Source organism: Pavona decussata, unplaced genomic scaffold (genome assembly GCF_977016875.1).
Source record: "Pavona decussata unplaced genomic scaffold, jaPavDecu1.1 SCAFFOLD_127, whole genome shotgun sequence".
NCBI lineage: Eukaryota > Metazoa > Cnidaria > Anthozoa > Scleractinia > Agariciidae > Pavona > Pavona decussata.
Genome location: NW_028145541.1, coordinates 1,641,563 through 1,783,316, shown reverse-complemented (window position 1 = coordinate 1,783,316; position 141,754 = coordinate 1,641,563). Strand labels below are relative to the sequence as shown.

General features: G+C 38.6%; 8 protein-coding genes across 9 annotated transcripts in view; 6 read left to right on the top strand and 2 right to left on the bottom strand.

The window, feature by feature from the left end:
• The first annotated feature begins 15,921 nt into the window (after window positions 1–15,921).
• On the top strand, window positions 15,922–18,435 carry LOC146469153 (Y+L amino acid transporter 2-like). Its single transcript, XM_085123807.1, has 3 exons — window positions 15,922–16,472; window positions 17,756–17,881; window positions 18,343–18,435. The coding sequence occupies exons 1-3, from the start codon at window positions 15,956–15,958 to the stop codon at window positions 18,357–18,359; spliced, it is 660 nt and encodes a 219-aa protein (XP_084979933.1). The 5' UTR covers window positions 15,922–15,955; the 3' UTR covers window positions 18,360–18,435.
• A 3,035-nt stretch (window positions 18,436–21,470) lies between these two features.
• LOC146469152 (cilia- and flagella-associated protein 45-like) lies at window positions 21,471–29,050 on the top strand. The gene is made up of 12 exons (XM_085123802.1): window positions 21,471–21,562; window positions 22,139–22,205; window positions 22,960–23,121; window positions 24,120–24,206; window positions 24,549–24,812; window positions 25,193–25,300; window positions 26,109–26,192; window positions 26,678–26,791; window positions 27,238–27,317; window positions 27,467–27,580; window positions 28,307–28,483; window positions 28,626–29,050. The coding sequence occupies exons 1-12, from the start codon at window positions 21,486–21,488 to the stop codon at window positions 28,756–28,758; spliced, it is 1,467 nt and encodes a 488-aa protein (XP_084979928.1). The 5' UTR covers window positions 21,471–21,485; the 3' UTR covers window positions 28,759–29,050.
• A 462-nt stretch (window positions 29,051–29,512) lies between these two features.
• Window positions 29,513–30,991, bottom strand: LOC146469151 (uncharacterized). The gene is made up of 2 exons (XM_085123805.1): window positions 30,729–30,991; window positions 29,513–30,234 (listed from the first exon to the last, which is right to left on the bottom strand). Exons 1-2 carry the CDS (start codon window positions 30,963–30,965, stop codon window positions 29,587–29,589), a joined length of 885 nt encoding a protein of 294 aa, XP_084979931.1. The 5' UTR covers window positions 30,966–30,991; the 3' UTR covers window positions 29,513–29,586.
• Window positions 30,992–35,368: 4,377 nt separating this feature from the next.
• On the bottom strand, window positions 35,369–42,434 carry LOC146469150 (uncharacterized). Its single transcript, XM_085123798.1, has 3 exons — window positions 42,350–42,434; window positions 36,040–39,850; window positions 35,369–35,664 (listed from the first exon to the last, which is right to left on the bottom strand). The coding sequence occupies exons 1-2, from the start codon at window positions 42,369–42,371 to the stop codon at window positions 36,042–36,044; spliced, it is 3,831 nt and encodes a 1,276-aa protein (XP_084979924.1). The 5' UTR covers window positions 42,372–42,434; the 3' UTR covers window positions 35,369–35,664; window positions 36,040–36,041.
• An 8,936-nt stretch (window positions 42,435–51,370) lies between these two features.
• On the top strand, window positions 51,371–61,869 carry LOC146469149 (b(0,+)-type amino acid transporter 1-like). Its single transcript, XM_085123801.1, has 10 exons — window positions 51,371–51,929; window positions 53,674–53,799; window positions 54,392–54,491; window positions 54,873–54,917; window positions 55,904–56,027; window positions 57,738–57,841; window positions 58,420–58,516; window positions 58,958–59,113; window positions 60,397–60,574; window positions 61,015–61,869. Exons 1-10 carry the CDS (start codon window positions 51,413–51,415, stop codon window positions 61,089–61,091), a joined length of 1,524 nt encoding a protein of 507 aa, XP_084979927.1. The 5' UTR covers window positions 51,371–51,412; the 3' UTR covers window positions 61,092–61,869.
• Window positions 61,870–63,174: 1,305 nt separating this feature from the next.
• Window positions 63,175–101,336, top strand: LOC146469148 (uncharacterized). 2 transcript variants are annotated; one of them, XM_085123794.1, is made up of 47 exons: window positions 63,175–63,928; window positions 64,017–64,102; window positions 64,229–64,313; window positions 67,153–67,271; window positions 67,795–67,838; window positions 68,405–68,492; window positions 68,612–68,677; window positions 68,780–68,841; window positions 69,750–69,823; window positions 70,377–70,456; window positions 70,602–70,696; window positions 70,907–70,969; window positions 71,378–71,432; window positions 72,890–73,034; window positions 73,940–73,994; window positions 77,482–77,623; window positions 78,039–78,063; window positions 78,468–78,495; window positions 79,229–79,253; window positions 79,567–79,737; window positions 80,263–80,328; window positions 80,988–81,083; window positions 81,585–81,665; window positions 82,421–82,530; window positions 83,392–83,521; window positions 84,075–84,183; window positions 85,030–85,139; window positions 85,340–85,429; window positions 85,682–85,755; window positions 87,602–87,738; window positions 88,343–88,392; window positions 88,734–88,776; window positions 89,347–89,396; window positions 89,754–89,789; window positions 90,426–90,535; window positions 91,159–91,362; window positions 92,489–93,650; window positions 94,661–94,794; window positions 94,897–94,962; window positions 95,546–95,642; window positions 96,014–96,120; window positions 97,069–97,153; window positions 97,539–97,655; window positions 98,227–98,579; window positions 99,230–99,347; window positions 100,248–100,505; window positions 100,677–101,336. In XM_085123794.1, the coding sequence occupies exons 1-47, from the start codon at window positions 63,889–63,891 to the stop codon at window positions 100,767–100,769; spliced, it is 5,634 nt and encodes a 1,877-aa protein (XP_084979920.1). In that variant the 5' UTR covers window positions 63,175–63,888; the 3' UTR covers window positions 100,770–101,336. The 2 variants fall into 2 exon arrangements, with proteins under 2 accessions (XP_084979920.1, XP_084979921.1); XM_085123795.1 differs by having other exon boundaries at window positions 63,176–63,928; window positions 87,602–87,746; window positions 88,354–88,392.
• Window positions 101,337–103,426: 2,090 nt separating this feature from the next.
• LOC146469147 (vang-like protein 2-B) lies at window positions 103,427–105,801 on the top strand. The gene has a single exon (XM_085123869.1). The coding sequence runs from the start codon at window positions 103,621–103,623 to the stop codon at window positions 105,124–105,126; it is 1,506 nt and encodes a 501-aa protein (XP_084979995.1). The 5' UTR covers window positions 103,427–103,620; the 3' UTR covers window positions 105,127–105,801.
• A 15,981-nt stretch (window positions 105,802–121,782) lies between these two features.
• Window positions 121,783–141,754, top strand: part of LOC146469145 (uncharacterized) — a 37,125-nt gene continuing 17,153 nt past the window's right edge. The window contains exons 1-11 of the mRNA XM_085123792.1: window positions 121,783–121,959; window positions 122,173–123,115; window positions 128,431–128,537; window positions 129,017–129,110; window positions 129,979–130,085; window positions 130,326–130,419; window positions 131,744–131,847; window positions 132,936–133,021; window positions 134,453–134,535; window positions 136,150–136,215; window positions 140,605–140,719. Of these exons, the coding sequence (XP_084979918.1) occupies window positions 122,277–123,115; window positions 128,431–128,537; window positions 129,017–129,110; window positions 129,979–130,085; window positions 130,326–130,419; window positions 131,744–131,847; window positions 132,936–133,021; window positions 134,453–134,535; window positions 136,150–136,215; window positions 140,605–140,719 (1,695 nt within the window). The 5' untranslated portion in view covers window positions 121,783–121,959; window positions 122,173–122,276. The remainder of the gene's footprint in view (window positions 121,960–122,172; window positions 123,116–128,430; window positions 128,538–129,016; window positions 129,111–129,978; window positions 130,086–130,325; window positions 130,420–131,743; window positions 131,848–132,935; window positions 133,022–134,452; window positions 134,536–136,149; window positions 136,216–140,604; window positions 140,720–141,754) is intronic.

The following is a 141,754-nucleotide window of genomic DNA, read 5'->3' as shown; positions in this document are numbered from 1 at the left end:
AGGGAAATGAAAATAAAGCAAGAATCTAACTTGTTCCGCAGTTCAATACAAAGAGAGTAATTTGGAGTTCATGTGAGGAGTTCTTGGTTCATGGTAGGGAGCAGATCCACCAACTCAGGAGTCTCATTGTTCTTTTATACTGACCTCTTTCAATGTTTTTAACTCGTGAATGCGCGCATGCGCAATGAACGAGTTATAGCGATAGCTGACTCTCGACTTGGTCGGTCGATCAGTCGATCAGTCGATCAGTCGGTTTTGTCGTTAACTTTCGGGCGTGCGCAGTGAATGAGTTTTAAATTCAATTAGTGGAAAAAAACACGCGAACATTTGTTGTTCATGGCGCATCAGGAAATTCTTATTCAATATGTAGAGAATAATTTGACGATCATTTAGTGCAAGAATGGAGATTTTTCGTTCAATCTGAGCAAAGTTTCAAGTTTTTTCAGTTTTTCAGAAAGTCCGGGGTCGTAAACTCAATTAGTGAAAAAAAAAAAAACGTAAAAATTTGTTTCACGACGCGTCAGAATTCTCTCATTCATTCTGTAGAGAATAATTTGACAATCATTTTAGTGTAAGAATGGAGATTTTTCGTTGAATCTGAGCAAAGTTATAGGATTTTTTCGTTTTTTTCTACGAAGTGCGGTTTCTTTCAAGAATTAAAAATAATTTAATTTAGAAATAATTTAATTAAAAAATAATTTAATTTGTCAGTTTTCACGCGAAAGTGGAACGTGCCATGTCACGCATCATTGACGTCGTAAACAAAATTATGCAAATGAACACTTTAAGATCTTGTCAGCTTTCATAGAGGTTTCAAAGGGAAAAAATGTTTCATTTTCGAAATTTACAACTGGTAATTTATGGGAAAGCAAAAGGACGCGGTCGATAAATAATTCTTATTTAGCAAGAGCTTGTCATACTTCATTATTTTTACTTGACGATTGCGTGGACTGAACTCCAAAGGAAAAATTTCACGCATTTATGTCGGGCATGAAATGTAATGCGATACTTTGTTGAACATATTTCCCTTTGTGAGATCGGCTTGCCCTACAGTAATTTTGTAATTTTAATTCCCAAAAAAACTTCACTTGCCGGGCAAGTGATGGTCAGAATCCACTAGCCCGATCGCAAAATCCAGTAGCCCCGGACTATCGGGGACACGAATTTGCATGACGTAGCCGCACATGGCGTGCTTCTATGAACTTTGAAAAAAAAAAGAGACACGTGATTTTTTTTTTTAATCGGCGCATCAAAATAATCTTATTAAATCTGTAGAGAACAGTTTGACAATCATTTTTATAGTACAAGAATGGTTATTTTTCGTTACATAATCGGGCAAAGATATAATTTCTTTTAGCTTTCAAGGAAGTTTCCGTAGCCGTCTAAATTTCAATTACTATGTGTCATCTGCATTCACGAGTTGGCTCACAGGAGCCTTTGATTATTTGGCACATGTTTTGGTTGTCACGTATTAAACAGAATTAAGATACTTATTTAATGTAGCTTCATTTTGTTTCATGATTAAGGAAAATGAAATCAAAAAAGGACTATATTTTCCGTTCCAAATCTCGTGTGTGAAAAAGCAATTTTTTTTTACAGAAACAAAAGAGACTTTACGACAAACATTGCAGAATAACGCAATAACTTAACAGAAGATGTCAAATGGAAGAAAGATCCTCGCAGTTAGTACGCAACTTAAGCAGTTGCGAAAGGAAAGCCTAAATAAAATTCAGGCTTGAACGGGATTCATACCCATGACCTCTGCGCTGCCGGTGCAGTGCTCTACCAAATGGGAGCTGGTGATATTGTGAGTTCGTAATATACCAATGAAAGATGACTAAATGAATGTACATATATGAAACATATATTTTGAACTGCGGATGAAAGCAGTTGCGAAAAGAAAGCCTGAAAAAAATTCAGGCTTGAACGGGATTCGAACCCATGATCTCTGCGATGCCGGTGCAGTGCACGACCAACTGAGCTATCAAGCCAACTTGTAATTTTACTGAATTAACTGCTCCATTATCAAACAAATATTTCTTATTAAGTACTTATCAGCGGCCATCCCGGCGGGGAAGAAAAGAAGAAAGGGTAACCCAAGGACATACATGGGCATCTAACAGGATTTGCCCAGTTTGCTAGCCAACTCTTATCCCGGCAATGGGGGATTAAATCACTCATTGCAAAACCAAATTTTGTGTTGCCTGGCTAAACTGGTATTAACGGGTTTTCATAATTTTCTTGCATTATGACAAATTAAGGTTGGATTCAATGTATGAAGCACATTTAACAAATCTCCTTCTTTCACCTTTTCACGGTACACAATGGAATTACACTAGAAAGTAAACAGCGATACGATAAACTAAGTTTTTTGTAACTGGTTTGGATTAAGAGTATAGCAATTTACATTTCTTTTCTTCATATGTCCACTTCTTTTCTTTTCTTTCTTTTTTCCAATGTTTGTATGGCTCACTGACAAATTGTATATTGATTTCTGTAAACTGTAATTAATTCTTGTAAATTAGTCTTCTTATACCCGTCTAGATTAGCTCTAGCTATTTGCGGGGTAGTGTTGCTTTTGAATTTTATGTTAAACATTTTTTAATAAACTTGAAACTTGATTTGCTGTCAATGTCCTGCTAATTAATTAATTAATTAATTAATTAACTTTACTAACCTCGCTCTTTTGGCGTATTCATCTTTGTTGAAGGGAAGGGAATTCTTGGTTGGAAATTTCTTGCCTTAGTTAAAGAGTGAAAACGGGGACTTTCTCTGAAACCAAAACAGTTGAATAAAGTTTACGACATCATACTTTAACCGGAAAAATGTTCCGTTTAAAAGGGAAATTGTCCAAAAATATTTTCGTCAGAACTTAAACATAGTCCACACATTTTCCCTTTCGAACAGTTATACTTCTTGAAATCAACTAATACAAAATACAAAACTAGGAAAACTAGGTAGCAAACAGTAGTCCAATCAACTAAGCAAATTACTGAGTTTGCCGTAAAAACATATTAAAAAATGTCCTTCTAATTAAAATTGTTTAATTACAAGGATACCCATCGGTTCATACTATCTTTACAGAAGCCGTAAACTCCTCAGAATTTAGTTTTAAAGAAAATCTAAATCACTTTCTTTGGTAAAATGTCAGCTCAAAGTTTTTCGTTTCACTGAAAACCTAATTCTTTTTTTTTTTTTTCGTAAAGCCAGCAATGCAAAAGCTCGTAGATTCGGGACTAAATAAGATTCCGTCTCCTAAACTTTTTGCAACTTAAATTTCAGTTAAGGCAACCCCTAATTAGCTTATACCAATATATTAAAAAGGACAAAAAATGACCAGGTAACACAGGAAACAACATTTTAAGTAATTTGCTTAATAAATGTTCTCGCTGGGTGGCCCTGAAATTATATAGGCCATTCAGTAAACTGAGACTAACAAAATAAGGTTATATAGTTGTACCTACCTCGCACCGTTGGTCTTATTGTTGAAGGTAAAGAAGTAACTTGCTTCAAAAGTTTCTCGCCTTGAAAACTGAAAATCCAGGGCAGTTGAGCATTGTTTAAGACGTAATATGTAAAAATTATGACAACATGCAATACCATGATTTAAAACTTAAACAGTATAATATCCTCACTGCATACTCATTACCTCATCGCTTAAGGTTAAGTTATGGGAAGAGTTCGCGACTGTTGAGGCAATAGGCATGCGACGAGGATAAGACGTGGAATGCTGTCAACCGCCACCAGGGGAGGTGGGTGGGTCGCGAAATTCGGCCATCGTCCCGGAGTACGGTTAAAAAGACCACGTTTCAAGCGGGGTGGCGAAATATATACTCTAAGGCCGCAAAGCATCACCATCGCAGCAGGCATGCGCGGAAACGGGGGAATTCAAACACATTATGAAAAACTCTGCTATGAGCTGATTAATTATGCAGTGAGAATAGTTTAAAATATTTTATTGCATATAAGCACTACAAAATGCTAACTACAGTCATCAAAAAGTGGTGGATTGCAAATTTTTCGTTCAGGTTATAAGGCAATGGGATAGAATATTAACGTATACTGACAACTTTAAACTGCAGAAAACATACTCAGGAAGATTTGGATGACGTCATCCATCTTTTATTATTAATCACAACCAGTGATGGCAGATGTTATCCGGAACTTTCTTGGTGTGTTTCAGTTTCCAGTTGTCAGTTTACGTGCTATATCACGATATCCAAAATATCTTTAGAAGCTTAACAAGTTGAATGAGTCAGAAAGTTGTCATAAGTTTATTTCTTAGAATGATGGAGTTATTGCCCGTTCCTAAGTTCAATGGATTTGACTGGGGACGAGTTTTTAACTTTTCATTTAATCAAAAATTGAAGTCCATCACAGGAAAGATTATACTGATTAAAATTGGTCAGTTTGCCAAGTTTGTGATTCTGTCGCTAGATTGCAACCAAGTAGAAGGCTTTCAAAAACCGGAAAAATTACAGTCTTTGTATGGATTTGGCGGACTTTGTATGGAATTTGGGCGACACAGCCTAGTTACTACGCAATGAAACATAACTTAGCCTGGTAAACTTACTAAGGTGATCTTTCTGGCAATTTATATGCAGCAATTTGAACAATGTGTAAACTAGGGCCCAGTCCCTTTATGAACTTCGGAAAAGGCAATTAAAGAAAACAAACAAACCAAAACAATAGGAAACCAAAAAGTATACACACACTTGAAACGAAAAAAGACCACGAACGCAAAACAATATTGTATTTATAAATACATGTGTATGAACTGTATGAAGGCAAAAGTAAATTATACGAGGTTATAGTGAAGGCAACCCATGGTTCATTTCGGTGGAAATCTGTTCGAATACAAAATATAGACGGCAGACTGATCCTAACGGCCGAGGTGGCAAAAAAAACCCAAACAACACGGCTAGAAGAACTTGTATATTATTAATTATTCCATTATCTGTTCGTTTGTTTTGAAGAAAATCTGTTCAAAGTTTCGTAACACTGAAAAAATTATTTCCTTACGTTTTCGAAGGAGCAAGTTTGTCGTTTAAATTGCGAAAAAACGTAAGCTTGTATTTTGGTAAAAACCGCAACCACTGCTAGCAAATTTTTGCAACGATTACAGTGAAAATGTATATGAAAATATGTGAAACATATACAGGTTACCGTGAAACGCGCCTTAACGTAACCTGCGAAGAGCAGACGTATTTCCGGTCGTCGCTTCTCTCCCTCCGAAAATTTTTTTTTTTTTGTAAGTTAGCCCTAAAATACAAAACGACATGATTTCAATAAATCCTTTTTTTTTTCGTCACTTGCCTGTTGGACTTTACAAGGAGGCGTGACTGTTAATCAAATTTGCGTATCCTTAACTTGCAAAAAAAGTTTGTTGGGTGCATGGCCACGGTAAGGCGCGTCGCACTGTAAAATTTTCAGCTATTTAGTAAATAAACCCCTTCAGGCGGCTGGTATGTCGGCTGATAATGTCGGCGGCTAAGAGATTGTCCGAAAAATGACTATTTGGCCGAGAAGCGAAGCTTCGAGGGCAAATATGAAATTTTGAGGACAATCTTTCAGCCAAGGACATTATCAGCCGACATACCAGCAAGCCAGAAAGTGGTTTATTTATTTTATAACCCTCCCATTAATTTTTATATATCGCGAAAACCGCTCGTAAAGAAGCCAGTGCTGATCTGATGGCGGATGCACGCGATTGACGTAAACAAGTACATTTGATTGGTTTACAGGAACTTTATTTTCACTGTGAATGGACCAAAACTTGACAAACTGACTCAGTCTGCGTAGGACCAAATCTGAAAGTCTACTCGTAACTTTCTAGACCTTTAAAGACGTTGACAGCATGTTTTGTTGACGTTTTTGTACTTTCCGGAACGGCAATTGCGACCAGCTTTTTGCTGTAAACATGACTGGACGTCTACAAAAGGAGTTTGGTTTTCTTCCATGTAAAATGATAAAGATGAAAAGGTGAAACTCTTGAGCTGGCTTTCTTCCGCTGGCTTTGATTCTTTTCAATGGAAATAACAGAAGGGCAAATATCGACGCAGGCGGGGGTTATTGCGTGATAACCGTCCTGTGAATTTGCACCACGTGACGTAAAGTAGCCAATAAAATCGCGCAAATATTAATGGGTGGGTTATATAAAAACTAGTATCCGAACAGACAATCTGTGTCAGCTTACACAAACATGTGTTTAAAAGGGCACAAATATAACATCTGTCAAAAGCGGCTGAAATAATTGCAACACCATAGTGCATGGAACAAACAAAAAATGGAAGAGTGCATGCGCAAGGAAAAAAACAACCCTAGTTAGACGCTTTCTAAAACGACCACTGAATCAGTCATTTACATGTCTTCATCTGTAAAATTGTTCAATGTGACAACTGAGACTGGTTCGGTGAGAGTGCAAAGACTATTTTTAGGGGAAAAAAAAGAAAAAACAACTGCAAGAGCCGAGTTCATTTTCAAGCTTTTCCAAACTGTACTGGACGACCTGGCTGACTAAGAAACTAACAAGCTAAGGATACCCATCGGTTCATAATCTCAGTTCAGAAGGCTATAATCGCCTCAGAATTTAGTTTTAAAGAAAATCTAAAGTTTCTTTGGCAAAATGTCGGCTCAATGTTTTTCGTTTCACTGGAAAACTAATTCCTTTTGTTTTCGGATGGGAACGCCAAAAATGCGGAGTATGGTCAACTAGCATTTTCGTAAAGCCAGCAATGCAAAAGCTCGTAGATTCGGCACTAAATAAGATTCCGTTTCATAAAACTTTCTGCAACTTATATTTTAGCCTAAGCAAACCTGATTAGCTTTCAGTGTATTAAAAGAAGGACATAAAATGACCAGGGAACACAGGAGACAACATGTTATAAGTAATTTGCTTCATAAATGTTCTCGCTGGGTGTCTCTGAAATTATATAGGCTATTCATGATCAGTAAACTGAGACTACCAAAATAAGGTTATATAGTTGTACGTACCTCGCACCGTTGGTCTAATTAAATATTCACTGTTGTTGAAGGTAAAGAAGTGACTTGCTTCAAAGTTTCTCGCCTTGAAAACGGAAAATCCAGGACAGTTGTTCAGTATTTACGACATCACATATCACAACTAATTATAACAATAATACCGTCATTAATTAAAACGTAAAATTTAAAGCAAATGCCAACTGCAGTCATAAAAAATTGGAGTATTGCAAGTTACTCATCCAGGTAATAGTTAAGGTTATGTGATAGAATATTATCGTAAACTGACAATTGGAAACTGCTGAAAACATACTCAGGAAGATTTGGATGATATCTGCCATCTTTCGTTATTAAAGAGGAAGAAGTATCACGGTTTTTTTTTTTATATCTTTTGTTAGAAATGATGAAATAAGACCTTCAATCAGCTACCAAATAATTTTAGAATGACAAGGGGAAAGAAATCAACTCAATTCTTGAAAGGAACGACTCGTGATCTGTTCTAGCGCATTTTGGAAACGAAAATTTGAGAACTTGAAAAATGTTTCAATCCATACCGGCCTACTCTGTCTCTGCCCAGAGGCACTAATCGACAGTTTGTTTGCACTGGGGTGATAATTTATAACAAACTTGACAATTATTTCGTTGTTTCTGCTGACAGACAAACATTTTTGAGTTTTTGAAATGACAGCAAATTTGCGTGATACTTCCCCTTTAAATCACAACCAGTGATGGCGGATGTTATTCGGAACTTTCTGGGTGTGTTTCAGTTTCCAGTTGTCTATTTACGTGCTATATCACGATATCCAAAATATCTTTAGAAGCTTAAGAAGCTGAATGAGTCAGAAAGTTGTGATAAGTTTATTGCTTAGAATGATCGAGTAATTGCCCGTTCCGAAGTTCAAACGGAAACCGGGGACGAATTTTTAACTTTTCATTTAATCAGAAATTGAAGTCCATCACAAGTAAAGATCACATTTAAATCAGTTTACCAATTTTGTGATTCTGCCGGTAAATTGCTACCATGTAGAAGGCTTTCAAAATTCGAAAAAAAATTTAGAGACTTTGTATGGATTTGGGAGACGCCATCTGAGAATTAGAGACATTTAAATACAATTTAGGCGACCTTTGGCAGGTCTCAGCCTGGTTACTCTGCAATGAAAAAAATAACTTAACCTGGTAAACTTACTAAGGTGATTTTTCTTGGCAAAGGGGATCATTTTTTCATTATATGACGCAATTTAAATAATGTGTAAAACAAGGGCCCAGTCCCTTTATGAAGTGCGGAAAAGCTAGGCAATTAGAAAAACAAACAAACCAACAGGAAACCAAAAAGTATACACACACTTGAAACAAAAAAAGATCACAAACACACAAAAAAATATTGAATTTATAAATGCGTGTGTATGAAGGCAAAATTAAATGATACGAGGTTATAGTGAGGGCCACCCCATGGTTCATTTCGGTGGATATCTGTTTGAATGCAAAATATAGACGGCAGATTGATCCTAACGGCAGAGGTGGCAAAAAATAAACAACACGGCTAGAAGAACTGAAATACATTAATAATGTTCTTATAAATATTGATATGTCTGTTTGGTTTTTAGAAAATCTGCTCAAAGTTTCGTAACACTGGAAAACTATTTCTTTTCGTTTTCCTCTAAGAAAATAAGAGAAAAATTGCGTAAAATCATCAGCTAGGATTTTGGTAGTTACTGCAACAACTGCCAAGATTTTATGATCTTATTGAAATAGCGCTAGAAGGATTTCAATGTTGGCCTGAATAAGTTTCTGAATCACATTACGTAGTGTTTTCTTCTTTCCTCTTTTCTTGCTAAACAATATTAGCTAATGAGAAAACAAACAAACCAAAACAACAGGAAACGAAAAAGTATACGCACACTTGAAACAAAAAGAGACCACGAACGCAAAGCAATATTGTATTTATAAATACGTGTGTATTAAGGCAAAAGTAAATGATGCGAGGTTATAGTGAAGGCCACCCCATGGTTCATTTCGGTGGATATCTGTTCGAATGCAAAATATAGACGGCAGACTGATCCTAACGGCAAAGGTGGCAAAAAAAAAACAAACAACACGGCTAGAAGAACTTGTATATTATTAATTACACCATTATCTGTTCGTTTGGTCTGAAGGAAATCTGTTCAAAGTTTTGTAACACTGAAAAAATTATCTCCTTACGTTTACGAAGGAGCAAGTTTTTCGTTTAAATTGCGAAAAAACGTCAGCTTGTATTTTGGTAAAAACCGCAACCACTGCTAGCAAATTTTTGCAACGGTTACAGTGAAACGCGCCTTAACGTGGTCACCCAACAAACGTTTTTTTTTTTTTTTGCAAGCTAGCCACAAAATACAAAACGACATGTTTTCAATAATTCGTTGTTCGTCACTTGCCTGTTGGACTTTGCAAGGAGGCGTGACCGTTAACCAAATTTGCGCATCCTGATTGGCTAACTTGTAAAAAAAGGTTTGTTGGGTGGCCACGGCAAGGCGCGTCGCACTGTAAAATTTTCAGCTATAAACTAGTATCCGAACAGACAATCTGTGTCGGCTTACACAAACATGTATTTAAAAGGGCACAAATACAACATCTGCAATAAGCAGCTTAAATAATTGCAACATCATAGCACATGGCACAAACAAAAAATGGAAGAGTGCAAGGGAACAAACAACCCTTTGTTAGACGCTTTCTAAAACGACCACTGAATCAGTCATTTACATGACTTCATCTGTAAAATTGTTTATTGTGACAACTGAGACTAGTTCGGTGAGAGTGCAAAGAATATTATTAGGGAAAAAAAAAAGAAAAAACAACCGCGAGAGCCGAGTTCATTTTCAAGCGTTTCCAAACTGTACTGGACGACCCAAATCACGGCTGACTTAAAAACTAACAAGCTAAGGATACCCATCGGTTCATAATCTCAGTTCAGAAGGCCATAATCGCCTCAGAATTTAGTTTTAAAGAAAATCTAAAGCAGTTTCTTTGGCAAAATGTCAGCTCAATGTTTTTCGTTTCACTGGAAAACTAATTCCTTTTGTTTTCGGATGGGAACGCCAAAGATGCGGAGTATGGTCAACTAGCATTTTCGTAAAGCCAGCAATGCAAAAGCTCGTAGATTCGGCACTAAATAAGATTCCGTTTCATAAAACTTTCTGCAACTTATATTTTAGCTTAAGCAAACCTGATTAGCTTTCAGTGTATTAAAAGAAGGACATAAAATGACCAGGGAACACAGGAGACAACATTTCAAGTAATTTGCTTCATAAATGTTCTCGCTGGGTGTCTCTGAAATTATACAGGTTTTTCATGATCAGTAAACTGAGACTACCAAAATAAGGTTATATAGTTGTACGTACCTCGCACCGTTGGTCTAATTAAATATTCACTGTTGTTGAAGGTAAAGAAGTAACTTGCTTCAAAGTTTTTCGCCTTGAAAACTGAAAATGTTAACTATTTACAACGTCACATATCACAACTAATTATAACAATAATACCGTCATTAATTAAAACGTAAAATTTAAAACAAATACCAACTGCAGTAATCAAAAATTGGAGGAATCCATCTGCCATCTTTCGTTATTAACGGGGAAGAAGTATCATGGCTTTTTTATATCTTTTGTTAGAAATGATGAAATAGGACCATCAATCAGCTGCCAAATAATTTTAGAATGACGAGGGGAAAGAAATCAACTCAATTCTTGAAAGGAACGACTCGTGATCTGTTCTAGCGCATTTTGAAAACAAAAATGCGAGAACTTGAAAAATATTAGCCTAACATTTTTCAAGTTTCAATCCAGACTGGCCTACTCTGTCTCTGGCCAGAGGCACTAATCGACAGTTTTATTGCACTGGGGTGATAATTTATAACAAACTTGACAAATTATTGCGTTGTTTCTGCTGATAGACAAAAATTTTTGGGTTTTGAAATGACAGCAAATTTGCGTGATACTTCCCCTTTAAATCACAACCAGTGATGCGGATGTTATCCTGAACTTTCTGGGTGTGTTTCAGTTTCCAGTTGTCTATTTACGTGCTATATCACGATATCCAAAATATCTTTAGAAGCTTAACCAGTTGAATGAGTCAGAAAGTTGTCATAACTTTATTTCTTAGCATGATCGAGTTATTGCCCGTTCCGAAGTTCAAACGGAAACTGGGGACGAATTTTTAACTTTTCATTTGATCAGAAATTGAAGTCCATCACAAGCAAAGATCACATTACAGTAAGTCAGTTTACCAATTTTGTGATTATGCCGCTAAATTGCTACCATGTAGAAGGCTTTCAAAATTCGAAAAAAATTTAGAACCTTTGTATGGATTTGGGGGACGCCATCTGAGTATTAGAGGCATTTAAATACAATTTGGGCGACCTTTGACAGGTCTCAGCCTGGTTACTTCGCAATGAAACATAACTTAACCTGGTAAATTTACTAAGGTGATTTTTCTGGCAAAGGGGTTCAGTTTTTCATTATATGACGCAATCTGAAGAATGTGTAAAACAAGGACCCAGTCCCTTTATGAAGTTCGGAAAAGCTAGGTAATTAGAAAAACAAACAAACAAACAAACAAACCAACAGGAAACCAAAAAGTACACACACACTTAAAACAAAAAAATATCACGAACACACAAAAAAATATTGTATTTATAAATAAGTGTGTATGAAGGCAAAATTACATGATACGAGGTTATAGTGAAGGCAACCTCATGGTTCATTTCGGTGGATATCTGTTCGAATGCAAAATATAGACGGCAGACTGATCCTAACGGCAAAGGTGGCAAAAAAAAAACAAACAACACGGCTAGAAGAACTTGTATATTATTAATTACACCATTATCTGTTCGTTTGGTCTGAAGAAAATCTGCTCAAAGTTTCATAACCCTGAAAAATTATCTCCTTACGTTTTCGAAGGAGAGAGTTTGTCGTTTAAATTGCCCCAAAAAACGTCAGCTTGTATTTTAGTAAAAACCGCAACCACTGCTAGCAAATTTTTGCAACGGTTACAGTGAAACGCGCCTTAACGTGGCCACCCAACAATTTTTTTGTTTTTTTACAAGTTAGCCACAAAATACAAAACGACATGTTTTCAATAATTCGTTGTTCGTCACTTGCCTGTTGGACTTTGCAAGGAGGCGTGACCGTTAATCAAATTTGCGTATCCTGATTGGCTAACTTGTAAAAAAGGTTTGTTGGGTGGCCACGGCAAGGCGCGTCGCACTGTAAAATTTTCAGCTATAAACTAGTATCCGAACAGACAATCTGTGTCAGCTTACACAAACATGTATTTAAAAGGGCACAAATATAACATCTGCAATAAGCGGCTTAAATAATTGCAACATGATGCAAAGCACATTGAACAGACAAAAAAGGGAAGAGTGCAAGGGAAAAAGACACCCTTTGTTACACTTTTTCTAAAACGACCACTGAATCAGTCATTAACATGGCTTCATCTGTAAAATTCTTTATTGTGACAACTGAGACTAGTTCGGTGAGACTGTAAAGAATATTTTTAGGGAAAAAAAAAGAAAAAACAACCGCGAGAGCCGAGTTCATTTTCAAGCGTTTCCAAACTGTACTGGACGACCCAAATCACGGGTGACTTAAAAACTAACAAGCTAAGGATACCCATCGGTTCATAATCTCAGTTCAGAAGGACATAATCGCCTAAGAATTTAGTTTTAAATAAAATCTAAAGCAGTCTCTTTGGCACAATGTCAGCTCAATGTTTTTCGTTTCACTGGAAAACTAATTCCTTTTGTTTTCTGACGGTCAAAGACAAAAATACGGAATATGGTCAGTCAGCATTTTTGTAAAGCCGGCAATGCAAAAGCTCGTAGATTCGGCACTAAATAAGATTCCGTTTCATAAAACTTTCTGCAAATTATATTTTAGCTTAAGCAAACCTGATTAGCTTTCAGTGTATTAAAAGAAGGACATAAAATGACCAGGGAACACAGGAGACAACATTTTAAGTAATTTGCTTAATAAATGTTCTCCCTGGGTGGCTCTGAAATTATATAGGCCATTCAGTAAACTGAGACTAACAAAATAAGGTTATATAGTTGTACCTACCTCGCACTGTTGGTCTAATTAAATATTCACTGTTGTTGAAGGTGAAGAAGTGACTTGCTTCAAAGTTTCTCGCCTTGAAAACTGAAAATCCAGGACAGTTGTTCAGTATTCACAACGTCACATATCACAACTAATTATAACAATAATACCGTCATTAATTAAAACGTAAAATTTAAAACAAATGCCAACTGCAGTCATCAAAAATTGGAGGATTGCAAGTTACTCATCCAGGTAATAGTTAAGGTTATGTGATAGAATATGAACGTAAACTGAGAATTGGAAACATACTCAGGAAGATTTGGATGATATCTGCCATCTTTCGTTATTAAAGGGGAAGTATCATGTTTTTTTTTATATCTTTTGTTAGAAATGATGAAATAAGACCTTCAATCAGCTGCCAAATAATTTTAGAATGACGAGGGGAAAGAAATCAACTCATTTCTTGAAAGCAACGACTCGTGATCTGTTCTAGCGCATTTTGGAAACAAAAATGCGAGAACTTGAAAAATATTAGCCTAACATTTTTCAAGTTTTAATCCAGACTGGCCTACTCTGTCTCTGGCCAGAGGCACTAATCGACAGTTTTATTGCACTGGGGTGATAATTTAAAACAAACTTGACAAATTATTGCGTTGTTTCTGCTGATAGACAACAATTTTTGGGTTTTGAAATGACAGTAAACTTGCGTTATACTTCCCCTTTAAATCACAAGCAGTGATGGCGGATGTTATTCGGAACTTTCTGGGTGTGTTTCAGTTTCCAGTTGTCTATTTACGTGCTATATCACGATATCCAAAATATCTTTAGAAGCAAGTTGAATGAGGCAGAAAGTTGTCATAAGTTTATTTCTTAGAATGATCGAGTAATTGCCCGTTCCGAAGTTCAAACGGAAACTGGGGACGAATTTTTAACTTTTCATTTAATCAGAAATTGAAGTCCATCGCAAGTAAAGATCACATTTAAATCAGTTTACCAATTTTGTGATTGTGCCGCTAAATTGCTACCATGTAGAAGGCTTTCAAAATTCGAAAAAAATTTTTAGAGACTTTTGTGTGGATTTGAGGGACGCCATCTGAGAATTAGAGACATTTAAATTCAATTTAGGCGACCTTTGACAGGTCCCAGCCTGCTTACTTCGCAATGAAACATAACTTAACCTGGTAAACTTACTAAGGTGATTTTTCTGGCAAAGGGGTTCATTTTTTCATTATATGACGCAATTTAAATAATGTGTAAGACAAGGGACCAGTCCCTTTATGAAGTTCGGAAAAGCTAGGCAATTAGAAAAACAAACAAACCAACAGGAAACCAAAAAGTATACACACACTTGAAACAAAAAAAGATCACTAACACAAAGAAAATATTGTATTTATAAATACGTGTGTATGAAGGCAAAATTAAATGATACGAGCTTATAGTAAGGGCCATCCCATGGTTCATTTCGGTGGATATCTGTTCGAATGCAAAATATAGACGGCAGACTGATCCTAACGGCAAAGGTGGCAAAAATAAACAACACGGCTAGAAGAACTCAAATACATTAATAATGTTTTTATAAATATTGATATGTCTGTTTGGTTTTTAGAAAATCTGCTCAAAGTTTCGTAACACTGGAAAACTATTCCTTTTCGTTTTCCTTTGAGAAAATATGAGAAAAATTGCGTAAAATCATCAGCTAGGATTTTGGTAGTTATTGCAGCAACTGCCAAGATTTTATGATCTTATTGAAATAGCGCTGGAAGGGTTTCAATGTTGGCCTGAATAAGTTTCTGAATCACATTACGCAGTGTTTTCTTCTTTCCTCTTTTCTCGGTAAACAATATTAGCTAATGTTATTTTACTGTAAAGTAAGCAGCAGTCCTGTAAACTAAAACAAGCCACATTCAATGTCCTTCCAATGTAAAACTGTTAAATTATATCGGGAGGCGATTCAGTAGTCTAACAAAATAAGGTCTTATAGTTGTACTTACTTCGCTCTTTTGGCGTATTCACTGTTAGCTCCTATTGTTACAGATTTGGATGTGACTTGTTTTGAGGTTTCTTGCCTTAAAAACTGAAATTACAGGACTTGCTCTGTATTATGAAACAGTGAGCATTGTTTACCACGTCATATGTCACAAATAATTATAAAAATAATACCGCGATTAATCTTAAACTTTAAAATTATTTTATTACATATAAGTACTTCAAAATGGCAACTATAGTCATCGAAAAGTAGCGATTTACAAATTACTCATCCCGGTAATAAGGTTTTGTGATAGAGTATAAAAAGGAAACTGACAATTGGAAACTGCTGGAAACGTAGTCAGGAAGATTTGGATGACATCCGTCACCTTCCGTTATAACTACATCGCAAACAGTGATGGCGGATATCATCCGCAACTTAGGCAGCAAGCCCATCAACTAAAAAGCCACATTAAATGTCCTTTTAATGTAAAACTGTTAAATTATATCGGGAGGCCATTCAGTAGCTTAACAAAATAAGGTTTTATAGTTGTACTTACTTAGCTCTTTTAGCGTATTCACTGTTTAATAGTTCCTGTTGTTGCAGATTAGGACGTGACTTGTTTTGAGGTCAACGTATTTCATAAATACTCCATAGTATTTTTACAACACTTTTACTGTCAAATTTCTCGCTCGTTAGACTAATTTTTTATCGTCTTTAACAATAAAAGCAGCTGACGCCATCGACTTTATAATTGTATCGAACTTTACGCTATCTTAAAAAAAATGTTTTGTTTGTATACTTTCTTCCGTCACTTCCCTGGAGTGTTCGCGATGCACCTGATATTTGATCATCCCCAACCACCCCACCCCACCCCAGAACGTAATTGTTGCATAACGGCTTCAAATATATATGCGTGATTCTCATATGAATACAATAGAACATGGCGGGAATGTATTCACAGTCAACACAAGGCAATAGTGTCAATAGTCTCAGCTGTCTTGACCAAGATGGTGAGCCCCATAAAAAGAGGAATAGCAGACCCGTCTCCCTTAAACGTTCTGTCGGAGTTCCTGGAGCGGTCGCCCTCCTTGTCGGCACAATGATCGGCTCCGGAATCTTCGCGACTCCAAAGTGGGTTTTGCTGTACGTTGGGTCGATGGGAATGTCTCTGGTCATGTGGAGCTTGTGTGGATTGATCGCTTTATTTAGTGCTTTGAGCTACTGCGAGTTAGGGACACTGATTCCGAAATCAGGCGCCGAGTATCCGTACCTCATGGAGGCATACGGACCCCTGCCAGCTTTCCTCTACGTCTACGTCTTCGTGCTATTTGTGAAGCCCTCCGGAATAATGATTCTGCTTGTTTTTGGAGCCTATGTCATCGAACCTTTTTTCCCAGGTTGTGGGGGTCGTGAGGATCTTGTTCCACTGGTTAAAATTTTAGCAGCGGCTGCTTTAGGTGAGGTGAAAATTTTACTTTGTCTTTATTGACATGGCGGGGAACATGTTATTACATGCATGTATTTTATAAGTGGAGTCGTCACGCAACCACTTTGGTCACGCGTGTTTAAGGACGGTGCCTATATAACATGAAATTTTGGCGACACTTTTTAAATTTAGCGAATTTAGCGATTTTTAGATGCACCAAAATTAAGTGTCGCTTACTTTAAATCATCGCTAAGTTAAAGTGAGTACAATATGAAATTTCGCCATCTGGTCAGTTACACACACATAATGACATATGCTATTTGACGGTCGATTATGTCGTGTATCGGATGTCTCTTACACATTTCAGTCATTTCAGCTTCGCTAGTATTAAATTTTGCATTCCCGCGGCCGTGTGGACTCCACCGTTTCCACGTTTATAAAGAGCTGTGGTACTAAATGTAAAGCTCGACACAATTCACGAGGAAACTCACGCAGGCTGGGTTCTCGCTTTATATAACTTTCTGACCGGCGTTGAAGGAAGGGATTGGAGAAAGCAGGAGTCACGAAAATTAACAACAGCGCGCGGCAAACCACTACCACCTGTTGATCCATTTGAAGAAATCTGCCTGGCTTGATCGGTGTAGTTCGAATGTTAATGGTAAGGTACTCGTAAAACGAGCATTGAATTTGTGTGACAAGGGTCTGACAATGTACTGACCTTAAATATGAGTGAGGACAACATTAAGATTTGACATTTTAGTTGCAGTTTCGTTTGTTTCGTTCAAAATTAAGTTTCAGAACGTTGTATGATTTTGATTTAAATGCGTTTATGATTTTACCACATAAATTTTCCATTGTCGTCGTTAAAGTTTTGAATACCTTAATTCGCCAAAGTTTTAGTTCGCGAAATCGCAAAAATTAAGTGACTTATGTTCCAAAATTTATAAAAAATCGCTAAATCTAAGTGCCGCTAAATAAGGATCTTTCAAAATCGCTTTTTTAAAGTGTCGCCAAAATTTCATGTAACAAGGTAATACAGAATTATTTTGGCGCCCTTTTATCACTATGCGGTTAAGCAGATCTAGATTTTAGCAAGGGCTGTTGGAATCCAAAAAGAAAATTGGGGGTAACCACGCATTTTTCAGAGATAATTAAGCAATAATAATCCAAAAAACCGGCAAAATACAAAGCAATGTATGGCGTTTTTCTTCCTTAATTGAAGCTTTATTATCTCTGAAAAAGGCATGGTTACCCCCAATTTCAAGAAGGATGCAGATTCGAGTTAAACTTTATTTTTTTTTCTCCAATTCACAGGTATCATCACTTTCATAAACTGTGCCAGCGTAAAGTGGGCGACTCGAATGCAGATGGTGTTCACTGCCGCCAAAATGATCGCTATTATGATGCTGATAGTGACAGGCCTGGTACGCTTAGGACAAGGTAAAAGACATCGCTATTTCGCTGTTTGGCTGGGAGGGGGTCGCTAGTAGCCTCCGTTTTCTTCGGTTGAGGCAGCCAAGATTGCAAAATTCCAATTCGATCTACACGAAGATGACATTGCTCTGGAAGCACTTGCCCAAGTGGCAGGCGCCGATTGGGAGGGGAGGGGGTGGGGGGCATTCGCTAGCTTGGGACGCGAAGCGTGGAGCACGAAGATTCGCTGTAGGTCCATGTATGTACGATAACACGTTCTATTTTTTTTTCACTGGAAGTTTTCACTTGTCCCAGGTCAGTTGTGCGGATTGCATCGCATTTCCCGTCCCCACCCCTTTCTCGCCACTAAATTTTGTACGATTTTCTTTGAATTCTAAATTCCTCGCAAATAAAGTTATTGGGGTAAGCTAAGCAAGAATATGAAGTAATATCAAATGATCGTGTGAATATAACGGTTTGTATTACAGGGTACACTGCTTCTTAAGCAAATGGATTTGAGGGAACAAGTTGGAATATCGGAAAACTTGTCTTTGCGTTTTACAATGGATTATTTCCGTATGACGGCTGGTGAGTGACTAAGCAACTCCAAGACGGGGTTTTGAGAAAAGTGGTTTCAGCTACTTTTGCAAACGGATAGTCGTGTTATAAAACAGGTTTTGAACTGGTTATAGAACGTGTTTATAGAAAGGTTTTATTTTTTTAAGTTCATATCACTTGCATCACTTTTGTATTCGTGACTAGTGACGTTTTAAAAAGCAAAACAATATGGAAACGGTCGTGTGACGCAGAACGTTTGTTTCGTTGTAGATAAAAACCGGCGCAAATTCTCGAATTGGAAGCATAAACGACGCCTTAATATTGTACTCTCTGAATAGAATTCTCAAAAAAGCGCCGGTTATTAGCGTGGCTAAGACCATGTTACACTCTCAATCGTATCGTTTTCCTTTTCAGGAATCAGCTCAACTTTTTTACAGAAGAAATAAAGAATCCTAACAGGTAAGGAACACACACAGTGACAAATACCGCAGAGTTCCAGTCGTTAGTTTCTGGAAGTTTTTGGCAGTCTTTTGACCGTCCGTCGTTACTTTATTGCGTTCGACGTAGAAAGAACGATCTCCTAATACTGATTGGAGTCGAGATTATGTGGGACAATCAATCAACCAATGAATGGATCTTGGGACGCGTATCTGGCATCCCCCCGCAGATTTTGCAGGGGCGGATGACATCATCACCAACTTGGCAAAGGAAAGAGAGCCTGGGATCGAGATCATCGAACGCACTCCCTAATCTTTGATTATTCCTTGTCATAGCTTAAGTTGGTCACTGTTCTCACTGCTAAAAAAACTCACATAATCAGACGTGTGAAATTCCCTATCTATTTTAAACACTCTGTTAATAATTTCATTACCGGATGGCTCTCTAGAAATCCCGTTTGCCTATTTAAGTAAATTATTCTAGTTCTTTTTGCCTCTTTTGCCAAGTTACGCGCTCTGCCTCATCTGGTAGATTATTTTTACCGTCCCTCCTCCCCTTCGGCGACGTTTCGCTTTGCCTTCCTCACTGTCTTGCGACCTCCTGCCTAGGTTAAATTTCTTTGCTTCACATATCTTAATTCCGCTAAGGCAACGAGTGGTGTTTTGGCAGTGAGGATGGCTTACTATCAGATTACGATACAAACGTAAGTGATGTTAACTAGAGAGGAAACGCCCCACATCAATGTTGATTTTGGAGACGAGAGGGAAACTGTAGAACCCGGAGAGAAACAATCCACAGATGATGCTGAGTGCGAGTTCGAAGCTTAGAGAGACATAATCTTTGGCGGATAGGCGGTGAAGCTAGCCTGGAGAAAAGACGTTTAAGAGAATTACGTTTACGGCAAACGGCAAAAGGCAGAAATGGTCACGTGACCATGTTACCCTATATTTGCCGCTCGCTGTTTTCAGTTTCTCTGTAAAATTGAGTAGTTTTGAAGAAGGAGAAGATGATGATTATGATACTTTATTTGAATACATAGCAGCCTTGCGGCTGAATTGCATGAACGTCAAAAGCTAGAATTATTTTGCACTATTCTCATCTATGTATTCATTTTTTTCAAGCAAACATAAACGCGAATCTCACGTTTGCCGTTTGAGGTAAATGCGATTTTAAATCTCTCTGACTGTCAATCTCTCTACTGAACAGAGTGAGGCGACCACTCCGCTGACCAGTGCGCCATCCCTTCTCGATTTCTTTTCAACAAATTTCACAGCTTGTTTTATATTACGTTTGGGATTGTTACTAAAAAATGACCTTCCAACAGAATCGTATGATTTGATCTTAGAAACCTCCCTCTGACCATTTGGATTGGCCTTCCGCTGGTCAGATGTGCTATTTACTGGTGAATATTGGATATGTCACGGTTTTATCTGCACAAGAAAATTTGGTGACCGACGCTTGAAACCGCAGATTCGGAGTAAAAATTGGTGATTGGTTGTAGCAAATTGCACAAGGTTTCTGACTTACTAGAGCTTAGAAACGTAAGTAGTATCGGGTCAGTTTATTAAGGGCCCCAAAGAGAACTGAAATCAGTCTAAAAAGCATTATAAGTAAAATGTTATTTCCTGCAGTCCGTCACCATTTTATGCCTTTTAAAAGGTAATTATTTTTCTTGTGGCGCGATTCAACAGCTAACCAAATGATCTTAGGCTCTTGGAACGAGGATTCGAGGAAGATGACTTTTTTGCTGTTTTCTTGTTTCTTTTAGTTCAATAATTAATGGAGCAAATTGGCCAGCTCAGAGCTGGAGGAAAACATTTTTTTCTTTTCCCTTGCACTTTTGCTCGATTAATTTTCACGTTGTTTTTATTTCGCTCGTTTTACGATACTTTGATAAAATGGAAAGTCTATGAGCAGATTATATGATTATTCAAGGAAGAGTGTAAGTTCTCAGTAGCGTTACTAATCACTTTAAAAAATACCCTGCAAGCTGAGATTTCACTTAGCAAGAGAAAATATAGCCCTTGGTCGTTTCGTTTTTCTCCCCATATCAATGCCACCGCTGCAATTTTCTTTTACTCCAATAGAAAGAAAACAAAAACGGACGAAAGGAAACCTTTTTTTCGTAGAGTATTTAAAGGGAAAGTATTACGGGGATTTTGACCTGTTATCATCAAAATGGTTCGAAAACACCTTCTCTTAATTACAAAATAATTCTTGAACATCAAGAAAATGAAATCAACTGAATTCTTGAAAGGAGCAACTCATGATCTGCTTTAGTGCATTTTGGACGAAAACGCGTGAACTTGAAAACAGTTAGCCTAACTTTTATCAAGTTGCAGTCCATTCTAACCCAGTCCATCTGTGGCCAGAGACAGTCCTCAATAGTCTTAGTACATTGGAGTGACAATCTACAAGAAATCTGAGCAATAATGTTAGGTTTCTCTTGAATAAAATAAAAAACGTTTTAAAGTTTTTGATATGGCACCAAATTCCCGTGATACTTACCCTTTAAGCATTGAATGGCACCGCAAGCAAATTTCCTTGCGCATTTTACATCCGGCCAAATAACGTTTTAGCTAGTTGTTTTCCTTTTGCCAACAGACTCTTGCAAATCGCGTGGTTATACGGTGTAATGGCTTGGATCATTCCAATTCTCGTCGCTTGTTCCACGTTTGGGACTGCTGACAGCAATGCTTTCGCAGGAGGAAGGTAGGATACAATTGAAAAATTAGCAGGTGAAAATACTGAAACCTTCGACTTTTGACAGAAACAATACTAGATAGAACATGCATGATATCTCAAAGATGTATCTGTTTTTAACAACATGTCTGTGAAAGAAAATTGGCTTAGTTTGATTCTCCAATTGAATGACCGAGAACATTAACCATCCTGTACTATGTTGAATTTTAGTTTGATTTTTCGTTTCACACAAAAGTGTCTTAAAGCCGCCCCCGCATGTCCAGGCCATGCGGGCACCGCTGACCAGCACTTGCCTCGATATTTTTAACTTTGCCTAAATTACATTTAGCCACATTTAAAATTTTTATAGGTGTCTTACAGGTTTTATTGCATGCTACGTTACCAAGGCAACAGACAATCTGGTCAGCTCTGAACACAATATTTCCTCAGCTGTTCCAGGTTTTTAGCTCATGAAGACAGCTTTTTTGGTAGACTGTATGGATGCTTTCCTTTCAAAATTTGCTTAAAGGAGAGAAAGTCAGTAATACAAGTACCTTTTTGAGTTACTGTATTTATGATGGAAATAATCTGTTTAATTTTGTGTAGAGTCCCTAAAGAAGATCCTTCAGGGAGGAGTATTATTCTAGAGGTCGGAGAATTTCACCGAATAAAGGTGAGTTTTAGTAAGAGCATCTTTTTGGAAGCTTTTAGTGAGATTTGTGGAAGTGGGCCAGAGATCACAACTGTACAGTTTCCATATCAGACACCCCTAAATAAGTTTATAAAAAGACTCTCCAATAATTTCAGCAATGAAGGGAAAAGCAAAATTGGTTGGGTTAGGAAAAAGTTTGTCTTACTGTAATAAAAGAAGCTTTAAGTGGAACTGCCTTTAGTTCAAGTTATTGAGAGTTTGAGTTAACCATTTAAGTCCCAGTACTGATCAGCATATAATTTCTCTTTACAATATCACTCCTTGATTAAGCATTTAGGTCAATTGAGAACAAAGAAAATGATCACCAGAAATGAAATGTGTCGCTTTTTAATTGAATTCTTCCTACTAGTAAGATAAGAAGTAATTAATAGAAAATATTGACAACAGGGCTGTCATTAAGAGTCGGGGGCCGGGGATTTCCGCGGCTACTATGAGTGTGGTCCCCGGCTACTTTTATTGGAAAATAGAAGAAAAATAGAACTGAAAGAAATTCCTTGTAGTTTGATTCCCCTTCTACTTGTTGTATTTACCTGGCAACTTGAAATTTTAGTGACAACCCTGTGACAAGAATATGGATGTTGATATGGGAGCTGAAAGTGTTGATCCAAGTTTGAGCATGGTTTTAGATTATACCATAGCACATAATTTACATGAATCCTTTAATAAAACAAGTCATGTTAAAAATGGTTTTTTTTTTTATATATATAATTTTCAGTCAGCATCGCATGTCCCTACACAAGAGGAAAGAGAATTTGCCATGGAGGAGATTAAAAGGAGAAAAGAGTATGAGCAGAATGCTTCAGAAGAACGAAAGAACTTTATGCAGACTATGGAGCTAAAGAGGAAAGAGAATGCTCAGCCTTCTGATCTGGAGCAGGTAAACTATTTGGTGGCTGCAGGAAACATCCATACCCTGCCATGGGTGACGTTGATATTTTAACTGCGTTGCCTTTAGAAATTTAGAATTTAACTTATGCCCTCCAAATTCCATAATTTATCACCCCCCTCCCTACTTAAGAGTTTCTGTTTCCTCTCCTAATGTAAACCAACAACAATAGCCTGCGACCAAGCTCTCTATTAGGTCAGCCACGAGAGGGTTGGGGCATTCTCCTGCCCTAATCCTCTCGCAGCTGATCTTAAGAGAGCTTGCTCGCAGGCCACAACAACACCAACACTTTTGGAATTTCCCGGCCAGAACAACTATCCATAACTTCTATATAGGCACACTTTGCACAAATATTGCACAATAGGTCATTTCCGAGTTGCTTTGAACCCCATTACGAAAGCGAGGCTAAGTGCAGAGCTTTTCATGTGAAAATCGGTTTTGTTTGTAATATATAAATGAAAACTTATTTTCATGGTAAAAGTTTTGCACTAATAGCCTCACTAAAAGCAACTAAAAGATTGCCTATTTGCACAATTCTTCTATTGCCTTAGTGTGCATGTTCTTGGCTATGAACAGACCCTTTCATTTAAAACCATACCGTTTGGATACCTAATTTTCAATTTCTGCATAGGCTTGTCTCCACACTCTTCGGTTTTAAGCCATATATACTTTTGTTGATTTTCATTTGTATAATTATGTTATTGAAACTCTCTCCCCTAATAACTTTATTTTCATGGTAAAAGCTTTGCACTAATAGCCTCACTAAAAGCAACTAAAAAATTGCCTATTTCCACAATTCCACTATTGCCTTAATGTGCATGTTCTTGGCTATGAACAGACCCTTTCATTTAAAACCATATCACTTGGAAACTTAATTTTCAATTTCTGCATAAAGGCCTGTCTCCACACTCTTCAGTTTTAAGCCATACTTTTGTTGATTTTCATTTGTATAATTATGTTATTGAAACTCTTTCCTCTAATAACTTTAGGAACAACAGAAAAAGAGTGGTACATTGCTAGAGAAGGCACAAGAGCAGATGGAGGAACAAGAAGATGAAATCAAGAAGCTTAATGAGGTATCAAAATTTGTCTAATTACCTTTTTTTTTCTGCTGTTCTTTTGATTTTAATTTCAACTTCAGAAAAGCTGAAGAAACAAAATGATATGATCATAAACCACAGAAAATGACTTATCAATGGCTTTCATTTGAGAGTTGACATTTGAGGACTTTACTCTCTCCAGTCCCAGTGGGGCATAAAGCTGCCACAATGCTATGTAACTTACTGTAAAATTAATAACAAAACAAAAAAAGAACAGCTCAGTTACTACTGGACCAATTTGCCTCCAAAAAATAAAATTAAAAAATTAAAGACATCAGATACTGTATCTTAATCCATGACTGTTTTATTCCGTTCCAGCTCATACTGAATGCTAAATGTCATGCAATCCGCGATGCACAGCTTATTGAAAAGGTTGAGATCAAGAAAGAGCAGCTGGATGAAGAAAAACGCCTTGATGAGATGATGGAGGTAGAGAGATGCAAAGCCCTGAATGAGTATGAGGAGAGAGAAAAAGCGGCGCACTTTGAAAGACTTAAAGGGGCTCAGGTTCTGCAGCAGCAAATCACTGATAGAGTTCAACTGAGGCTGCTTGATGGCGAGAAAAAGGACCAAGAAACAAAGGTACTTTAAAATTCCTAAAGTAAGTGGTTATAGATTTTGAGTGGTTGTAACTTCTCTACCAAGCTCCAAGCTTATCTGAATGCTGTACAGGCAGGGGGGGGGGGGGGGGGGTGGGTAGTCATGATCAGAATACAGCAGAGAGGAGGGCAGGAGGGGGGGTGTCAGTTACATGGAAAAGCAAATCTCCAGATTTCTTAGGCACGGTCTAAACATCAAACTTTACTTGTTGTTGAGCCTAATGCAAATTAGGAAAAGCAAAAGTTTTTGCTGATGTACATTAGGTTCTGCACATGTAAAGTTTGACGTTTAAACTGGGGCGCCTTAATGCTACAGTTGAAAGGTAGAGTGGAAGGTGTTGACAGTATTTTGTTCCTTGTCAGGCAATGTTACAATATCTGGATAAATTGCAAAAAGAGGACATGGAGAACCTGATCAAGAAGCGTGAAGTTCAAAGAAACTTGATGATAGATGTAGCCAAAGCTAACGAGGTATTCTTTCATTCTATACCTGTTGATTATCAGTAGTGAGGTATGAAAGGTAGTTGAAGGGTGGGCTAATATACTAGATAATGCATTGGGTTGTGCAACATGCCAATTGGAGGGTTTTGTGGTAGAGACGCGTACTGTGCATGTACAGTGTATGTGACTTTTTTGTCTTAAAGGGGTACTGTCATGGCGATTTTGCTGTGTTTTGGTCACAACAGCTCAAATAATTGAGGAAGAACCTTTTTTCTAACATGAAATTGTTCTTAGAGCATTGGGGAGAAAATACTAAGGGATTCCTCTGAGAAAGAACAAACTATAATTAGTTTTTAGTGACTTCTCTACAGCTTGAAAAAAGGGCATTTTTTTCAAGTTGCAAATATCCATTTCCATCCTAGCCATCCGCAGCCAAAGATAATTAATACTATAGTGTCTGTGCACTGATGGGGTTATTGCTAACACAACTGGATAATTATTTTGACCATTGCACCAATGCAAATATGTTTTTTTAGCTATTCAAAATGAAACAAAAAAAATGTGACACTGCCCCTTTAAAATTGAAAATAAGAAATAAGACCTAAGGTTTGATAAGATTTTCGGGAAATGGACAAAAAAAACCCTTGAAATTTCGAAAATACTCAAGTTCCCCTAGAATGACCAAACAGATAAGAATATTTTTGCGCGGCCTGAAATGAACCTACAGAGCTTTAAAAGCAAGGCCACATAGCCTAAAGTTGTGTTTCAAAGGACCGGATCTAGAAAACTGTCGTTGGGTGCCCCTGACAATTTTATGTTATCTTGTTTACTCTTTAAGGAGATGCAAGTTCTGAAAGAACGCAAAAAAGAGCAGGAACAACTGGAAGACATCAAAGTCATGAATTATTTAAAGGAGAAAGCGGTATGTACTACATAATTGTGTAAAATTAACACTTTGCCATGAAGTTTCGAAAGTAACAACTCTCGCTGCTCTTTCTTTTAGCAGCCTGTTGTTAATCGTTACTTTCAGGCTACTTCAATCAGCCTGTTTCGACTTTTAGCAACTTATACCTGCTAACTCTCACACTTAAGGTGTGAGTCTTATGCCTGCAGGTTGAAAACTTCGATGTTACTCCAATTCATTCTTACAGGACCAATTTCTTACTTCAGGTTGAAAAATGTGAGCTATTACAGTCTTAACTGACATACTTTCCAAAAATATTTAAACTCAAACCAATGTGAGAAATGAAAAGTCCACGTAAAATCAGTCAATGACGATACTTTCCCCGAAATCTCTCATGATTTTGAAGGTCCGTATGGAGCATAATCATTTTCTTGAGAACTTCAGAATTGTTCTGAATGTCTTTGGAAATCTTTATTTATTGGTTTGTGTGTATTTTTGTGCAGCAAAGAGAGGAAGCCTATCAGCGAGAATTGGAAGCTGCTAGAATTGAGAAAGAAAAAGAAATTGCTCGTCTTCGTGCTCAGCAGGAGAGAGCTAAGGACAAGCAAGCGGAAAAGGTACGTTGGAATAATTTTTCCGGTTCAAGAAGGTTTTCTCAGCTCTAGTGCAAAATGTGAAAACTCGGCTCCTTATTGATTGCTTGTCTGATTGGCAATGAAAAAAGAAAGGTTGAAGATGTTCAGTATTGGTAAGGATTATACTTCCCCCTGCTCTTTCACCCTTACCAGCACTGACTTAACAAGAGCTTAATTTGAAAAACGCACCTTTATCTCAACTTTGACGCATTTTGAGGTTGTTTTTTTTTTCTGAAATGTATCGACGAGTGAGTTATGGTAAGAATCAGATGGAATTTGAGTGCGTTTTCAAAGTTCGAAAACGCGTTTCTGAATTGTGGAGGGTAACTCCTAACCAGAGGGAGTTTAAAGGAACGAGGGTTTCTGAAATCTTTCATAAAAGAGAAAAACCACATTGCAAATTGACGTTGAATTTCTTTTTTTTCTAGGATGCTCTTAGAGCCAAACGAAATCAAGAGGAGGCTGAACGAGAATGGAGGAGAAAAGAAAAAGAAGAAGCAGAGAAAAAGTACATAATTCGTTGTTTAAAAAACCCATCTGAAACAAACCAAGCCAAAGGAGAATTGCTTTTGACTTTCCGCGCTACTCACGGTATACTCAGAATAGTTATTTAACAATGTGTCCGGCTAACTTCAACACAAACTCCTACTTTTGCAGGAAAGCAACAGAGGAAATGCTACGTAGAGCTCGCGAGGACCAGGTCAAGAATAAAGAGCACTTTTTGGCTGTACAAGCTGGAAGAGACAGGGCGGAGTTCGAACGGGTTTTAAGGTGAGTTACATTAATTGTCCACGCCTCCTCTAACGTTAACTGGGGAAACTTTCCTGCGGAAACATGAAAAATGTTGCCTTGAAAATGTTTCTTCTTAACTTCGTACACAAGGAATGCTTTGAGCAATGATGTTTGGTCAAGAGTGTTTCATCCTCTGTGCAGACTCCTAATATTACACCCATGAAATCTCGGAGAAAAAGGCATGCGACATATATAACGAAACGAGGACAAATACAACTAGTGCCAAGCGTGGGAAAATGTGCAACCGGTGCCAAATGTAGGGTAACATGTAACCGGTGCAAACGGGGGAAAACATGCAACCGGTACCAAGCGCGGAAAAACAAGTAATCGGTGGGGAACCGGTGCTAAGCGCGACAAACAAACTACCAGTGCCGTGCGCGGGAAGACATTTGCCGAGGGCGGGAAAACATGGCACCTTTTCAAGGGAGAAAATGCAACCGGTGCAAAGCGCGGGAAATAAACAACCGGTGCCAAGCGCGGGAAAAATGCAGCCGGTGCCAAGGGCAGGAAAACATGCAACCAGTGCCAAGCGCGGGAAAATGTGCAACCGGTGTTAAGCGCGGGAAAACATACAACCGGTGCCAAAGGCAGGAAAACATGCAACCGGAGCCAAGCGCGGGAAAATGTACAACCTGTGTTACTTACGTTTGCTGTGTAATTGCAAAGAGAGAGGATGTTTTAAAAACTGGATGTTCATGTCTACAGGGCACAAGAAGAACAGACAATAAAAGACGAAGAAGGTGACAGAATCCAGAATATCCGGCGCCATCAGCACGCGGAAGAAGTCCGTCAACAGATACGAGAAAAGGAGAAAGATAAAGTCAAAGCTAGAAACGCTTTCTTTGAAGAAGGAATCAAGTTGGACCAGGAAGCCAAAGCTAGGTATGACAGTCTTATTTGTTTTGTTTGTTTGTTTAGAGGTGTTTTTTTTTAATTATGCTGGTAAGTTGAAAAGTAGAAAAGTCGAGACTACTTTTAACAAGCCATTCATTTTATTAATTTATTTATTTATTGTATTTTTCAGGCGACAGAAATTGGACGAAATCAAGAAGAGAAAACTCCAGGAATTAAGAGGGGCTGGTGTTCCCGACAAATACTGTAACGAGGTTGCGCGCAGAATCGAGGCTCCACCGCCTTCACTGTCCCGGATGTATTGATTCGCCATCTAATTCTTTTTTTCTCAAATTCGCGTTAGTCTTAAATATAATAAGAGTACTGAAGCATTCTGTCACTTCAACTTTGAATTAAGTAAAAGATGTCACTTTTACGTTTAGAAATTGCTTTGAGGGGGAGGACGGAATTTCAGCAAGTGACTGGGTTACTTGGTCGCATTTATCTTACACTGTAAATATTTTCATTTTTTTTTTAAAGACAAGGTGTATTCATACTACATGTACAAAGAGTATGCTATCGAAATAATTAAATAATGAGCGTGATAAAGAAAAAAAATGCCAACGTCTTGTTAAATTTTCTTTAAATGCGCGGAAAAGGCTGGAAAGGTATAACTAACTGTTAATTCTTTTATGCACGCAAAACAGCAGCTCATTAATCCTTAGCAGTATTCGGCAATGAGTCTTGTATAACAACATGCTAAGAGAAACCATTAAAGTAAACCGTAGGCAAACCACAACTGCAACTTATATCTGCAAGTTACTGATACAGCTAGCTGGCTTTTTTGCTTTAATGAAATGTCCCGAGCTATACAGAGCTTCCTTCCTAGTACACTTTTTTTGCAGTATATTTACAGCGTTAAAAGATTTTCTCTTTTGCTGGTGAAACGCTTGCTTCACTGTTGACTCCCCTCCTCCCCATCTTGAAAGAGAAAGCTGCAGATATGCGCATTTAGATTGTTGAGGGGGGGAGGGGGTAGGGTTGGGCTATAGTAAAAAAACTGACAGTCAGTTTCTTCTGTATGGCTGGAACTTTATTTCAAGAGCAAGTAAATGTAACAATCATTCCAGCGAATACACGTAGCCATAAATCAATCAGATCAGCGGTTTTACCATAACCGTCAGCATCCGGGACTCTCTTAGTGGGATGATCACAGTTCCCCCGCTCGGGTATTTCCGCTCGTATATAGGGAAGTTGGTGCGAGCGTGACAGCCACCATGTATAATTTTCTCTCCGGTGGCTTTGAATGTCGAGGGTAGAATGTTCTGGTGATGCAGGCGGGAGTCGATAGCCACGTACACTATCACGGGTACGTTCACAGCAAAGGTGATGGTTCTCTCGTTGTTCGGGCCGCGGAGATGCGTCAGTCCATAGTATTTCGGAGAGATATCAACCATTGTGTAACATGCCCGGTTGGTGCTGAATTTCTCCCCCTCTCGTACCATGCTTATCTCGCGCGGGGTGTGGCGGGGGAAAGTGACTTTGAGCTCAGCATAGGGGCGCACTTGATAGGCGTTACCACGGAGGAAGATGCCTGTCATTCGACGAGACTTAAAATTCACCGTCACCAAACCCGGACCGTAGACTTTCTTGCTCCTGTAGATTGGGAACTTGACCCTTTTATGGCACCCCCCTAACATCAAAACATCTCCGGTGTTTTCGTAGTCGTCTCCATGGATATATGAATAGCGCGAATCGATGGCGAGGTAAATTATAACCGGGACGCTGACCTTGAAGTGTACCTTAAATCACACAACAAACGAAACAATGATCAATCCAGTTATGATTCACTCCCCCGGGTGAAATACACAACAAACAGAATGTATACAGTACGAGAATGAGGTCAGTAATTACAACAGCCTGGGTAATCAAATTATTTTAAAGAATTGTTTCGAATGTTTTTACGCCGAAAAGGGAGTCAAAAACTTTCCGAGGGACTGACAAAATAACGAGAGAATTCATTTAGATCAGTTTCATACTACAGAGGTTAACGAACCCAGTTGCAATCTCCTCTGTACTTGAAGAAAATACTACGTTTGTCTTAAGCGTTTGTTCCGCAAAGTATAAGTTCCTCATGCTGTATTCACCGCAAGTACGAAAACATTTGACTCTTGGGTTTTTTGTAGGGATTTTTTGGACGTAGTATTTTGCCAGTTTAACGGTCCCTTCCTTTCCAGTCTACTATGTGAAGGGCTATCCTGTACAAGAAATCACTGCCCGAATAAAAAAAAGTTACCTTTCCTCTTTTATCGTTCAGTCCTCGAACATGGGTCAAGCCGTGATATAACGGTGAAACATCTTCCCACCGGTAACAAGCTCTGTTAGTGGCGTACTTCTCTCCATGTCGCATCATAGCAATCTCAAGCGATCCGTAGCCTGTCACGGATAGTTGAGCATGCCGCAGAGTTGCGCCAAAATTTGAATTGGCCGCAAAGAGAGCAAATACCACAAACAAACGCTTGAAATTCGACATTGTTACTAGAGACAACAAGGCAACAACTTTCGTATTCCTGAACGGAAGTTCAAGTTTCAAGGATCAGTTTATTTATGGCATCTAAAAAGAAAAAAAATGCTATCTGTGAACACGTTAGAAACACGAATTCCGATCGCAATGCATGATGGAAGTAGTTTTCTTAATGAGGAAGTTTAAGATTATTTGTTCAAGATCGTCGTAGAGTAAAGACCATCCTGCTCCGCGTTTATAGACTTCAGCCAAACCTGGGTAGTGTGTTTCTAACTTTTATTGGCCCAGTGGGTGAAGCCCCCGACTACATGTACCTAGCGAGTACTTTCATAACTTATAAGAGCCTGTTTCTATCAGAGTATCTAAACTACACGAAGGAAATGTTTAGCGTCCGCTCTGTTAACCACAACCTTCGGGGCAGCAACATTTTCGCCCTGCCTAAACCTAGGACCACAACCCATGGGTTGAACTCTTTAATTTTAGATATCTATCCGCAAAACTATGGAACTCTCTCCTACACAAAATATGAATTTGTCGGGAAATGGACCAATTTAAGGGGGATGTAAATTATAAATTATAACATGCTAATCCTTATCAATAAGACTATCAGATCTCAGTCTCGCATTCAAGTACACATTTTATTCATTTTCCTTTTTTTTTTTGGGTTTAGTTTTGTATATGTATTTGTTTTAATTCTGCTCGAAGACACTATCGGCTACTCTCAAATTCGAGTGAAAATAAAGTTTACGTATGTATCATGCAGTTTTGAATAATTATATTCACTGCGGCCTTTCAGCTCGGTCAATATTTACACTGAATATTTACTTCGCATTCGGTGAATAATTATTTAGTATAAGGTAGCTCTAACTTTCCATTCTATGGATAAACTCCTATAGGGCAACAAGTCAAATGAAAGCTACTGTTGAGAATGCTCAATCCTAATCTTTTTACTATTATCTACAAGTAGACATCATGATGTATGTTATATAATAATTAACATACCCAAACCATTTTTAAAATTGAGTAATAATATTGACGTTATAACTGCAGCTATATATTTTCGTCGCAGATCTGGAGACACACCCATTCTGCTTACAAAGAATGAGATCAAAGCAGTTAAGAAACTAGTCTTCGCTGTGGCGCAGGTTAAGGCCATATATACAACATACGTTTGCACGTATATAATAGAGACCTTTAGATTCTAGTACGAGTACGAGTACGACTACGAGTTTCTCCAATAAACAAAGAGTGCACGCGCGTGAACCAGTGTCATTTTGGCGGGAAAACGAGATAGCTGTCGTCATTTTACTACGAGTTTTTGTGAGAATCTCGTGGTGGCGAAAACGAGTCGTCGAAACGTAGGGGATCTCGTCTTTTTGGAAACACGAAAAGGCTTAACTATCATCATTCAAACCAACTGCGTCAAGTTCGTCGTTCGTAAAGAGTGAAATGAAACTTTCTGTGATATATCAGTTCTAAGTACTTCGCTAAAAACTCGAAGTCAAATCTCGTAGTCGTACTCGTACTCGTACTAGAATCTAAAGGTCTCTAATAAAGCTATTATTGCAACTCCTTGGTGCCGGGAGGGGGAGCTCTGGTACTACCTAAAATGGTCTATAGGGGGAGGCTCCGCCCGATAGAGGCACCTTTTTTTATATAAATAGCTACTTACAATACTAACAATACTTGCACTACTGACAATACTTACTACGCGCACAATACTAACAGTGCTTACAATGCTGACAATAAACAACACTTACAATACCTACATTACTTACAATACTGATTATATTCCTGATTCATTTATAATTACATTACAGTACAGTTGTAACACTATTACTGGCACATTACAGTTACAGCAATCACATCAAATAAATACAATACAGAACATTTATTAAGCGGAAAGTTTAATTAAATTATAGGAGAAAAATCACATGGCTTATGGAGGCATGGCTGAGAGTATCAATTTTAACTTCATCAGAGGCAAAGCACACGAGACAATTTGATACCTCCTGGCATGCATCACAGGAAGGAGGTTAGGAAAGTCAAAAAATTTTGTATATCAGGGTCATTTTCCTGCATTTTGTTAAGCCAAATAAAATATCTTGCGATTAAGAAAAAGAGGTGCACTTGTTTATTTCTGAAAGAATGAGGCTTTAAGCCCAATATTATGGCTTGAGTAAGGTTGATAGCCGCTAAATCTGGCATGCCTTTTTCAGTAATAAGCCATTGCTTGCAACAAGGCCAGAAGCAGGACGTCGCCTGGCAAAACCATAAAAGATGGGCTAGGCTTTCCACCTCAATATTGCAAAAGGTGCACATATTATCTTCTTTGAGGCACCTTTATGAGCTCGAGGTTAATAAAAGGGGAGGAATTTTACAAGCTAAAGTATAAAAAAGGGTATGGGACTGTTATTTAGGTATTTTAAAAAAGTGTCAAAATATCTAAAACAGAGTCACCAAGAAAAGATACAGTTTTTATACTGAACGTGTGTGAAGGGGGTAACATTTTGTACAGAAGGCACATGAAAGGATTGCCTTTTCTGTCAAAAGTGATATATCAGAGGGTAAGGGTTTTGGGTTCGGAGCGAAGCCTGCCCGAAAAAAAAATATTGAGTACCTCCCCCCCCCCCCTTCCCCCCCGGGCCTTGGCGCAACTTTAACACACAGACCCAGAAGGATCAGTGGTAATTAATGATCTACTACATTGTTCACAACACAATTCGCTTTGATACGGGGTGATTCGAACTAAACAAGAATTCCTGAATTCGATAGAGAATAATAAGACCCTAATGCATCAAATATATATTCAAAGTAAACTGACTCACAGACTCAAACCCGAGAGGCCAACCAAAAGAAGTATTTTCGTCGTTCACTTTACCCAAGCTACGGTTTTTTGCTTTGTCTTGAGTAAATTGTAATAGAAACACTCACGTATTTATTCAAAAAAGGGATGCGGCGGCGCTCTAACATGCGATAAGGCTCCATTTTCGTTTAGCCTGGTCATAGTTAATAAAAAGGTAATGGTTTTGAAGCCCGACAAACTTCTTTGTTATGTTTTTGTTCGCATTTTTGGCCTTGACCGTGCACAAACCACAATAGATTTTGAAATGTGTTGGAACAATTGACATTTAGAAATGTTCCTGTTAAGATATTCAACTATAGTGTGAACATTAAAACAAAGGATTGTGCACGGTCGCGGCCCTTTCAAAATAAATTACAGCACCATTGTTGTCATGCAAGGTTTCATAACCAGTCCCTCAATTAACTATGGCCAGGTAAACCTTTTTAATTGCTTTTTTTGGAAACGCGAAACGAAGAACTTCAATGCCCATTTGAACGAGCGAGAAATAAAAGGCACTGAGCGCTGTTGAAATTGGGCTGGATAGCAAGTTAGTGGCGCTCTTTCATTTATCTTAGAATGTTTGGAGTTTTTATTTCATTTTAGCTGAGCATGAACCATGTGAACCACGGGGATTTGAAGGCGTTGTTTAAGTGTCTTTGCTTCCGTGTGTGGTGCTTATTCAGGGAAGGTGGGGTGGGGGCACTTACTCGGCAGTGGAGCTTAAAAAAGAAGGAACAACTGCAAACATGAATGCATCATTTGAGACATTTAAGGACGGTGCCCACTAAATAAAGAAGTATTTTTGTTTGGTTAATGACAATGCGGGCAAAACAGATCTTAGCAGGGGCTATTCTTGGTTTTCACGTGACGTCACCAAATTCTAGAATTCAAAACTGGGAGGCCTACAAAAGTTTTTACCTTCATTCAAGGAAAGATTACCTAAAAATAAGTCTGTTCACAATTTCTTAGCTCGATGTCGTGTTTCCTTTTGAAAATACAACAGTTTCAATTTCCGAGTTTTCATCGTGCGTGACATTAGGAGGACGGCCGTGACAGAGCTTTTCCGTATCTTAAAAATGACTCTTCGGGTGATTTTCAGCATTCTAAACAATTTGAGTTTGAGGAGAAATATTAATCTAAACATTCGAAAATTCACAAGGGCAAACAAACCTTTTTTCTGGCAAAAGTGAACTCCAGATGTTTTTTCCTATTTCCGGCCGCCATGTTTGTGCCCCTCAGAGGGACACAAACATGGCGTCTCCATACTAAGCTCTGTAAATTTATGTAGAACATTTTGTCAAATAACTCGAGTATGGAATACCGCACAGACCTGACACTTGGACAGATGCCTTATTTATTTATCCTCTATACCATGTCAATTTCTTGACTTCATTCATGGAATGGTTTTTATTTTTTTTTTCAATGGCGTGACAGTGAAAACCGAGAATTGGAATTCAAAAAGAAAATTGGGAGTAACTACTCATTTTTTAGAGATAATTAAGCAACAATTATTTTCCCAAATTGAAGTTTTATTTTCTCTGAAAAATGCACGGTTACCACAAATTTTCTTTTTAGATACCAAGAGCATTTGCTAAGTCCTGCTTTCTCCACATAGTTTTAAACCGGGCAAAAATATCCCTGTATTAGTAGACACCACCCATAGGAAACCCGAGTAAGTCAAGATGCGCAGAACATATGCGCAGTAACAAAAGTAGGCACCATTTTTAAGCTTTTATCCTTTGACAATTTCAACCCACATAGTTTATTCAGTTCTTCGTTGGCTGAATCTCTGTCCCATTTTATCAGGTTTCTAGTTAGACGAAACTACCGAATTGCCTGCTCCTCCCGATCTTGGCAAGGCACCTGTTAAGAAGAAGAATGATTTCAGTCAAACCGCTCAATTATATACTTTTTAATTAACGTGAGCAATACGCGTACGGGTTATTAATTCAGCAGAAATAATGCATTCTTATACTACAGAAACGATTCCATCAATGTTCTCAGTGACACAAAACGAAAGGCAATTTCTCTTACTACTCGACCAACCTCTCTTTCCCCAGTAAAGTGTGGGATATAGTGAATGTTAACACACAGGAGAAAAAATAGGCTCCCTTCATACAGGAGAATTCGTTATCCATCACCCTGTTCATTTAAGAATAACAAGCCTCTTTAAATGCGTATTAGAGTTTCTCTAATTATTTTACGTCCTTTATATCAATTTAATTGATTTAAACTTACTTTTACTTTCCAAAATCAAATGTCACGTTGTCTCCAATCAGCACGAAAGGCGCCCACTGTCTTACTTCTGAAAAGCCGTTACCTCTCATCCACTTCATGGTCTGGTGAAGAGATTCACTGGCACTTTCACCACGAACAAGGTGCTCGTAGAAACGTCTCATGAACTCCTTTGTTGCCAGGTCCTCTAAGGCCCACAGAGCAGCCAATACAGAACGTGCACCGGAACCTAAGAAGGCTCGAGCGATTCCAATAACTCCCTCGCATCTAATCTGTCCACGTGCACTGTGACAGCAACTGAGGACTACCAGTTTGGCTCTCAGACGAACTTGTGAAATTTCAGCCATTGTTAATAGGTAGTGTTCTTCACTCGGAATCCCTTCAAAAGAGAGTGGAGCGGCAAGAGCGATTTCTCCTCTTTCGGCGTCACCATGAGCAGCGAAATGTATCAGACCTACTGAGCGTATTCGCTGAAGAACTGCCTTCTTAGTTGCGTGCTCTCCTAACAAAGGCTGAGCTTCCAGCAGTCGTGCAATCATCTCTGCTTCCTCTTTTGCGCCTGGCAATGGACATAATTTCTCACGACGTCCCTTGTGATACACCACACCAACCTTTGGCTCACCCACTATCAGTACATCGGTCTGACTGTGATAATCCTCTGGACTCTCCTGAATCAGCCTGAAAGTCGTCAAAGAAGGAACAATGCGGATCCTATAAGTCTCTGCTAAATACTTGTCATTTTCATCCTTAAACGCAGAAAATGGAACTTTGCACAGGACGCGATCAGGAACAATGATGATTTCGGGCTCTACAAGTAAGTCAGCAACAGGACCGATAATCATTTTGTAACACTGAGAGAGATTCGGTGGATCAATATACTGGTTTTCGTCTTCATCATCTTCTACAGGACGGAAAATGACGATTTCATCTCTCGAGAAAGACGCCTGTTTCAAGTAACCAGCGTTTGAAGGGAACAGTGATCGATCTTCGCAGTGCTCTCCAGTAAGCGGAAATGGAAATATCCTGAAGATTATGTCATCGAAAATTTTATCAACAGACCATCCTCCAATTTTGTTGACAAAATGGTCGCTGAAGTCCTTTAGACGAAAATCTATGGTTTTGTCTGGCTTAATAACCCAGAATAATAAGCGACGGTCGCGACAGGAAATGTATAAACAAGAACAGTTACTTTCTTTGGTCTCAGTCCTTTCAAAGTTAAACCACGACCGTGGATTCGCTGATGTTTCTTGCTCCACAGAGTACTGAGTTGTCATTAAGTCTGCCAGGGCTCTGGCCCGGCTGAGCTCTTCCGAACAAAGTGCTTCATGAAATTTCCCAGTATCCAAAAATAGGTCTGTGAGGAGTTTGTATGAAGAAACGCACCTGTCTATAAAAGAGATTTTATATTGGTCATTGTTTCTTAAATGCACTCGCATTTCCTCACACTTTTCAATGCTTGCAAGGAGACTCGAAACGGCTTCTTCTGTGTTTCCAGTCAACCCCAAAGTGTCCTTGGCAAGTGAAAGGAGGTTTTTACGCTGCAGTTCAAGGCATCCAATCTCGTTACTCAGTGCAAGTGCCTTCTCGTGCGCTTGTTTGGCCTTAAAATATTCATACGTGTGAAAGAGCAAATCTCCCAGGCTTCCGAGACATCCTGCTTCTCCTTCCTTGTCACCAATTTCTCTTTTCATCTGAAGTGCTTTCTGAAGATATTCTTCAGCCTTGACATATTCACTGAGAGATTCAAACTCAATTGCCAGGTTTATGTAACTTGTTGCTTCTCCATTCTTGTTACCAACTTCTCTTTGGATCTGAAGTGCTTTCTGAAGATATTCTTCAGCCTTGACATGTTCACTGAGAGATTTAAACACATCTGCCAGGTTTCCGTAACATGCTGCTTCTCCGTCCTTGTCACCAATTTCTCTTTTGATCTGAAGTGCTTTCTGAAGATATTCTTCAGCCTTGACATATTCACTGAGAGATTTAAACACACATCCCAGGCTTGTGTAACATGCTGCTTCTCCGTCCTTGTCACCAATTTCTCTTTTCATCTGAAGTGCTTTCTGAAGGTATTCTTCAGCCTTGACATATTCACTGAGAGAAAAAAACACATTTCCCAGGTTTACGTAACATGCTGCTTCTAAGTGTTTGTCACCAATTTCTCTGTTGATCTGAAGTGCTTTCTGAATATATTCTTCAGCCTTGACATATTCACTGAGAGATTTAAACACATTTCCCAGGTTTCCGTAACATGTTGCTTCTCCGTCCTTGTCACCAATTTCTCTGTTGATCTGAAGTGCTTTCTGAAGATATTCTTCAGCCTTGACATATTCACTGAGAGATGTAAACACACATCCCAGGCTTGTGTAACATGTTGCTTCTCCTTTCTTGTTACCAATTTCTCTTTGGATCTGAAGTGCTTTCTGAAGATATTCTTCAGCCTTGACATATTCACTGAGAGAGTTAAACACATCTGCCAGGTTTCCGTAACATGCTGCTTCTCCGTCCTTGTCACCAATTTCTCTTTTCATCTGAAGTGCTTTCTGAAGATATTCTTCAGCCTTGACATATTCACTGAGAGATTTAAACACAGATCCCAGGTTTGTGTAACATAAGGCTTCTCCGTCCTTGTCACCAATTTCTCTTTGGATCTGAAGTGCTTTCTGAAGATATTCTTCAGCCTTGACATATTCACTGAGAGATTTAAACACACATCCCAGGTTTGTGTAACATGCTGCTTCTCCGTCCTTGTCACCAATTTCTCTTTTCATCTGAAGTGCTTTCTGAAGATATTCTTCAGCCTTGACATATTCACTGAGAGAAAGAAACACATTTGCCAGGTTTACGTAACATGTTGCTTCTAAGTGTTTGTCACCAATTTCTTTGTTGATCTGAAGTGCTTTCTGAAGATATTCTTCAGCCTTGACATATTCACTGAGAGAAAGAAACACATTTCCCAGGTTTCCGTAACATGTTGCTTCTCCGTCCTTGTCACCAATTTCTCTTTTCATCTGAAGTGCTTTCTGAAGATATTCTTCAGCCTTGACATATTCACTGAGAGATGTAAACACACATCCCAGGCTTGTGTAACATGTTGCTTCTCCTTTCTTGTTACCAATTTCTCTTTGGATCTGAAGTGCTTTCTGAAGATATTCTTCAGCCTTGACATATTCACTGAGAGAAAGAAACACATATCCCAGGTTTACGTAACATGTTGCTTCTAAGTGTTTGTCACCAATTTCTCTGTTGATCTGAAGTGCTTTCTGAAGATATTCTTCAGCCTTGACATATTCACTGAGAGATTTAAACACACATCCCAGGTTTGTGTAACATGCTGCTTCTCCGTCCTTGTCACCAATTTCTCTTTTCATCTGAAGTGCTTTCTGAAGATATTCTTCAGCCTTGACATATTCACTGAGAGATGTAAACACACATCCCAGGTTTGTATAACATGCTGCTTCTCCGTGTTTGTCACCAATTTCTTTCTTGATGGTGAGTGCTTTCATGTAAAGACGTTTTGCTTTTTGATACTTACCTCGGTTTTGATATAAATTCCCCTGTTCAAATATTTGTGTTCCTTCTACGTATTTTGTGTGACTTACGCGGTACGTTCTGCCGTTTCCTATCGCACTTGTGTGGTCACTGATAGGAATGAAGCCGGACATCATTTGGATATTGTTGAGCAGAATCATGTTTTCCTTCGATAATTCGTTGGCTATTGGAATACGACCGGTTTTGCAAAGGAAATTGGCCACAAGTGTAGCAGTATGGAGAACTTGTCGAACTCTTTCAGTGCTTGCTATGTCTGATGTTTCTAGAAACCACAGAGAGAAAAAAAGTGAAACGACGTAGTGGTAGCCAGAAGCAAGAGTTACGTAGAAGTGTAATGCACTTATTACTGGAACTCTTTCAGTGCTTGCTATGTCTGATGTTTCTAGAAACCACAGAGAGAAAAAAAGTGAAACGACGTAGTGGTAGCCAGAAGCAAGAGTTACGTAGAAGTGTAATGCACTTATTACTGGCCATCCGGGGGGTGGGGGGGGGGAGAGGAAGGTGAATCTCGGAACCCGTTGGTATGTAAAGTGTTATGAACAAATCTCCCATACTCAAAGACGATATTTTCTAGCAGGAAGCTACCACCGCCCCTCCCCCTGTGGTACTTAGTATTATTTGATCAATCGTTGAATTAGCTTACTATAGTTTACTATAGTAGGTTAATTACAACAAATGGTAGATTAAATTGAAAAAAGGTCCTCGCAGTTAGTACGCAACTTAAGCAGTTGCGAAAAGAAAGCCTGAAAAAAATTCAGGCTCTAACGGGATTCCTTTCAAGCCTGAATTTTTTCAGGCTTTCTTTTCACAACTGCTTAAGTTGCGTACTAACTGCGAGGATCTTTTTTTCATTTAATCTTTCATCCGCAGTTCAAAATATATGTTTCATATATTCATATTGAAATGGTACATTACAAAGAAATCTCTTAGTTTTGAAAAACGTCAATTTGCTTATCTGTGTATCTTTCGTCTAAGGATGAGGAAAAAGAATATATTTAACTACTGTGCTGATTATTTATTACATTAAAAGGCAATTCCAAAATAACTTGGTTGTCATGGAGGGAAATGGAAATAAAGCAAGAATCTAACTTGTTCCGCAGTTCAATACAAAGAGAGTAATTTGGAGTTCATGTGAGGAGTTCTTGGTTATTGGTAGGGAGCAGATCCACCAACTCAGGAGTCTCATGGTTCTTTTATACTGACCTCTTTCAACGTTTTCATTTGGCACATGTTTTGGTTATCACGTATTAAACAGAATTAAGATACTTATTTAATGTAGCTTCATTTTGTTTCATGATTAAGGAAAATGCCATCAAAAAAGGACTATATTTTTCCGTTCCAAATCTCGTGTGTGAAAGATTGATTTAAGGTTACCCGGTACCTTCAGAGGTGTCTTCAGAGGTGTCTCGCGTCCAAGCGATGTAGCGCGTCCGCTTTAAACTGTAGATACTTGAACCCTTTTATCAAATTAAAGCTTATAGAGCTGGCTATCCAACTAAACCAAGAATTTTGAAATAAAATGAATTGCCGAATTTTTAGCGCTGTTTTCTCGAATAAATTTTTTTCACTTGGAGGAGCCACTTCAAAGAGCTAAAACTCAAAAGGAATTTGCTCGTTTGCCTTCAAATTTGGACAGTAGCTAGTTTAACATATAAACAACAAAAACGTGTCTGCGAATTTTTTCTTTCGAAATATTTTTTCTCCGAGAGCGATTTTTGTACGATTACTCCACTTTTTTTTTCATCCTATTTCGAAAATGCTCTATAACTTTTCACTGCGATTGAATATGGCAAAACGCAGACACGTTTTTTTAGCGCTTTGGGTCCGGAAACTGAGGAGCAAATTAAATTAGCAAAAAACAAAATTCACTTTGACTTGTAGCTTTAAAAAGGTGATTCGGACGCTCGCAATTAGAGGTCGTGAAAAATTCGACAATTTATTTTATTTCAAAATTCTTGGTATGGTTTTATAGTCAGCTCTATAAGCTTTAATTTGATATAGGGGTTTAGGTATCTACAGTTTAAACTGGACGCGCTACATCGCTTAAACGCGAGACACCTCTGAAGGTATCGGGTAATCTTAATCCCCCATTACTATAAAGAGTTGGCTAGCAAACTGGGCAAATCCTGTTAGATGTCATCCTCGGAGACCCAGGGGCAGTCAGTCGGGGGCGGTCTTGAAAACTTTCTTCGTGCTATTTTGCCTGCCCCCGACTGACTGCCCCTGGGTCTCCGAGGATGGTTAGATGCGTCCTTGGGTTACCCTTTCTCCTTTTCTTCCCCACCAGGATGGCCGCTGATAAGTACTTAATAAGAAATATTTGTTTGATAATGGAGGTCATGGGTTCGAATCCCGTTCAAGCCTGAATTTTTTTCAGGCTTTCCTTTCGCAACTGCTTAAGTTGCGTACTAACTGCGAGGATCTTTCTTCTATTCGATATCCTCTGTTAAGTTCCATTATTCTGTAATATTTGTCGTAAAGTCTCTTTTGTTTCTGTGATAAAAATTGCTTATTGCAAAACCAAATTTTGTGCTGCCTGACTAAACTCGTATTAACGGGTTTTCATAATTTTCTGCTAATATAACAAATTAAGGCTGGATTCAAAGTATGAAGCACATTTAACAAATCTCCTTCTTTTACTTTTTCACGGTAAACAATGAAATTACACTAGAAAGTAAACAGCGATACGATAAACTAAGTTTTTTGTGACTGATTTGCTGTCAATGTCCCGCTAAGTAATTAATTAATTAACTTTACTAACCTCGCTCTTTTGGCGTATTCATCTTTGTTGAAGGGAAGGGAGTTTCTTGGTTGGAAATTTCGTGCCTTAGTGAAAGAGTGAAAACGGGGACTTTCTCTGAAACCAAAACAGTTGAATATAGTTTACGACATCATACTTTAACCACAAAAATGTTCCGTTTAAAAGGGAAACTGTCCAAAAATATTTTCGTCAGAACTAAAACATAGTCCAAACATTTTCCCTTCCGAACAGTTATACTTCTTGAAATCACCTTTTCTCTGTAAACACTAATAGAAAACTAGGAAAACTAGGAAGCAAACAGTGGTCCAATCAACTAAGCAAATTACAGAGTTTGTCGTAAAAACATTTTAAAAAATTTCCTTCTAATTAAAATCGTTAAATTACAAGGATACCCATCGGTTCATACTATCTTTACAGAAGCCGTAAACTCCTCAGAATTTAGTTTTAAAGAAAATCTAAATCACTTTCTTTGGTAAATGTCAGCTCAAAGTTTTTCGTTTCACTGAAAACCTAATTCCTTTTGTTTTCGTAAAGCCAGCAGTGCAAAATTACTCCGTCCCCTAAACTTTTTGCAACTTAAATTTCAGTTAAGGCAAACCCTAATTAGCTTATACCAATATATTAAAAAGGGCACAAACCAGGGAACACAGGAGACAACATTTTAAGTGATTTGCTTAATAAATGTTCTCGCTGGGTGGCCCTGAAATTATATAGGCCATTCAGTAAACTCAGACTATCAAAATAAGGTTATATCAGTTGTACCTACCTCGCACTGTTGGTCTTATTGTTTATTTTATTGCATATAAGCACTACAAAATGCCAACTACAGTCATGAAAAAGTAGTGGATTGCAAATTTCTCGTTCAGGTTATAAGGCTAAGGGATAGAATATTAACGTAAAATGACAACTGGAAACTGCTGAAAACATACTCAGTAAGATTTGGATGACATCTGCCATCTGTCGTTATAAAATCACAACCAGTGATGGCGGATGTTATCCGGAACTTTCTGGGTGTGTTTCAGTTTCCAGTTGTCTATTTACGTGCTACATCACGATATCCAAAATATCTTTAGAAGCTTAACAAGTTGAATGAGTCAGAAAGTTGTCATAAGTTTATTTCTTAGAATGATCGAGTAATTGCCCGTTCCGAAGTTCAAATGGATTTAACTGGGGACGAGTTTTTAACTTTTCATTTAATCAGAAAATTGAAGTTCATCACAGGAAAGATTATACTGATTAAAATTAGTCAGTTTGCCAAGTTTGTGATTCTGTCGCTAGCTTGCAACCATGTAGAAGGCTTTCAAAAACCGGAAAAATTACAGCCTTTGTATGGATTTGGCGGACTTTGTATGGAATTTAGGCGACCTCTGACAGGTCACAGCCTTGTTACTACGCAAGGAAACATAACTTAGCCTGGTAAACTTGCTAAGGTGAACTTTCTGGCAATTAATATGCAGCAATTTGAACAATGTGTAAACTAGGGCCCAGTCCCTTTATGAACTTCGGAAAAGGCATTTAGAGAAAACAAAAAAACAAACCAAAACAACAGGAAACCAAAAAGTATACGCACACTTGAAACGAAAAAAGACCACGAACACGCAAAACAATATCGTATTTATAAATACGTGTGTATATACGAGGTTATAGTGAAGGCCACCCCATGGTTCATTTCAGTGGATATCTGTTCGAATGCAAAATATAGACGGCAGATAATCTCGTACCCAGATCTCCCACGGTCAGGCGGAGGGGAGATCTCACATTTCGACATTCCCGAACCAACTGAGATCAGGGTACGAGATTAGACGGCAGACTGATCCTAACGGCAGAGGTGGCAAAAAATAAACAACACGGCTAGAAGAACTTGTATATTATTAATTACACCATTATCTGTTCGTTTGGTCTGAAGAAAATCTGCTCAAAGTTTCGTAACACTGAAAAATTATCTCCTTACGTTTTCGAAGAAGCAAATTTGTCGTTTAAATTGCGAAAAAACGTCAGCTTGTATTTTGGTAAAAGCCGCAACCACTACTAGCAAATTTTTGCAACGGTTACAGTGAAACGCGCCTTAATTAATGTAGCCTGCGAACAGCAGACGTATTTCCGATCGTCGCTTCTCTCCCTCCGAAAATTTTTTTTTTTTTTTTTTGCAAGTTAGCCATAAAATACAAAACGACATGTTTTCAATAATTCGTTGTTTCGTCACTTGCCCGTTGGACTTTGCAAGGAGGCGTGACCGTTAATCAAATTTGCGTATCCTGATTGGCTAACTTGTAAAAAAAAGTTTGTTGGGTGGCCACGGCAAGGCGCGTCGCACTGTAAAATTTTCAGCTATAAACTAGTATCCGAACAGACAATCTGTGTCAGCTTACACAAACATGTATTTAAAAGGGCACAAATATAACATCTGCAATAAGCGGCTTAAATAATTGCAACATCATAGCGCATGGAACAAACAAAAAATGGAAAAGTGTAAAGGAAAAACAACCCTTTGTTAGACGATTTCTAAAACGACCACTGAATCAGTCATTTACATGGCTTCATCTGTAAAATTGTTCATTGTGACAACTAAGACTAGTTCGGTAAGAGTGCAAAAAAAAAAAGAAAAAACAACCGCGAGAGCCGAGTTCATTTTCAAGCTTTTCCAAACTGTACTGGACGACCCAAATCACGGCTGGCTAAGAAACTAACAAGCTAAGGATACCCATCGGTTCATAATCTCAGTTCAGAGAAGGCCGTAATCGCCTCAGAATTTAGTTTTCAAGAAAATCTAAAGCCGTTTCTTTGGCAAAATGTCAGCTCAATGTTTTTCGTTTCACTGGAAAACTAATTCCTTTTGTTTTCTGACGGTCAAAGACAAAAATACGGAATACGGTCAGCCAGCATTTTCGTAAAGCCAGCCGTAGATTCGGCACTAAATAAGATTCCGTTTCATAAAACTTTCTGCAACTTATATTTTAGCTTAAGCAAACCTGATTAGCTTTCAGTGTATTAAAAGAAGGACATAAAATGACCAGGGAACACAGGAGACAACATTTTAAGTAATTTGCTTAATAAATGCTCTAGCTGGGTGGCCCAGAAATTATATAGGTCATTCAGTGAACTCAGACTAACAAAATAAGGTAATATAGTTGTACCTACCTCGCACCGTTGGTCTAATTAAATATTCGCTGTTGTTGATGGTAAAGAAGTGACTTGCTTCAAAGTTTCTCGCCTTGAAAACTGAAAATCCAGGACAATTGTTCAGTATTTAGGACGTCACATATCACAACTAATAATAACAATAATACCGTCATTAATTAAAACTTAAAAGTTAAAACAAATGCCAACTGCAGTCATCAAAAAGTGGCGGATTGCCATCCAGGTAATTGTTAAGGTTATATGTGATAGAATGTTGACGTAAACTGACAATTAGAAACTGCTGAAAACATATTCAGGAAGATTTGGATGATATCTGCCATCTTTCATTATTAAAGGGAAGTATCATGGGTTTTTTATATCTTTTGTTAGAAATGATGAAATAAGACCTTCAATCAGCTGCCAAATAATTTTAGAATGACGAGAGGAAAGGAGTCAACTCAATTCTTGAAAGGAACGACTCGTGATCTGTTTTAGCGCACTTTGGAAACAAAAATGGGAGAACTTGAAAAATATTAGCCTGACACTTTTCAAGTTTCAATCCAGACTAGCCTACTCTGTCTCTGGCCAGAGGCACTGATTGACAGTTTTATTGCACTGGGGTGATAATTTATAACAAACTTGACAATTATTTCGTTGTTTCTGCTGACAGACGAACATTTTTGGGTTTTGAAATGACAGCTAATTTGCGTGATACTTCCCCTTTAAATCACAACCAGTGATGGCGGATGTTATCCGGAACTTTCTGGGTGTGTTTCAGTTTCCAGTTGTCTATTTACGTGCTATATCACGATATCCAAAATATCTTTAGAAGCTTAACAAGCTGAATGAGTCAGAAAGTTGTCATAAGTTTATTGCTTAGACTGATCGAGTAATTGCCCGTTCCGAAGTTCAAATGGATTTGACTGGGGACGAATTTTTAACTTTTCATTTAATCAGAAATTGAAGCCCATCACAAGCAAAGATCACATTACAATAAGTCAGTTTACCAATTTTGTGATTCTGCCGCTGGATTGCTACCATGTAAAGAGCTTTCAAAATTCGAAAAAAAATTTAGAGACTTTGTATGGATTTGCGAGACGCCATCTGAGAATTAGAGACATTTTAATACAATTTAGGCGACCTTTGACAGGTCTCAGCCTGGTTACTTCGCAATGAAACATAACTTAACTTGGTAAACTTACTAAGGTGATTTTTCTGGCAAAGGGGTTCATTTTTTCATTATATGACGCAATCTGAAGAATGTGTAAAACAAGGACCCAGTCTCTTTATGAAGTTTGGAAAAGCTAAGCAATTAGAAAAACAAACAAACCAACAGGAAACCAAAACTTATACACACAATTGAAACAAAAAAAGATCACGAACACACACAAAAAATATTGTATTTATAAATACGTGTGTATGAAGGCAAATTTAAATGATACAAGGTTATAGTGAAGGCCACCCCCTGGTTCATTTCGGTGGATATCTGTTCGAATGCAAAATATAGACGGCAGACTGATCCCAACGGCAGAGGTGGCAAAAAATAAACAACATGGCTAGAAGAACTTGTATATTATTAATTACACCATTATCTGTTCGTTTGGTCTGAAGAAAATCTGCTCAAAGCTTCGTAACACTGAAAAAATTATCTCCTTACCTTTTCGAAGGAGCAAGTTTGTCGTTTTAATAGCGAAAAAACGTCAGCTTGTATTTTGGTAAAAACTGCAACCACTGGTAGCAAATTTTTGCAACGGTTAAAGTGAAACGCGCCTTAACGTGGCCACCCAACAAACGTTTTTTTTTTTTTTTTTTTTTTTGTAATTTAGCCACAAAATACAAAACGACATGTTTTCAATAATTCGTTGTTCGTCACTTGCCTGTTGGATTTTGCAAGGAGGCGTGACTGTTAATCAAATTTGCGTATCCTGATTGGCTAACTTGTAAAAAACGTTTGTTGGGTGGCCACGGCAAGGCGCGTCGAACTGTAGAATTTTCAGCTACAAACTAGTATCCGAACAGACAATCTGTGTCAGCTTACACAAACATTTATTTAAAAGAGCACAAATACAACATCTGCAATAAGCGGTTTAAATAATTGCAACATCATAGCACATGGAACAAACAAGATTGCAAGGGAAAAAACAACCCTTTGTTAGACGCTTTCTAAAACGACCACTGAGTCAGTCATCTACGTGGCTTCATCTGTAAAATCGTTCATTGTGACAACTGAGACTAGTTCGGTGAGAGTGCAAAGAATATTATTAGGAAAAAAAAAGAAACAAACAAACAACCGCGAGAGCCGAGTTCATTTTCAAACTTTTCCAAACTGTACTGGACGACCCAAATCACGGCTGACTTAAAAACTAACAAGCTAAGGATACCCATCGGTTCATAATCTCAGTTCAGAAGGCCACAATCGCCAAGAATTTAGTTTTAAAGAAAATCTGAAGCCGTTTCTTTGGCAAAATGTCAGCTCAATGTTTTTCGTTTCACTGGAAAACTAATTCCTTTTTTTTCAGATGGGAACGCTAAAAATACGGAATATGGTCAGCTATCATTTACGTAAAGCCAGCAATGCTAAAGCTCGTAGATTCGGCACTAAATAAGATTCCGTTTCATAAAACTTTCTGCAACTTATATTTTAGCTTAAGCAAACCTGATTAGTTTTCAGTGTATTAAAAGAAGGACATAAAATGACCAGGTAACACAGGAGACAACATTTTAAGTAATTTGCTTAATAAATGCTCTAGCTGGGTGCCCCTGAAATTATATAGGCCATTCAGTAAACTCAGACTCACAAAATAAGGTTAAATAGTTGTACCTACCTCGCACGGTCGGTCTTATTAAATATTCACTGTTGTTGAAGGTAAAGAAGTAACTTGCTTCAAAGTTTCTCGCCTTGAAAACTGAAAATCCAGGACAGTTGTTCAGTATTTAGGACGTCACATATCACAGCTAATAATAACAATAATACCGTCATTAATTAAAACGTAAAATTTAACACAAATGCCAACTGTAGTCATCAAAAATTGGAGGATTGCAAATTACTCATCCAGGTAATAGTTAAGGTTATGTGCATGATAGAATATTAACGTAAACTGACAATCGGAGACATACTCAGCAAGATTTGGATGATATCTGCCATCTTTCGTTATTAAAGGGGAAGAAGTATCATGCTTTTTTTATATCTTTTGTTAGAAATGATGATAAAAGACCTTCAATCAGCTGACAAATAATTTTAGAATGACGAGGGGAAAGAAATCAACTCAATTCTTGAAAGGAAAGACTCGTCATCTGTTCTAGCGCATTTTGGAAACAAAAATGCGAGAACTTGAAAAATATTAGCCCAACTTTTCTCAAGCTTTAATCTAGACTGGCCTACTCTGTCTCTGGCCAGAGGCACTAATCGACAGTTTTATTGCACTGGGGATATAATTTATGAAATGACAGCAAATTTGCGTGACACTGCCTCTTTAAATCACAACCAGTGATGGTGGATGTTCTCCGGAACTTTCTGGGTGTGTTTCAGTTTCCAGTTGTCTATTTACGTGCTATATCACGATATCCAAAATATCTTTCGAAGCTTAACAAGCTGAATGAGTCAGAAAGTTGTCATAAGTTTATTGCTTAGAATGATCGAGTTATTGCCCGTTCCGAAGTTCAAACGGAAACTGGGACGAATTTTTAACCTTTCATTTAATCAGAAATTGAAGTCCATCACAAGCAAAGATCACATTACAATAAGTAATTTTACCAATTTAGTGATTCTACCGCTAAATTGCTACCATGTAGAAGGCTTTCAAAATTCGAAAAAACATGTTAGACACTTTGTATGGATTTAGGAGACGCCATCTGAGAATAGATACATTAAAATACAATTTAGGCGACCTTTGACAGGCCTCAGCCTGGTTACTTCGCAGTGAAACATAACTTAACCTGGTAAACTTACTAAGGTGATTTTCTGGCAAAGAGGATCATTTTTTCATTATATGACGCAATTTGAAGAATGTGTAAAACAAGGGCCCAGTCTCTTTATGAAGTTCTGAAAAGCTGGGCAATTGGAAAAACAAACAAACAAACCAACCAACAGGAAACCAAAAAGTATACACACACTTGAAACAAAAAAAAAAATCACAAACACACACACAAAATATTGTATTTATAAATACGTGTGTATGAAGGCAAAATTAAATGATACGAGGTTATAGTGAGGGCCACCCCATGGTTTATTTCGATGGATATCTGTTTGAATGCAAAATATAGACGGCAGACTGATCCCAACGGCAGAGGTGGTAAAAAATAAACAACACGGCTAGAAGAACTCAAATACATTAATAATGTTTTTATAAATATTGCTATCTGTCTGTTTGGTTTTTAGAAAATCTGCTCAAATTTTTGAAACACTGGAAAACTATTTCTTTTCGTTTTCCTCTGAGAAAATATGAGAAAAATTGTGTAAAGTCATCAGCTAGGATTTTTGGTAGTTACTGCAACAACTGGGAGGCAGCATGGTCGACTGGTTAGGGCGCCAGACTTGAAATCCGGTGGTTCCGGGTTCAAGCCCCGCTCTGACCACTAGCTGGAGATGTTTCTCGGTAGCCCAAAGTTCAACTCCTCGGACGCGCTTGTAAATAGCCAGCTGGTCTGCCTCCTGCCAGTTGGGATTTTTAACCCTGTTGTTTTCAATTTAAATTATTTCTTTGTGACGTTAATGCTCGGCCCCACTAGCACTTGTGCTATAAACACTGCCGAGGGTAAACAAAGGTTATTTATTTTTATTTTTATTATTATATTAATTCCAAGATTTTATGATCTTAGTGAAATAGCGCTGGAAGGGTTTCAATGTTGGCCTGAATAAGTTTCTGAATCACATTACGTAGTGTTTTCTTCTTTCCTCTTTTCTCGGTAAACAATATTAGCTAATGTTATTTTACTGTAAAGTAAGCAGCAGTCCTGTAAACTAAAACAAGCCACATTCAATGTCCTTCTAATGTAAAACTTTTAAATTATATCGGGAGGCCATTTAGTAGCTTAACAAAATAAGGTTTTATAGTTGTACTTACTTCGCTCTGTAGGGGTATTCACTGTTAACTCCTGTTGTTACAGATTAGGATGTGACTTGTTTTGAAATTTCTTGCCTTAAAAACTGAAAATCCAGGACTTGCTCTGTATTATGAAACAGCTGGGCGTTGTTTACCACGTCATATGCCACAAATAATTATAAAAAAATAGTACCGTGATTTCAAAATGGCAACTATAGTCATCGAAAAGTAGCGATTTGCAAATTACTCATCCCGGTAATAAGGTTTTGTGATAGAGTATAAAAAGTAAACAGACAACTGGAAACTGCTGGAAATGTAGTCAGGAAGATTTGGATGACATCTGCCATCTTCCGTCATGACTACATCGCAAACAGTTGTGGCAGATATCATCCGGAACTTTCGCTAGAAAGTAAGCAGCAAGCCCATAACCTAATAAGCCACATTAAATGTCCTTTGAATGTGAAACTGTTAAATTATACCGGAAGGCCATTCAGTAGCTTAACAAAACAAGGTTTTATAGTTGTACCGTACTTCGCTCTTTTGGCGTTTTCACTCACAGTTAGTTCCTGTTGTTGCAGATTAGGATGTGACTTGTTTTGAGGTCAATGTACTCCATAGTATTTTTACAACACTTTTACTGTCAAATTTCTCGCTCGTTGACTAATTTTTATCTTCTTTAATAATAAAAGCAGCTGACGCCATCGACTTTATAATTATATCAAACTTTACGCTATCTTAAAAAAAATTGTTTTGTTTGTATACTTCCTTCAGTCACTTCCCTGGAGTGTTCGCGATGCACCTGATATTTGATCATCACCACCCACCCCACCCCACCCCCAGAATGTAACTGTTGCATAACTGCTTCAAATAAATTTGCGTGATTCTCGTATGAATACAATAGAACATGGCGGGAATGTATTCACAGTCAACACAAGGCAATAGTGTCAATAGTCTCAGCTGTCTTGACCAAGATGGTGAGCCCCATAAAAAGAGGAATAGCAGACCCGTCTCCCTTAAACGTTCTGTCGGAGTTCCTGGAGCGGTCGCCCTCCTTGTCGGCACAATGATCGGCTCCGGAATCTTCGCGACTCCAAAGTGGGTTTTGCTGTACGTTGGGTCGGTGGGAATGTCTCTAGTCATGTGGAGCTTGTGTGGATTGATCGCTTTATTTAGTGCTTTGAGCTACTGCGAGTTAGGGACACTGATTCCGAAATCAGGCGCCGAGTATCCGTACCTCATGGAGGCATACGGACCCCTGCCAGCTTTCCTCTACGTCTACGTCTTCGTGCTATTTGTGAAGCCCTCCGGAATAATGATTCTGCTTGTTTTTGGAGCCTATGTCATTGAACCTTTTTTCCCAGGTTGTGGAGGTCGTGAGGATCTTGTTCCACTGGTTAAAATTTTAGCAGCGGCTGCTTTAGGTGAGATGAACATTTTACTTTGTCTTTATTGACATGGCTGGGAACATGTTATTACATGCATGTATTTTATAAGTGGTGTCGTCACGCAACCACTTTGGTCACGCGTGTTTAAGGACGGTGCCTACTACCTTAAATATTACATAAAATTTTGGCAACACTTTAATTCAGCGAATTTAGCGATTTTTATCGCTAAATTAAAATGCACCAAAATTAAGTGTCGCTTACTTTAAATCGTCGCTAAATTAAAATGAATTCCGCCATCTGGTCAGTTACACACGCATATGCTATTTGACGGTCGATTATGTCGTGTATCGGATGTCTCTTGCACATTTCAGTCATTTCAGCTTGAGAACTGAATTGAATTCTTCGCTAGTATTAAATTTTGCATTCCCGTGTGGACTCCACGGTTTCCACGTTTATAAAGAGCTGTGGGAGCCTATACTAAATGAAAAGCTCGATACAATTCTCGAGGAAATTCACGCAGGCTGGGTTCTCGCTTTATATGACTTTCTGACCGGCGTTGAAGGAAGGGATTGCAGTGGTTTTTGAGGGGGGTAATTTTTTTAAAAGAGCTCTTTTTTGGGGGGTAATTTTTTACCTTGTACGAAAAGTGAGGGGGGTAAAATTTTAAGACATACAAAAGGTACCAACTAAATGTATTTAGCAATTATTCTTCTCATCAATCGTAGAGTTGGTAAAATCGACTAGAAACTTCTCCATATCGCTACTATTCTTCAGAGCGACAGAGATCTTGCACGTAATAGGTTGAGTAATGACATAGACAGGCAAACCGTGTATTCCATCAAGCAGTTTATCACTGAAGGCTTGTTTATCTGGGCAAAGAAATTGACTAGGAGACGAATAGAGATGGTACGCTTCTTCAAAATCTGTATATGCACATCCATACATCAAATGCTCCTGTACTGCTCTCAAACCCCGAGCTGCTCTGACCTTCTGTGTACCTTCTTTTGACACCTGAAGAATAGACTCCAGCAATAACAAAACATCGTTATTATCAAGACATTGAAGAGATGATCTAAGGTACTTGAATTACCTTACTTACCTTAAGTAAGTACCATAAGTAAGTTCAATGTACTTAGAAGTTAATTAATTACCTTAATTACCTTACGCCTGATTGTTTCTCTTGCCAGTTCAGATTCAGAGAGCTAGTGTTTTCCTCATGTAACCAAGCGTTGTGCCCAGGAACTTCTCAACAATTCAACCACCAGGCCAACCATGGGGGGGGGGGGGGGTGGTTAAATGTTCAAACTGTCATTGCAGTGGGGGGTAAAACTTTTGTTTGAAAGATTTTTTTTTTTTTGGGGGGGGGGGGGAAATTTTCATACATTCGATTTTTTAGAAAACCACCCCCCCCCCCCAGGAAGTAATAAACGATCGGTCTCTAAGTGCCCCTAAATATGTAAGGATTTTTCAATTTTTCAATTTTTCGCCAAAATTTCATGTATTAAGGTAATACAGAAGTATTTTGGCGCCCTTTATCACTATGCGGTTAAGCAGATTTTAGCAAGGGCTGTTGGAATCCAAAAAGAAAATTGGGGGTAACCACGCATTTTATCAGAGATAATTAAGCAATAATAATCCAAAAAACCGGCAAAAGACAAAGCAATGTATCGCGTTTTTCTTCCATAATTGAAGCTTTGTTATCTCTGAAAAAGGCATGGTTACCCCCGATTTCAAGAGGGATGCAGATTCGAGTAAAACCTTTTTTTTCTCCAATTCACAGGTATCATCACTTTCATAAACTGTGCCAGCGTAAAGTGGGCGACTCGAATGCAGATCGTGTTCACTGCCGCCAAAATGATCGCTATTATGATGCTGATAGTGACAGGCCTGGTACGCTTAGGACAAGGTAAACTACATCGCTATTTCACCGTTTGGCTGGGAGGGGGTCGCTAGTAGCCTCCTTTTCTCCGGTTGAGGCAGCCAACATTGTAACATTGCAAAATCCCAATTCGATCTAGAGGAAGATGACATTGCACTAAAAGTACTTGCCCACGTGGCAGGCGCCTATTGGGAAGGGAGTGGGGGAGGGGGGAGGGGCATTCGCCAGCTTGGGACGCGAAGTGCGGAGCGCGAAGCGTGATGGGAAGAGAACTGAGGAGAAATTCACTGTAGGTCCATGTATGTATGATAACACGTTCTATATTTTTTGCACTGGAAGTTTTCACTTGTCCCAGTTCAGTTGTCCGGATTGCATCGCATTTCCCATCACCACCCCTTCCTAGGCTCGATTTCCAGCCGCTGTTCGGGAAATGGTGAGGAACAAAGACCGGACTCGAGAGAGCGGCGGAAATCGAGCCTACCCCTTCCTCGCCTCGATCTGAATTTTGCATGATTTTCTTTGACTTCTAAATTCCTCGAAAATGATGGCATTGGGGTAAGCTAAGCAAGAATATGAAGTAATATATAATGATCATGTGAATATAACTGTTTGTATTCAGGGTACACTTCTTCTTTAGCAAATGGATTTGAGGGAACAAGTTGGAATATCGGAAAACTTGCCTTTGCGTTTTACAATGGATTATTTCCGTATGATGGCTGGTGAGTAACTAAGCAACTCCAAGACGAGGTTTTGAGAAAAATGGTTTCAGCTTCTTTTGCAAACGGATAGTTGTGTTATAAAACAGATTTTGAACTGGTTATAGAACGTGTTTATAGAAAGGTTTTTTCTTAAGTTCATATCACTTGCATCACTTTCGTATTCGTGACTTTCGTTTTAAAAAGCAAAACAGTATGAAAACGGCCGTGTGACGCAGAACTTTTGTTTCGTTTTAGATAAAAACCGGCGCAAATTCTCGAATTGGAAGCATAAACGCCGCCTTAATATTGTACTCTCTGAACAGAATGCTAAAAAAAAAAGCGCCGGTTACTAGCGTGGCTAAGACCATGTTACACTCTCAATTGTATCGTTTTCCTTTACAGGAATCAGCTCAACTTTTTTACGGAAGAAATGAAGAACCCTAACAGGTAAGGCACACACAGTGACAAATACCGCAGAGTTTCAGTCGTTAGTTTCTGGAAGTTTTAGCAGTCTTTTGACCTTCGTTACTTTACTGCGTTCGACCATAGTTAATAAAAGGCGATGGTTATGAAGCTTGGCAAACTTCTTTGTTATATGTTTTTGTTAGCGTTTTTGGCCTTGACCGTGCACAAACTGCAATAGATTTTGAAATGTGCTGGAGCAGCTGACCAATAGAAACGTTCCTGTTAAGATATTCAACTGTGGTGTGAACATTGAAACAAAGGATTGTGCACGGTCGCGGCCCTTCCAACTTAAACTGCAGGACCATTGTTTTCATGGCACAGTTTCATAACCAGTTCCTCAATTAACTATGGTTCGACGTAGAAAGAACGTTCTCCTAATACTGATTGGAGTCGAGATTATATGGGACGGTCAACGAATGAATGGATCTGGCATCCCCCGCAGATTTTCCAGGGGCGGCTGACATCACCACCAACTTGGCAAAGGAAAGAGAGCCTGGGATCGAGATCATCGAACGCACCCCTAAACTTTGATTATACCTTGTCATAGCTTAAACGTGACCATGTTTACCCTATATTTGCCGCTCGCTGTTTTCAGTTTCTCTGTAAAATTGAGTAGTTTTGCATTAAGAAGAAGAAGAAGATGATGATGATTATGATACTTTATTTGAATACATCGCAGCCTTGCGGCTGAATTGCATAACATCAAAGGCTAGAATTATTTTGCACTATTCTCATCTACGTACTCATTTTTTTCAAGAAAACATAAACACGGATCGCACGTTTGCCGTTTGCCGTAAACGCGATTCTAAATCTCTCTACTAAATAGAGTGAGGCGACCACTCCTCTAACCACTGCATCATCCCTTCTCGATTTCTTTTCAACAAATTTCACAGCTCATGCCATGTGACGTTTGAGATTGTTTATACTAAAAAATGACCTTCTGACAGACTCCTATGATTTGATCTTAGAAACCTTCCTCTGACCATTTGGATTGGCCTTCCGCTGGTCACATTGTGCTATTTACTGGTGAATATTGGATATGTCACGGTTTTATCTGCACAGGAAATTTTGGTGACCGACGCTGTTGCTGTGGTGAGTAGCTGTATGCTTTTCACTCAATGAAACCGCAGATTCGGAGCAAAACTTGGTGAATGGTTGTAGCAAGTTTCTGAGTTACCAGAGCTTACAAAGTATCAGTTTTGAAGGTCAATTCGTCAAGGGCCCCCAAAGAGAAAATTAAAGCATTATAAGTAAAACGTTGTTTCCTGCAGTCCAACAACATTTCATGTCTTTAAAAAGTTAACATGTTTTTTAGCGCGATTCAACCGCTGACCAAAGATCGTAGGCTCTTGGAACGAGGATTTCAGGAAGATGACTTTTTTTGCCGTTTTCCTGTTTCTTTTATTAAATCAGTGGAGCAAATTGGTCAGCTCTGACAGAGCAGGGGGAAAAAAATCTTGTCTCCTTTCCTTTGCGGCTTGTGCTTGATTAATTTCCCCTCTGTTTTTATTTCGCTCGTTTTCAATCTCGTACCCAGAGTCTTCAGGCTTTTTGGTCAGCGACTAACCGCTGGCCAAAGAGCCCGAGGACTCTGGGTACGAGATTGGTTCGTTTTACGGTCCTGTGATAAAATAGAAAGTGTATGAGCAGATTATATAAGGAAACGAATAAGTTCCCTAGCGTTACTAATCACTTTAAAAAATACCCGGCTACAAGCTGAAATTTCACTAAGCATGAGAAAATCTTTCCCTTGGTCGTTTCGTTTTGCTTCTCATATCAGTCCTCCCGCTGCAATTTTCTTTTATCCCAATAGAAAGAAAACAAAAACGGACAAAAGGAAACCTTTTCTCGTAGAGTATTTAAAGGGGAAGTATCAGGGGGCTTTTGACCTGTTATCGTGAAAATGGTGCAACAACACCTTCACTTAATTACAAAATAGTTCTTGAACACCAAGAACATGAAATCAACCGAATTCTTGAAAGGAGCAACTCATGACCTGCTCTAGTGCATTTTGGAAATGAAAACGCGAGAACTTGAAAACAGTCAGCCTACCTCATTATAGGAATAACAATGCACGTTGACAACGCGAAGAAAATTTACGTTACATTAAATTTACGCGAATTTTTCAAAAGTTAGGTTTACATGCATTAAATTAACGCGAATTTTTCGATAAGCATCTTGCTTTATTTACTGCGATTTTCAAAATTCTGCAAACTCGCACTTTACATTTCTGAATGCCAAACTGCGTTTTGGCTTGACAAGTGCACGGATGTTTCTAAGTATTTTTTAAAGCCGAAAATTTGGTTTTGAAGCCAAACTAGACCCCATCAATTCAGAAGATAGTGACTCTGAAGAGCCAATAGAGGAGTTATGAACTAATAAGGTTTTGTAATGAAATAAAGGTGCTTTAAAATAACAATGTTGTAAAATAGCGTGCATTAAATTTACATCGACATTAATTAAGATACATTAAATTAACGCGAATTTTGTAAAATCGCGTTAATAAATTGCATTGTTAATTTTCCTATAATAAGGTAGCTTTTATCAAGTTGCAGTCCATTCAAACCCAGTCCATCTGTGGCTAGCGATAGTCTTGGTACACTGGATTGACAATCTAGAACAAATTTGAGCGATATTGTTAGGTTTCAATTGATAAAAAAACAAACGTTTTGGAGTTTTTGATATAACACCAAATTATCATGACACTTCGCCTTTAAGTATCGAACGGGACCGCATGGAAATTTCCTTCGCATTTTGCGTCCGGCCAAATAACTTTTTTTAGGTTTTTCCCTTTGCCAACAGACCCTTGCTAATCGGTTATACGGTGTAATGGCTTGGATCATTCCAATTCTCGTCGCTTGTTCCACGTTTGGTGCTGCTAACGGCAATGCTTTCGCAGGAGGAAGGTAGGATACGATTGAAAAATTAGCAGGTGAAAATACTGAAACCTTCGACTTTTGACAGAAAGAATACTGGATAGAACTGGTTTGCTCTTGTCTCGGTTTCCAGGAGTTCGTTTCTCATAATTCCAGAAGAGTCTTCGGTCACGAGAAGAAAGTTTTATATCCGTGTCAGTCTATCAATTGGTAGTCTTTTTTCCCTCAAAATAGGCCAACGTGATTTCCTTAATCTTAGAAATAAAGTTCTCATCGTTTTAGCTTCCAAAATTATTAAAGTATAAATTTGCTGTTGTGACCATTGTGCACGTAACTTAGTTTTGGGGGGCTTTAGTTGTTTTTGAACTCCAAATTGAGGATTGAAGTAACCCCAGTCCTAGTCTCGCATGTCTCAAATGGAATTATTCTTAATCATTTACGTGCTTACCTTAATTCCAATACTGAAGACTAAAGAACACCTTCGGCCTTGAGAGGTTTTTATAGAACCAAATAAAGTGAAAGTCTTCGTCAGGACCTTACTGTCAGCCTGGCTTGAAAAAGGTCATGATTTGTGGACCAAACTCCAGGACTTTCTTTCCTCCTTTCAGACTGGTGTTTGCTGCAGCACGGGAGGGACATCTGCCTAAGTTCCTCGCCATGATCCACACCAAAAGACGAACACCGCTCCCAGCATTGATATTCTCGGTGAGTTTCAGTTGTTAGGGTCATTTTCTCAATTATCAGGGTCAATTTCTTAGTTGTCAGGGTTATTTTCTCAATTGTAAGGGTCATTCCCTCAGTTGCCAGGGTCATATTTTTTCAGTTGCCAGGGCCATTTTCTCGTTGCCAGGGTCATTTTCTCAGTTATTAGGGTCATTTTTTCAGTTGTCAGGGTCATTTTCTCAGTTGCCAGGGTCATTTTCTCAGTTGTTAGGGTCATTTCCAGCCTGGCTGTTGATAGAAATACTTTCCGCCCCATGAAGGAGTAATCGCTATGGTGGGCTCCTGGTGGGGCGAGGCTACGCGTCCCGTTTTCCATTCCGGATGGGAATACACGGCATGAATTTTGGGGTTTTTTATGCTAAATTATTTATTGTTGTTGTTGTTGTTGTTGTGTCTCATGGTTTCTTTTTTCTTTGTAATCAGAGTATTATTTCATGGTTGATGTTAATTCCTGATGCCACGTCGTTTGAGTCTTTGCTGAATTACTTCAGTTTCTTTGGCTGGCTTTGTTACGGGATCACAATCTTTAGCGTCCTGTGGTTTAGATACAAAAGACCCAACGATAGGCGACCTTATAAGGTAAGCTTCTCTACCAAAATAAAACCCTGAGAGTTTCATAGCGGAGTTCAAACGCTAGAGTGAGTTGAGTCTGTGGCTCGGGGGTGGGGAAGGGTGGGGGGGGGGGGGAAGAAACTCATATGAAAGGGTCGGGGATGCTTGTCGGAAGTTTTGAATTAAACCCCTAAAGGAGGCCAGTCTGGGCATGGCCCAAACTTTTTTGACCCCCTGAAAGAGACCATTTTAAAACACAGACAAATAAAAATACAGTAACTTTTCGTGTGCGACCCTAAACGAGACCTTCAGGGCTAAATATAATGGCGTTTTACCCAGCACGCCCTAAGTGAGACCAAAATCCGAAATTTACACCCCTAAGCGAGACAACGAGCTTCTCCGCCCCTTTCACATGAGATTCCCCCACGGGGGGTCAGTGGATGATACCCACTTTCATCTATCATGTAAATACCCTGTTGATCAAGTTTATTTCATCTCGTTTTAATTTGTGTGGCAAATCATTATCAATCCTCACTGATGTTATTTGGGTTCATAGTTTAGTTTTGTACTTTTGCAATTGAAGGGCTCAGAATATAACCGACCCAAAGGACGTTTTAGATCGCTTTTTGTTGTTTGATCTCAGATTCACATTGGCTTTCGGTTTGGCGTGTGGTCTTGAATTCCTTCAGGAAACGTTGCTCCAATATTTTATCCGATGCTTGCGCTTCGTTTACAATAGTGACCTATGATTATGGACAATATTTCCGTTTTTATCATAAAACCGGAAGCACAAAGCAGCGGATAAAACATTTGAGCAAACGTTTCCTATAAGAATTCAGGGCCACATGAAAAACCGGCCGGTGAATCTGACCTAGAACAACTAATAGCAGCGAGCTGAAAATTCAAATGTACATAGGTCGGTTATGCACCGAACCCTTTAATTACTCTATGTATTTATGGTTATACAAATAAGCTACTTGTTGTTGTTGATTATTCAAATTCTGGAAAGCTATTGAGCAATATTTTTCCTGTGGCGTTCAATGTGTTTCATGTTACGCTGAGTATTCTAACCTTTCAGGCTATGAATGAAATTGCGTCTAATCCAATGAGAGAGGAGTACTAATACTCCCAGCAGCTTCATGCTCCATAAACCAACGTCAAACCCTGGCCTTGTAGATCCATGGGCTCCCTGTGGCTAGGACGCGCTCAGTTTTACTTCGTTTTAACCTTCTGTCGCGCTCGATACGACAGAAACTAGCGTGACCTTGTTTTCTTAGTATAATGTATATTTTTAAAATTTTCTTCTGTAGGTTTGGATAGGAATCCCTATCTTCATGGTGCTGGTATCAATTTTCTTGGTGATTGCACCGATCTATGAAGCACCTCTGCAGTCGTTTTTCTGTCTGCTTTTCATTTCAACCGGAATTCCTGTCTACTTGGTATTTGTACGATATAAGAAGGCTCCCGTAAAGTTTCTTCGCTTTGTAGGTAAGTAAATACTTGGTTAGCATGTGTAATTATTTTTTCAAACGTTAAAACACTTCTTTCAACGTTAGTATTGAAAATGATGTCACGTTTGCTGTGGTTTTTACTTTATTGTTCTCTATGGTTGGTTGACAAAACTAGCGCCACTTTCTCAACCAATGAAAATCAAAACCAAAACCAAAACCAATCGTGCCTTGCTCGCACGCGTTTTCCCGCGCTTGGCCCCGGTTAAATGCATTTGCTTCAAATTGTGATTGGTTCATTTCCGCTGTTTAGGTCTTTTGTGATTGGCCAATTTATGTTATGCTGCGTGCTCACTTTGAGTCCTAAGCAAACGCCACGGAAGATAAAACGACAGCTGAAACGATGGCTGCTGTTTCAACTAATACGTTACGCCGCTTGAATTTATATTAGTTCCATTATCATTTTGTTTTTCTTTTCAGATCTCTTGACTTTAAAGTTGCAAAAGATCTGCGATGTAGCATTTCCTGAGAGCGAAGAAGACATCATTTCATTTTAGCTAGGAGCAACGATCAACAGAGAATTATATGTAGCTGATACCAAGCGCTCTATGCATAACCTAAGGACGAAGAGGGCGGATGACTGATCTCAACTTTAAAGTTCTTTACTAGATTAAGCTATTGGTAAGATGTAAAGAGACTTCAAGACAGTCGTACCATGAAGAGAGCTGATCCGATGCAAATGATGCGACGATTTGGCGCTTAGAGTCGGTTTAAAGAGTTCTGAAGTAAACTATTGATTATTGCGAATAAAAGGTTTATATCCTCGCTTTGAACACTGTTCAAAATTAGCATGAATTTGCAAGAATGGTAGTCAAAAAGCGGGGAAAAAGAAAATTAAGAGGAGCTTTTAAAAAAAAAATGTTCTTCTGTCATAAGATAATAATAATATAACAAACGAGGCTTATATAGCGCTTATCACCAAATTTCTAAGCGCTTTACAATTTTTCTAAAAAGATAAGTTACAAAAAAATCATACCTTAATATTTACAATTCTGTCAAAATTCACAAAAAATCAATAAAAAGAAGCTTTAAATAAATAAGTCTTGAGGTTATGTTTGACGTCCTTTATAGTTAGTGAGGAAGTGATGCTCCTGGGCAGATATTTCCATAACGAGGGAGGGGCTATACTAAACGCTCTCAGTTTCCGTATGCTGTCGTATTTGATTTATATTTAGGTACTTTAGATACCTCCCCAAAATCAATGCTCCACCACTGCAAAGTGTATTCTTTATTGAATAGAAATCGAAAATTGGCTAGGGCGGAGAGAAAATATTTTTGCTGCGAATAGAAGTGTTTGTCCACTACAAAAATAGCTTTAAAATGTCAATGTTTTCATTTTTAACATTTTGACATTTTAATTTGCCGCTTTTGGTAGATTTTAACCAGCTTTTGAAAGGGTATCATACAGGGGTATCATTATCTTCGAAAATTTTATTAGACCCAAAACAGAGAAATTCGTTTGTATGACGCCAAAGCAGACTAGAGCTAAGGTGATTATCTTCGAGAAATATTTCTCGGACATGAAATGAAACTCGGCAATGAAGCGTGACTATTTAATTTAGTTCACAACAGTGAAACATTGATAAGTAAAATAACGACAATAAAAGACCTGCTAAACGAATCTGCTCGGAATTACAGATTGGCTTAGCAAGTTGTTTTCTAGAGAAAACAGAGAAAAGTACTGTATTTATGGAGTTTGCAATAGGTTTTTACCTTGATTTACCTGTTACGTGAGCTCCAATGTTAGATTGTGCGAACGCCTGGAACACGCTAAAAATATACCAACTGACCTCGCGTTGGTTCATCATCCTACCACTAGCTGCTACACCGTGCTGACGAGAGCCAACCAGCTCGAAACAGCTGTCCACGGTTCCACAGTTGCAGTTTGATTCTCGGTTTGGTCTCTATCATGTCGCTGTCGAGTTAAGTTTTGACGCGGTCAGATCAGCCTTGCAGTTATTTCAGTTGTCACTCAGTTACTTATGACAAAAGGCACCACTTTTTGAGGGGAGCCATCTGTCTCGCCTGCAAACAGCTCCCAAACGTCAAGTTTAGTTTTTTGTAAAGTTTAGAGCTAAAAACGAAGTTCTTCGCCCAGACGAGAAAACCCTTTCCACCCGACCTCCAGATCGCTTATGAGTGGTCCTTAAACCGCTCAGGGACCAATCAGAATGCTTCAATGCTCAATGGCCGAAAGAACAGCGGCGATCCTCACGAAATTGGCAAGTAGCCGCTTATCAATTTGAGGCCCACAGATAAAACATTGATTGTGGGTTGTTCAAATGCAGCATGGAAAAGGCACTAGCTTGTTGAAAACTGCTTGCATTTTCCCTGATTCCTGATTCAGTTCACCCTAGTTAAAAAAAACCCAATTGTAACAGGAACTGTTACAGATCTTTGTTTAAGAAACAATATAAATATTGTACAACTGTAAAGCCGTTGTTTACTTAGCCCCATAATGGAGTGTAAAACAATAAAAGTCACGCATCTGGATGGTACACTAGATCCGTTTGACATCATGAAGTTCAAATTGCGAAACTAAATGCAAGCTCAATTCTCCATTACGTCAACGGAAATAGAGCCCCTGGGTTTTCTAAATTCCGGGCTATACGAGGAGACTCGTATAGAAAGATTGTGTTTCAAGCCGTTCCAACGATTTAAGGAAAGGGTATTCGCCTATCGTTCACATATTTGGTTTCATGTATGTGAAAGCGGTGGAGCCTCCACTCCCCCCTGGACATTAAACATCCTTTTCTACCACTTTCTACCCATTTTCTAGTTGTATTGCGTCACTGTGTCGCGTCGGTCCAGTTGCACCCCGGGAGTTGCACGCGCAACTGAGGAAACATCGCATTACATTTGAAAGGGTTTTTTTTCGTAGGTGCCTGTCAATATAAAAGTTTCGAATATCAAAATACGACCTTCCATGACTTTTTCATTTATGCCAAATCAAGATGATTACAAGTTTATGTCAAAAGCTCTCAAAAGCCATCAAAAGCCTCTGTTTTTCCCAGGTCACGTCACTCCTTGTTGGTTTCGTTCATACACCAATCACAGAACAGTATTTCGGCACGCCTTTCCCGGGTCCCCTTAAACGAAAAAGTCGGCCATTTTGTAATGACATGGCAAACTTGTGGCCACTTTATAGAGGATGTTTAAGGATCTTTTCTGCTTATTTTACTAAATTTTAACCTTCAGAAACATTTATAACTGTTGAAGCATAGCCTTAGTGCTTTGTTAGGTGTCAAAATAGTCTTTACGCTTTGGTCAGTCGTTCGTTGTGTGAACAGAAAGATGCCTAGCAATCCTCGCAAAGTCCACGGGAGAAAAGAAGGTAAGCTGTAAAGTTATGTGCACGTCTTTTTTACGTGGCGAAGTCACTCATTCATTAATTTAGATGATTTCTGGCTATTTTAATGTAGGCATGTCTCGAAGCACAGCCAAAGTGAGCGACACAGACAGTGACGATAGCGATTTACCTTCGCTGATTCCTTGCACTGACGACGAGGTAAGATAACAGATTACACTGTCATTGAATTGATCCGTGTTTTTGTTAAATTTATTTTCTTTAAAATGAATTGCCCCATGAAGCCTTTTTTGTAAGTTTATAACGCGTTTTTTTATGAACCCGAAGGATTCTGACGAAGAAGAATATCGAAAAAAACCGGCTACTAAAGCGAAAGGGAAAGGAAAGAGCACGGCAAAGCCAAAGAACAACGGTTAGTAAATGCACATTGTTATATTTGTCCATGAACTAATGAACACGCGGTATTAGTAATAGATGTGTACAACTTGTTGTCTTGCGTATTTAGTGAATGTAGCAATGCCATTCAAATGCTGTTAATTTGCATTAATTTTCCGTTAATTGATAGAATTTATTGTTCAGCATAAATCATAGCTTAAACGTGGTCTTCTGTAAATTGGTTTCATAAACACCAGATAGCTTTGAGATAGTCATGAAATCTATACCTGATGCAGATAAGCTGATGGGATACTACTCAGAATTTTTGGTTGGGTGTGCCAACTGTTTCTGACCCTATTTACGCGGGATGCCCTGAGGGGGCATACCGTGTCTAAAAACGGGACGATTTCTTTTTCTTCGTCGTAGCTTCAAATCGGTACATTAATTTATTCATTAAACTCACCCCTCTCCTACTCGGGGTGTATTGTTCTGATTGTCTTCAACAGAAGCAGGCCAATCAAAATCCATTCTTGTCGCTTACATCGCGAGGGAGGGGACCCACTCACCCCTACCTGTGTGACGTCAACGCATCATTTGATCTATTTATTAAAAACGGATTAAATTTGGCGCCATATTGTTTATAACATGTTCTGGACTCAAGTTTGCCGTTTTCAAACGGAAATTTCACCATTTTGAAGCGGCAAATCGAAAGAATAACTTCTAAGAAGCACTCGACATTTAAAACGGTGGAAATTGGTGAGTTCATGGCGAAGGAATCGTGCTTTGTTTGACAGTCCTTGACCACGACGCGAGACTAAAAAGAGGTCATTGAGAAGCTTACGTTATCGTAATGGAATTCCACACATTTCCGGTGAAAGTCTGAGTCGCGTAACACAAGGAAAACAACGTAACGCGATCGTCGTGACTCAAACTATTCCATTAGCAAGGATAGTTTTATCAATTGGCGAAGCATACAGTTGGAAAAAATGAATCAGCCCCAGCATCACGCGTAATGCCAGTAAAGCAGGCATCTTGTTTAGACCAAAATATGTCATTTTCCAATACCCCTTTTCAGACCAAGGCTCTAAATTCCATACCCATTTTCAGACCTGGGGGCCGTTTCTTGAAAGACCCAGTAACTTATCGGGCCTGATAAGTGATTTTGGTGATAAATGTTTCTTAGCAGAGGTCCTTTTTTGTTAGCTTTGAATACTAAATTTTAAAATCTAGTAATTGTTTAAAAACATTGGCCAAGTACCATGTCTGTAATCACTGTAATAGGCGAAAAAACATTTAAAAATATACTTATCGGGCCCGATAAGTTACCGGGACTTTCGAGAAACGGGCCCCTGGTCTGTTAAATCATTGCCAGATTACAGAATTTAGACCAAAATGGCTGATATCAAAACCTATAGGCCTTATCATGGTTTTTGACGCCATTTTGAAGAGTTGGCAAACACGTCTTGAAATAATAGTGTTTGTATGGAAATCCGATGTCAAATAATTTTCATAAAACATCACTTCTGGAAAATTCATGAATTGGAAACTTTAGGCACTATGCAAAGGATTTTACTGAAAATAACTGAGGAATGTAGCTGTGCTAGAAAGCATCTAGTTGCGTTTTGACATTTCCACACATTTGGGTGTATAGCGAACCAGCCGTGAACTACTACTAAAATAGTTCGCAGGAAAAAAATGGGAAATGTATGGAAAGTTCAAAACACAACTGGATGCTTTCGAGCACAGCTACATCCCTCCAATTTTCTTTATTTAGTGCCAAAAGTTTTCAAATTATTCATGCATTTTTCAGAAGCGATGTTTTATGAAAATTATTTGACATTGGATTTCCATACAAACACTGTCATTGCAAGACGTGTTTGCCTACTCATCAAAATGGCGTCGAAAAGGCCTATTTTCAGACCAAAATGGCTCATAAACCATACCCTCTTGTGGCAGCACATACCTACTTTGGTTAAGTAAAGAAGTACCTCCCCCCCCCCCTCACTTCTGGTAGGTAGGCTTGTTTTGAAAGTGGATTGTGCACAGGGGGCTGTCACATCACATTATAAAAAAATACAAAACAAACCCTTGTTCTTTTGTTGTTCTTTATTCTTCATATCTTTTCTGGTAATGGTTGCCATTTTGAATAATTTACACATGGTCAATTAATTAACATGAGCTAATGGGACCACATTTCCTTAAGAAAACTGTTCAGAACTCTGGTACAGAGAGGAAGGATGAATCTAGACTGAGGGCATACGATAAATCGCAAAATGTTAAGCTTAACGTTTTTTGTGTTGAAGTAAAAAAAACAAGATATATTTTGGCATTGTTCTAAGATGCTGCATTTCAATTTGTGCCTGCCGCCATCAGGGGCTCAAGGAAGTGAGAATTGCAAGTGCTCGATTGACAGATTTCAGGCAGAAGTTGGTTTGTCATATAGTCTGATTGGTGCATTTGAAATCTGTAATTTGTTTTAAGCTCCAAGCTAGCTTTCAAGATGATCACTTTTCACTTCTTTCAAAATATTCAAACCATTCAATTTTACAAGGATGAAAAAATTATTATTTTAAATTTATTCCATGAGTGAGGAACAAAGAGCAATTTTGTTTTGTGTCATAAGATGAGTCAACTGTTGTTATAATTTCTGATGCTGAAATTTCATTCTCATCTTGACAAGGACCTAAATTTGAAGCAGTTAGGAAAATCTCATTTATATTTTGGTTTGGTCTGTCAGGTTTGACAATAAAAACCACTTGAAAAAGGAACAGGCAACACTAACATTCCATGAGTTTATTTCTGGAAGGATTTTAGCATTTGAGATTTGGCAAATTTATAAATAATATTTATTTCATGGTTTATTTGCCTAATTTCAGCTGAGTGTGCAGATATGTGGTATAAAATGAGCAAAGATGAGAAAGAAAAGCACATCCATGTGATGAAAGTTTATTTACTTTCACCTTTCCTGTTTGGCCAAGTGTATCAAGAGGACAAGGTATTAAATTATTGAAACTGCATCACAGTTAAAGCAAGGCTTTCTAAGCTCAGCAGGCAGCTTTAAACCTGATTTAGGAGACACCTCAAAGCCAACCATTATAATACGGGTTTTCTCGTTTTCTCCTCTCTCCTCTTAATGCCGTTTTTTGCAACTGTGCAAGCAAATCTTGCAGACCAACATTGAGAGACAGGGTGAAGAGATCTGTCTCAAGCAATACACGTTTTTTAATGTGTCCACCTCACTACATTGACCTTGGTTTTTTGTCCTAACCATTCACAAACATTCCTATGGGTCAATTTGGACAGTTGGACTTTTCTACTGGGACGTATTTGATTCTAGAGTTGTGTGCAGTTTTTTTTTTGCATGACACTATTAGTGCACACCATTGAAGACACACACAATAGTCATAAGGAATAAGAATTATTGCAGTATTGTATAAGGCTTATCTCGTAGGTTGCTTGGAAACTTATTATCTTATAATAATTATGAAACCTGCAATTTCATATTTTCTTATTTGCAGTGGATTAACTGGGCATATGAATGTGGATTGTTGCTGTCTAAGAGGTATGATGTGAAAATTTAAACCATCCCATACTATGTCCTCGTGCAGGGCTTTTAATAAGGTCCAGGCACTGGGCAATTGACCACCTGTGAACACAGCTTTTCCCAGCTGCTTTTAACGTCTCAACAGACGTTTTCAGTAAAAGACCATGTCCAAGTTTACTAACCTGTCCAGATGTACTGACCTCCTGCCCTCCTGTTCAAAATCTTAATGAAAACCTGGCTTGTGACAGCCTTCTTCTGTGCTAGCAATTCTATTAGTTATTAGTTCTATATTTATTAGCTCTGGTTAGCAGCAGAGCAGTCATCTCTTTGAATTCAAATTAGCCTCCCAACATGTGGTATCACTTAAATGCTGACAAGAATGGCCTCAGGCTTACAGTCCCACCAAACTATAGATGGGACTTTAGTTTTTATTTCAAGGAAATGTTAAAAGTAAGTGACCTCTAGTTACTACTTTTTTCGGCTTGGAATTTCCTGTATGGCAGTGATTTTTGCATCAACAGTAATGTAAATCCCTGGTTGTTTGTTCATTAGCAGATCAGTTATTCTGTGTTTTGTGCTTGCAGCTCATTTGAGATAAGAGCCCTTGAAGAAAAACATTTTGATGCAGTGGATTTAATTGAAACAGCATTTAATAAATTGGTAGATAATGCTGTGAGTAGAAATGTTTATTTTTGTACAAAATTAATTTTAATGATGTATAGCTAAAATGATATGATTCAGGTTCGTGTTCTTTTCCATTATTTTTCAATACATGCCTGTTTCTCTTGTAGCTCTGGAAGAATAAAGATGGTCTTGTAAAAACTCTAGACATCATTGGTAGTTCAGGATTAAGTATGGTGAGGATAATTCTTTGCGAGATTACTAGGAAAAATACCACTGCTGTGATGATTGCCACATAAAATGTAGTAACTAATTCCTTGAATTTTTTGTTTGACCAGTCCCAGCACCTTGATAAAGCTGTAACTTGTGCTGAAAGCTTCCTGGCCTTCACCAATTTAAGGTATGTGTTAAAGTCATCTACATGATTGTTGCCAACTGAGGAGAACATTAATTAACCCTTTAAACCCCTAACATCAAAGAACAAATTCTCCTATCTTGTCCCCATACGTTTCTTAAAAAATTACTAGGGAGACGTTATTAAAATATGAAGAAAATTCACCTTGGGTGATCATATCCTTAATTCTCATGACCTCAGGGGTTGAAGAAGCATTGATATTACAAGGAGAAATTTGATGCTGATCATTAAGGTCATTTATCAAAATTCAATGTCCTGAATTTTTCCGTGAAAGGCGGCAAATTCAAACTTTTGTGGAACTAATCTATTGAGAGTAGCTTCCCAGGGGCAGTTCTACTCTTCTTTTGAACTTTTGCTTGCCCCAATTTTGCCCATGAACTCTTCGTGTCATCCCAATAATAATAATAATAATAATAATAATAATAATGATAATAATAATAATAATAATAATAATAATAATAATAATAATAATAATAATAACAACTTTATTATTTACGTAGCGCAAAATACATGGATATATGATCTAATGCACTTTACATTACAATGCTTACAATACTGCAATGTTAAAGCTTTCTAAATAGTTAATAAATGGATACTAAATAATAAATGGTAACTAAATAGATAGGTACAATAGATAGGTAGGCACAGAATCACTTTACTTTTATTTACAATAAAGCTGTGCATCTAAAGTAAGATAGAAGAACTATCTGCCCTTGGCTTCCCAAGGATGGTTTCAAGTTGAAAGTTCAGTGTGCATCAAACAATGAACTTCAGGATGCAGAATTGTCATAGAGGGGGTCATATTTTCGTCTAGAATTCAAGTATTCATCTGTAGCTACATAGGTTTGTTTTATTAGTGATTCTTGATTTAATTTTATGAGTATCGTTTTTAGGGATAAAATTAAACTGAAGCCAGGAATAACCAAAAAACAAGGAGATGTGGCATTGCTTCTAGCACATAACCAAGGTACCAGCTATATACAGTACTCAGTCTGTACTTTGTACATTTTAAGGCCCCTTCAGTGTAGTTACATGTACATCAAACATGCTAATTTACAACCAGCATATCTAGGATATGGGTGCTTTCTGCACCTTTCAATAAACTTGATGCGATGGTTACATTTTAAGGTACCATTGAAATCTTTAGTAGGAGGTGTTCCAGAAAACAAAGACAATGTTACAACATTTCCCTGACAGTTTGTTCCCCTTCGTGTGGAACTCAAAGACGTCCTATTGTTATCTTTTAGCAAGTCCACATCAGCTCTATTACTGCCATTTTGCTGTTTCCTGCTCTCTTAAATAAAGTTACTTCAACAGGTTCAAAAGTTCAAACCCTTAGTTTATTTTTGTTGAAGTATCTGTCAGTTGTTGTTATTGTCATGTGTGAGGGCAGTGTAAGACAATCGTTAGATCGTACTAGAAATTACTTTTATCCACAAGTTTTTAATTTATTCTGTTTCTCTAATACCCAGGGGATCCACTTATGCCAGCATTGTTGACATATTTCCTTTAATTTGCAGTTTCTGATCATATCAAACAATTAGCTGGAGGAGTTGATCTGTTAGAACAGTTTAACAAGCGGTGTAGACAGGAGGAAGATGTGAGTATCAGAAGTAACAGAAGAGGTTACAAAATTTATCTGCTTGTTCACTTTCATGTGATGTGGAACTCAATGTTGGACTGCAGGAGAAAAAGAGCATGGAAACCTTGTTTTATTTTGTCCTTTTCCTCCTTTTGTTTTGCAGCAAACAGCTGATAAAAAGAAGGAGGGTAATGATGCTTTTTCAAAAGGGAAATACACAGCTGCCATTTCAGTTTATACCAGGGCATTGCACATGAGGTACGTGTTTTACAATAAAATAACAAAAATAAAATATAGTAAATAAATAAATAAATATCACTTTATTGGGGTGTTGTTCAACAGTTATGTCTCAACATTTTTGTTATAAGTCTTAACTTTTGTTCAACAAATGTTGAACTAACTATTGAAACCATGTAAACATAATGTCTCAGTTTTGCTCCATTAATTGGTGACCGCTTTTATTTGCAGCCCCTACAATCATGTACTTTATGGCAACAGAGCTCAGAGTTACTTAAAGACTAAGGATCTTTGGTTAGTACAATTTTGTTTGTTTTGTCCTTTTACAATGACCCACAGAGGGTGCAATGGACTGTGGCTGTGAGGGCCTTCTTTGCCAAGTGTTCACTTGGGAGGTTCTTGAACATGGAAAGCAACCACAAAGTGTTCAACAACCAATGGCCAAGTGAAGAATAAGGGTGTGATGGAAAATGGGCATAAGTGCCAATTTGACTTTTAGAATCCCAAGTTTCTCCAAATGCTCTACTTTGGCCTACAAACTTGTTATCACGTTCGAGCTACTGTGTAGCAAAGAAAGGAAGACACTTCAATCATCGCTTAGGGCTCGAATTCGCCCAACAAGCTTTTGATTTTAGCTTACTAACTGTTAAAAATACTACAGAGATACTTGTGCCAACACTAGACTCTTTGTTTTGATGATAGGTGTGCCCTTACTGATGGACGGAGAGCAGTGTTATTAAAAGAGGATTGGCACAAGGTATTGCATTGATATTTAACAATAATTCCACGAACGCACGTTGGATTTGAGATGATAGATAGCCAATGAGGCATGTAGTGCCGAGTTGCCTATAGTCATTTCATATCCAACAAGCGCAAGTGGAACAATCAAGAAATATTGCTAGTCCTTGCTGATTTCGCTTTTTAAGAACAACCAAGAAAAATTAATGGTCGCTATTTCTTGGGCATGGTATAATGGCTCATATACATGTACCACCATATGGCCGCTTAGCCAATCAAATCCCTGGAATTGCATCATACAATGATCCAGTTTTTAATATTAATATCCAACACGACAACATTGATGTTTCATTTTTTTTTTTTTTTTTTTTTTAAGCTGAGGCCAAAGGGGCCACCAAAACTTTAAAAGAGAATTGTGTAGTGTTTATCGTTTTTGTTTGCTACACGGTTGGGTGTAGTAAACTACACTCTGCTGGACTGAAATCCAGCTGAGAACTCTGCCTTTTCTCTCATGAGTATATTTTTTGTTTCACTTTCTAATTGTTATTAATAACACACTATTTAAGATCTACTTCACATGCATATTCTTAGTCTGATGATAGTATAGTTTATACCAAAACATAACTTGAGTTTGGTGCTGTGAATCATGGAAGTAGGAACACATTTATCTGAATTTGACATGTATCACATGGGAAATTAAACAAGGATATTTACTGGGAGTGGGGGACAGGTATCATTGACAAATTCTAGATTCCATTAATATTGGAGTATTCCTGAAGAAAGTTAGATACTCAAGAATTATTAGTTCTCCTCGATATCTTTCTATACTGCTCACCTGAGCATTCAGAACAAGAATTCATATATTTATCTCATGTTATGTTGAAGAACATTCTTGTTCCTATGAAGTGTAACTATTGCAATTTTAAATATTTTACTGTGTTTTGTACAGAATCAGTCGTTCTCTGTTTCTGTGTTTGATGATGATAATTCAGCTGATTAGAGTATCATTGCCTGGTACCTTACACGGTTTTAAGAAATTGCTGCCTGATTGACGCGTTGATTGTACAAATCGTGAACACTTACAATATGAATATTGATATTTGAAAAGTATGTTAAGTACCAGTAAACTCTGTATCGTTAGCCAATGGATTTGGTGCGCCTTTAATTTTCATAAGGTTACAACTTGTGATTGCATCTGATTGGTAAAATATTTACATTGTGTTTTCGAGGTGGCCAGTTTATATAAGCCCGAGGGTTTCTTAAGGTCTCCTCGCCATAATCTTTATCGCTACTTTTGTCTTGCATTTATTTGTTTTATGGGAAATAAATAAATAAATAAAATTTTCTTGGAACAAAAAAATGTCCCCAAAACAATTTTAGTGTTTTATATTTACCCTATTTGCACTTTCAGTTGGACTTGTTTTTGTCAAGAAAGTTAAAATAGATTTTTACGGTCTTTTTGTGGTTTAATTTCAGGCTCAGTACAGATACGCCCAAGCATTTTTTGAACTTGGACAAGTTATAAGAGCTAGGGAGACAAACAGGGCTGCAAGGAAGATTTGTTCAGAAAGGAAAGACTTGGAAACACAGTATGAAAGATTTCAGAAAGGCACTCATGCAAGTAAGAGCACTTGGTGTAGAGTAATGGAGTGTTTTTCAATTGAGGGATACATAATTTTTAGAATCAGAACATAATGCAAACATGCATGACTATCAATGTATGACTTGTGGTCTTACTTTAAGTAAAAATTGAACAGAAAATTTGGAGTTGAACGACTAAACATTTTTAAGGCATGTGGTTGTTAACAGGCTGTTATAAAAGACATTCTCACATCTCCTTTTTGTTGGCACTCGGTTTTCCTGTTAGATCATAACTTAGCAACGTGGGAGTACCAAAAATAGTATTTTGATGTCCATTTTTTCAAGTCCTGATTACAGGGAAGTGTGCATAACTAATTTTAAACATGGCATCCATGCTTTGTGAGTAAAAATAATGAGCCTACAACAGACTGCCAAGATCTCCCACAACATCAAGGTTCTTTCATGGGTATTCAGCCATAACCAGTGTGACTGTGACAGGTTTGCATGTTCACACGCAATAAACTGTTGGGAGATATTCTTGAATTCTAAGCTCAGAGAAGCATTGAATCAGCCATAACCAGTCTGACAATGACAGGTCTGCATGTTCACACACAATAAATTATTGGGAGACAGTCTTGAATTCTAAGCTCGGAGAAGCATTGAATCAAGTAAAAATGGTCAAACCTATGTGTCTTGTGCTAGAAGTGATTGTGTGTCAGTGCATACAATGAAATGCCAAACCCACCATACCAAAAAAGATGGTGACTGATACATTTACTCATAATTCTTAGCGCACATAAACCCTAAAACTGTGCATAAAAATTCACAAAAGAGTTCTTATTGGCTGTGTTAGGCTCACAAGGTATTGTGGTAAAATGTACAGCCGCAATCTTTTCTGTACAATGGATTGTCATTTTAACTTTTGTTGTTGTTCTTGTTGGTCAGCTAATAATGAGGTGAAAGGAAAAACAGCTGAAAATAAGAAGACTGCGAAGCAAAGGTGAGTCTTGGATACCAAACAGTTATTTTATTATTTGTCAGTTGTAAAGTGTATATGACAATTTTTTTCTTTGTTAGATCAAATCTTCATGTCAACAAGATGCCCCTCTAATGGCATTACACGGAATGCTTAATGTAGCCCCAATTATTCCCCATTGTATGTTTCGCAGATATTTAAAAATATCCTCCCTTGGCCATTGAAATAATTGTCTGAATGGTTTTATTCAGATATATTGCGTGATACTTATGGTTGTGTTACTAGGAATCATACCAGAAATAGCTATGCAATAACGTCATGACCCCGCTGAACTGGTCTGGCCTCCTCTAGCTCTAATCCTTCGCGTTGATCATTCCGATCTGTTTTTTAAAGCGGATTTTCTTTGCTGTGAACTCTCCCAATTTCCGCCGTTTCAACTGTCGAGTACTACCTAGAAGTTATTATTTCGATTTACTGCTTGAAAAAGGTTGGTTTTCTCTCTGAAAACGGCAGATCCGGAGTCTTAAATTCAGACATGTGGCCGCCATTGAACGAAAACAACTTTTCCAAATGATGATTTGCTTTGACGTCACACAAGTAGAGATGAGTGGGTCCCCTCCCTCGTGATATACGCGCAGATAATGGAGTTTGATTGGGCCGCTTTTGTTCAAGACAATCAAAACAATAGATCCCTTCTGGGAGAGGGAAGAATTTAATCTAGTTTTAATGAATAAATCAAATGATGATTTGACGTCACACAGAAGTGATGAGTGGGTCCCCTCTCTCGTGATATGTGCCTGAAAAATAGATTTTGATTGGGCCGCTTCTGTTGAAGACAATCAGAACAAAATATCCTTACTAGGGGAGGACAGAGTTTAATGCATAAATTAATGTGCACATTTGCGACACCGATGAAAAACAAGATGCCTGTTATACTGGCATTACGCGTGATGCTGGGGCTGATTCATTTATTCCAACTGTATGCTTCGCCGATTTATAAAACTATCCTTGCTAATGGAATAGTTTGAGTCACGACGATCACGTTACGTGCTTCCCTTGTGTTACGCAACTCAGACTATCAGCGGAAATTTGTCAAATTCCATTACGATAACGTAAGCTTCTCAATGACCTCTTCTCTGTCTGCAATCGTGGACTAAGATTGTCAAAGAAAGCACGATTCCTTCGCCAGGAACTCTCCAATTTCCACCGTTTTACGTGTCGGGTGCTTCTTAGAAGTTATTCTTTCGATTTACCGCTTCAAAATGGTGAAATTTCCCTTTGAAAACGGCACACTTGAGTCCACAACATGTTAACAATATCGCGCCACAAATTTAATCCGTTTTTGATAAATATATCAAATGATGCGTTGACGTCACACAGGTAGGGCTGAGTGGGTCCCCTCCCTCGCAATATAAGCGACAAGAATGGATTTTGATTGGCCTGCTTTTGTTGAAGACAATCAGAACAATACATCCCGAGTAGGAGAGGGGAGAGTTTAATGAATAAATTAATATACAGATTTGTGGCTACGAGGAAAAAGAAATCGTCCCGTTTTTAGACACGGTATGCCCCCTCAGGGCATCCCGCGTAAAAAGATACCCGACCGAAACCTAGACACGTCATGCCCTGCGGGCATTCCGTGTAATTAATCATTCTTTACTTACACATGGTTAAAAATTCATCAGGCCCCAGTTGTTCAAAGGCCGGATAACTTTATCCGCTGGACAAGGCACTGTTCAGGGTCTAAAATATACTTCACCTTAAACGTTGTCCAAGGTTTTCATACACTCCCAAACTTAAATGTGGTTAGAGTGTGCATGAAAGCTTGTACAAGAGGAAATACTGAAATCTTTGCACAGATTGAAACTGAAGGATAGTGACTTATCTACTGGATAAAGTTATCCGGCCTTTGAACAACTGGAGCCAGGTGGATACAAATAAACGTACTAGACAAACTATGTTGTCCAAAATTTTTCTCTATTAATTTTTCTTTCTTGGGTTTGAGGCATATAAAAACATGAATTTCACTTCTGGTTAGGATACAATACCACACAAGACAAGAGACTGGGGATAGTAGTGCTATGATGTCAGTTTCTCTACTCCTCAGTTGTTTTTCATGTTTGAAGGAAGGAAACTGTGTGGACAAAATGTATGATTAGGAATGTTCAATGCTCACAACAAAACAACTGGCCCCAGTTGTTCAAAGCCCGATTAAGTTAATCCTGTATTAATGTGAACTTTGATTCAAGTTTGATTACTAATCGGTAAAGATTCTTCCAAACGATTTTTGGCCCTCAGTGTTGACTTAGACTTTTCTTTACCTTTAGCTTGAAATTAGGATTTAACACTACTTTTAATTAAAGAGCAAGATGAAAACTTCGATTAACTTTTAATCATAGTTTAGCGTTAATCGGCTTTCCAACAACCCAGCCCTGAGGAATAGAGAATTCGTGAAAGTAGCCATCCCGTATTGACGTCACAGCTATACTATCCCCAGTCTCTCATCTTGCACGGTATCCTGTCCCACCAGAAGTGAAATTCCATGTTCTTATCCACCTCGAATTGCAGGGAAGAAAAATTGATAGGGAATTTTTTATTTTTTATTATTTTCATTCAAGAACAACATGATGACTTATCAAGCAAATAAAAAAATGCTGTTATATGCACTTTGATTAAATTGACACTGTTTGGAATGGTTGTGACTGTTTTTTACATAACAGATGTTTCGTGAGCGGTTTAGAGGGATTGCAAGGTTCTGCTCACCAGATAATAGAGTTGGTTTTTCTGCCGGAAATAACAGGAGGTTTTGTGTAAGCTAAGCCAGTGACTGAAGTTAAACATGAACAGCGGATTTGAGAATTGAAACAGAAACCATAAAAAAGGGCTTTCGTAAAAAAAAAAAAAAAAAAAAAAAAAAGAAAGCTTTGCCAAGTGGCAGTGGTATAACATGTGGCATTGCAATAGGCTTTTGTTCCATAATACACTCGATTGCAAAAACGTTGGCACCTAATTAAAAAGCATAAACTGTGAACGATGAGACCCAATGGCTTTATGGGTATAAGTGTACTAAATTTATTTGCATAATATTATATTCTCGTGCGACGGTTGACTGGACCAAAATCAGTTGCACGTGGTGAATGATGAAAACTGTTCAAGCTTTCCTTAAGTGTCCAAGTTGGCCAACAAGGGCCAATTTGAGTGATATCGCGATTTGCCTAAGTTCAAATCAGTCAATGAACTTAAGCAATATTTGGTAGAAAATCATTCAGAAGAATTGAGTCAGCACTGTATTCTCTCTTGCAAAGAATGAGAATGGTAAATTATTGATTATGGAAATGAGGTTATTGTTTAAACACTACCCACTAATCCGTTGGGTCCCATCGTTCACGGTTTATGCTTTTTAGGTGTCAACGTTTTTGCAATTGAGCGTATATAAATAAACTTTCCTTTGGAAGGTTGCTGGGCAAGGATTTTGTTGTCGTAACACTCTTCTTGTTTCTTGTTCAAACAGTAAAATGCCAGATGATCTCCCGGCCCTTGTGGATCCAAACTCAAGTGACACAAGTAGGAACTCTGATGATGATTATGGTCCACCAGATCTAGTTGACATGGAAGAAGAAGATAGTGCTGACTCGACACATGATGAGAGCGAGGTGAGAGCAGTGCAATCTTAATTGTGTTACATCATATTTCTTTCCTTAAGATGCAGTGACTGTTCCCTTTGAAACTATGACTCATCACACACTTGATGGATGCTAATTACTAATAATTTTTTGAGGGTTGGGGAAACAGATGGGGGAGGGGGAGAGATCGGGACTCAAATTGGGCTGGTCATTTTCCCTTCTTGGTGGGTGCTACCTCTGTGCACTTTTTCCATTTCAAAACATAATGATAAACATGTTGAGAAATGTTCCCAATTTCTTCCAATCCCTTGCGGTTCATGCTTGCTGTTGTCTTTCTCCAAGTTCCCCTCCCTCTCTCTCTTTTCCACACCCTGTCCCTACCCATGAGCTACTGGAATTTGACAGCTCTGCTTGTTTACTTAAACGTTTTGCTTAATTTTTACAGGATCTAAACTCTGACAGTTCTGATGGTGAGTGTTATTTAATATGTAGTTTTTGTAGTTAATGGAAGTTGCATCTACAGAAAAGGGGAACTTTTGATTGAAGTGATGTACTAAACTAGACAGTATGGTACAAGACAGTCACACTCCAGCCCAGCTCAGCACAGTTCACAACATCACGTCCAATAGTTATCATTACAAAATTTAACAACCAAATCAGCTACACTGTAAAACCCTATTTCCTAACAGGACATAACCTATATTGTTGCAATTTCAGTACTTTTCAATCTTGAAGCTTATAGTTTTGGAATACTCCCAAGTGTCATATGTCAACAAGGATCAACATTCTCGTTGATCCTCTTGTTGTAGCCGTACGCACCTGGTTCTTTCATTTTGTTTATCACAATAACAACTTTTCTTTCTTTCCTTTACAGGATACGAATCAGACGATTCATCTGCTCGGTTAGTTATTTTCTTTAAATGTCATTTGGTGATTAGTAAATGCAATTGACTTGTAATACAAGGTAACAGTTGACAAGTGTGTTAACTACGCTATGCAGGGCTGAAGCTAAGAAAAACCTCAGCAAGCTCATTAATAAACTCAGCTGGCTGTTTTGAACTGCTCACCTTTATAACTAGCCTCAAGTATTTGTGTTCTGTTAAAATTTTAGCCTGTGATAAGATCTTTTTTTAGATGGTAAAATTTGCTGGTAGCAGGCACCTTGCAACGTCCTTGACTACGACATCAAATTTTTTCACATTATTATTTTTATAATGGGCAAATTTCCGCACAAATAATCAGGCCCCAGTTGTTTAAAGGCTAGATAACTTTATCCTGCTGGATGAGGCACTATTCAGGGTCTAGAATATACTTCAAATTAAACGTTTCGTACACTCCCAAACTTAACTGTGGTTAGAGTGTGCATATTCGCTTGTACAAGAGGAAATACTGAAATCTTTGCACAGATTGAAACTGTCGGATAGTGACTTATCTACTGGATAAAGTTATGTGGCCTTTGAACAACTGGAGACCTGTTTCCTTTGCCCTAATTTTTCTTAATTTCAGATATATTCATGCCCTACCTAACCCAATAACTAAATCAAAAACCAACTTATTTTTAGCATTGTTTTTGTTTATTTTCCCAACTATGAAAAAACCGTAAGTTTGATTTTCGTTCTTATTTTTGCATTGTAGGAAGAAGGGCATTTCAGTATCAGTGGTAAGATAAGAAACCTTTAATTGTATATACGCATTCTCTTTGATCAGTCAACTATTTTTATGGCACTGTTTGTAAGAAGTATATTGGCAGTGACACCCAAAATCATTTTGGGCAGAAACTGTTATTCAGAATAAATCATTTTCATAGTTTCTCATCTGCTTCTGTGAAACTTCGACTGTTTCTTATGTTTCTTAGATTTCATTTATTATTGTATGTTCTTCACTTTCACCAGTGTTGTTTTTCCAGTCATTCATAGTTTTATTTTTTCCACAAAACTCTTCTATCATGTGACTTTGCTGAATTCTCTTGGCAGCCCAAGAAAAGAAGACCCAGCAATAAAGTAAGGCAAGCTCTTCGAGAAACAAAGCTGGATAAAGCTAAAGAGGAAGAAAAGGCAAAGCGGGAGGAGAAAGAGAAGAAAATGGCCGAGCTTGCAGCCAAGAAGGAAAACAAGAAAACAGAGAAAAGAAACAAAAAAACCAAGGTAAGATCCTTGTTGCTGCATACTAAGATTTTACCCGTTAGGCAAGGTTTAGTGTAGAGAATAGCAGTATAGTGCATGGCTAGTATATTACATCAACATCAATTGAAGGGCTGCCTGGAAAAAGCCCTAAGTGACTTCTGACAAATAGCTAGATTCTCCTTCCAAATTTCATTGTATTTGCTTGTGAAGCAAAAGGAGAATTTGACCTTACATCAAAAGTCACTTAGGGCCTTATTCCACGCACCCCTTCAACTGGTGGTTTTAAGCTGAGTAAAAATACAATTTTAGACAAAGTTAAATGTGAGTCAATGCAGCCAGTGGTCGACACATTTATGAGATATGACCGGTCCTGCAGGGCGGCTCTTGCCCTATTGCAGTCCTTAGTTGTGTTTGCTTTGCATTTCACATTTCTTTCGACCTGATCTTTGCGGGTCTTTTTATCTTTGCTTTTAGCAAGTCATTTCAGATTGTCGCCGTTTTGAAAACAATCTTAAATTTTGTTATGTTGGTTAAATCTCTCCACAGGCTACACAATTGGATCAGAATGGCAATTCTCAGAGAAAAAAAGAATTCTCTGCCTATCTTAAACAAGTGAGTGAGCCAAAGATGTAATAATCACACTAATGAACAGAGAGAACCTGTGAATCTCGAGTCCACTTAAACTTTAAATGTGTGTGTGCACAATGCAGCACGATATAACATTAAGCAATCTGGTAGTTTGAAGATGTCTTAACTATTAATTATTTCTTATAGTGAAATATTAGTATTGCTATAGTCTCGTAATTAGATGTAGCTCATGCAGTGGTGGTTATTATTTCTGCAAAGACCAAAAATGTTCCTTGTAAATTCTTTACTGTAGTAATTAGATCTGAGAGTTTTGTTATTCTATAAAATAGTTGTGTGTGAGCATATGCATGTGGAACATGCATGAACACTATAAATGAGTGCAAGCAAGTGGCCCACAGTCAGATTTTTTTTTAAACTTTGGTGAGTGTTGCAATGTTTGGTTAATGGTTCTTTTTTCCTGCTAAACCCATTTACTACATCAGAGAATTTCACCTTGAATTTTTCTTCACCAGTTGGTGTTCATTTTTGTCAAGCTGATTTAACCTTTTTTTTGCCTGTAGCCATGTTATTTGCATAAAGCAGCTGAAAGATTGTTAACAGTAGCTTTCCTAGCTTTTCTGGCATGAAGGCAGTAATTTATAACAACCTGTGAGTTTAAGTTCACTTTTTCCTTTTAATCACAGGGTAGCAAAGCAATTCTAGAGAAAAAGTGTATGTTGGCTGTTCGTAACTATGGAGAGGCCATGACTATATTAGAACAACATGACTTCCAGTATCAGGTAACTATACAGCTTTTTTTAGGCCATTTAACACAGTGCTACAAGTGCAAGTTTTCTGAAAGTTGCTAAAAGATAACTGTTAATAATAGAAAGATTGCCAGGGATGTGCACTCCTGAGTGAACCACTTAGATACCAGAACACTCTTGGCAAGCAAGATTATATTAATAATTGTTATTTAACAAATCGACGGCAGCTTTCTATGGTCTATACTCTTATAGACCATAAAATGATGTCAAAAAATGTGCAAAACTCAAGGGGAACCACCAGCCGCAGGCGAGTGGTTTCACTGCCAAGTTTTGGACATTTTATGGCGCGCGCCACATCTGACGTCATTTTTATTGTCTGTACTCTTATAGACAATAGCTACGAGCCAATCAGCGCATGGGAATATGGACAGCTATTGTAAAATTTACTTTGTTGAATCTGTGACATATGTCCTGCAGACTGCTAGAATCAGCAGTGTCTTTTGCTGACATTGAGCGTTTGCTTGTTCCAAACAGGTGTTTGATTTGAAGGAGATAGATTTTGTTATTTTATTGTATGGCTTTGGTGCTGCTTATTTGGAGCTGGGTAGTCATGAGGTGAGGACTATGCCATTTTTAGAGTATTAAGGCTTTCCTGGCTTTGAAGTAGTTCTGTTACATAATTATGCTAATCTTGTTTCAGGATTTAGAAGCCCGGAGGGGGGGGGGGGGGGTACTCCCTTATATGGGCTATATAGGTATGTGCGGTGCCAAAGGGTATGGTTTTTCAGTCGCTTTGGTCATAAATAGGGTATCGATTTTAGTCATTTTGGTAATAAATAGGGTATAAATAGTCTTAATAAGTTTTTTTTGTTGTTTTTGTTTTTGTTTTGTTTTGTTTTGTTTTGTTTTTTTAAGAAGCTACTTATTCATCATGATGTTTACGGCAACTGTGTATGTGCCGCAACGGCTTGTCATGCGCTTTGGTCATGACTACAGGGGTTTTTGAACTGAAATTGACCAGACACTATCAGCTCATAAATAGGGTATCAAATTTTTGGTCTGGTCATAAATAGGGTAGGGAAAATCGCAGATTTTGGTCATAAATAGGGTAAGGGTTTTGGGAAGCGGGCCGCACACCCCTATCCATTTTTTGGGGGAGTACCCCCCCCCCCCCGGGGTTTAGAAGCCATGAAACACATGAGGGAAATGGAGTTAGCCTTAGTGCACTGTAATAAGATTGATTCCTGTACTGCTATCAATCAATTTCCTAGCATCACATAGACACAAACCACCCATTAGTGCAATAATTTGATCAACCGAAGCAGCAGCAAGCAGTGGTAACTGTAACAATCTTTGTTTCTTATTTCCAGGAACTTCGAGAGGCCAAGAAACAGTTTGAGATAATTCTAGTAAAGCATAACAACGTTGTCTTCCCTTTAGCATACCTGGGAACAGGAAGAGTGTTTTATAAACAGAACAGGTATTTTAACACTTTCTCCTGTCTTGAACTTAGATACTTTTTTAACTTAGATATTCTTTTATCCTCCCCATGTTAGTTTTAGTTGTTGTTTTCATTTTTTTATGATTATTATATGGGGAGGGGGGGGGGGTGGGGGTACACTGGATTGTTATGCCCTAAAGTTGTTAATTACTTTGTTATCTTCTATTTAAGTGATCAATGTTGTGATCAGGAAAAGGTCCTGTGTATATGGGTGGGTGGAGGGGAGGGGGGAAGGCAGTTTGGGCAGGGTGCTTGTGAGGAAGGTAAGGTACAAAGACATGGTAAAAAGACAGTGATGGAGGTAATCATGGCCATATTCAAACACCCATGACCAGAACCAACAGTGATAACATCAGTGGAATACTTACCTTAGCTATTCTTACCAAGAGTTGGCTGGGAGAAGCAGGCATAAAGATCCTGAGATCATTAACAGCAGGATTGTAAAGCAAAGATCAGCAAGCTTAGCCAACAAAGTTGTGCAGTAACACACCTTTTAAACATGTAAATAGTTGCTTAGGAGAATGGTTGATCAAGATATAATCCTTTACTTGGGGGGGGGAAAGTCATTTTTTCATCTTGTTTATTGAATGGTTGGCAAACACACAACGTGACTTCTCCCAGGACCTACGTCTCTGCAATAAACATATTGCAAAACAAATCCAACTGTCATGCCCCCAAGTTCCCATCTTGTAATGAGTCCCTGCAACTTGCAGTCTTGTGTAAACGACACAGAGGACTTGTCCCATGAAACTGCTACCATTTTGTGCATCAGCTTTAAAGCAAATCTCACCAGTAATTTATTGTTGTTCTTGTTACCTGGTACTGTGTGTTGTATTTCAGGTTCACAGAAGCATTAGAACTTTTAGAACAGGGACTTGCATTAGTCAACAAACTGGGTGAAGATCTTGCTTCATACAGATGGCCTGGTTCCCAGGTTATTATTGATGAGACAAAACCTGGAAAGTTACTGGTAAGACTAATTTTTTTTTTTTCAACCCTATTAAGCAGGGTTTTTTGTGGTTATGGTCAAGTGTAGGTCCCTTGACAATTAGCTGGTGAATATTGTCAGTCATGGCTGTTAATGAAAGCCTGATTCACTTGCATCAATATAATGTCTTACTTTTTTGTCACTGGTCGTTACAATGTCAGATGTAGAACTGGCTTTCTCTCCATGTTGACTAAGGCCCCGATGAAGCTAATCCTGGGTTAGCATGAACTTTACTTCCAGTTTAAATATTTATCAATGAAAATTCTTCCAAACGATTTTCTCCCTCAGTTTTGGCTTAGACTTCTCTTTACTATTAGCTTAAAAATAGCATTTAAAAACTTTTGAATAAGCAAGATGAAAACCTGGGTTAACTTTTAATCATGGATTAGTGTTAATCGGCTTTCAGACAACTACAGTGTTTTGGTTATGCTTTATCAATTATCCCTTTATTTTCTGAGAAGCAATAACTGTGTCTGTTCTCAAGTACTTTGTTTCTATATTGCTTCTCGTTTGTGGTATGTTTATGTTTTTTCAGAGTGCGATTGAGACGTTAATTAGAATTTGCCGCCATCCTCCTCGGCCTGATGCAGTTTGTAGGTCTGCTGAATGTCAAAATAAATCACAGATTTACCTTACAGATACTGGTGGGTGTTCCTCCATTTACTGTTTCCTTAGTTGGTCGCATATAGGACAGCTGATTCCCACTATAGTTGAGCTTGGATTCTGAAGCTAAAACTGCTGGTTTGAATGAGTGAATGACCGTCGCAGTTATTTACATAAAATTCAGGGGATTTTTTTTTTTTTTTTTTACTGTGATAAGTGGCAACCCTGAGGTACAGTGTTGATGGACAAAGAACCATATAATGGGGGTGGGCTGTATTAGCTTAATTACAAGATGTTGTCAAGGTATAGAAAAGCTTAAAAAAAGATCAGAAAAACTCAATGTCCTAACAAGAATCAGCCAAAGGCCAGACCTATGAAGCCCTCCTAAGTCAAGTTATATTCTTAGTACTGTTCCTTAAAAGCAGTACATTGTCACTATAACAATGGATGATTGTTCAAAAACACGAAAGTCCCAGCAACTTACCGGGCCCGGTAAGTCTCTTTAGTGATAAATGTTTCTTAACAGAAGTCAATTTTTGTTAGCTTCGGATACTAAATTTTTTTTTAATTGTATAGTTCTATGAAAACATTGGCCAAGAACCATGTCTGTAATCACTGTGTAATTGGCAAAAAAAACATTTAAAAACATACTTATTAGGCCCAGTAAGTTACCGGGAAAGTGGACTTTCGAGAAATGGGCCTCTGGCCCCTAGTTTCCAGTGACAGCTAATTGTACACTGCAGAATTGTAGTATTTGTATGTGGGGTACTTTTGGACGTTATAGAAAATGATACCACCCTTTATCAGATCTCTCAAACTTCACCTGTTCCTCCTCAGTCAACCCTTATGCCTTGACAGTGATCAGTAAGCTTTTGTTTTATCAACAGACTACAAAGGGTATATACGACTGATCTGTGATGAAGAGTGTAAAGTGGACTTCCATCCTGTTTGTTGGAAAAAGCAAAAGAGTACTTTTGAAGAAAAAGCTGGAGACAAGGTTAGACTTGCAATTCTATTCTTAATCACTTCACATTTGTCATTGTAGTAATCTTCTATTTTTGTCATGCTAACTGTACTTGTAAAGCATTTTTTTGTGGAGGGTGGGAACATTGCTCGCAGCACTTCACCTTCTGTCAGGAACTGTCATTTACCTAAGACTTAAATTCTGCGGTTTTCCTCTTTTCACCTGTACACCAGGACTTTCTTGAAGATACATGCATGACACCTGACTGTGGAGGCACTGTCGTCAACATCCAGATCTTTGATACTGATGGACTTAAAACCGAGGTAAAGTTGTTGTATACCATAAACACCAGCAGGTAAGCCACATTCACAGCTACATGTAAGCTGTTGCTCAAAGAGAAAAGGTGTTTTCCAAAGAATTCTCGGTTGGCTCACGAGAAAACTTAATTGCCTTTCAATGAATGTAACATTGTTGGAACACTTCTTGAAAACCCTTGAATATTTTTGGAGTCCTGAACTCCTTGAAATGTGTTTTTGGCCACTCAGTTATCTCTATATTGATTTTGTTTGTTTTAGTTTAAACATGAGAAGCTAAATGCAAAGATGGAAACGAAGCCCAAAGGTGCAAAGCAAAATAAAGTCAAAGCAAGGTTTGTTGACTGCGTATGAGGAAGTCAATAATTTAATATAAGCCACAGGTCACTCAAACAGCCGCAGCTTAACCCTGTTTCAGAAGTATGAAGCAATGTGAAAAAAAAAAGTATGAAGCAATGTGGAGTTTTTCTGCGTACCTTGGATAAGATGCTAGTCCATCACAGCTTAAGGTTACCCGGTACCTTCAGAGGTGTCTCGCGTCCAAGCGATGTAGCACGTCCGGTTTAAACTGTAGATACCTGAACCCTCATATCAAATTAATGCTTATAGAGCTGGCTATCTAATTAAACCCAGAATTTTGAAATAAAATAAATTGCCGAATTTTTAGCGCTGTTTTCTCGAATAAATTTTTTTCACTTGGAAGAGCCCCTTCAAAGAGCTAAAACTCAGAAGGAATTTGTTCGTTTGCCTTCAAATTTGGACAGTAGCTAGTTTAACATATAAACGACAAAAATTTGTCTGCGAATTTTTTCTTTCGAAATATTTTTTCTCCGAGAGCGATTTTTGTATGATTACTCCACATTTTTTTCATCCTATTTTGAAAATGCTCTATAACTTTTCACTGCGATTGAATATGGCAAAATGCAGACACGTTTTTTTAGTGCTTTGGGTCCGGAAACTGAGAAGCAAATTAAATTAGCAAAAAACAAAATTCACTTTGACTTTTAGCTTTAAAAAGGCGATTTGGACGCTTGCAATTAGAGGTCGTGAAAAATTTGACAATTTATTTTATTTCAAAATTCTTGGTATGGTTTGATAGTCAGCTCTATAAGCTTTAATTTGATATAGGGGTTTAGGTATCTACAGTTTATACTGGACGCGCTACATCGCTTAAACGCGAGACACCTCTGAAGGTATCGGGTAACCTTAACCCTGTTTCAGTAGTATGAAGCAATGTATGCATATATGTATGTATGCAATGTATGCATGTATGCATACCTTGGATAAGATGGTAATCCATCAAAACTTAACCCTGTTTCAGTGGAAGGAAACAAGGTGGAGTTTTCTTGTGTACTTTAGATGAGATGCTAGTCCATCACAGCTTAACCCTGTTTCAATAGTATGAAGTAATGTGGAGTTTTCTTACATACCTTGGATAAGATGCCAGTCCATCACAACTGAACCCTGTTTCAGTAGTTAAAGGCAACATGGAGTTTTCTTGTGTACCTCAGATGAGAAGTAGTTTATCACAGGGTTTCCTCCAGTACCATCACCATTTGGAGCACAGTTTCCTGTCTAAAATAATAACACAGTCTGGAGAGACTGGGTGTCAAATCAGTGGCCTTAAGATCTGACATACAACATACAGCTTACTAGCCACTACTTGCTAATGTAATACATACTCAGACAGATTATTAGAAAATGAATGGACGATTTCTTGTGTCTTATGTATACCGTCGGTTGCATCTAAGCGCGGATACGAGACAAAGAAACATGTTCTAATAGGGTGCCAGACATGACGTGTTTTGTCGCCAAACATTTGAAGTTTGACAGCCGTTAAGCAAACGGTTGCACCACATCAGCTTGTTCCACTCGTAAGCTTATTTCATTTTTCTCAACTTGTAGGCATATTTCTCGCTCAGAAACAGCACACTTGCCTCGAGAAAGTATTCTTAACATCTAAAACTGCTTGCAAAGAATATTTTGTTGAGCAAAAACAAATCAAGTCAAAAACATCCACCCACTCCAAACTTCAAATGTTTGGCGCCAAAACATGTTGTGTTTGCACCCAACTAGAATTTGTTTTTCCCTCTCATGTACACGTTTAGATGCAACTGACAGTAAATTAAACTGAATAGAATTATCATTGAATGGGATAATTAGTTTTTGTTCATTGCACAGTGCTATTGGTGCAAAACAAAAGAAGAAAAAAGAAAAAGATGATGTTAAGATAGAAGACACTACACCACCAGATACAGATACTGGTGAAGAGAAGGAGCCCATGAGACCAGCTGCCACTATCCCCTCTCTCTTAACAGGTAGGACAGTGATTCCGTGTTCTGTTAGCTGTAGCTGGGGTGGTTTCTTAGGTTTTAGCAAAAAGAGTCCCTAGGTGTCCCTGGACACCCACCTACATGGAAAAATTCTCATTAGGGAACTTAAGCACAGACGTTTTTGAGCCACAGATGGCAACCAGAAATTAAATTTTTACCATTTTGGAGCATTTTCACTTCATCACGTTTGTGACGTCAAGCCACAGTCATCAACAAGAGTTTTTCCAGTCCATGGTAAGGGGCAAAACCACGGCAAAAAAGGAAACACTTGACTTCCAGTTGCTGTCCATGGCTCACGAACGTCTCCCTATTACTTTTTAAGGGCAGTGCTTCATAATACAGAGGTATCCTTGCACCGTTTATGACTCTGCAGGAAAAGCAGACCTTAGTAAGGGCTATTGAAATCAATAAAGAAGATTTTGGGTAACCATGCATTTTTCTGAGACAATAAAGTGATAATTTATTCTAAAAAGCTTTAAAATACATAACAAAATGTGACATTTTTTCCCAAATTGAAGCTTAATTCAGGCTTGAACGGGATTCTATTATACAATGCCCATTTCTCTCTTTTTTCTCAATGTTGACACAGCACAAAAAGAGGAAAAACCCTTCAAAGAAGACCCCACTCAACTGGACAAAGTAAGAAGCACTTCAATTTTTGCCCTTTATTGATATATTTTATTTTTGTTTTTGTTGTGTTTTTGGTGTTTGGTTAGTTTTTGCTTTGTTGTTGAACACTTTCTCCTTTGCTCTTGATATCAGATTGCACTTTTTTCTTCTGTTTTCCCTGCGTCAAAAATGCAGTTGTTCTCAGAGTTCCTTGGTCTCTTCCTCTCAGTTCCTCTACCACTTTGCCTTTAGATTTCAAAGTATTTTTTTAGCACTAGTTTGATTAAAGTTGTTTAGCTTGGCTTGATGTAAGGGACAAAGTACTGAGGTGGCTCATTCAGAGTTTCACACTTCTCTCTCTTCTCCATCAGGGAGCTCACGGACCTTTTGACAGTGATGCTGGCATGCAGGCAGGTTTGTATCAACCCTGTCACTCTCAATGATATGTCCAGAAATGCACGCTAACGAGATTCATGAACTGTATGATAGACATCACAAGGTGTCCCCTAACCTTAATTCTCACTAAAACACACATAATTCTGTCAAACATGAGGTCATATGGAAACGACAAAAAGGCCTCAAGGAAGAACTCCTGTTGGACATGGCACTTACAAGGGACAAGGCACTCTTTTCTATTTCAACCTATTCATCTTTACTTTAAATGGAAAGAAATACCCCAAATGGCAGGAACTGTAAGAAACAGAATATGCTTATGTTCTGTACAATCAATAAAATAAGAAACCATTTAAAAGACTCTTTCCAATTCTTCTTCAACAGCAGAACCAATCAGATTGTAAGATTTAAGAATTCCGTCAGCTCACGTACTGAGAAAAGAAATTAATAGATTAACTGACTGGAAGGGGTGGTTAGGTGTCGAATTGAATGCAATGTGCGGTTTAGTTAGATTTCCTCCCTTGGCTTGCATGTGTAAGGAATACAGTGTGGATTATTATTTTAATGCTGATAGCAATCCTTTGTTTTAAGGTGAAGGCGTTTTCATCTTGAAGAAAGACGATGAAGAAGAGCCAAGCAAGGTCAGAAATGTTTTTAATTAGTTCAATGCAAATTTACAGTTATTGTCACGTCTATGAATCACTGACATTTTCCTTTTTCTGAGTATGTCTGTGTCACTCACTGAGTAATACACCATCACATTTATTTCTTTGCACATATGCCACACATTGACATTCCAATCCTAGCAGTATACAAGATCTTTGTCACATTGAACCTGTAGTTTAATTGCCCCAGCTAGTAATACCTAGAACTAGTAATCGGAAGGTCTTAGGTTCGATTCCTGATAGGAGCACTCGGATTTCCCTTTTTCAGAGTATGCCTGTGTCACTCACCGAATAAAACATCTTTCTCACTGACTTCTTGTTGTGATTTTTCAGGGAGGCAAAGCCAAAACCAAGAAGAAAAAACTTAAGGTGTGGAGAGGATTTCATTGTAACGAGTAAAGGGGAGACTTTGGAACACCACTGTTCCAGATAAGAGAGGGACGTCAGTCAAAAGCCTGATAAAGCTGGCCAATTGAACCCTCAGTAGATTTGGAAAGGTCGCGACTATTAACCAATTAGTTTTCTGTAGTTTGGCTGCAATGTAATAGAGGTGACCGCAATCAGTTTTGGTTGATACCTCAAGATTTATCATTTGTCTCACGATTGTGTTGCGTAGGTGTGGATCGTTTCGACTTTCTGTACTGCTAATAATCTGTGGGACGTTAAAGAACCCACACTGTTCGAAAAGAGTAGGGGACGTAGTCCGCGGCGTGGCGATCTACCTTTATCTCTGTTTCATCTGTCTTTCACATTCATGCGTGAGTTGGGTGAGTGGGTAAGATCAAAAAATGGACTGATAGTGGCTGCTAGTGGTACCTTTACATGCTGGCGTCCGATCTCACCCCCCAGAAGAATTGTAAACCGCCATGAGACTATGTGATATGTGCGGTACATAAAGACATTGCACTTACCATTGAGATCGTGCCAAAATAGAGTCAATAACTGTCTTTGTAAATAACCTTTAAATATGCTTTGTTGAGCCTCTTTTTCATGTATTTTGTATAGAATACACAGACGTTGGGTGAATTTCTCAATGATCGCGGTGGACAGCAAATATTCAGACCTGGCTTTGGGGAAATTACCGATGACCTCGATGAAATTACGATTCCCAAAGGGTACGAACTGCTGTTTAGATCTTACCATAGTTAAAAGACTTAAATTTTTTATACTATTGCACATACCTTCTGTAAATGCTCTTTTAAGCTGAAGGGAGGGATTTGTATTATTGTGAGCCTTCAGAAAGGTAGTAGGGTTTAATAACGGCTATTCCCAGGAATCTGCAAATAAAATATATGTGACGTGTTGTGTTTTGGTAATTATCTTTTTTGTTTTTGTTTTGTTTCTTTTTGCAATCGTATGCTCGTTCTTTCGCGGTCCCTCATGCTAGACTTGAGGACAGAAGATATTCTTTTCTGTTCTGATTGTCTTCACACTTTTTACACAATCTGCTCTCCTTGGAGGAGTTATTTAAAGCCCAATTAAGGTAATCCTCGGTTAACGTAAACTTTGATTAAGTTTAATTACTAATCGATAAGTATTTTTCCAAAAGACTTTTGTCCCCCAGTTTTTACTTGGACTTTTCTTTACTATTAGCTTAAGCATTAGCCTTTAAAAACATTTTTAATGAGCGAGATGTGAACCTCGGTTAACTTTAATCGGGGATTAGCGTTAATCGGCTTTAAAACAATGGGCCCCTGTGTCTCAACTCTCCAAGTAAGTATTATATTTTTTGTCGTAGTAAATTTGAGTTTGTTCCTCCGCCGCCGGGTTGGAGTCAGCATGAAATGGAAGCTCCGTTTGCTATTCCGGCTCACTTGCAAGGAGATGCAGCACACCTGGAGGCACACTACAGGGACGGAGGCTTAACTGTATTCTCCACCCCACCAGTAACAATACCAGAGCCACAGATTGATCTGAAGGCAGTCACGGACTATGTCAGCTCGTAAGTTGTCTCGCTGTTTTATGTTTTTTAAAGGTGATTTTCTCGAACAAAAGTTATCGTTAAAATTTTCTCAAGTAATTGTTTACCTGCCAGCATGCATGATTTCAAAACATGCACGGCAAGCCTTCCGATAATACGGACAGCAGCTAAATTCCCGGCAAAAATAAATTGCAGATATTTGACTGAAATAAATTCCCGCTATTACGGACTCTCGCTATTAAGGACAGTAACATGCAGTCCCGAGGGTGTCCGAAATAAAGGAAGTTGACTGTATTATCATTGTCGACTTGTAACCGTACATAATAATCTGGCATTTTTTCAGATCGATTAAAGGTTTAAAACTTGTCTCTGTGGAATGGCGCAGTTACCCCCCCCCCCCCCCCCCCCCCTCAGTGACATGGTGAGGAGAAATTAAACGCTCGTTGCTGTTGGGACTTACAGGAAATTCTGGTATAAAATGGGCCTGACCTGGCCATTCTAATCTTCAGTTGTCAATCAACCATCAGAACGTAAACAACTGAGAAACAACGGGTGTCTTTCTCTACGGCCCGTACTGATGAAATTGGCTTAGTTTTCGAAATAAACCCTGTTAACTGAATTAGTAACTGATATCTTATATTGCTGTTATATTATGACATTTTGAGGCATATTCCTCAGGGGAAGCTTGAGTCAACAACTTGCCACAGCAGAACGACGTCTGAATTTGTATCTCACGCCCACAAAGGTGTGAAATAGAGAAGGGCCTTGCTCTTGTTTTAAAGGGACTATGTCAGCTGAGGCTCATGCGCAGAGTCCGATTGAGACTAATTTGCAAACAACTCGTCGCGGGATTTTTGATTTACTGCCATTGCAAAAGCTTTCAAGAATATCGCAACAAACAGCTTCTGTTATTACTAAAGAACGTTTGCACATAAAAAAAATCAGCTGTCTTAAGATGAACGCGATTCAAACGGCTGAAAACAGCTTCCTGAACTCTCCCACGGTATTTGAAAATGTCGGGCCAACGATTTTAAAGTGCTTCTCATCAACGCGCGCATGCGCCTGGGGGGTGGCATAGTCCCTTTAAGGGTTAACGTGGATAGGTGCCTTACTCAATTACTTCTTCTTGTTTTCTCTCCTCTCAAAGGATGTTACAGGAGATATTACGGGTCAATGGGCCTTTGGAGCTGGCGGACCCGAGCATCATGCAACCGTTAAGCATGTTACCTGACAATTACCAGGAAATTATTTCTAATGCAGGTGGACTCAGGCCTGTCCTAGAACAATCGGAAAAATTCGTGTTCCAGGGAAACAAAGTTATGCTTCCGGAAGACAAAGACTTTGAGGATCTTGTAAAAACTCTAAAACCGCAAACAGACAATCCTTTTCTCGAACGAATTAATGGGACGAAAGATGCAAAATTGGAAAATGGATTTCATGATATTAAATCGATCGGGGATTCTGACAAAATTGGATCATCTGATGAGTTGGCTTTTCAGCCGTTCTCTCCAGTTTTGTTTAAAACTGCGACTTCACCGCCGTTTAACCCTGATGCTAAAGAGTTTGTGCCGTCATCGTCTCAAACGGATTTGTTGGCTAATAGTTCATCAAGGACTTCTTTAGGAAGCGACAGTAGCACTTTAAAAGACGCAGAATTAGTCGATGATCAAAATGAGGAAGACGATACGATCACTGAAGAACCTGAGCCGATGTCAGTTGACGGCAAAGTGGAAAGTGTTGTGGAAAGTGACGCAAAGGACACGGAAACGAAAACTGAAAACGGTACGCTCGAGGAGATTAATGCGAAGGCTTCGAGTGATGCAGACGCTGCGTTGAAAGCTGAATCTCAGGATGTTGCTGGGAAAAATGTTGATGACTTTGATGGGAAAAATGTCAAAGATTTTGATGGGAAAAATGTTGAAGACTCAGAGCGTGAACAGACTCAGGATACTCCCGCTGTTGAACCGGTGAAGGACACAGTTTCTGTTTCACCGGTTGTTAATGAAGTAGCGACACTGGCGCAACCTTCGCACAAACGTACAGGCAGCAACAACTCAACTAACGATCAAGTGATCACTAGCAAGGCAAAGTCTGTACAGACCCAGCCTAATGTGAAAAGTAAAGGTGTCGGTACTGATCCCATCCCTGAACCTTTTAAAGCTGAATATCACCGAGCTGCGGCTGAAAAGGACGCCTTGCAAGCCAGGCTACAGGAAAACACGGACAGACTCAACGCTGTACTTAATAAGAACTCGGCAGAGGTTGACAAAGTTAAGAAGAAGCTATCAGACGCACTGCAAGATAAGGAGGTGAATATTGAAAATCGATGGCCTCGCAAAGATGAATTTGTACATATGGTTTGGAGATTTTGGCGCACTTGCGTCAACTTGCCCTGTGTAGCAGAGGTGTCACTTGCTTTTGTGGATGAGTGGCGAATATGAAACGGCATCTAGTAAATGCGAGCAGTCCTCGTTTTCTCTAACGAATAGTCGACTGAGAAGCAAAACACATGCGCATGTGTAAAACTTACGTGCGTGGGCGGAGGGCGGAAGGGGAGCGGGGGTAACGGGGGAAGGCGTATCGGGGAACGTTCACCTCGAGCACTTCCTCCATCCCCTCAGGACAAAAGTCGCCTGCCGCATGGAAACACGAAGCACGGGCTCGGGCTGTTACGGAGTTTTAGCAACGACGATGGTAACGGCAACGAGAACGTTAACAAAGTAACAGGCTTATTGGGCCGATTTATAATAGATGCGGATCTGTTCATCTGTCCAGACGAACTATCACGGTAGTTCGTCTTGACAGACGAACTACCGTTCTTTGCCTTAGTTCGTCCCATACGGATGATCCGTCTCTAGTATTTACACTAGACAGATGATTCGTCTTGACGGATGATCCGTCCCTGGAAAAATCGAGCTAATAACAAAAACAACTCTGCACGTGCATTACACTTTTTGGTACATTTTGCCGTCACTGCACGTGAAATATCCTGATTGGAGGTTGTATGGAAGACGCAAACAGACGGCGACGAATTTTCTTTCTCTTTCTAAACTTGGGTGCGTTCTCGAAGAATTCAACTCCAGGAAATTTCACCTACATTTGATATTTGAAGCGAGTTGGAATAATCGCGACGATGTTTGAAAAAAGCGTCAGTTCATTTTAATTGTGACGTTTTCTCTTCCGTCGCCATTGTCGTTGCTAAAGCTCCCAATTTTCACGCGCACGAATGTCTTCTCGCTCACCAATCACTGGGACACTTTTTTTTTTTTGCATTCTCGTTTATTATTTGTGAGTAGACAAAGTGTTTCTTTTGTGGCAGAAATGTTCTAAGGATTTGCAAGACTTAAAACAAAAGAACACAGAGGAAATACGTAAACTGCGTCAACAGTGCGAAGACAAGGAGGACAAGATCAAAACCTTGACTAAAAAACTGCAGCAAGACGCAGACGACAAGTAAGTATAGACGCTATGAACTCGTCACACAATACTCACTCTGTCAAATCTTGAATGGTTGAGGAGTAAATACAAGCTGTGGTTTTCTTTTCTTTTTTCAAGATCCAGCGTTATTAACAACCTCAAAAAGGAACTGGCGTCTTGTAAAGGACAGTTCAGCTCAGAGAAGTAAGTTGTACTCTGATATAGAGCGGTTTTCAATTGAGTGTCGAAAGTAATTTGTGTTTTCTTTGGTTTTGCTTTTCTACGCTTTGTGATTGGCTGATAAAACTCGCGCCACTTTCTCGACCAATGAGAACCAAATCCAATCGTGATTTGCTCACACCCATTTTCCCGCGCTTGTCGCCGGTTGCATGAATTTGCTACGAAATCCGATTGGCTCATTGCATTTTTTACGTCTGTTGTGATTGGTCAGAGTAATTACTTTGTTTTTCACGATACTCAATAGGCCATTTCCAAGTTGCTTTGAACCTCATCACGGCAGCGAGGCTTAGTGCAAAGCTTTTCACGTGAAAATTAGTTTCGAATACCAATTTAGATAATTAAAACAATTCACGAAGCCTCGCTTTCGTAACGAGGTTCAAAGGAGCTCGGAACTTGCTTATTGGAAACCGCTCTAACGGCAAGGAGATGGAACAGGTATCTTAAGGAATGGTCGCTGTAATAATACTCTTGACAAAAATAAACGGAATTCCGCTTTTTCTTGCCAGAAATCGCCGATAAAAATTACGCTTACTTTCGTTTTCTCCAGGGATTCTTGGAGTAAAGAACGCTCTGAAAAGGACGATTTGTTAAAGAATACTAAACTCCAACACCAGCAGCAACAAGCGCGAGCCCAAGATGCCGAGGTAAGAGATGTCATCTTTTTTTGGTCACATCGCAAGTTTTAAGTAGGGAAGCGGTTGCTTTCAAAGTTAGTTATACAGAAAGTACAGGCCATTTGCACAAAATTGCCATTTCCATTTTGTTTTATTTTTGCGCCATCATTGCGCCCTCGCGTAAGTTTTTTTTTGTCTAATCTGCATCAAGTTTCGAACGAAAGGACAAAACACTTTCCATTTGACACGGCAAAGTGTCCGGAATTTCCAACCGAAAATTTCAGTTGGCTTAATGTAAAGCGCCCCGTTATGGCAAAATGGCTATGGTTAGGGCTAAATCTGATGTTTAAACATGCTCAGGCTAACCGCAAACTACGCTTCTCTATTTTTTCTCTTGTCAGATCAAACTGCTTGAGCTTCGCCGTGACGTTGGATTGAGATTTCTGGAAAGAGCTTACCAGGAGTCACACATAACGATCAACAACTTGATACAAGCCGTAAATGCCAGGTTAGAACTGTGGTGTCTGCTCCTTTGTATCTCTCTACCGCAACTCTGCAAGCATAAGTAACTGGGTATTTATTTTATGCCGACGGTTCTTCCATCACCATCATCATCATCATCATCATCATCATCATCATCATCGTCGTTGTCGTAGTCGTCGTCGTCGTCATCATCATTATAACCTTTATTTAATAATAATAATAATAATAATAATAATAATAATTAATAATAATAATAATAATTAATAATAATAATAATTAATAATAATAATAATAATAATTAATAATAATAATAATAATAATAATAATAAGCTTTATTCGTTCATCTTAAAAAATAAATATTCAATGGATTTACACAATTGGATCCAAAGTTAAAAATACACAATCATAAACAAAAGAGCCTTGCTGCCCGCGCCATAAAAGAGTTCGCATGTCTTTTGGTTCTTGAGCTTGGTATTGCTACTGGTCCTGGTGTTGATTTAAACGCGTTTAGTTTATAGATTTTTGGCATGACAAGGCTTGAGGGGTCGTGTGTAGACTAACTAAAACTGAAAAGGGAATGTAAAATGAATTCTTATAACATTTTGAATCTGACACATTCTTAGGAAGTGAGTGAAGAAACGAGCTGTTAAAGTCAAGCTCTTTGGAACATAGGGTCCAGTTACACTTTAGCGTAGAATTGTTTTAAAATTGTCGCTGTGTTAGTCCACTTTAATATTACAAAGCACCTTGCTTCTTTAACTGATGGAATTCTTTATAAGATATGAGTGGCGTACAGCCCCCGAAATGATGCCCAAATTTCAGGGTCAATTTAGGGATCTCATCAGTTCTGGGGCTGAACAGTGGAACCGCAGGAGAAAGCCTTATTATGTCCTTCCTCCATGCAGCTAATTCATGTTTTGTCTCTCGCAATGTTGTAGAACAGTTTGATCTGTTGTTGTTTCTTTTACCACAGAATTGCTGGCCCGAAAGTGGATGAATTGATTACCGCATGGAAGAATTACACTGCTGAGTGCCATCAGAGAGTAGTGCAGTGCAAGGTGTGTGTTAGAGACAGACTTTTCGTGGAGTTTGTTAGAGTACACATTTGACGGCTATTTAAAAATAAGAACTTCTGTTGACCAGAAAAAGCACTGCTCAGTAGCTCAGTTCGGTTTAAATGATTACTCCAGGATTTCATCAACAGACTCAAAACTAAGACGGGAAAGTACTGCTCAGTAGCTTTCATTTGAGTGATCACACTAGGTTTTCAACCACAGACACAAAAGTTAAAACCACCTTGTACAGCATAATAAACAGCACCACAGGAAAGTACTGCTCAGTAGCTTTAACTGCAATCATCAATAAGACGTTATCAGCCACAGATTTAAATCGTCACGTCGTCTTTACCCAGCATTAACGGGCATGCGATCTCTTTTCTTGCAGGCAACGTTTAATGAACAGATCGAGCAACTGAAGACCGGCAGGACACTGGCGAGTGTTCCTCAGCTGACGATCCCGGGTCCGCCACCATATCCTGGCATTCCAGTTTTACAGTCTCTGGTAATTTCATATGCGATTCTCTCTACAGCCCTTTAGCTCATCGTGGACGTATTGTTCGGGTTGAAGGGTTGAAGGCTTGGTTGTATTGCTGGGTTGACGTGGTTGTTTAGAACTCGAATTGTTTCGTCCAAATCAGAGTTAAAACTTCTTTCTTCGTTTATTTGCCACAAATCACATTAATGTAAGACAAAAGTAGCGATAAAGATATGGCGAGGAGACCTCAAGAATCCATCGGGCTTATATAAAGAAGTCACCTCGAGAACACAATAAATACAAAATAACCCTGCGTATGTGCAGCATGAACAAATCAGAATTCTTTCAATAAAAACACGTACATTCGTTTCTTGAGGGTAGGAAAGCTAGACTTATTATTACAACTTGCCAGTTTGCTGAAGCTTCAGTGAAGGACTTTTCAATGTTAAATTTAATGTTTGAAACTCTAAAGAATTCCTTGGACACAAGACTGAAACTTGTGTGAAACCGATTGTAGAATTCGTGTCTTTAGCCAGGTTTTGGCAAAAGTGACATGAAGTGACCACATCTAACTAACTTGCTCTCTCTTTCCTCCCAGGTACCAGGACAACAACAAAACCAACCCCAGCCCCCTGTGGATAACAATACTCCAACATCCAGGGCATCAGACCCTCCCCTCCCTAATGCACCTGCTGTTGCGCCCGTGGGAGGCCCTGTAGCTGGTGCACCCCCTGCGGGTGCTACTGCCTCAGCTGCTGCTGCTGCTGCTGCTGCTGCTCCTGCTGTTAATGGAGACAAACCCGCCGATGCTGGTCGTGCGGCCGCTGCTGCTGCTGCTGCCCCCAATGCTGCTGCTCCAGTTGCGGCAGCCGCGGCTGACAAGGCGAGACCTTCCAACAGTTTTGAGAAAATTATGCTGCGGCTTTCGACCATGTACCCGAATTTTACCCGGTAAGTAGCTATCCTTACGACATAACCGACAAATTTGGCCAATTCCAAAATAATTAAGAATGAGGTTTCATCCACAGAGTCGCAAGTTAGAAGCACATACACTCAAAAGTTTGAACCACCTTATACATTAGAGTACACAGCACCACAGGAAAGTACTGCTCACGAGCTCTCATTTGAATGGTCACACTTTAGGATTTCGTCCACAGACTCAAAAGTTAGAACCATCTTGTACAGCATAATAAACAGCACCACAGGAAAGTACTGCTTAGTAGCTTTCTTTTGGAGGGTCACACTTTAGGATTTCATAACGGAATCAAAATTTAGAACCACCTTTTAGAGCATAACAAACAGTACCAAAGAGAAGTTATACGTGATGGAGACGGGACCGGCGCCATTTCTACGTGGTCATTCAAGCCACGTGAAGGTCTAACCGTTTGCAACCTGAGGGTTGGTTGGGTGGGGGTGCGAACCCGTCACCTCTCGCTCAGCAGTATTTTGCGCATGTTCTATCCTTTCCCTGGTACCAATCCCGTGTTGTTCGTGTTGTTCTAAGAAAGGAGACAAAGATTGTTTGCTCCGTCCGCACCCTTGAAGGCTTATTGCGGCTTAAGATAAAGCTTGTGATCATGAGATCTTTTTGTTTATGTCAGGTTGGAATTAACTGGGTTTATAAAAGAGGTGCGACACAACAAACACGGTTCACTGACGGGACTGTCCTTAGAGGATATCGTTACTAGTGTATCAGAGCTGGTGGAACAAAAGAAGAAGGTGATAACATCCTATTTTGTGATGTAGTACAACTAATTTGGATTGACATCTGTTCTAGGCAGAAAGTTATCTCATTGCGTCCTCAACCCATTTAGTCTCAAGTACAGTCATTAGGTACTAAAGCTGTTGCGAATGCTCAAGGAAAACAGAACTTCATTCGAGAATGCGAGAGTTTCGAGATTGCCAGTACAGTCGAACCTCTTTATTACGGACACCATGGGGACAGGAATAAGTGTCCGCATTATAGAGGTGTTCGTTTTAGAGAAGTAGGCTTTATATGGATTTCGGTCTCTCAGGGACATAGTGAACTGTCCACAATAGAGAAGTGTCCGTAAGGAGAGCTTCTACTGAAGTAAATTGCTGCCAAAAGAATCCATGAGAAATAGCGAGGGTTTTGAGATGGCCTGAGTTGATGTGGCGGGGTGTTACCTTAACGCAGCTAAACTGTAAGCGAATCGACCTACATTCGCTGGATGCTAACCGCTGCAGCCTTCACAGGATTTTCCCTGTCCAGTTTTGAGACAAACCGAGATAGCTAGCTATCGCTGCTGGGCCTTTGAATGAATCTCTTGTTCGCTAGCATCCATCCCGGAATCAGGTAGCATCCTTCTCAGACGCTCTTTTGGCTCGTCACTCACTCTATCCTCCCCAACGTTGGGGAGGAAAGATTGCGTGTTAAGCCAAAAGAGCGTCTGCGAGGGAGGTTGGGCATCATGAAGGTAGTCACTCACTGTAGACAGCCGCTGAAGAAGAGCTTCATAACAGTATCATTTTTAAAATGTCATTAAAAATACACACTAGTAAAATTTTCCAGCTGTTTATCATCAGCCGTTTCTCTAAACCGTTCCATCCAGAGTATTTATTGGGGTGTTTTTTTTTTTATATTATTATTTTCCCAAGGCTGGTTTATTGCGTGTTGGTCCAGCACCACAAACCAATAGTCCCACGACTCAGCGTTCAACGAAATCCGCCATGTTACCACAGGCAAACCAGCCACCACAGGCAGTCCAGGCTTTAAAGCCCGCTGCACCAGAGCTGCACAAGTCGGTGTTTGGTGGCGGAAGTTACGAAGAAGATCCGTGCGTTATTTGTCACGAAGACATGAACGCCTCCAGTGATATTGTTACCTTAGAATGTGGACACAAATACCACTCACCGGTAAGATTTCCTAATTGTACTAGTTAGTACTCTTAGAGTGGTTGTCGAGTTAATGGCGCCCTTGTTTTGGGTAATAAACTGTGGGATTTCATTCACATTTAGGTGACCTTATTAGAAAACTCAAATGTTAGTTTAAGTATAAAATAACTCGTTTGACTTGTTTTGTTGCAGTGTATCCGAAAATGGTTACTGGGGGAACAAAGCACGTGCCCAACCTGTCGAGTCCATGCTCTGCTTCCAGACGAATTCCCTCGTTTGAAGTAAAGATCAAGACAGGCATTGTGCTTATTCATGTACATATACCCAAAAGAGGAAACAAAGAAACGTGACCTTTCACGTAGTAGTTCTTTTTACTGGTCACGCAATCTTTCGCACCGTCACGCGATCAAAGGAAAGACAGCATGAATCAAGAGAGGAGATTAAAATAATAGAAGAGCCGCCGAATGAAGATCACGCGTTTTATCGGCGTTTTGTGTTAACGTATTTTTTTTTTTTTAAGAAGAACAACAGGGTATAACAGTTTGCATCAAAATTAATTTACTTTGACAACTATCTAATTTTGTTGCAGTTAACACGTGACGCGTAATATTAAATCGCCGACAATGTTACAATGTTATTTATGAAGTCTACATCATTAGAAGCTATTACCAGTATTAATATTGATATTATTTTTGTTATTATGATCATTCGTTTTTCACTTTTTTTTTAATTGATTTCCTGCATGTTAAAGATTAAATGTTAGTGTAGTCAAATAGTTCATTTTAAAGCGGAAGGCCTTAATTACGTTTTTAGAAAGTATTTATAATTAATAAATTCTAAAAGTAGAAACAATTTGTCGCTGTTGTTGATCTAATTTAAAATGGACACAGTTGCCGCTTTAATGTCACTAAAGACGAGCAATAAAATCCATTAACGGGGGATAATAGCAGATTTCATTTTAATCGCCTTAGCGATTTTTTTCAATGAAACGTCGGCGCCATTATGACTTATGGTTTTTAATGTGCGCTTCTTTAATTCCACCCTCGAAAGATTTAAACAATAACCAAATTCATCTCTCTGTTGTATAAACATTAACTAGGGAAAGAGCTTGTTTCTGCTCGTGTTGAAATTTTAGTTGTCCGCAAGGATATTATCAACCTCGTTCCCAGGAGCTCTCCTTTTCACGTCCCTGGGGAACGAAGTTGACATATAAGCTTTTCGAAAAAATAAAGGAAAGAAAATTGTGTTGAAATCTAACAAACTGATCCTCGATCTGTGCTTATTAGTCTAAGCTCGATGAATTATTTTCTTTCAACTTTTGAAACAGCCTGCATAATAGGTGTCTATTAAGCCGAGCGCGGAGCGCGAGACATCGCGCGCGATCCTGTCGCCTGTTTGCTTATGAACGCCTGTTAGGGTAGTGGTCAAAACTATTATACTCGAACAGGACCACCAAATCACAAAATAGCTGGTGGTCTCTACCTGCACCCCCCCTCTTCAACCTCAAAAGATGGTGTCTATGCCCTTTATCCAGCAGTTAAAAATGACAATGGGATTGAAACCTCGCTTTTCTTGTTTTTCTAGCGACGTTAACTCTAGCCTGCGACGTAGACAGTATGCAATCCCTGATATAGTCTATATCGAGTTCTCTATAGGTCTTGAGTGACAAGTCCGGCTGCAACGCAGGCTACGCTGGTTCTTTCTTGCTGAATATTTTTGTGTCAACTCAAATTTTAAAGCCATTAGAATTTTGTCGGTAATGTTTATGAGGTAGGAAGGTCCTCTTCGAACAAACGTTTACGGCCACTTCCCTTTATGTAGCTATAGGCTATTTGAAACCGGGGTAGAGGTCAGTCTTGCTCCGATCCCACTTGCCTTGGAACGTGTTCTCTCTGCATGATACTCTGACTGTCTGCATTATCTACAGTATTCCCAAGTTCTTCTCTCCCACCCTTGCGGGAGGAAACGTTTGGATTACAAATACTGTCGGTCTTTGTAATGTCATGTACGTGTCGCTTAGTTTGGATCTACAAAGGAGAACAATTACTGCAGAGTAAAGCACAACTCCCGCCCTCCCCCGCCGTTTGTTCAGGAAATGGTAAGCGGAAATGACGTACTTGAGAAACAAGTTACTGTGCCATAGCTGGTCGAGGTTCACTGAGATAGGCTAGTAACCTTCGCTTTCTTAAAGTTTTGTTAACATTGAAAATCGATATGATATGAAGTTCAATAGTTTCGGCGATAAATTATGTTTGTAACGCAAGTGTGGATCTAGCGCGCGCGGGATCGCGCATTGTTAACTTCGGTTGGTCGCGAGCGAAATCTCGACTTACAAAGCCAATAATTGTAATATGAAACCTGACTAAATTCTTGTTCTTTCGTGACTGCTCATCATCGAGGTTCAAGTCTAACTAACCGACGATCATTCTTTGGATATTTTGTTTTGCCCTCCCGAAAATTCCACAACAAGGCCTGTTGATACTTATTTCCGGCTGGAACTTATTTGTGTTGAATCTTTATCTCCTTACACTTTCCTCATTAATTTTGAAGAACAATAAAGCTAGAGTACTCTGGATACGTTAATTCTCCAACAAAACAACTTCCTTGATTGCATGTGTTTTGTTTTTGAATAATCTTTTCATCAAGTGATCGAATTTCAATTGCAAAGTCACGCTAAAGATTTCGAAAGAGCATGACAGGAATTGTAATACGAAAAACACCTTTGCATCGCTTATTTGAATTCCTTTGATCCGGACGCCAAAGAAGTTTTGTCAAATAATGTTTCTTTCACCACTGGAATAAATTTTTGACATTCATTTCGCCGGTAAATAATAAATCACGTGTGTATGGATAGATTCCCAATAGGATTATTGATAGGGGCAATAAAGAATGTTAATAAATTAAAATGGACCAATCGTGATGTCCCAAGGGAGTCACTCTTGAAAATCGACTTGAAAGTGACGGATCCAGCCTTCCGACAGAACGTAATGCTGAATGCTATGGCGGTTTGATCAACCACAGCGTTTTATAAACCACTTTTTGCGCGGCACAAAGCTCTTTAACGCTCTATCGAAACGTCGAAGTTGTTTGATGCCGAAGCAGGTTTGAGAAGCTGTGATTTGTTTCTAATTTCACCATGCCGAGCCACAGATCCGACCGCGGCCATAGAGACAGAGATCACGATCACAGGGACAGGAGAGAAAGAGAACGACTCGCCGACGAAACGGGAAGCCAAGAAATATTGGATGAAGGAATAATACAAGTTCAGGTAATTCCACAAGACGACAACTGGGGTGAAACAGCGACTTCTATCACAGAAACTGCGACATCAATTGTAACACTTAGCGAGACTTCTCTGAGCGACGTTGGAAAAGAGAGACAGCGATTTTCATGCGACTTTCTCCACCATGTCAAGTTGGTACCGGCGGCGATTTTGAGTGTTTTTGCTGTCGTTTCGCCGATTCTTTTTCTTGTTTTTCCTCTTGTAACATGGAAGCCTGACCCCTGTGGTACAGACTGTGATGGCTTGTTCATCAGCTTCGCTGTGAAAGAGCTACTTTTAGTGATCGGAATTTGGGCCTTGTATTTTCGTAAGGCGCGAGCGTCCATGCCGCGAGTATTTGTTCTTCGAGTGGGCATGATGGCCCTGGTTTTTGTGGTTCTAGTGTGTTACTGGTTGTTCTATGGCTTGAGAATAATCGAAAAACAGTCGCAAAACTTTATGGACATTCTACATTTTGCGGTAACTTTGATTGATACTTTGCTATTTTTGCATTACGCTTCCCTTGTTGTTCTTTGGATCCGCCAAACCGACCCATTGTTTACTTTGAAAGTTGTTCGCAGTACGGACGGAGTGAGCAAATTCTACAACATCGGACCGCTGTCGATCCAGCGTACTGCTGTGTTTGTGTTGGAGCAGTATTACAGGGATTTTCCTGAGTATAATCCGTATCTTATGCAAACCCCAGCGAGGTCATCCCACAAACAATTCTCGAGTCTCAAGTTTTACGATATTGATGGGAAGCAAAACGACAAAGTGAACCCGAGAGCTAGGGCCATCTTAACTGCTGCGTCAACTCGCAGACGCGATCCAGCGAGAAATGATCGCTTTTATGAAGAAGCTGAATTTGATCGGAAGGTGAAGCGAAGAAAAGCACGGTTGTTTAATGCGTGCGAGGAAGCCTTCGGACATATCAAACGAGTTCAACAAGAGCGCGGTCCCTGTGTGCCTATGGACCCAGAAGAAACGGCTCAGTCACTGTTTCCTTCGTTCGCGAGACCGCTTCAGAAATACCTCAGAACTGTACGACTTCATCATCGGTACACAATGGATGGGATTATAAAACACCTTGCGCATTGCCTAACTTTTGACATGACGCCGAAAGCGTTTTTGGAACGCTACATAAATGATCAACCTTGTGTCGAGTTCACGACGAAACGTCGCATGCAGAGCTGGAGTTTAGTCTGTGAAGAACAAGTGACAAAGTCTCTGTCGTCGTCAACAGTATTTCAGCTGAAAGGCGAAGATCTTTCTTTAGTTGTTACTGTTCGCAGACTACCCTATTTTGATATTTCAGAGGACGAGTTCGATTTTGAAAGCAACAAGTTTGTTCTCAGACTGAACTCCGAGACTTCGGTGTAAATTGAGCGCGCAAATGCAATGAACTATATATTTTGTAAATATAATTATTGGCGTTTTTCTACTCGTGTGCTCTAGAAGAGCGTAACAGACTTTTAAGTTAAGGAAGTATGCAAACGCAAGAATGTTTATTTCAACATGAAATGTACAATATATTGTTATTTTTTTTCGTTCGTGCAAATTTCAAGTGGCTTAGGAAAGGTGATCTTGTATAGAATTTCTTTCATGCGCTAGACATAAGGATTAATTTGCTCCAGAATTCTATACTTGATAAAATGTACGCCAAAAACACCCTTTATACAATTGAACCTTTTGTAATATCTAGGTTAATAGGCAAATAGAATGGATTTGTTTAGGTCTGTCCAATAGATATCGGAAAATTAGTTTGATCTTTGGCTTTTGTGCATTTGATGCCCTAAATTCTCGGCGCCATAATTTTAATACTTAGCTATTCAAGCCTTGAGCCTGGAGTTACTTCTAGTCAACAGCGAAACTGTTCCTCAAATCTTCACATTCTTATTGTTGTTTATACTGTGTGTTGCTCCTGTAATTTGCGACTGGGACTCATACTATTTGCTGTGACAGTACAAAAATGTTGCTTTGAGGCTTTTCCCGTTGTGTTAATGGCATTAAACCTGAGTTAATTTTCTCAAGAGTAAAAGTGCGGCGGGGATCTTGTTTGCATTTAATCTTGTGACTTGTAAATTTCTCTATTGTTGCGGTCGCGACCATGCATGATTACAAGGCCATTTTGCAAGCTGTTTACTTGGAACGATTGTAACAATCTGCTCTTTGAAACTTCAAAACCAAACTAAAGGACATTGTCAAAGTTAGGCGGTTGTTTTACAATCATTCCGTTGCAAAGCACTGGCTAACCTGTTTGAAATGAAATCTCAAATTTACACAAAGTGGAATAGCTTTGTTTGAATTGAATTCTCACAAGAATATGCCCTCCAGCCCCGTCGAGAGGGCCTTTAACGGCTATTCCGTTCAAACCACACGAGCCATCGTGTTGAATTGTCTTGTAGCGATACATATCTCTTAACGCAGTTATTTTAATTAAAAATCGACTCTGTTAATTGTACAACTGGAGTCAAAAGAAAAATCATTAGTGCTCACAAAAGCAAACGTCACATGTTTAACGCCTTAAAAATATTTTCGTGATCGAGATGCGATAGCAAATTGACTTGTTTGACCTCAAGAGAAACAGAGCTTCATATTGCGCCGACCCGGTCAGACTTCTAGACGATATTTGAAAATTTGCGCCTTTCCTATTAAAGGTATAATGCGCAAGCCATTCAAATCGTAAAACTGGGCTTCTTCGATCTGAAGGGATGTCCTATTGCTATACTACTAAAGTATTAGTAAACGTTGCGCGTTGTTGATACAACCTTTTAAGGTTTTAAGTGCTGCAATTGAAGCAAAAGCTATTTCAGGAGTCACTATATACTCTACAATGGTTCATTTGTTACTTTTTTTGTGTGTCAACTGTTGAGAGACGTGATTAGTGCGAGCAATGTGGAGCGTGTTTGTAATATGTGAATGTGTGAAATGGGTGTGAATCGCCCTCCGGCGATTAGGTTTGCACGCGGCATACAGGAAGGCTAAACAATCGAACCTTGTCTTGATTTCCGAAAATAAATTACCCGCCACTTCAACTACACTTTACAAATAAACCAGGCAAGCTCTGTTAAGAGGGTGTGCTAACAGAAATGAACAGATGTACATCTGTTCAGTATGCGAGGGTTATTAACCTGAAGCGAGGGGATATAAATACTATCTCTTCGTCACCGACTTTCGCCGAAGAAACTTCGGAAACGGTCGGGTGGAGTCGTTCATTTGTTAACAATCGGAAACAACAATGCTTTGATAAATTTGTTTTGATTTGATACGAATAATTATTCGATTGTTCCGCTCGATATATTTTGGATGTTCCGGTTGCGCAGATTTATTTATTTATTTATTATTTTATGGTGTGTTTGTTTGTTTGTTTGTTTTTTGGCCAATTCTGACATGTTGAATTGTTATCTCGCCTGACTTGATAATAGAAATCTAAGAACTTTTTGCTTTTATTACAGTTAGGCTTCAAGTCAAGTCTGAGTTAAATGCGACGGAAATGGCAGTTGAAGAGGAATTGGATTTTATTCACCGCGCTAAATAATACACTTCTTACATTTTGAAAGGAATTAAGATGTTTCACATTTACAAGATTTACACAAAGCGCTTACGCGACTACACACAGCGATGCTGTTATCGGATCCTTAATAGTCAGCAGGCGGTAGCTTCACTTCACCCAATTGCAAACTTTGGTCACTGTTAACGGTTTTTTTTTTTTTTTTAATGCTGCTTCGGGAAAGACACGCGGACTTTGGCGCGAATTATATACCACCTGGCACTGCGCCCTAACTGGAACAAAGTAACAAAGAAGAACATTGGAACATAACATATTTTTAAAATACGAGCAAATGCTCTTTCATATATCGAACGAATAGTTAGGTCAGTTGAAGTCAAGGTTGCTAACGCACTAAAATACACGCGTGGTTTACTCTCTGCGCGAGAGATGATCAGTTTTCGCGCGCGCTCACGCGAGTCTTGCTGTTCCCTTGATTTTGACTGCGCCTGCAACGAAAGGCTGAAACTGTTTGTGGTCTAAGCAATGAATTTATGCGGTGGGTAAAACAACAAAGAACATTTGCACACGCAGCTACTGACAAGGTCAACTTTAATTCATTTGAGTGTTTATTACTAAAGGACGTGAGCGGTCATGAGCGGTAGTCATGGGATACGCATGCATATTATTTCCTTCACCCGTGCGCACCTCACCGTGATCCAAGAAGTCCAACCTGTTGTCAACAATAAGTCATCTGTGCCAAAATGTCATCCGATTTCGCTTTCACTTGATCGCCTGTTGCGAAAAAGCGCGTGTGTAGAAGAATTCCAGGGAGGGCCACAGGTTCTTTACGTATACCTTTACCTATGAAGCTACCCTCAATAAATAGAGACGTCACTTACTATTTGGAAACAAAGTATTTTGTCCAAACCTATCTAGCCCGGGGGGGGGGGGGGTGGCCCATTCTTCCCATGGCGATTTTCAACCTGAATAACCTTATTAATAATTAACCAGACGGCGTGAAACTTCAGGACGTTTTGGAAAATTTATCTGGCAACAATTTGAGGTCCGACTTTTGACCCGAGCAGAGCGAGAGTGTGTTGTCTGTGTTGTCTTCTGTTCTGAATTAAGAAGAAACATTAGTCCAACTTGTCTTTTTCCACTCGGTTACATGAATTAGTACGCCGCTTGCTGATGGGAAATTAACAAAGTCTCGGAATGGGTAGGCTGTGAGAGTGGACGTCTTTTCTCTGGCTGCTTATGGAATGGCAACCACGTGATGGGCCAGCATCCCAACCAAGGGGGAATATTGATTCGTCCCCTTGTAATACGCCTATTTGTTTTATCAGGATACCCTTTCATGGACTACATTGACTAGCATGTCATCCAGGGGGTGGGGGGGGGGGGTAATACTCCTAGTTGTTTCATGCGCATGCTCACTTTAAGACTACCACTTGTCTCAGAACTGATACTTCCAAATATGGATATTTTGGATTTGGACCTTATTTTGGATTACGAATAAACGGACAACAGAGAGATGTAGAATTACTGTTTCGGCAAACGGTAATAGGCAAAAATGAAAACGTGACCATGTTTACCCTATATTTGCCGCTCGCTTTTTTCATGTCATCAGTAAAATTGAGTAGTTTTGCGTTAGTATCAAAGGTCAGAATTAATTTGCACTACTCTTATCTATGTGCTAATTTTTCAAGGGAACATAAACACGAATCTCACGTTTGAAGTTTGCCGTAAAAGCGATTCTAAATCTGTTTAATATCTACAATCCTTTACCGTCTCAAGAAATATTGGCCGAGATTGTAGCTACAAAACACTGAATTTGTTCATCCGTATACAGTGAAATATTTGCCAATATTACACTTCCTGACACGCAGCATTGCTGATATTATTAGAATTCTAGTGGCTTCAAAGTTCCCATGTATGGAATTTGTTTAACAACGATTTTGTGTTTTTTGATTCAAAACGACACTTATGTCCCTATTTTTGGTTTAGAGATCTCCCGCTCCTTCTAGGGTCAGTTTAGCTACTTTGCGGTTTTTAATCGGATATACCTCTGGGCACATTGTTTATTGGAAGGCCTTATCGGGGACTCGGTTTTCGTTTGTTTCAGTACCATAGTCATGAAAAAGTATCAGAATTAAAACCCCAAAGTTGGCAAGACCACAGCGACAAAACGTTCAAAAATACTGGATCTCTCAGAGCTGAATCGGCATAGTAATTCATTGAGCTACTAAAAGTTTAACAGCAACTCTGATCCTTAATTGTTTTGGACACTGATTAAAGAAAGTGGAAAACAAAACAAAAACAAAATGGTGTGAAGAACATATATACAGAAATTCTGATATTTCACTGCCTTTGGAAAACAAATTTTCCCGGGACCTACAAGAACAAAATTGAACTTTAACTAAATATGGTCGTCTTGAGTTTTACTCTTGCGTTTCAGATACAAGATCTTAACTTTTAATTCTGGCTGAATAATCTAATGTAAACGTTTCTACAAATTATTTGCCCTCAGTGTTTTCACTGATTATGGTTAAGTTGTTTTTTGAGTGCATTTAAAATTTTGCGAGTACTTAAGTTCAACTTGTAACCGGATCATGAGCACATCCAAGAGAACGTGATGAAGTACGTATTAGGTAAAAACAAAATCTCTAAATTTAGATAGAGGTCTGGTGTATACAAATATCATGCCGAATTATTAAAGACTGCATCATTGTATAATGCAATTCCAGGCGGTATTTGATCGGCTTGGCGGCCATGGTATGTGGGCCTTTTTACCATGCCCGAGAAGTAGCGACCATTAAATTGTCTTCTGGTTGTTCTTGCAAAGCGAAATCAGCAAGATCTAGCAATATTTCGTGATTGTTTTTGATAAAACGGTTATTCCACTCGCGCTTGTTGGCTGTCTATCATCTCACATCCGACAACAAGCGCCGCGAGTGGAATAATTGCTAAATATAAATTACTCTAGCCTGTGGGCAATCTCTCTTGGGTGCAGAGGGTGGGGCAATTCCATTAGAGATTACTGCTAGGTGTCTTCAAATTTTTTCACATCTTCTAGTGTTCTCTTGCAGAGGATTCCACAGAGTTGTGTCGGCAGGATGGGCGGAGGAATTTTTACCGTTATTAAGGACAGTGCCTTTTAATCAAGAAATATTTTTGCGCAGTTTATTACTATGCGGGTAAAGCAGATCTTTGCAAGGGCTATTGAAATCTAAAAAGAAAATTGGGGGCAACCATGCATTTTTCAGAGATAATTAAGCAACAATTATTCTAAAAAACCAGTAAAATACAAAGCAATGTATGGCGTTTTTTTTTCCAAATTGAAGCTTTATTACATCTGAAAAATGCACGGTTACCCCAAATTTTCTTTTTGGATACCAAGGGTACTTGCTAAGTTCTGCTTTCTCTGCATAGTTTTAAACCGCGCAAAAATATCCCTGTGTTAGTTAGCACCACCCATAGGAAACCCATTCTCGTCCCCAGTGCCCCAAACATTTTTTTTAATGGAAAGAAAGAATCGTAGGCTCTGGGAACGAGGATGTGGGAAGCCCGAGTATCTCGAGATGCGCAAAACGTATACACAGTAACAAAAGTAGGCACCGTCCATAATCCAAGAAATTTGCTAGGTCTAGACAGCCTGAGTAATTTTTTGGAGTTGTTTCAATCCACTACACTATCGGAAACAATTATGCTGCCAAAGTATCCACTGTACTTCACGAAATGATTAAATAGAATAATAGCAGGCCATTCCGTTTCTCTTTCGAGACTTATACGTGTGTTTAATGACTTCTAAATACCTAAAAGGGATCAGTTAGTCTCTAGCCAGCTGCTCCACTGTTGAACATGGCCAGCGCCTCTCTTCCACTCTAAAATGTCATACAATACACAAGAGCCTCTCCAGGCATTTTTGTCCAATAAAAATTACCCTCTTCCGGAAATTTGGAATATCCTCTCAATTTTTCAGTGACATTCACGGAAAAGATTTCGAATTTCCCGAGTTTTAATATCCTGCTGTACCGTAATTATTTCATATTTTCCTGCCATTTTTCCGAAAACTTCTCCAGATTTAGAGGAATTTCCTGTGAAACAGACCCTTGATCTTTGACACCTAAGGGTTGCAATCCTCCCTGAGCGTAAATGAATTTATCGATGTTATATTTTCAAGGGAACGTGTTTAATGTACAGAATTGGCTTAAAGGCTATGAATTGTACTCAATACCCGTCGACAATTTGACAAGGACATGATAAGGGACATGAATGAAACGCTTCTTTCCTTACGATATCTTAAGGCGACTTGCCAGCCTTAATATCAAAATGGCTGAAAAAGAGAGAAAAATACAGCCGACAACGGTACCTCTGGACACTTTGCCGGAGTGTTGTACCATGACGAGGTTCAGCCATGTATATATACGAGATTTCGGCCCGCGTTTCGCTTATGCCAGCTGGAGATGGTTCCGCGCTGCTTTCCGATACCTTGTCCCCGCCAAGACAGTGAGGGAGAGAAATCGGCCCCTAGACCGCTGGGACAGATCCCTTTCGTAGGCACTTCAGTTCCACCTTACTGACTTAAACTGAGATTCAGCCATGTTTATATATGACAATGTAGTCATTTTGTCTTCCTTGTGGTACTCTTTGAGGTTTGAGCATGCGCACGGGCTAAAACGATATAATGACAGAAGGATGACTCGTGGTCAAACCGGACCTGTACCTTATTTCATTCTTACGATTTTTATTGCCGTTTTCCCGAAAACGATTGCTCCTTCGATGGATTGTTGACATTGTTAAGGGAATCAGGTCGTCACTCGGTGAGCTCTGTGAAAGCCGTTGCTATTTTTCTGTTTTTACTGTGCTATGTAATGAAAATGTACCACGTTTGTTACTACAACAACTCAGATGCTACCTTTCGCCTCTTGGTATCTGGTGACATCAATCCTAACCCTGGACCGGTTTCAGCTTAGACTGCTGGTAAGATCAATTGCCTCGTGATGAATGCCAGAAGCTTAAAAAGTTATCACAAAGCCAGCACAACAAACTGGCAATCCTCCATCGCTTCCAGGACCTGGTGTACGCCGAAAACTCTGACGTTATATGCGTCAATGAGACATGGTTGAACCCGGCAAAATATCAGCAACTCTGAAATATTGCAATCTGGCTTTACAATATTTAGGAGAGATCGGTTTGATCGAGGTGGTGGTGGAGTTCTTATCGCAATCAAAGCAGCTTCCTTCAAAGCTGTCAAAGAATTTAAACCTGGATCGGAAGCCGAGCTGCAACAGTTTGAGATCATTTTTTGCCGAAATTACCACGCTTACTGGTCAAAGAATTTTATTCTGTTTTTGCTATAGGCCACCCAATGAAGATCCAAGTTGGATGCATGGATGTGTTCGATAATTTTCTGTAACAGATACTGTTTGTTTCCAAAAGATACGGTTTTTTTACAGACCACAGCGTCATTATTTTCCAGTTTAACACTTTAATAATAGCCCTACCAAAAACCCTGAGATTTGTCTACGATTATATATGCAAAAGGCGACTTTGGGGGTCTGCTGTCAGCAATAAACCTCTCTTCGATCATAGCCAATGACGATATAAATACTGACTGGCATCAAGGGAAAGACACGTTTCTTGCAGCGGTCTCTGATTACCAAGAGGCTTAAAAGACGGAATCCCATACCTTGGATATCTGGTTCCATACTTAATTTGATCAAGAAAAAGAAATCTATAAGACAAAAGCAGAAATTATCTCCCTCGAGCCACCTAAGGGAGAAGTTGAAAAGAACTTGCGCAAAACTGTTCAGCGCATGCTGCGGAACAGCCGTGATGAGTTTCTTGGTTCCGTTGAGTCCGACCTTAACACAAATCTAAAGCGTTTTTGGTCTATATTGAAGCTGAATTCCCCGGGGAGGGCACTTGACCCATGTTTGGGTGTAGGGGTGCCGCTGGGGGTTTGAAACCCTGACCCTGTTTAGGACGAAAATAACCTTAAATCCCTTGGCAATAGTAATAACATTTAAAGGCCCACTGTCACTTACCGGACGTGATTTTCCACGCATTGAAACGCGAATACCAATTACAACCGATAAAATAATACACTTCCTAGAAATAATGGCGAAAAATCCCAAAATTTCGCATTAACAGCGGTGAACTTTAAGTGGAAACTCAATTGACGTGAAGCATTGTTCACTAAAATAAATGCAGACTAACGTCTCTGATTTCGGATTGCCAAATACTCGACGACAGTCTTGCAACCATACCCTGTCTAGGACGGGTCCGGGACAGACTCGCTTGAAATTATATACCCTGTTCAGGACAGAGGGGCCAAAAACCATACCCTATCCAGCGGCACGTCCCCGTATAGCCCATATAGGGGAGTACCCCCCCGGGCTGAATTCCAAGTCATATACAAATCCTGATCGAGTCTCAACGCCAATATCAGCCAGTGTATTCGTTGACCCAGGTAATCGTACGCCGTTAAGGTCTTCAGCTGAAAATCCTGAAAATCTCCTACTTCGTATCAGTTTTCGCTCATGACCCCCCCCCCCCCCCCCCCTCTTCATCTGGAAGCGCTGCTAATGCACCAGCCTCTCTTGATATGTCGGAATTAACGCTCACGGCTAACGACGTCCAATCCGTGCTCGAAGCCCTTGATGCCGCGAAAGCCACAGGACATGATAAAATCCCGGCGAAACTTCTTAATTAAGGAAACCTCCATTTCGACAACAAATTGACGTTAAATTGTTGGAAATAGTGTCTAAATTCTACGTTTTACTTTAAAAAATAAAAGTGACATTCAAGTGTGATGAAAATTAGGTATGATTATCGCCCGAATTTCGACTTTAAATTTTCCGTAGTCATGAATGAATTATATTTTGACAAGAACAGTTAAGGTAAAGTTTAAGTCCGATGTACAATACAGTCAACTTTCGCCATGCGGACACCTCGCTATTACGGACACCCCGATAATACGAACAGCAGCTAAATCCCCAGCGAAAAAAGAGTACAGACGTTTGACTGAAATAAATTCCCGCTATTGCGGACTCTCGCTGTTAAGGACACTAACTCGCGGTCTCGAGGGTGTCCACAATAAAGGGAATTGACTATAAGCAGAAGGGACCGTTATAGACTCAGAGGTGCCAGTATTTAGGTTTGGCGGTTTCTGTAAGGGACGTACAAACACGGAACTTTAAACGGCTTATCTACCCCCAGCGCAGCCTTTCCTTCGGTTCGCCTCTGCAGAAGCAATACGGATTAAACTTTCTTGTAGAACAATGCAGAAACTCTTGACTTGAACCACCAGCTCTCCATCTTTCAGCCGACTTTACTTAACACAACCCGGTGAACAGCACGAAAACTTTGGTCATGAATTTGCATGGTGTTTTGAACTTCTTAAACTTTTTAAACTGGCTGCGGAACATGGGTGAAGTTTCTTTGTTCAGAAGAGAAGTATTAAAGTTGAATGATAGCGTCAAAACCAGGGGATCGGTTTATGAACGCGCCCGCCATATTGCCACGTCAGTGGAATCCTGAAGACTGAAATTTAAAAATGACTACCTTGTCTCGCTGACTAAATTACAAAGCTTTGAAGTTTAAATAGAGCTAGGAGTGATGTTTTTAAAAGTGCTAAGGAGTTATCTAGTAAACCATTATGCCAAGTTAAACAAACTACGATAGATGGCTTCTAGAGTTTGTAAATTACTTTTTGTATTCATTGTCTTATTTTCGTTTTTCCTTACACCAACCTCTAACTAGCTGTCGCCACCTGCTGGTTTGCAAGTATTGTTTTGTTATCGATCTATTATTTGAATAAAGTTGTTGTTGTAGTTGTTGTTTCCTGCGAATCCGATGATCTTTTTTACGTATTCATATACACGTACAATGGGCAAGAATTTACTTCCGGAATAGTCTTTTGTTTCGCGTTAAAAGGGCCTCGTGTAACCAAACAGGGGAAGTATACTCTGTTTCAAAATCTGATGCAAAACGACAACAATAAAACTATCATGCTTTATTTATAGGCTCCGTCCACAAGCATATGGTTTCGTTTAATAAGGTTAATTATTCTTAATTTGTGTTACCGTGTTCGGTTTACACGAAAACGCATCGGAAACGCACCTTTCTGTAAACTGTTTCATGACAAGAATCTTTTGTAAACTCAACTTTTTGAAAATGCACCCCTGTCTTCGGCCGGAGGCATAAGGTAGCGTTCACTCCACGTTTTTGATTGGACAGTTTACAAGGTTACTCGAGTTTGTGTTTAATTTGCAACTGTTTGTTAGTTACTTCACAACACCGAGGATCACATTTATTTTCAGAGTTTTTTCCTTCCATCCTACAATTTTCTGTCTTGTTTTTCAGTGTTTGTTGACGTGTGCCGTTGCCCAGCGATGTCATTTGTTTACAACTTTCAGATAACCGTGGCAAACAAGCAAACAAGTAAAGAAGTATATTTTCTATATTTATGAATCAAGACAAAACGTGCGGCAGCATGGACAGCTGAACGTGCCAGGCAATACGAATATTATCTTTGTTAAAATATGGAAATTGTTTCACAGCTTGCTTAGTTGGTGGTCCTTGTAGAGCGACAAGACAATTGGAGCCGCGAGGCTGAGAGACCGACACTTACAGCTTCGAGTTATCACAGAACAAAGGCGACAAACTGTGAAGCGTAATTTTCACATTGTACTAACAATAGAGCACACGGACCATGTGCTACAGCATGTCACCGGTATGGAATTATTTTGGTCTTGTTTTTCTGTTATTTATTTATTCATTTTTTTTTTACTTTTTACTTTTCACAAGGTCAAAAACTGAATGCGTTCACCAGATTTCTGAATCGATGAATAAAGTCTATATTGAGCGTTTCAGTTGAAATGATCTTGTTGCAGTTTTGTATCGTGCATGTTAAATACTTTTGTTTAAATTAAATTTTAGATTTCTCAAACCTTGAAAAATCATTTTCCCGGAAAATCGCCAACCCCCTCAAAGCCACCATTTCACAATTTATTTAACCAACGCAAAGTTTCATACCAATCTGAGTACACCCTAAAATTAATTTCAAAGAGAACATTTATATTTTAAAAATCTTCCGCATCAGAAAACAACAAACTAAAGCACTTTGATGCTCGTCTTAACAAAGCGTCTGCGGCTCTTTTTGATTAAAACGCTAACAAAGTGTGCATTTCATGAATATTAGCTTTAGTATAGCTTTCCTGATTAGATAAATAGTGAATCATTTTGTTTGTATTCAAAACTACGAGTAATCTTATTGAAGCCGTGAGACACGCAAATTGCAACCGCTGTTAGTTAATTAGCACTCTTGTGCACCATTGATCATCCAATCAGAATTCGTGAAAAACTCCCAGAAAACCAACTGGTCCGCTAGTCACTATCCTTGAGTTTTGATTGGGTTATTTCGCACGCTTTCGTGCAAATTAATTAAAATTGGTTACACGTGTGGCGTTTAAAAATTTGATAATAACGATGTAATTACATAAGATAACATAAAGATGGAAACCAGCGTTTCTTTGGTTTGTTACGGGACATTTTTCAGTAAAAACAGATTTCACTCTGTTTAGGAAATATCGGAGCCTTTGTAACCGTCAAGTAAAACACATAGGTGTTGAACACCTGCTGTTCTTTCGAATAAGAAAATGAGTGAGCTTCAGTTTGTAAAGGCGAGAAAAAGTAATTTCTTTAGAATTCTCTCCATTTGTTAAGCTTACACAAGTGAAATTGAGTTGTCGAAATACTACTGGCTACGGGTCTTATATGACAAATGTTCTTCAGTAAAAGCTCCTGAGTTCTGTCTGTGAGAGAATGAGTCAAGATCTGCAATAAACGCTATGTTCCTGTGAAGAAGATCTGGTCCACTTGATGTAAAAGATCCCGGTAGGTAGCAGGGCACCTCTCGCTTAGCCACAGAGCTAAAATGCCCCAAAAGCCCCTGTTACAGGTTGGATGAAAGAGTATTTTTTTTGAGAAGGTCCGTAAAGTGCAAGACCCTTGAGTTGTCTTTTTCCACTAACTTACGATAACTGATGAGTGATTAAATATAGGGTTTATAAGTACCTCGTGCACTTTGCGAAAAGTAAGCGATTGAAAAACCGTATTTCCTTTATAAAGTGCTGTCCTAGTACACTCAAGCACTCCCTTTTAAGCAGTGTACTAAACATTCTCCATTAAAAAGAAGCGAGTTTGATGTACATGCAGTGCATTAAGAAGTCGTTAATTGCAAAGGACAATAAACTGTCCCAATTTCAAGCCATTTTGTTGAAAATACCAAATTTGATTTCAGCGCCCAGGCGACATGATATTTCTCTTGTGAGCTAAATTACCGACGCCCAATTGTTTTTCTAAAAACAAATTTGTTGTTGTTGTTGCTGTTACTGTTGTTGTTCGACTTACTGAATCGTCAATTTGAGTTTTTTCACGCCGTATACCGTATTTTCAAGAGCAAGCGGCCTGATTGAGGCTGGTTTCTCGAAGTACCGATACTTTACCCGCCCCGATAACTATTTTTTCCTATCCAATTTGAAAAAATTTTATGTACTACATGCCCAACGTCTGCTGAAAGAATAAAAATTTTAAAATTTAACTCTGTTCAAAATCAATCAGCGTGGAATCTCTGTGCCGCCGCAGAGGAATTCTGTGCACGCAATTTAGTTTTCGGGCCGTGCAAGTTTATATGGGGACTTCGGAAAACGTGCCGGTTACATCATTCATTAAAACTACAAGTTGAACCGACCAACCGATAAAAGAACTCTTATATCAATAAGTATACACACTAACGGGAGAGATTTTAAATACTGGCTTCTGCCATCTGCTAAGAAAGGCAGCATACAGTTTGTCATGGGCATCAGTGGACAAAATTACCGAGTTTTGGAGTAGATGCATGCCATCACAGGTTGGTGGTAAATTTGTGGCTAAACACAAGGCGCGCGTTTCTCCTTAAAGTGTCGAAAACATTTCGAGCGGCAAAATAATTTTTCATAGACAATGGTCATTAGCAGCAATTCGACTTTTATCTCCATCTTGGAAGCTAACACTTTACAAACTTAACAATATTAAGAAACACGGTAGGTTGCATGGGCTAATTTGTACTGAAAATTACCGCCTACCGCCTGAAAATGCTTCGTAGTCCCAAGAACTATATTCGCGGGTTTTGAGCGGAACGCCAACGAGAACGTCACTTGAAAATATAACTTCATTTTATTGGTGCTACTTTGAATGATCAGATTTCAACTCATTCAACTTGTGCAAAAACAGCGAACTACCCAGGAACTAAATTGCTAACAGTGGCATTCAAGTTAAGAACTTGAAGAGAATGAAAGATTCATCTTCGTGGGCTCACGTTCCCCACAAAACCTTAAATTTGGTCATTTCACGTTGCTGTTTGCAGAGGACGGCAAAGTATTTCACGAGTTGAAGTATAGAAATTGGTACGGAAAACTGTCATTTTCTTGGTACAGTAAACACCCGCAGAAAAGAACAAGTGGATTAAGAACGTCCAGACTGAAATTCGTCGTTTTAGACAACTGTTCAGTATAAGAACTTTACAACAAATATGTGAAGACTAATTCAGGCTGACCTTGAAAAAAGTCGGTTCTTAAACGTGGGTGTTTACTGTATTTAAAAGGACTATCAAAACATCTCGAACAGATCAAACTAAAAGGGGGTGCAGTTTTCCTGTTGTAGGTATGCGAAAGGGGTAGTTTTTTTCCATTGAAGGTGTAGGAAAGGGTTACCTTTTCTGAAAAATATGGTATATTAAAGGGTAAGGGTTTGGACCTCGCAGTGGAGCCTCCCCATATAAAACTTGCTTGGCGGCGTCTTCTCTCGGGATGAGAACAACGTAATTTTTCTTTTCTCAGAGATATTAGCCTCTGCAGTTACTCTGTAAATCCGAGGTAAAATAAAAGTAATATATGTAAAGGTGATGTAAAACTATGTCTAATTATCATTGCTTGTTGCTAATAGATCCTGTTCAAGCCTGAATTTTTTTCAGGCTTTCTTTTCGAGGATCGTTCTACTTAACAATTAGATTATGAGCTCGAGATTTCTATCGCGTGATAGCTGATGAGGGCGCAGCCCGAATCAGGTATCACGCATAGAAAGCGAGAGCGAATAATCTAGTTGTTTTAGTATAAATCTACTAGTCGGTCAAAACTAAACAAGTAAATTATCTATTTCCTCATCGCAGACACTTCGAAAACGCGACGAAGCGGCCGCCTATCACAGAATAGATAGCGAGTAGCGTAGCCAATCAGAGAACGGCATTCGTGATAGAACACTAGTAGATTTATACTAATATTTGATATATACGTACTATATGAAAATATGGTTCACCAGCGAGGACTCGAACTCTGTTCTTCTGCATTCAAGGCAGACGTGCTAAACGTTATCACATTTGCCTTGGGTGCACATGGTATGTTATAACTTGCTTTAACATGTTTACTTAAGAATTTTATACCATTTTGGTCTGAAAGCCTGAAAACAGGTAAGGATTTTCAGAAACGGGTCCGGATTTTAATACCAGGTCTGTCTGCATAGAAAATGGATATGAATTTTAAAGGTCGGGTCAGAAAAGGCGGGTACCGGAAAATTACATACCTTGGTTTGAAATAGGGTCAAAGTTTGGAGAACCGAGCGGCACACCCTCATCAAAAAATTCCGAGGAGTACGTACCCGGCCCTTCACCTCCCCCGAGAATCTCAGTCAGGTTTATTGAGATCTCAAATGACTGTTACTGTGACTGTTTATCATTAAACAGATGTATTTATTTTACTTTCAATGTGAATTCACCAGGTTGCTTTCTTAGTCACATGCCGCAATACCCTGTGAGCAGTGGTGTCGCCATAGGACGTAGCGTAGCGTCCGGTGGAGAAACCACTGCTCGCAGGGTAAATGTGCAATAGGCCATTTCCGAGTTGCTGTGAACCTCATCATGAAAGCGAGGCTAAGTGCAAGGCTTTCCATATGAAAAGTAGTTTGAAAATTAATTTTCATAATAAAATTTTGCTGGAAGTTTTCTGATGTTACAACCTTATAAATCATGTAACCAAATTGCATGAAATAAATAAAATAAAAAAAAGGCTGGTATGTTGAAAAGACAAATTCGGTTTGATAGACCCTTCTCCAAAATGGCGGCCGAAAATTCAAATAAGTTAAAATTAAAAACGTCTACCAGCAGTAGAAAGAGTACTTTTACTTTAGTAACCTTGCAAAGTTTCGGCATATTAGGTGTAATATCAGCTGAGAAAATGTAAGTTGAAAAATGAAAAATTTAGAGACGTTTGTATGACTGGGGGTATGCGTCATACCCCCAGTCATACAAACGTCTGTAAATTTGTCAAATTTCATCTTACATTTCCTAAGCTGATACAACAGTTTTTAATTTTAACTTAATTCAATTTTCGGCCACCATTTTGGAGGAGGGTCTGTTAAATTTTAGTCCACCGCTGATCCTGATCTACACGAAGATCCAGCAGAAAGTGTTCCCGTGTTTGTAGAAGTGGTCCTTGCTAAGTTCATAACAGGAAGTTTGCGACGGTGATGTTTTCCTCGCCACTTTGACATCACCTGCTTTCATCGAAACGAATATGAGCAATTAACTTTTTGTTTTGTAAAGTATCAGCCTTGTTTGGAATTATTTTGGTTTATTTACATTTTAAGTGACATTTTACAGAAAAGGGTTCAAGGAACAGCGAGATGAAGCAGTAATATTGGAGCAAGTTTATTTATACTGTTGTGTGATCTTCGGCATTCAAATCATGCTTTCAACTAACAACTGTCAAGGATTCTATCGAGGGGAAGAGAGATTATTTTTCTGAGTACAGTACTATTAAGCTCTCACTACTGGTGTCTTCAAACACGTTGCCATTGTGGCAATGATGATAATGATGGTCATATGACTAGTTGTTATGCTGAATAAATCGTTGCACTTAAAACTGATCAATCCAAACATATAACGCTCTTCGTCTAAACATCCTGTTCAGAATTTGAAATCCCACATGAAAGTTGGCTGTTAAAGTGCCAAAAAAGTAATAATCAGTAATTTACAATTCTTTGAGACAAGTGCGATGTCACAATATACCCGGGGATAATATTAGTCTGCAGCTGCGACAGTTGTGAGTTTCTTTAAAAACTAAACAGTCCATCGTTTCTTTATCTAAATCACCTTGTTGACTACTAAGAACATCTGGGCATAATCTTGAGAAGTTTGTAAAATATTTACCCGAAACAATTTCAAAAACAAACGACGGTTTTGGAGGAAAAGTACTTTTCGCGTAATAGCTTTCATTTAAATGGAAAGTTCAAGATTTCATCCTACAAGAGGAAGAAGTTAAATTAACTTCCTGACGATCGACAGAAGTTAATAATGGCGGAAGTGACTTAAAAAAGGTGGGAAAGTACCAAATTGGAAAAGTAAAATTACAAAAACAAAAATAGAAAGGTATTTAGACTATTAGACCACGAAACACTACGGTTCTTATGCAAGCGGCCTGGTCACTAAGCCATCAATGTGCATGTGTTGATCCTGCGCGCTGCACCGGCCAGAAACAGCGAACAATTTGTGAAAGGTAAAAGTGATTTGGACGGGAAAAAAACTTCATCATTCTCCCTGGATGAAGACCCTGACAAATTCCCGTAACTTGCTCTTTAAAATCTCGAATACTGTGGCCGTGCTTGGTCGCTAAAACTTCATCAAGGTATGGGAGTTTCAATTTTATTCTTGAATTATTAAGTTGTATGGTAGTCGAGGTTCATAATTTAAATACAACTGTTCCCTTGAGAAGAAAATTGAAAGCTACAAACAAAGAAAGAGGCAGAACGCAGCTTTACTTTGTACTGTTAATATTTCAGTCTGTCTGTTTAGTTGTATTGTTTCCCTAATACGTGATTTCTTTCCACAAACTTCGCAGTACCAGAATGAGATCTCGGGGTCGAAACTGAATCTCTACGGGTGCTCACTTTCTCGACGCAAGGTAATTCGCTCTTTAGTGGACGACATCTCGCTGGACATTTCATGTGGACGATGAGTTCCGGGGAAGAAGAGAACGATGAACTTATCGAACCCGGACAGATTGACGAAACAGACCCTGTGTTCCGTTCTGTGGCCGAAGCGGACGTGAGTTTGGACGAGATGATGAGTTTAGCATGTCGACAAGGGAAACTTGACATCGTGGAGTTGTTGTTGGAAAGTGGAGCGCATGTTGATTATCGAAACAAGGCTGGCAACACACCGTTGTTAGAGGCGTGCAGTCAGGGACACGTTGATGTGGCACGTTATTTATTGGACCACAATGCTAACATCGATGCCCCCACTGAGACCACCTCTGATAGTGCCCTGACATGGGCCTGCACCCTTGGCAACGAAGCCATTGTGGAGTTGCTGTTGGAAAGGACCTCAAACGTTGAGCATCGCACAAAAGATGGCTGTACAGCACTGATGTTTGCAGCATTGGCAGGTCATGTTAAAGTGGCAGCCATGTTGCTTGATCATGGTGCAGAGATAAATGTCGAATCGGATAGCAACAAGGATAGCCCCCTTACTTTTGCCTGCTGGAAGGGGCATTGTGATGTGGTGGAGCTGCTTCTGGAGAGGAATGCCAATATTGAGCATCGCACAAAAGAAGGTTTCACCCCACTCATGTTTGCAGCACTTGGGGGACATACCGATGTTGCGAGGAAGTTACTCGAGAGGAAAGCTAAGGTTAATGTTCCAAGTGGAAGCAACAATGACATCCCGTTGACCAGTGCTTGTTGGAAGGGCCACCACGATGTTGTAAAACTTCTTTTGGAGTTTAAATCTAATATAGAGCATCGCACAAAGGATGGCTGTACTCCACTTATGCTCGCAGCACGGTATGTATGCCTCACAACTTTAATATTTCAGGTTTGGTTCTATGTCCCCTTCATTTGCTGACATGTATTATCTGGTGCACTTGTCATATCTGGTACAAATTCTGTGGGGTTTGTAAAAATCTAGAGACTAATCTTATGGGCCCAGTTGTTCAAAGCCCAATTAAGTTAATCCTGGATTAACAAGAATTAAGATTTTTCAAAAAGATTTCTGTCCCTCAGTTTTGACTTTGGTTTTTCTTTACCATTGGCTTAAAATTAGATTTTAAAAACATTTTAAACAAGCGAGCTGAAAACCTTGGTTAACTTTTAATCGTGGATTAGCGTTAATCGGCTTTCAAACAATCGGGCCACGGTGTCTTTTTTATGACTTAAATTGTCAATAATCTTGCACAAAATCTACATTCAAAATGTTCAAAGAAGTCAACACTTTAACTTTGGCTCTTTGAAAATTTATCAGTTCTTTACACTTGAAACAGTGTGGTGTATTTTGTGAATACTTTGAAAGTTGAACCCCTCCCCTCCCCCCCAAAAAAGGGGCCCATAAACTGACTGCAACATGGCAAGGACCAAGTTTGCTACTGCACAAAGTTGAGATCCTTGTCTTGTATTCAAATGCTGTCATTATTATTAAAACAAAGAACTCCACTTGCAAGCAATGGTTAATTACACAGCATTAGCGACAGTGCTAGATGCCACTGCCTTTTTTATTAGAGGAGCTTAATTTTAGGGAGAGTGCTAGGTGCAGTAAAAGTCGGGAACATGGGCAAACATGCCTTTCATTGCCTAAACCTTTTATGATAAGATCCTGAAATCAGGCAAAGAGAATTGTAATGATAGCCAGCCTGTTAGTGTGGTACACATCCTCTGATATCAAATCCCTGCTTTGTTATCAAGAAATTTCACCTTTGGCTAGACAAAGGAATATCTAATTAATCACACCAAAAAAAGCTACACAAAATAAATAATTACTTTCTTGAGTCAGAGTTTTAATGCTACATTTCTAAACTGTAGTTTACAAGTCATTGTAAAGGGGTCAATTCTGAGGTAAAAATAATGCCTTCGGTATCTCATAAATTATTTTTCTTGAAAAAGTCATGAAATATTATTGAATTCCTTGCATTAGGTGAACCCTTAATCAATCCTGTCTTTTTAGTTTATTTTTTCTTGAGGCGTCAGTGGTCACAGGGAACATATTGCAATTTTATATTATTTTTTGTAAGGATGGTTTAACTTTTCTTTCAAATTACTCTTCTAGGTACAAATTCAAGGCTACATTTTTAAACAAATTATATTTTTCCTCTCCAATTTTAATGAAAAAAAGATTTGTTTAATTGAACCAACATTTTACACATGAATATTCATACAATTTCTCAAGCACTCATTTTCATCAGTCAGTGCCCGTGTTCAGTTGTATTTTTGTAGCATTTTCTTCTTATTAAATGATTAGTAAATACCACCTTAGGTGAATTTCAATTTTTGGAAGTTTTGCTGTAATGTGGTTAGATTAAGAGACAAATTAAATTGAATTTTGGCTTTAATTGCAAATATTATTACTAAAGCAATGGCCAAATACATGACTTGCCATGAATTTTCCTTGTTTAAAACATCAACAACTGTTCTTGCTTACATGTACATTCATACTCCTCAGGTCCAATATATAATTAAAGGGCTTAAAGGAAAATAACTTTCTAGCCTAACCTCTGGTAAAGTGCTGTCAAGTGTTATACAATGTACAGTACTTGCCCAGGTTTCTGTTTCATTTTGCCAGATGTTAACTAGATTTTATTTGTAGCAGATAGGCCAAAAATTAATGCAGGTGCTCTCAAGTTGTGCTTACCTGGGTTCCCCTTTGGCAAAGTTACTTTAGTTGCCCAGGGTTTATTATCGCTTACAGGTGTATATTCATTAAATAAGGTGAGCATCTGCATTACAGCAACCACATGAGAGTTTTGTTTAACTTGCCGTACTTCTTGTCCAACTCTGATAATTGAATGCATCTAGGGAGTGAGGTGAAACTGCTTTCAGCTTCTTAGAGTTCAAGTGGTCCATAGTTTGAGTTACCAGATGCTGATGTATAGCGTGCCTCAAACCAATTTAACAAACGTTTTTTCAGTGGTTGTTGCCCTTCAACTCTTAAATTGGCAAGGTGAAGTAAAAAACAAATCTCAACTTGGTGCCCACAAATAATTTAACAATGGAAAGGTATTGGTCATCACTTAATTTTCCTAAATCCTTTGTATAAAAACAAGAAAATTATGAGATTGTATCCATAGCTTACTCTGTTTATTTAGGGTTTGTTTGTTTAGGGTCGTGTGTGACATACAGTAAGGCTCTTATTTCCAAGAACATTGTCTTGGAGACAAAAATAATGTGAATTCATACTTTAGCCAAGTAATGGGTATGTGCATCGTATGCTAACCTTGGTCAAACATAAGAAATATGAAAAGCAAAGAAAAAAAACTTGAGAGCTCAAAGCTCATATTAAGTTTTTTTTATGAATACAGCTGTATGTTAGTTTAAATACTATTTCTTTATTTATCATTTCTTTTTTTTTATTTTGCCACACAAAAGAAGTTACAAGTTTCAACTACTAGTACTGTAAATCATTTTTTTATTTATTTATTAAAATAGTTTCAGAAACAACAACAACAACACTTTATTACAGTTACAAGGTGTCTATATACCTACCCGCAAATAGCTGAAGCTAGTCGAGGCGGGTAGGTGTTGTGCATTCAAACCAGTAAACACAGGTACACAGTGTCAAAGAGTCTCCACCTACTTCACTTTAAAAAGGCTTGAAACTTTTTTTCATAAATCATGAAAATAAATGATTTAGTAAACTTACGGACTCATAAAAAAACTTGTCAGCTTTGAACTGTCAAAGTAAATCATTATATTTAACACACTTTTCTTGCTCTTTACAATAATTGACCATGGTTAACACTTTCCAACCTAAGTTGCTTGGCCAAATTTTCCAAAACAGCAAAGAAAAACACAATGCTCAATCCATGTGTGATGTACCATTTAAAAGGTGTTGATGAGTGAAGCTCATTTCTCATATCAAGATAACTGAAGGAAGCGAGTTCTTTGACAGAAATGCTTTTTAAAACTTCCAAAAAAAAAAAAAAATACTGATCGGCACGTGTGGTAGGTCTACCTCCAATCTGTAGCTTAATTTGCAGCTTCTAATGCATGGGACGGCCTAAGATATGTCAGAGTTTGTAAGTGCATTAAATTAAAAAATTCAAAAGATTGTGTCATTACCAAGTCAAATCTGTAAACCAATAATTTCTTAGTACGTGTACTTTTGTTTTAACATTTCTCTGTAAATGAGGTTTGAAAAACCCATGGGCAGCAACAAATAAAATGTATTGTATTTTTATCGGGGTATTTTGAGGATCTCCTGTGGTGTTTTTAGGCACAGTCTTTTTTTAATCACACAGCTAAGTAAAAAAACTGAGATATCAGGAAAAATATGTAATATTGTATTTAAATAGCAGTATTTTAACCAGATCAAAAAATTAATAATAGATTATGAGGTCACATACTTGAGTTGTTAATGAAGAGCTATCCTTTTAGCATTTCCTCAACTGATAAAAACTCAGATCACTTTGAATGAATTAGAATATTATTTATGCTAAAATTTGTATTTCTGTACCATTAACAGTAAACACACAAGGCTTAAAGTTATATCATGCAGATTTGGTTTTTCATTTTTTAAGTAATCTCAGATGTCTAGAATGCCAGACTTAACTTGTTCATTGATGATTCAGAGAAATATTTATTTTAATACAAACGTAGATCAACATCATTGGCAGCTAGCTTTCTGTTACGATGGATTTTGTAATTGAATCAATAAGATTTGTTCCAGCAGCGCCCATATCTATCCTGGGCTTGCCCCAGCATTTAGTATTTTTTGAAAGACGATTTTCAAACATCCTTCTGTGCAGTTAAAAAGAAGTCAAAATCTTCATTTCTGGGCTTATCTGCGTACTACCAAAAGTAAATTTATTTACTAGGTAAAACTTATTTCTGAGAATTTTTCAAGTGACCATTCACTGTGTAGATCTGCTATCTCATTCATGCCTTCCTTACTTTCTAATAGTTAGTTACATAGTTATTGTCTTTCCTGGATTAACTTGTCATTGAAATGAAGCCACCCAATTCTGTGAGGCGTCATTTACGAGGACTTCAAATGGTCCAAGGTAGACTCATGCTTGATTCCTGTGGTGGAACCGAGTGATACTTAAGTTGCTTCCCTTGTGTACATGTATATAAAATATTCTTTGTGACTTTAGTTCTCCATAGCAACACCACTATTTCAATCCTTTTTGTAAAGAAAATGTAGTAATCCCAAATCAAATTGATCACTGACATAAGTTTACTTTTTGCATCATAAATTCTTTGAGTTTGTTACTTAGCTGATAACCATGTACTTACTGAAATTACCAGTAGGAAATGGGTTTTGGTAACCAACTACCAAACTGTTTTAAGATCTTACTTTCTGTAGTTTTAATTTGCAACTGAATCTTTTTTTTGCTAATTAAATATTCTTTGTTGTCTGTTGTTATAGTTTTTTTTTCAATCATTGCTTTCTTTAACCCTTTAACCCCTACTATCAAAGAACAAATTCTCCTACCTTGTCCCCATACATTTCTCATAAAAAATGTGGGATGAAGTTATTTAAATATCGAGAAAATTCACCTTGGGTGATCATATTCTTAATTCTCGTGACCTCAGGGGTTGAATAAGCATTGATATTACAAGGAGAAATTTGATGCTGATCTCTGTTAGTGCTTAAAGGGTCAATGCAGACAATCAACATTTGCTGTTTGCTCTGGTTTGTTTAACTTGTACTTAATTACTTTTTTAAAAACAAAACATCCAATAATTAATTAAGCTTTGTACCTCAGGAAGATTACAATTAGAACTTTGCAAGCTTTTGTCTAATGTCTGTGGACTTGTCCATGTAGCAAGACAGCTGGGTTCTGGTGAGAACAGGGCCAAAGAATCGTCATGTCTGACATGTGTAACAGCTACACAATCAAGTCCACAGATGTAGACAAAAGCTTGCAAAATTCTAACTTAATTTTTCCTGAGATATAAAGCTGAAAATGAAAGGAAAGATAGTTAACTTGGATGTGCTATTTTGTGGAAAAAGTTGGTTGACAAAAATTTTTTTAAAGTAGTTGGGCCAAGACATGTTCACAGACCGTCCGTGATGTCTTTGTAAGTACCGGGTATATTATGCTTTTACAATGAACTCTGTGTTTGTGGTAATTTATTAATTTACACTACTCTGTTGTCGCTTTTAGTGAGGGTCATTACTCAGTGGCCAAGTTGATTCTTGATAGCAATGGTGAAGTTAATGTTCCCTCTGGAAGTGAAAATAATATTCCTCTTACTCTGGCATGCTGGAAAGGTACTGTAAGCAGTGTTGTTTGAATAAGAGACAGTTTATTTTATTCTGCATTATATTTTGCTGTGATGTCAGAGCTGTCACTTTTTTTAGCTTTGGAGAAGTCTGCTCCACAAGGAACTAGCTGAATAAAAACAAAAGAAAGTCTCCTATTCATGATTAAAGTATAAGTTAGTATAAGCTTAGTGTTTAAAGTTAAGGATAAACTCTCAGTTTTAAACTCAAAGTAGCTGGCCATCTACAATGTAGTTGCCTGCTCTAATAGATGGCTACCAGCTACTTATGATGACCCTGAATATCGCAGTTTCAACCCTCTGTAAATGTTTTGTAGTTACTGTAGAAGCCTGCAAAACAGGAGTAGTTGGCGTCAGTGGCTCGGTCCCCTTACCTGTCAAGGAATTTTTGAGAGGAAGTGAAATGTGAAAAATCTTTTGCACTCCATGTCAATGTAAACGTCATTAATTAATATTAATTTGTTTCAGGCCACACTAACGTTGTTGAGCTTCTTCTTGAGCACAAGTCAAATATTGAGCATCGTAACAAAGCTGGGTGTACTCCCTTGATGTTGGCTTCAAGGTAATAAAATCACACACTGTAGTTATATGCATAATTGATTGAGGTGTAAACTTAGGAAACAAAGGAACTTTGTCATTCTCTCCTAATTATTAAGAGGGTTCTTAAGAGCAGTGTCTCCTAATATAGAGGTAATTTTGTGGGTTTTATGACTTTGCAGGAAAAGCAGATCTCCAAAACAAAAATCCAAAACAAATGTGTTTTTACCCCCAGTTTTTGTTTAAGATCCCAAGAGTCCTTGCTATGATCTGCTTTTTTATTTGTAGTCATAAGCTGCACAAGAATACTGCTGTGTTAGTTGGTACCCTCCTAAGAAATTAGAGTTTCTCAGGTCATCACGAAATGCAAAGAACATATGGGCTCTATCCAAAGGAGGCCCCGTCCTTGTTGGTGATTAGGAGGTTACTCCTCAGTAATTTGTTTTGTTTAGTCTTGCTTTCAATCTCTTCAAAGTCTGCAGGTGCCATGTTCATCTATTTGCGTTTGGCATTAGGAGAATACATACTATTCGTGTTACTTCTTTCTGGATGATGTGCAATTTAAGGGTTTGGGTGCCATCTTGGACTGGCTGACCGCTCACCTCGATTTCATGCAAGAGCTTTGAATCCCGCTGGCTAAGTGAAGTCCTGCGGGTTGACTCACTTCAGTCTGGATGCCATGCGATTTTCAGGGTTTGGGCACCATCTTGGACTGGCTGACCACTCGTCTCAATTTTATGCAATGGCACTTTCCCTAAATATTTGTGGGCAATCAGTACAATACAAAATGTTAATTCACAAGAGATCGAAAGCACTTTACTAGTATATGGGTACTGGCACACGGGTTGCACCTTATAATAATACTCCTGTTCTGTTTTGTGAAATATTTTCAGGGAAGGTCATGTAGAAACCACACGTCTTTTGCTCAACAAAGGTGCTGAGATAAACACGCCATCAGGGAGTAACGATGACACGCCACTTACACTGGCCTGCTGGAAAGGTATATTAATAAAATTGCATTATATTTAATCCATGAAGTTATCACAGGGAAGGCAGATAAAGCACAGGATTCATAGTAAAATGAAATGGTACTCCAAGGACACTCAAATGTTGCAAAATGTTGTCAAGCTACAAACTGTTCAAACTTGTCTACATACATAATATGCAAAGTGCTACTTGTTATACACAAACATTTGGTTTTTCTGAGTGCTAAATCCAAATCTGTTTTCTCTTTAAATAGGTCATGTGGAGGTGGTTGATCTGCTCCTCAAGCACAGCTCAAAAGCAGATCATCAGACTAAGACTGGTTGCACCCCTCTTATGGAGGCCACAAGGTTTGCTTTAATGACTCTGCATATAAATGTGGTTCCAGAGAATTTGAAGGGAAGCCTGGAAAAAGGCCCTAAGTGACTTCTGATAGATTGCCAGATTCTCCTTCCAAATTGCCTCGTATTCTCTTATGAAACAAAAGGAGAATTTCACCTTACATCAAAAATGTCTAAGGGCCTTATTCCGCACACCCCTTCATTTGTACATACCTCAAGGAGGTCATTAGGGACTTCCGATCAGAGTACGAGACAGATTGAGTATGTGTACGTCTTTCAAATTTTAAACCAGTCACATCCCCAGAACTCTCGCTCCTTCCTTCTTGTTGCTTACCAGCAGACAAGATTGGTGTGGCAAGCTGTCATCTAAACCAGGTAAACGAGAATTGAAAAGTCATACTCGTACTCAATCTCATACTTGTAGTCGAATCTGAAGGTCCCTATTGGAAATTTCAAGGGAGGAGGGGGTGGGGAGTTTCGAAAGCCAAACTATTTAAAGCAAAGTATGAAGCCAAGCTGGAATTTACAGAGGATGGGAGGGTTCAAACTAAAAAACCCTACTTTATGGGAGTGTGGATATTATTTTCCTTGAGCAACACAATAAGGAAGTGGGCAGCGTTCATTGATCAGGAATTATGATTTATGTGTTCTCAATTAACTAGCTAGCAAAGTTGATCTTTCTTGAAGTCATATCAGACCATTCATCGGCTTCTCCAAACCCTCTCTTCTGTCACCTGTCATAGCCTCTTTCTCTTCCTACTCTACCTCTTTTTAAAAGCACCACTCTCCTTTTGCTTTGTTTTCTACCCCACTCAGCTCACCTAACTCTCTACCCACTCTTTCTCCTTTCTCTCACCCCCTTAGTACTTCAAGAACCACCATTTCTTCCCCTCCCCACTCATTTCCTCCACTAGAGTGCTGTAAGGATAACATCTCATTTCTTGTTTAGGGAAGATTTCTACAAAATGATCTTGTTTTGTAGTCAATAAATTTTCCAGTATTGAGAAGCTAGATGTGGCCTACCTCAGGCATAAGATCATTTTGAAAGTTTAGGTCTAGATGTCTAGAAAATTGGCAGTTATAAAATACATGACATCATCACTTTGTTGCTATGGTAATACCAATGTCGATCAAACTTTGCCTTATTGGAAAGTTGTTAGCAATCTTAGTGAAATATGATTGGGTGAAATTTCCTGGCTGACCTGTCTCTGATAGTGAAGTATCAGGATGGTGTACCCTTGAAAAATCCTGCCAAGCCTCCTTAACCTGATCTGCCCTTTCTAGATGCAGGATTGTTTTCGATGCTTAGCTCAGTTGTTTTGGTGATTTTCAGGGAAGGTCATGTTGCTGTAGCTGAGCAGCTTCTCCTTCATGGTGCGGACGTCGAACTGCCTGATAACTATGGTCAGAGCCCTCTGTTTATGGCCTGTTGGAAAGGTAGGCGTCATTTAAAATTATTATTAGTTTCAAACAAAAAGGTTTTGCTTTCAGGATCAAAATTTATGCTGGAATACAAGCTTTTGATTCCATCTCGGAATCTTTGTCAAGTGGTGTAGGACATTTTGTCACGTGATTACGTTGATAAAATATCACGTGACAAAATGTCCCGGTAGATCGCCGGGAGCTTGTATCCAACGTGACTGAGGCGGAAGTGGATCTAATCTCAGACCTTACAGATTAATCCCTTGAACCCCCAAAGCATGACCACTCAAATGAAAGCTACTGAGCTGTACTTTCCTGTGGTTCCTTTTATAATGTTTTATGCAATTTTCAAACATGAGAAGTGGATTGAAAAAAATGAGGTGTAGCTAAGGTTTTTTTTAAAGCAACTTTGAGGTGTTTAGAAAAAGGATGACCTACTCTTTTGATTATTTGATACAGCTTCTCAAAGCATTAATAATTCTTGGAGAAAATCAAAGCAAAAGTTCACCAAATTTTGTGATAATAAGACCACATTTCTAAACCAACTTCATGATAGTGATTTCCTTTGTTTTCTGTTCATAAATTATTAATGAGTTTGAGAAGACAAGATGAATATTATGTCTTTCATTTCACTTCCGAGCTCAAAATTTACCATTATATCTATTTATTTGGGAATATTTGGTGTAAGTTTCCATGACAGTTCGTAATTCCTACAGTCTGTTTCCTCATCAAAAGGCAAAAAAGTGTTCTTCGAACCAATTACAGCTGTGCAGATGTTGCCAAATGGTTGTATTGTTGAATTTCTAAGTATTCTTAAGTAGTTGTGCTATTGAAATTCTAAGGCCCTTGGGGATTGTGCTTTTATGTTTGCCTCCACAGGACATAAGAACGACTACAACCCTGCCCTGTTTTAAAATTAAACTGAAAGCGTTTTTATATCAGCAAGTTTTTTCATAATAAGGGGGGTTTGTTAATTTTTATCTGTATTACATATCTTATCATTATAAGAACTTTGTGAAGTGCAATTGAGCCTTTAATTTTTTGTAGAAATTGCGCTATATAAGTGTTAATTATTATTATTATTATTTTACTTGTGTTTTTAGGCCACAGGGATGTTGCTGAATTACTTCTTGAAAATGTCGCAAATAGAGACTGCAGAACAAAGACTGGCATTACGCCTTTGTTTCAGGTGTGTGATGTGGTTGTTCTTACAAACCCATTAACACTGTTACTTGTAACAAAACAGCTTCTTGACGTCTTAAATCTTTTCTCAGTTACCTGAATGTTAAGAAATATGCGATTATGACAAGACGGTCAAAGACTCTGCTACACCTAGATTTTGACTGTATCTCCCCTCAAACATTAACCAGAAGGGAGGAAGATTTTAAGTATAACTAGTGTTAATAATTAGTCAATACTAGAGTACCACCTTGTACTTTAGAATTTAAGCTTTTATCGTTGTAGACTTGTATGTAGTAAGTAGCTATATGATTTTAGCTGGTGTATATCCTATTTATTTTCTAATTCATTAGTTATCTTATTTAATTATTTAGACACGACCCCACAAGTGAAGCGTCGCTTTAATACTTATCATGTATAAGTAAAGATTATTGATTGATTGATTGATTGAATGAAGAAATGAAATATTTGTTCTATTCAGTGTGCACTGTTTGCAATACTGGAGGCACTGTGGCCCAGTGGTTAGGGCGTCGTGCTTGTAATCTGGAGGTCCCTGGTTCAAGCCCCACTCTGGCCTTTAGCTGGAGTTTTTTCTTGGTAGCCCTCAGTTCAACTTCTTGGCCATTCTTGTAAATGGCCAGCTGGTTCGCCTCTTGGCACCTGGGATTCTTAACCGTGTTTTGTTCTATTTGAAATATTTTTCTGTTCGGTTTGTTTCTTTATCCCTGAAAGAGTGTAATGAGCAGAGGTTTCGATAAGTTTTTAAGCAGACGGCAAAAACTGCAAAGTAGGCGGCTAAGGGAAGTTCAATTTTACTCTAATTTTTTTAATTTCGGAGAAAGTAGGCAGCGAATTTAGGTCAATTTGCTTGATATAGATGGCGAATTTCGCCGGTTGCCTGCTCTTATAGAAACCCCTGAATAAGTATATGATGAAATGATAATTAAGTATATGATTATTACTATTGCAATTCACCAGCCAGCAGGGTTCCCATTCAGTAATATCAGGCTTTATGATGATGATGAGGAGGATGATGATGATGATTATTATTATTGTTTCCTTTTTGATATATGGGATTCATAACAGCTAAAGGTGTTCTGTAGCTCTCGGTAATTAAAGTAAAGTCCTGGGCAGGGTTGTTCGAAAGCTGATTAACGCTAATCCACGATTAAAAATTAACCGAGGTTTTCATCTCGCGCATTAAAAATGACTTTAAAGGCTCATTTTAAGCTAATGGTAAAGAAAAGTCTAAGGCAAAACTTAGGGACAAAAATCTTTTGGACGAATCCTTATGGATTAGTAAATACACTCGAATCAAAGTTCACGTTAACCCAGGATTAGCTTAATCGGGCTTTGAACAACTGGGCCCAGGTTGAGATGTTCCCTATAATTTATTGACTACAGAGGAAAACAAACACATTTTGATGTTTGTGTCTTACAGGCTTGCCGAGAAAACCATGTGGATGTAGTGGAGTTGTTGCTGGATTATGGGGCCAGTGTGAATGCACCCTTCCCAAATAGCAGGTTAGTCTAGCACACTCGGGTGTAATGAACTTCCAGATGTAGAAAGCAAGACTTCTGTTTCAGGAGGATCTCCCTGAAAACCATTTGAGTGCATGATGGGTAATTCCTCGCATAAAGATTTAATTTATTTATATTTTTTTAATTAAACTAATAATAGTGATAATGATAATGACAATAACAATGACAATGACAATGACAATGACAATGACAATGATAATGATAATGATAAGCAATTTTCAATACTAGATCTGACACTCTGTAATCTTTGGAATCGTCAAAAAGTGTTTTTGCATGAAAAAATCATAGTCACTCATTGGTGAGCAGTTCATTGGAATAAGACTAAATTGAGATGAGAAATAAGAAAAAAACAAGCATTTTCAAATGCATCAATTTCATGCTTGACTGTGATCTGAAGATGACTGAATATTTCAAAATGTTTGGTGTTTCCTTTTCAAAAACATTTTTAAAGTTCTTTTAGCTTTTTAAATTTTTTCATAATTAAGCGATTCTTGTGGCATTCTTTGGTAATTTGACAAGGAACACTAGCAAGTTGTTAATGTAACATGAGCATTTGTAAATTTGTTCGATGTAAAATTTGTCAGATGTTATTAGTGAATGTTGGATGAAAGTGCATAGTTTGACTGTCACTTGTTTCTCATTGTCCAAAAACTGCCTAGACGAGAAACAGTAAACAGTTTAGTGTATGCTAAATATATTGGCAGTTATGCTTAGCGTATACACTGTATGTATACATGTGAAATCACCTTAAACTACTTCAACTCACCAGTCACCCATTGCCGTACCCAGTTTAATGAACCAGCTATAAGCACTGTGTCAACGTGCTTCACTCAGCCAAAACATGTGAAAGAAAAACGTGCTTTGCTCAGCCAAAACATGTGGAGGACAAACGTGCTTTGCTCAGCCAAAACACGTAAACAAAAAACGTGCTTTGCTCGGCAAAACATGTGAAGGAAAAACACACTTTTCTCAGCCAAAATACGTGAAGGAAAAAGGTGATTTTTTACTCATCACAAACATTGGTTGGACAGCTGAGTTGCACTATCTGAGTGCCTATTAAATAGCCGAGTGATTCCCAAACACTTAGGAACCAAGTTGATGTTGGGGGACAAGCACCATAGTTGAGGTAACTCCAATAAAAGGCCATAATGCAATTAGCTCATCTATAACATGATTGCCCCACGAGCATCTACCCAAATTGTTCCAGATTTTTCATGTGTTATCGAGGAACATCTTTGCCCTCACGATAGCTCTCCAGACTAGTGTTCCAGAAGAACCTCCCAGGAAACCACGTGTTTACATGACGAAGAATTCCCCCTTTAAAGGTTTAATTAATTAATTTTATTTTATTTGTTATCATTATAATATATTATTATTGTTGTTATTGTTTTTTTTTATATTAGGTTATTTAGAGTCTTAATCTCTTGAAATGCTTGTTTTTGGAACTAACGGGATCTAAACTGGGGTTGCAATGTGTCTATTCTTTGGATATCAAATGATTCTCAATACTGGAATAGACACTTGGTACATGTAAACCTTGGAATGGTCAAAAAGTGAACTAGTTAGAATGAAACTGACAACCTTTTTTGTTTGCAGGGAAAATCCCTTGACACTAGCAGGAGAAAAAGGTCATGTTGAGCTTGTCTCTCTTTTGCTGAGCAGGTTAGTCAATCTACACTCAACATTTCCATACCCTGAAAACATAAGGGATACACGGAAAATGGAAACAGTTTGTTTAGAAGGTGATGGTCTGGAAGAGGTGGGGCGTAAGGGTGTTGTATCACTAAAAAATTAACTGTGGCACAGATGATATCTCATGGTTGTGCATTGGTTTCTCCAGGGTTGTCATGGCAACCTCATGGTAATGCTTCCAACTTTTGGAGTGCAATGTCAGCACATTCCTGTGCTTCTTTCCATAAGCTTTTGTAAATCAAACAGAAAAAAATATCATAGCTATTCTAGAAAGTAACGGATCATACAAATTTACTTGAAGACGTTTGAGTGAAACTGTTTTTGTTGATCGTCGACAGCTCTTCAACATTTCCAAGGGAGAGAAGTGGCTGTAATTTTAGGCTAACTCAGATAGAGTGGTTTTTAATTGAGTGTGGTAAAACCAAAACCAAAGTAATTACTCTGGCCAATCACAACAGACGCAAACAGCCCAATGAACCAATCAGAATTCGAAGCAAATACATGTAACTGGCGCCAAGCGCAGAAAAACACATGCGGCCAAAACAAGATTGGTTTTGGTTTGGATTCCCATTGGTTGAGAAAGTGGCACAAGTTTTGTTTACCAATCACAGAGCGTAGTAATACAAAACCAAAGCAAACATGAAATTACTTTCGACACTCAATTGAAAACCGCTCTAGTTTGTTGTTAATCCATCAGGGAGGGTCATGGGTGAGGTGGGATTGGTACCCCTTAATATCTTTTTATGAGGGTCTATGATTATTGATCGCAACCTGGCAGCGATTTGTTTGTTGTAAGCTATCCAGAGTGGGGGTGTTAGAGGGGGAGGGGGGCTTAGAGTGGGTGGGGTGGGTACCTCTTGAAATTTTTCATCAAGGGGTCATACCTGTTGCTCACTGTGACTTGGTACAAACTGTAGGCTACAATTATGACCTCTCATACAATGGTCGACTTGGTAAGATTCCCTCAGCCGAGTGATCACAGGTCAATTGTCCTGCTGGCAAGAGCTCTCAAAATTTAGTTTCCAACCCTGCCATGGTACTCCTTGCCCCTTACACAAGTGATTTGTTGGTCAATAAATGATAGGGTGCATGGCAAAAATCCGAAAGTGACTTGGATTAATTTCCTGATGGATATTTTAAACTTATTTTTTGGAGTTGAGTTATAACTATATTTTATCATTTAATGATGTTGCTATAATGTCATTGGTTTTCCTTTAACAATGTTTTACGCCATACCTTAGTGTGAAAATTGTTGACAAGGATTTTTGTGTTGGCAACCTTTAAATATTTTTACTTGAGACTTTGTTCCTTGCACCCCTTCTAATTCAGTAAAATCCAGTAAATGATGTAAATTCTTGAAGAATGAGAGTTCAGCTCTATGACGCTGATGCACTAGATAGTATCTGATACTGGATTACAGATTATTCTTGAGTGTCTTTGAGATTGGCAATCACAAGAACAGGAATGTCTAGTAAAAGCCATGCAGTCTTAGATTTGCAGTGTGCTGTTCATTCATTCAAACCCTGCTAGATTTGCAGTCTGCCGTTCCTTCATTCAAACCCTGCTAGATTTGCAGTCTGCCGTTCGTTCATTCAAACCCTGCTAGATTTGCAGTCTGCCGTTCATTGCAATCCTGCTTTACAGACACCCATTAAATATAGTTACCTCTTCATAAGGGAAGGTTTTCTTGCTCACGGCCCAATATTTTCTTTTAATATGGACAGGTCCAAATGGTGTCATGGTTTGCCTGTGCTTACATAGACCTGTTTGTGCCATGTAGCCCCCCCACCAAACTGGATCTTTGTCACCACCCGACCGCTCCCTAAATTAGGCTGATCCACTATTCACACTCTCAGTTCATGTTGTCTATGTCTTATGGAACCTTTGAGCTCATTTGCTTGAAAGCCAATGAACGCTAATCCCCAATTAAAATTTAACCAAGGTTTTCATCAAGGGGTGCCCCCTAGTTCATCAAAAATGTTTTTGAAAGCTAATTTTAAGCTAATGGTAAAGACAAATCTAAGCCAAAATTTATGGTCAAAAATCTTTTGAAAGAATATTTATTGATTAGTGATTAAACTGCAATTGAACTTCATGTTAAGTGAGGATCGGGTTAATTAGGCTTTGAACAACTGGACCCAGCATTATAGAACAGTTTCCAATTGAGTGTCGTAAAATCAAAACCAGAGTAAATACTCTGGCCAATCGCAATAGATGTAAACAACACAATGAGCCAATCAGAATTCAAAGCAAATACATGTAACTGGCACCAGGTGCCTGAAAACATGTGCAGCCAAAACACAGTTGGTTTTGGTTTGGATTCCCATTGGTTGAGAAAGTGGCGCGAGTTTTGTAACCTATCACAGAGCGTAGTAATGCAAAACCAGAACAAATGCGAGATTACTTTTGACACTCAATTGAAAACCACTCTAAAAGTAATGTTTCCCTGGTCAAGCCACCAGTCATTTCATTGTAGACACTGAGTTGTAAACTTTCAACTCACTTCTCTGTGTTTTGAAATCAGATGAATAATTCTCTTCATGTTCAATATATTACCTGAAGGTTGGTTGTTCAAGGTGTAGCTTCTGTTATCATGTTATTCCCTTTGATGAGAAATTAGCTCCACACAGTCTCTTGACATGCAAGTTTATATTAAATGGTTACCAGCAACATACTATTGTGGTGACCCTTTGGTGGCTAGTGGAGAGATTAATGTGATTTTCTCTGAAAATTTACAGCCACTTATAAATATGTTGTACCAATTTTGATGCCCTTATTTTAATTACATATGAACTATTTTTGTCCCTTTTGAAACAGAATTTTAATTTTTGGCAGGTGCTACATTCAAAAATAGCTACTTCAAGTGAAATCACCCAAATTGTTAAATTATAGACGGTGCCTACTATTGCTACTGCGCATACGTTCTGCGCATCTCTTGATACTTGGTTTCCTATGGGTGGGGGCTACTGATACAGGGATATGTTTGCACGGTTTAAGACTATTCGGAGAAAGCAGAACTTAGCAAGTGCTTCTGGTATCCAAATTTTTCAGAGATAATAAAGCTTCAATTTGGAAAAACACGCCATATGTCACTTTGCATTTTACTGCTTTTTAGAATAATTGTTGCTTAATTATCTCTAACACATAAGTGGTTCCCCCCAATTTTCTTTTTAGATTTCCACAGCCCTTGCTAAGATCTGCTTTTCCCACATAGTCATAAACCACACAAAATACTTCGGTATTAGTAGGCACCGTCCTTAATGTGTGCTAAAATAGTAACCTTAATCCTTTGAGTCCCAATGGTGACCAGCAATTAAATTCTCCTTACAATGGCACTACATGTAGCTCACCAAAGATGAACTGTCTTGATGTTCAGTGAAATTCTCCCAACTAGCCCCATAAGGTATATATACAGAACAGTGAAGAGAATCTGTATGTGGATAATGGGGCTTAAAGAATAATTATTGCGCTTAAGGCCATGTTACACGAGGCAATTTTTCTTGCAACTTGCAACGCAACAAACGTTGCGTTACAAGTTGCAAGAAAACTTTGATGTGTAACACCCCATTTTGCAACTGCAATTGTTGTGTTGCGAGTTGCAAGGGAAGTTGAACTATCCTCTACTTTTCGCAACGTTGCGAGACAAGTTGCTTGCGTGTAACGTCTTCTCTGCAACTTGCAATGTAATTTTGACACAATGAGCCAATCAGAGCGCGTCCTTCGCTCACGGGAGATTTCAAGATGGCGGCAGTTGTAACCAATGAAAAGAAACTGGACGAAAAAATTGAACTGTTAAGTTGCGAAAAAATTGCGAATGTGTGACACCCCCTCTGCAACTTGCAATGTTTTTCAGTCATCATCATTGCGTTTCAAGTTGCAAGGAAAATTGCGTCATGTAACATGGCCTTTAGTGTAACTCATTCGCCTACATTACATCACATCTATGGAATACTCTACCAGCTACTGTCCAGTCCTCAGAAACCCTAAAATCCTTCAAACACCAAATATCTAAACTGAACCTGGCCGACAAAATTCGATCAGGATGTCAATGCAATCGCTGCATTTCTTGATCACATTGTAGTTTTCATTGTCTTGGCTCTATTTCTCCCTGAGAAATTTCATGAATCATCTGAGTCATTTTGTACTATTTTACCATTTTTACCATTTATGTGTTTTTGATATCTATAAATATTCTCATTGTGATTGTAATTTATATTGTATTTTTTTTTTAGTCGAGCATTTTTATCATGAGCCCCTGGCTCGGGAGATTGGGCAACCACTCCCTATGCCCCGCGACTTTAAATAAAATAATATTGTATTGTATTGTATTGTATTGTATTGTATTGGTTCTGTCATCAGGATGGCTAATGTGGAGTGCCACACCAAAAAAGGATGTACGCCATTTCATCTGTCTTGTAAAGAAGGTCATCTGGAGATTGCTAAGCAGCTGTACGACAATGGTGCAGACACTGAGGTAAAAAATAAATCTTGGAAAACAGAAAATTTGGAAGTGTTTACATCTCTGAAAAGCATGTTTTTCGGTTGTTACTCAGACCAATCAAAATGTTGGAAGAGGAGAAATGTTTTTTCAGGTGTGATCAACTCTAAGTTGTAAGATTAGAATTATTGTGGTTCAGTAATTAAGCTGATAATGTTTTACTTGCATTAATATATAAAATTTGTGATATATAACAATTTGAAAATTTTGAAAAGGAAGGAAATGTGAAATAAAGTTGTCATCGCAAATGTGGAAAGAATGTTGGCATTGAAAATTTTTGTATAGCAGTAATTTTTATAGTTTTTCAGTGAAGTTGTTTAGTTTTTCTTTAAAGAAATGTCTTAGTTTCTATTCCAAATATTTACTGACAGCTTTGCAGTGTGATATGACAGCACGTTGAGTTGAAGTTTTGTGGCTCTATTTTCCAGCTTCATGCTGATTTTTCTTGGATGTTTATCAGCTATATCAGCAATCAACAGCACCACACTCCTAGCATGCAACAGCTGGTTCTTATTATAATTATTTTCAAAATTATGGAGGAGTTCACATTTCAGTGCATGTGCATGAATCTTGATCCTTTTTTCTCTTATCAAGTTTATGGCCTTGAAAATCCCACTCACATGTACTTCAGTAATCACATTCTATAATTTGTCCAAGCAAAATGACTGATGACCAAAATTCACAGAAAATGCTAGTGGATTGTACTCATATTGTCGATATTGAATTTAGCGTTGACCTGTAGGATTTATTCCTGGGTTGATGTGTTTACAGTTATTTACATGCGAAATAACACAATCATATGAAAAAATTACCACCCGAGGTTACCTGTTCCCTTCCGAATGGTTCATAAACAACGAATTAAATTAAACTGGCTTGGGTCATAGCGAGCAAAGGCGACAAGTATTTTGATTCATGGACATGCGCAGAACCGTGAACCCCACCCTTTCTGTCACGTAGTTGTATTGCGTCGAGAGAGGTGTAAGTGTTAGCTGGATAAGAAATTTTATCATG

Bases quoted from the DNA above. Each gene is read 5' to 3' on its own strand.
- LOC146469149 (XM_085123801.1), top strand. From the start codon at position 51,413: ATGGCGGGAATGTATTCACAGTCAACACAAGGCAATAGTGTCAATAGT. The intron at 54,492-54,872 runs GTGAGTAACTAA...TTTCCTTTACAG, and splicing joins TTATTTCCGTATGATGGCTG to GAATCAGCTCAACTTTTTTA. The intron at 56,028-57,737 runs GTGAGTAGCTGT...CTTTGCCAACAG, and splicing joins TGACCGACGCTGTTGCTGTG to ACCCTTGCTAATCGGTTATA.
- LOC146469150 (XM_085123798.1), bottom strand. From the start codon at position 42,371: ATGAATACGCCAAAAGAGCGAG. The intron at 39,851-42,349 runs GTTAGTAAAGTT...TGTGGTTTCTAG, and splicing joins GAATACGCCAAAAGAGCGAG to AAACATCAGACATAGCAAGC.
- LOC146469148 (XM_085123794.1), top strand. From the start codon at position 63,889: ATGCCTAGCAATCCTCGCAAAGTCCACGGGAGAAAAGAAG. The intron at 63,929-64,016 runs GTAAGCTGTAAA...ATTTTAATGTAG, and splicing joins AGTCCACGGGAGAAAAGAAG to GCATGTCTCGAAGCACAGCC. The intron at 69,824-70,376 runs GTACCAGCTATA...TTTAATTTGCAG, and splicing joins GCTTCTAGCACATAACCAAG to TTTCTGATCATATCAAACAA.
- LOC146469147 (XM_085123869.1), top strand. From the start codon at position 103,621: ATGCCGAGCCACAGATCCGACCGCGGCCATAGAGACAGAGATCACGAT.
- LOC146469152 (XM_085123802.1), top strand. From the start codon at position 21,486: ATGGCTTGGATCATTCCAATTCTCGTCGCTTGTTCCACGTTTGGGACT. The intron at 21,563-22,138 runs GTAGGATACAAT...AATTTTGTGTAG, and splicing joins AATGCTTTCGCAGGAGGAAG to AGTCCCTAAAGAAGATCCTT. The intron at 24,813-25,192 runs GTACTTTAAAAT...GTTCCTTGTCAG, and splicing joins AAAAGGACCAAGAAACAAAG to GCAATGTTACAATATCTGGA.
- LOC146469151 (XM_085123805.1), bottom strand. From the start codon at position 30,965: ATGTCGAATTTCAAGCGTTTGTTTGTGGTATTTGCTCTCTTTGCGGCC. The intron at 30,235-30,728 runs GTAACTTTTTTT...GTGTGATTTAAG, and splicing joins TGAACGATAAAAGAGGAAAG to GTACACTTCAAGGTCAGCGT.
- LOC146469153 (XM_085123807.1), top strand. From the start codon at position 15,956: ATGGCGGGAATGTATTCACAGTCAACACAAGGCAATAGTGTCAATAGT. The intron at 16,473-17,755 runs GTGAGGTGAAAA...TCCAATTCACAG, and splicing joins TTTAGCAGCGGCTGCTTTAG to GTATCATCACTTTCATAAAC.